General features: G+C 42.1%; 1 protein-coding gene and 1 long non-coding RNA gene across 6 annotated transcripts; one reads left to right on the top strand and one right to left on the bottom strand.

Moving 5' to 3' along the window:
- Positions 1–47,259: 47,259 nt before the first annotated feature.
- On the bottom strand, positions 47,260–143,688 carry ZNF438 (zinc finger protein 438). 5 transcript variants are annotated; one of them, XM_039525875.1, is made up of 6 exons: positions 143,631–143,688; positions 140,468–140,552; positions 139,897–139,966; positions 81,341–81,397; positions 52,794–54,666; positions 47,260–49,888 (listed from the first exon to the last, which is right to left on the bottom strand). In XM_039525875.1, the coding sequence occupies exons 4-6, from the start codon at positions 81,366–81,368 to the stop codon at positions 49,279–49,281; spliced, it is 2,511 nt and encodes an 836-aa protein (XP_039381809.1). In that variant the 5' UTR covers positions 81,369–81,397; positions 139,897–139,966; positions 140,468–140,552; positions 143,631–143,688; the 3' UTR covers positions 47,260–49,278. The 5 variants fall into 5 exon arrangements, with proteins under 5 accessions (XP_039381809.1, XP_039381807.1, XP_039381810.1 ...); XM_039525873.1 differs by lacking the exon at positions 143,631–143,688 and adding an exon at positions 142,908–143,569; XM_039525876.1 differs by lacking the exons at positions 139,897–139,966; positions 140,468–140,552; positions 143,631–143,688 and adding an exon at positions 82,389–82,536.
- LOC120398432 lies at positions 82,608–96,468 on the top strand. Its single transcript, XR_005594405.1, has 3 exons — positions 82,608–82,710; positions 94,294–94,428; positions 96,144–96,468. It is a non-coding gene; the product is annotated as an uncharacterized LOC120398432 (long non-coding RNA).
- Positions 143,689–144,179: the final 491 nt, after the last annotated feature.

Genomic DNA, 144,179 nt, shown 5'->3' with positions numbered 1-144,179 from the left:
CCCAGCTATCTACGTTTCTAATAATCGAATCTCCCATTACTAACACCTGCCTTTTCCTAGAAACTGGAGTTCCCTCCCCCAGAGAGGCAACCTCAGTGTGAGCGGCAACCTCAGCACCATCTGGAAGGAGGGTCCCAACTACGGGAAGGTTTCCCTCTGCTCCCATTGACTGCTCTGCTTTCCTGGGCTGTTCTTCCTCCTCAACAGCGCAGGGGCTGTCTGAGCGGAGGTGGGACAATTCTACAGTGTCCCGGAAAGCCTCATCAACATACCTCTCTGCCTCTCTTAGCTCCTCTAGGAATCTTTTCTAGCACAGGATTTGCTCCAGGATGGTGTGTGTGGGGGGGAGGGAAATGTAACAAGGGGGAAAGGAGAAGAGGCAAAAAATGAGTGAATTAGCAACTAGTATGCAAATTAGTTCTCAGGTTTTTTGATTGGACAATGTAGGTACTGCAATACTCTTCCTTCCCCCACTCACATCTCCTCCACATCACACACCTCCCACAGCAATATGACAGCAGGCCACAACTCTTCTGTAGGGGCTTAAGGGCGTGTTTGGCAGTGCACATCAGTCCTTTGGTGTGGCTGTTGGGTGGCGGATGAGACGAGCAGTTGGTGCTCTGGAACCCCCTATGGGAATGTGTGCTATATACTTTGGGCTCCTGAAACTTTTGCCCTTGCCATACACCCGCAGCTGGAAGACAAAAAAATGCCCTGGTGTTAAAGGGAGAGGCCTGGATGTTGTATGTGAACGTTTTATGTGGCCTCTACACACTGGCACCAAGGTCGTCATCGGGACTCGAGGCTGGTACCTTCATCACCAAAACCAAAAGCCCGCTTCATGTGAGCAAAAGGAAGACCTGCTAGTTCTAAGAAAGGAGCAGGTTGTTGTAGTAGGAGTGAGACGTGATCACGTGCATTATGCATAGAATTAGGGTGAGGGTCAACTTTTTTATCTTGATTTTCAGTTTTCCTCTGAATGTAGTAGAGCCTCTGGGGTCACAGTGAAGGAAAGACTCAGCATGGTTACTTTTCAAATTACTTAAAAAAAACAAAACAATAAACTCACACAAACCAAGCCGAAACAAACAGCCCCTCCCAACTGAATTAACTTGGGAGACTGATACATGACCCGTAAAAGGAATTCTGTACTAGAGCATATTTCTCTTGCCTTCTCCAAGTACTGTCATGCTGCCTTATCCTTAACAGTCTCTTTGCAAACAGTGTATGCTGGAATGCTGCAAATCTGTGCAGATGTATTTACCATCCTGAACTAGATTTTAAACAAATTGACATTTTAATATGCATTTATTCCAGTCACATTAAAAAAACCTGCTGGTATTATGCCAGAATGTGATATATAATGATGTTGTTTAGCGGCAACTGTGTCATTTGGTGGTGTTGACAGTAAAATAAATTAACATAATAAACATAATTTGCTCAAAAACAGCTAAGCAAAAACAGATGGTTAAAAGATTTTGGCAGGACCTGTTAGCCCAGGTTTTCATGTATGTTTAGACATTAGTTCTGTTTACAGCATATGTTACACGTTTACTTGATCCTTTCTAATATGCAAATACACTAATCTACTGATACATACCGGTTCTCTTCAAAGGGGGAGGTATTGCAGGGTTAACTTTAACAAAAATGTTTCTCTTGTTACTCTGGTTCAAGAATAATTCTAGGATACATAAAAGAGAGAGGAAGGTAGCCATAGTACTCTAAGAAACAAATACGAAGGAAGGTGGAGCATAACAACATATTTGTGGACTGACACAATGGTTCTATTATTGGTCGCTAATACCTACGTGTATAGCTAAATGGTTTGTTGTTCACTTTCCTAACTACATTAGAATGTACTTTCCCTACTGGGTTGTACATCCTCTGTGTGAGATAATTCCCACTGTGTTGGTCTAAGCCCTGTGACAATTAACATTCACATACCTACTTCCTTGCCTTTTGTACGTTATAAAATTAAAAACAGAGGACTTTTCTTTTAAGGAAACCTAAAACTGAAAGGCTACAGGATGCAGTAAATTAGATTTAATTTCTGGTATTTTTATGTAACCATTTCCAAGCTTTGCATGAACTAGGTGCAGGTGTGTGAACAGTAAATACTATGATTTTATTCATGTTTATAGAAATTAGTGTTTTATATTGTCATGCCCTTGCAGGCAATAGCAGGTGTTGGGACCGTGCAGGATGGCATTCTGTTTACTCCTGAGGGAATTCTGTGCCAAAAAAAAAAAAATTCTGCACACAGTATTTTAAAATTGTGCATATTTTATTTGTCAATGAATAAATGTGGAAGCTTCAGCATTGCAGTGGGGAGCACAGGCCACTGATTGTACAGAGGCTGGAGATCATCCTGCAGCCTCACCCCAGGCTGGGACGTGGCAGTGAGACTGCAACTGACCATGTCACAGTGCAAGGGCCAGGCCTGCCCCAGAAACATCCTTGGGGCCCGCCTCACCTTGCCAGGAGCACCAGGATAGCAAGCAAGCAGGACACCCTTGAAGGCATGCCCAGTCCTGGTCCCCCATCCAAGTATGGGGCATGCAGGTGCAGCCCAGCTTGAGATACCTATCTTGGAACTGGAAGGGACCCTGAAAGGTCATTGAGTCCAGCCCCCTGCCTTCACGAGCAGGACCAAGTACTGATTTTGCCCCAGATCCCTAAGTGCCCCCCTCAAGGATTGAACTCACAATCCTGGGTTTAGCAGGCCAATGCTCAAACCACTGAGCTATCCCTCCCCTTGGTCCAAGGGTGAAGGGGCTTAGTGTTGGGGGATCCAGGTGTGGGATGAGAGGGTTCTGTGTGGGGCAATTTGAGTGTGGGAGGTTTGGGTTTGGATGCACATGGGCTTGTTGGGGGGTTCTGGGTGCAGGGGGAATGGGACTCTGCCGGGCTGTCCAGGTGAAGGTGGTTGGGGCTCAGCAGGGGAGGTCTAGGTGTGGGAGAATGGGACTTGGGGTCTGAGTGTGGGGGGCTCAGGAGGATCCAGGTGCTGGGCGAGTGTGGCTTGGTGGGGTGAGGATCTGGTTGGCTCAGTGGCGAATGGTCTGGGTGCAGGGGTGTGAGTCCAGATGCAGGGAGGTGGGGTTCAGTGAGGGGGTCTGGGTTCAGGGCCTCGATGGAGGTGGTGGTCTGGGTGTGGGGGGTAAGGTTCAGCATGGGGGTCTGAGTATGGGGGGACCTGGAGGCACAGGGGTTGGGTGGACAGGGGAGCAGCTCTCTGTACAATGACCCTTCCCACTCCGGCTGAGGAGCAATGGGAGCAGGAAAGGGGGTTGCGGAGCTTCCTGCAGCTGGGGGAGCTTTCTGGGAGTAGGTCTGACCCAGCTGTGTCCCCAGCCCCAGCCACTCCTTGCAGGGGAACAGGATCCCCTGTTCTCCCCAGCTCCGCTGGGACTATCAGCTGAGCCTGGCACAGGGTAGGAGCCCCCAGTGGGGCACCTTCAGCCCCCTGCCCGCCGCAGTGATTTAGCTCTCTGTCAGCTGCTCCAGGCATCTGAAATGATGCGCCCACTCTGCTGGGGAGGGGCGCGTGACCACTCTTGCAGCTTCCCTTTGCTTCCCCATCAGAAAGTCTTTTTTTTTGTGATGAAGCGAAGAAATCCGCAGGGGGAATGAATTCTGCATATGCGCAGTGGTGCAGAATTCCCCCAGGCGTACCTGTTGTAGGAGAAATCAGTGACATGGTGGTTGTGTATATTCTTAGTGCAACTTTTTTATTTTATACTATATATACCAGCCCTGGAACAGAGGTGGTCACAAAGAGCACACAGGCAATCTCCTTCTTCCAAGAACATCATCCAGACCACCATGCACATCGGCCTCTACAAAGTGTTTTGAGTCGGAACCCAAAGGTGGACATGGACGTCACCTCCAGGCACAGCTTGGGATATGATCATATCAGTTCTCATGAGCTAAGCAAGGTCAGGTTTGGTTAGTAAGTGGACTGGAGACCATGGTAAATTGAAGGACAGCAGGAAAAGTAGTGTTTGAGAGTTAAGTATGAAGGTGGCACTTTTCCTTTTCAGTTAGTCATAGGTTCTTCTTTGAGTGCTTGCTCATATTGATTCCAATGCATGCACGGCCGTCGGAGAACTTTTACCCTAGCAACACCTGGTGGGTCGGCTGTGGAGCCCCCTGGAGTGGCGCCTTCATGGTGCTGGATATATACCCCGACCAACCAAGCACCCCCTCAGTTCTTTCTTACCGCCCCTGATGGTCGTTGGAACTGTGGAGTTTGGCTTTGCTGCTCTCCACTCTCCCTAGCGTTTTTCTTTGCAACAGTGTTAATAGTTTATAACTATACTAACTATAAACTATTAACAGAGTTTTTATATAGTCATAGTGTAAATAGTTCTATTTAGTGGGTTGGCAGGGATCGTCCCTCCTCCCCGCTGGTAGCTTGGGCTCATACCCAAGGATCTGAGGCTTTAAACCCTGCGCATCCTGCTCCAAGCCCATGCCAACAGGCGACCCCTATGACTCTAGCCTAAAGTGTCTGGGGAAATCTCATCAGACTGAGAAGTGCAGGATCTGCAAAGGTTTTCAGTCCCAGACTAAAAAGGAGTGGGACTTTCGTTTGCGACACCTCATGGAGGTGGCTCTTAGCCCTCAACCTCCAGCACCGCGCCAAGACCCGGCACTGAGTGCTTCAGTGCACAGGAACTGCACCACGGTCAGACTCTGATAGAGACCCACAGCACTAGCATTCCCCGGCACCACAGCCAACATCATTGGTCCAGCACCGCTCCTGGATAGAAGCAGCACCAGAGACTGCAAAAAGGCTGGCCCACCTCAGCAGATGCCAGCTCATCCTCAGCGCCACATCCCGTAGAGGAGCAACTAGGGGCACAAGTGCCTTCAGCACTGTTGACTCTGGTTCCAAGAGTGGAGTCGTTGAGTCTGGTGCATCTGGACTCCCTGATGCATAGCATGGTTGAAGTCCAGTTGCCATCAACTCCGGACACATTTACGGCTGCAAGGGATCTGATTGCTATGACAGCGTTGGCATTCCCTCAGCAGACAAAGGCAACAGTTCCTGCTCGTGTGGTCCCATCCCAGGGCAAGCTGGCCCTTATTCACCCAGCACTGTTGGTTGAGCCATGGCACCGTTCCCGCTCTCGGCACCGTTCCCACTCCCAACGTTGCTCGCAGTCCCGGCACTACTCTCCTTCATGGCACCGGATGTACTCGCGGCACCAGTTGTACTCGCAGCACAGATCAGACTCCCGACACCATTCTTGGCACCACTCTGTATGCCGGTCACCGTCCAGGAGCAGATCTCGGTCCAGATGCCACTCCCGACGACGATCACCATTGAGGACTAGCTCCAGATCTCGGCACTGGTCCAGACCCCAGCACTGATCTAGGTCATGGCACCGTTCCCCATCACGGCATCACTCTCCATCTTTGCGGTACCGATCTCCATTGCATCGATGCAACTCGGCGCAGACCCTCTCGGCACCACCATGGCCATCGCGCTCCAAGTCCTCAGCGGGACCTAAGCAAAACTTTTGAAGAAAACGTGGAGAGGGTCCCATACGAGGAAAGATTAAAGAGGCTAGGACTCTTCAGCTTGGAAAAGAGAAGACTAAGGGGGATATGATAGAATTATATAAAATCATGAGTGATGTTGAGAAAGTGGATAAGGAAAAGTTATTTACTTATTCCCATAATACAAGAACTAGGGGTCACCAAATGAAATTAATAGGCAGCAGGTTTAAAACAAATAAAAGGAAGTCCTCCTTCACGCAGCGCACAGTCAACTTGTGGAACTCCTTACCTGAGGAGGTTGTGAAGGCTAGGACTATAACAATGTTTAAAAGGGAACTGGATAAATTCATGGTGGCTAAGTCCATAAATGGCTATTAGCTAGAATGGGTAAGAATGGTGCCCCTAGCCTCTGTTCGTCAGAGGATGGAGATGGATGGCAGGATAGAGATCACTTGATCATTGCCTGCTAGGTTCACTCCCTCTGGGGCACCTGGCATTGGCCACTGTCGGTAGACAGATACTGGGCTAGATGGACCTTTGGTCTGACCCGGTACGGCCGTTCTTATGTTCTTATGTTATGTTCTAGCTGGAACCTCTAGCGAAGGAGAGACTGTTAATGGCTCCCACAAAAGCAAAACACCCCCACTATGCAGTTCTGTCACTATCCACTAAGGTTGTATCCATCCCCTTAGCAAAATCATTCATCGTCCCATTGCCAAAAACTACTCAATGCTCCCTTCCCTCCTATCTCCCTGCCAACAATCCCCCCAAGCTGTTTCTCCCCCCCCCCCCAAAATCAACTTTACCTGAAAATAACTTTTCCCTTCCATCCAAGCATCAGTCCCTCTCTCCTCTGACACAAAGCATTTGCCTCCCCAGATGAGTTCCTCCCTCCAGTACCTTACTGGGGCTGGCTCAGGCTTCTCTTCATTGGCTCTGCTCCTGTCATAGGTTTAGTCCCCACTTTGAACTTTAGCTTCCACAAGATGGGGACCTGCATGGACTCCTCTAAACTTAAATCCTAGTTTAGATCTGGTACACTGCCACCAGCTAGAAATTCCAGTGTCTAGCACACTTCCTGTTCCCCCAAAACTTCCCCTGGGGAACACAGATCCAAACTCCTTGGATCTTAACACAAAGGGAAATAGCCCATTCCCCCACCTCCCCCTCCCTTAGCCATAGGGAGAGATCACCTTGATTCAAACTCCTTGAATCAAACAAAGAGGGATTCCCTTTCCCCCTCCTCTTCCCCTGAGATTCCAAACAAGGGAAGAAATCAGTCAGGTTCTAAAAAGAAAAGATTTTATTAAAAGAAAGAAAGAAAGTACACTATCTCTGTAACACCAGGATGAAAAATATTACAGGGTCTAGCTTATACCTAGGGGGACTTCCCCCCCCCCCTTCTCAGAATAATCAAAGTAACAGCAAACAGAAATAAAGAGATTTCTCCGGCAAAACACACATTTGCAAATACAGAAATTAATTATAAGACTAATCCACCTTTCTAATACTCACTATACTGAATAGAAGAAAATACTTCAGGAAGCTTGGAGAGCCTGGAAATACATCTGGCCCCTCTTAGATCCAAAGAGAGAACAGCCCCCAAACAAAGAACACAAACAAAGACTTCCCTCCACAGAGATTTGAAGTTATCTTGTCCCTTGATTGGTCCTCTGGTCAGGTGTCCGTCAGGTTACTGAGCTTGTTAACCCTTTACAGGTAAAAGAGACCTTAACCCTTAACTATTTGTTTATGACACGCCCCCCAAATCGCAGACAGTGGGGAAACCACATTGGCTGTGATTTCTTCCTAGAACTTTAAAATAAACAGATTAATAAAACACATGCACCATTACATATACTACTAATTATGTAAACAACAAGAGTCTTCACATTTCAAGAACACTTTTTAACCATTTGATTCTGGGAAACTCTCACGAGAGAGTGCATCAGCTACTTTGTTGGAAGCTCCTGAAATGTGTTGAATTTCAAAATCAAAATCTTGGAGAGCTAAACTCCATCGAAGCAGTTTTTTGTTGTTTCCCTTGGCAGTATGGAGCCATTTTAGCGCAGCATGGTCGGTTTGTAGCTGGAACCGACGTCCCCAAACGTATGGGCGTAGCTTCTCCAGGGCATACACAATGGCGTAGCATTCTTTTTCACTGATGGACCAGTGGCTTTCCCTCTCAGTTAGTTTCTTGCTGAGAAACACGACAGGATGGAAGTTTTGATCCGGTCCTTCCTGCATTAAAACTGCTCCCACACCACGCTCAGATGCATCGGTGGTTACAAGGAAGGGTTTGTCAAAGTCCGGGGCCCTTAGCACAGGGTCAGACATGAGCGTCGCCTTAAGCTGGGTAAAGGCTTTTTGACACTCATCACTCCACTTAACTGCATTCGGCTGGGTCTTTTTGGTTAGGTCAGTTAGTGGGGCAGCGATTTGGCTGTAGTGTGGTACAAATCGCTTGTAATATCCGGCCAAGCCTAAGAAGGATTGGACCTGTTTCTTAGACTTTGTGACAGGCCACTTTTGGATAGCCTCCACCTTGGCCTGTAGGGGGTTTATTGTTCCTTGACCCACCTGGTGCCCTAGGTAAGTCACTCTGTTTTGGCCTATTTGACACTTTTTGGCCTTAACAGTGAGTCCTGCCTGCCTGATGCGCTCAAAGACCGTTTCCAGGTGTTCTAGGTGTTCGGGCCATGAGTCAGAAAAAATGGCCACATCATCGAGGTAGGCAAGACTCACTGTTAAGGCCAAAAACTCAGTAACCTGATGGACACCTGACCAGAGGACCAATCAAGGGAAGAAATCAATCAGGTTCTAAAACGAAAAGATTTTATTAAAAGAAAGAAAGAAAGTACACTATCTCTGTAACACCAGGATGAAAAATATTACAGGGTCTAGCTTATACCTAGAGGGACTTTCCCCCCCCCCCCTTTCTCAGAATAATCAAAGTAACAGCAAACAGAAATAAAGAGATTTCTCCAGCAAAACACACATTTGCAAATACAGAAATTAATTATAAGACTAATCCGCCTTTCTAATACTCACTATACTGAATAGAAGAAAATACTTCAGGAAGCTTGGAGAGCCTGGAAATACATCTGGCCCCTCTTAGATCCAAAGAGAGAACAGCCCCCAAACAAAGAACACAAACAAAGACTTCCATCCACAGAGATTTGAAATTATCTTGTCTCTTGATTGGTCCTCTGGTCAGGTGTCCGTCAGGTTACTGAGCTTGTTAACCCTTTACAGGTAAAAGAGACCTTAACTATCAGTTTATGACAGCTCCCCTTCAGAGCTGCCTCAACATGGGTTGTCCTCCTTCTGCGAGTGCTGCTTCCTACCAGAGCTAGGAGATGCCTGCTGGGAGGCAGATCTAGTCCCGCATGGTCCCTCTGCTCCTAGCTCCACAATGAGGCAAGAGGAGCAGACTCTGGGAGCCAAGAAGCCCCTTGCAGGGCAGGAGGCAAGGAGTGGACCCTCTAGCTGTCATGCCACATTGTGCCTCTTGCCTGCTCTGGCAGCAGATGTCAGAGCAGCTCAGAGCCCAGCACACCTGGAAGGAGATTTTAAAACATTCCAGCAGGCAGCCAGAAATGCTGAAGAGGGAAAAGCCAGAAGCTCTGGCCAAAAATCAGGTCCCAGGCAGGTTTTGTCTCACCCAAACACTTCCCACCTCTGAAAGGGCAGAAACTCACACTCCTTTCCCACATACCTGCTCAGGGCCGGCTCCAGACCCCAGCGCGTCAAGCGCGTGCTTGGGGTAGCATGCCACGGGGGGCACTCTGCCTGTCGCCGGGAGGGCGGCGGGCGGTTCCGGTGGACCTCCCGCAGGCGTGCCTGTGGAGGGTCCGCTGGTCCCGCGGCTTGGGTGGACCTCCCGCAGGCGTGCCTGCGGATGCTCCACCTGAGCCGTGGGACCAGCGGACCCTCCGCAGGCACGTCTGCAGGAGGTCTACCGGAGCCGCGGGACCGGCGACCGCCGGAGCGCCCCCCGCGGCGTGCTGCCGTGCTTGGGGCGGCGAAATTCCTAGAGCCACCCCTGTACCTGCTTAGTCCTTGCTCAGGCACAACTCCTCATTGACATCAAACTAGTAGAAATGCAGTAAATGAGATTCCAACATATGAGTTAATGAACTGCCAGTGATGTCTTTATATAGCCACCCCACCCCCAATAAGAGTTACCCATGTGAGGACTGGGAAAAAACGTGATTTAGGACTTCAGAATTTGGGCCTTACTGAAGAACTTAAATGAAGTAAGATAAAGGTGAGTCAAGTGGAAAAAACTGGAAAGGGGCCATGAAAAAAAGCACGACAAGTGATTTCTGCCAACCCGTATGGCCCCACTCCAATGTGAAGTAATCACTAGTAGTACTTGTATTGCATCAGACGTTGGTTGTACTTTATCAGTTGCTTCCTTTCTTACAGTGTATCCGTAGGTCAATGGACCATATTTATACATGATGTAGTTAGTATATGGTACATACCAGGGTGCAGTATACTAAGGCCACAATCCTGGCAAAATTTATGCATGTGCTTAACTTTAGGCATATGCGTAGTCCCATGGGATTATCTATGTGTATACCATTCAGCATTGTATACAGGTTTTCAGGCTCAGGGCCTAAGAGCACAGTGTCTTCAGTGACGACCTGTCTAGAGTTAAGGAAGCTCAAAATAGCAGCACACTGCCTCTAATAGTTAATCGATGAAGAGGCAACATTAAGTAAATACAGAATAATTTCCTAAGAAATAAACAGCAAGCACTCTGGGGCAAGATGTTATTTAATAAAAGGAACAGGGTTCCTTTTTGTAAACACGAGTCATTTCAAAAGGTCTAATGAAGAGATATTGCACACACAAATATCTCATGATCCCTCCCTGACCATAAGTCATGCTGCATTTGTTTAAACTGCTTTCTCCAACATAACAAGGACAGTTCATGGCGAATTGTAAGGAAATCATTGTTTTCTTGTAGTATCAGACTTTGTCAGCATGCTAATAGCTGAGAGGCAATGCAAAATTGTGTCTGGGTTTTTCCCCGCGCTCTAAATTCTAGTTGTGTAGAGAGGAATGTTACACGGTTTATATTTCAGAAGTTTAAGTCCTGAGAAAATAAACCAGAGTCCAACTACTTGTCCAGCACACAAAAGATGTTCCATAAAATGTATGGGCTGATTTCACGCATATGGCGGTTCATTTTACAAAGGGATGATTAAGATGGTCATGGTATTGTTGGCTTCCAGTCCAGAAATGCCTCAGCTGTTCTGGATTCATTTAAAATCATAATGTACCTCTGGGTTTAAAAAAAAAAAAGCCACCTAGCATTCCCCTGCTTTTGCAGGCAGTACTTTGAACCCACCGGTTTACCTTTGACACTGTCTCTACCACGGAGTACTAGACATTATTTACTTAAGCAATCAATCTTTTCATCCTTTTTAGTTGACTTTCATCTCACTCTGCATTTTCAGCTGGCAGACTTGCTAAAAATGCAGAGCTATCTTTGGCAACAGGAAGGTTTTCATTTTAGTTGTTGGGTTTTTTTTCCTTTTTCTTTGATTTTTCGAGATTATAAGAAACATGGGCCTTTCACATTTCAGCTTTCCCTATACAATGCACCCAGGGCTCCTTATGTACTTTCAGATGGATAATTTATTGATGAGGAGTGTTGTTAGGATGAGCTGGACAGCAATGTGAAACCGCTCTTCCTCTAAATTGAAACTTTAACACTTGTAGTCCAACCCTAAACTGGTGTTTCTGACTCCCTTGAAAAAACAGTTTTTCCTTTTTGCAGAGGGAGAGATTTTACTGTATGATTTTGGGTGGAGTAGCTTTGCAGGGTATTATTCTAAACAAAACCAGTCCCCATCCCATAGGATAGTGAATACAATGGGACTGATTATATAGATGTACTGATAAAGTACAACCAACGTTTGATGTAATATAATTACAAAGTCTCTTCCCGTTTTAATCTGATCGTGTCACCTTGGTCTCCTTCAATTAAATTTTATCTGTTTCAGAAAGTGAGTTTTTACACTGTACCTCAGTGATGTCCCCTCCCCGCATCTCTCTCCCTGCACTTGGTTTATCCCTTCACCATCAAAAGAAAAGGTTTTTATTGCTTTCGTCACATAAAATGATTATCATGTGTCAGAAATAAACTGCTGGTTCCTATATAATCGTAGCTTGCTTTGCAGTACACAGGCTCAGAACAACAAAGGTAAAAATCTGCATCAGAACAAAATGTTGCAATCTCTCTCTCTTTTCTTTTTTTTTAAATATAAGTATCTTCCTCCAACTGCAGCTGATTTCCTGTGTAAACTAAAACCATGTGATATTCCATAAATGCTTCCAGCTCTAAATTACAGGAAATGAAAACCATCATGGAAAAGGAAAGCTTCGGAGTAAATTCCCAGATCAGATGTCATTACAGCTACGTTTCAGTCTGATTACAATGTGAACGTTTGCTAACATAGCTATTGCTAATGAAAGTGGCTGATAGCAGCTGATAGAACACAGTGTCATACTGGTACAGTACATTGCAAGTGTTCCCCTGCTGCAGTCCAGGGGCATGGTCCACACCCATGGCAATGTTTACCGTAGGCCATAGCTTAAATCATGAACTAAGACAATAAAAGGAAATATTTTATGAAGTGGCTGGTGGAGGTCAGGTTCTGATCTTTCAACTGCATTAAATCAGGTGTGCCGTTACATACATATTGATGATATGCAAATAGTATCAGCTCTCACACATATAAACAAACATACTCGGACTGTGTTACCATCCAGGACTTTATGGCCATGCTGTTCTTTAAAGTTTAGTAATATTTATTTTGGAAGAAGCAGCTAGAGCAATGCAAGTGTAACTTGGATTCGGCAGTGGCATAGACCTGATGTAGGTCATTGATGGAGAAATGGTTGAGATGATTGATCGTGGGCTGCATTATCGATCCCCGTGGCTGTTGCAACACCGCCTAATCTAGAACAGCCCTTGGGCTGCTCTAAACTAGGGCAGGGATATGGCCATGCACAAAGCAGTACCACACTCAGGGGAGGCAATGGAAAGCTTGAAGCCACCTTTATAAGATACCTCTCACTTGCATTTTGACTGCAGCCAACACCCCCCACCCTACATTTTTCCACAGGGGGAGGCATTTTGATAGTGGCCCCCCAAAAATCCATCGTATCTTGAATTTTTCACATAATTAATACTAACTATCTTACAAGTGGATTCCAAATAACTTTGACCCTCTTACTGACAAGCCAGGTACTGGCCAAGATGAGATTTATGTAATTTCATTCCAGGGTTCTCGCCACAGATTACTACTGGAGAGGTATTTTCACTCAGGTTGCAAGTCCACTCTGTAGAATCAGCACATATTTACTGTGAACAAGAGTTACATACATCTGAGCCACTAACCCCTCCAGGCCTTGATTCAGCAAAGCACTTAGGCATATACTCATAGGATTTGCTAATTGATATCCTATGATTTTATTAATATTCCCCAAGAAAGTCAGAACTATTTTTCCTGTCCTCTCTAAAGCACTGCAGTGGAATAGCCATCATACTGAAAAGTAACTTAATCAAAGCACACATTTTAAAAAGGTCAGTTCCACCCCATACTGATAATGAGAGTGTTCTCCATCTATCCATACCCGGTTTCAAAGACCTCAGGAGTAATGCACCATTCCTACTACCCAAATCATTCCAATTGACTTTTTCACCTCTTTTATCTCACATCACTATTATTTCCTTAGTCATAAAGCTCCTCAGATGTATGGATATTTATTCTAAGCTGCTGCCATCCTTTGAATTCTGAAAACAGCTCTAATATTTCTGGCATTGAGTGTTCTGGATCCCTCAATGTCAATAATACATCATCTACTTATAGGCTTGCCTTGGTTTCTACCTTATTGCCAGAACAAGACAGAGCCTCAGCTGGTGTAAATTGTCCTAGCTCCTTTGAAGTCAATAGCGCTATGAAAATTTGCACAGGATCTGGCCCCATACCTTTTATATTTTGGTCTTGCTGAATCTCTCTGGCCAGAGGCTCCACTGCCAGAACAATCATTAATGTGGGAAGCTTTGCTTTGTTCCCCTCCCAAAAGAAATTTCTACATTGGAAGGTCATTTGTTATTCCTCAAATTGTTAGATTACTGTATGGAATCTTAATCCATCACTTGCATCCGACGAAGTGGGTATTCACCCACGATAGCTCATGCTCTAAAACATCTGTTAGTCTATAAGGTGCCACAGGATTCTTTGCTGCTTTTACAGATCCAGACTAACACGGCTACCCCTCTGATACTAATCCATTTAATACATCCCTGCCTGGTATCATATCTGTCTAGTGTTTGTCTTTAACGATCACATTCAATCACCACAAAGGCTTTCTCTGCACCCATCAACAGGGCCCTACCAAATTCGTGGCCATGAAAAACATATCACAGACCATGAAATCTGGTCTCTGTCTGTGAAATTTGGTCTTTTGTGTGCTTTACCCTACACAATACAGATTTCACAGGGGAGACCAGAGTTTCTCAAATTAGGGGGCCTGACCCAAAAGGGAGTTGCAGGGGGTGGTGGTCACAAGCTTATTTTAGGGGGGTTGCACTATTGCTACCCTTACTTTTGTGCTGCCTTCAGAGCTGGGTGGTGGGAGAGCGGTGGCTGTTGGCTGGGAACCCAACTCTGAAGGTGGCACCCCACCAGCAGCAGCACAGAAGTAAGGGTGGTAATACCATACCATGCCACCCTTACTTCTGCGCTGCTGCCTTCAGAGCTGGGCAGCCAGAGAGTGGCGGCTGCTGACTGAGGAGCCAGCTCTGCAGGCAGTAGCTCAGAAGTAAGAGTGGCAATACCATACCATAGCATCCTTTCTTCTGCACTGCTGGTGACAGCTCTGTCTTCAGAGCTGGGCTCCCAGCCAGCAGCCACTGCTCTGTAGCTGCGCAGCTCTGAAGGCAGCACCGCCAGCAGCAGTACAGAAGTAAGGGTTGCCGTACCGCAACCTCCCCCTACAATAACCTTGCAAACCTCCCCCCCTTCCAATTCCTTTTTGGGTCAGGAACCCCACAATTATAACCCCGTGAAATTTCAGATTTAAATAGCTGAAATAATGAAAATTACGATTTTAAAAATCCTATAGCCGTGAAATTGACCAAAATGGGCTGTGAATTTGGTAGGGCCCTACCCATCAGGAAGGCCCTGCTAGGTCTTGTATTGTCTTTGCAAGAGGCATTGTGTGTCCTGTATTCCTGGAGAGGACAGTTCATCACAAATTGCCCTTTTGCTCCTATCCGATGAGGTTTCCATGTACATATTGAGGGCACTTGGATTAAAGCTTACAGGAAACCCAGGCTTTAACTCCCCCAGGTCAGCTAGGGCTAGACTGCGCTAGGTTAGCTGTCCTACTTTCTGTCGTTGAACTGAGGAGACAGTAGGGGGCGGAGGGGGAAGTTGAAGTGGGAAACTGCCTCAGATAGGATAGTGGGAGACCAAAGTGATCTCATTGAAACCTCTTTCGTATTATGCTTGAAAACTTTTGGTCAAAAATTCTTAATAGAGACTAAAAGTAGGGAACCCTACCAAGATCAACACACAGCTTTAAACCAAACATATTAGCAGCAAAATGGCATTTTCACTCCAAAATAGCTCACAAATGAACATATTAGACCATGTCTTTGACAGAACAATGTCACTTTAAAAGCGACCATTCTAATCTCACTTTAAAGAAAAAAATCTCTGATCACCTCACCTGCCACTTCCCTAGTTGCCAAGAAAAATTTGAGCATACACCAAAAATACTAAAAGAGGATTGAGTGTTGCATTAAATTTATGTGCCACTAGAGACTAGGGTTGAATGTGCTGACTGAACTTTTTCTAATAACTTAGATGGGAAAAATCCATAGCGCAAATCACCTGACTTAGTTTGGCTTAACAAGAACTATTTACTCAAAAAAAAAATCCAGAGTGCTGATTATTTTCATTCTCACCCAACAAGCAAAAAATGGCACACATGCAGAATATGAGATTTTTCCAGCTGTAAAACATGTGAGAGGGAGAAAGAGATTGTGGATAATTCATTAGTTCACCCTGTTTCTTTTACAGTCAAATTAAAAGATTTCTTCACTGGCTTACAAAAAAGGGTTTCCCAGTGACAATGAGCTAGGCTTTGAGGGACTGTATATCCATCAGTCAATGCTTACATAAAGTATAAAAGTCCCACAGCACCTGAGACTGAAGACCTCTAGCTACAGAGTAAATGCAGCACAGGTATTGATAGGCAGGCTTTTCCCTATTGCTTCATCAACATGCCTCAGCCCTGATTTAGTTCATTGTAAGGGGAAGTTTCCAAGTACTGCCAATTATGATGGGTTGCTTTTTGGTTTTGGTAATGTAGAAATTTGTCTCCTGGGAACCAGGATTATACCACCCACTCTTTTAACATAAGCCACCGAAAAGCTATTAGATAAGTAGTATCAATTTTCAATCACTGCCAACCTGAGCTAGATTTGAACCAGCTGAAAGGTTAACGTGAGCAATTTTTTAAAAAATCATTACCATAACATTAGGGAAGAAGAAGCTGTGTTAACCTTTTTGGGATGCAGACATACTGCTGAGCATTAATTTGGCTGGCAGCTTGGAAAATGCTAGGATTCTAAGGGTTACAATCAGGATAGGACAATTTCCCAAGAGAGCAAATAAAATCAGAGAGGTACATTTTTCTTCCCAGTTCCTGCCTGCTGTAAATCTGAACCCTTCATTAAAAATGTGATAAGCCGTGCAATATATTTTTCTGTATATTATGGCCTTTAATCTTTAATGTTAATGACAGAAATGTTACCATTAGCTAGCCTGTATTTTGCTCTACACTTTAGGCATACTTTTATAGCCGCGTTTTCCTTTCAGGCAGATGGTAACCATTTCAGCCTGAATTCCTTTTTATATTAACATAGAGAGATTTTGAAAAAATAAACGAAACTATAATATACTAAAATAGAATAACTTGTGGCATGTCAAATACATTTTTCTAGCCACACATGCATTTAAACTTTACTGTTACTAGGTGTGTGCCTTGAAACTGTAGTCAATTTCATAAACATTGCTGACGAAAAGAAATTAAGTTAACCTCTATCGCTAAGGCACGCAGACTTGTACTTTCACCACGCACAGATTCTAGAAGAGAAATTATTGGCTGACCTACTGGAAAATCCATGTATTTATAACGTAAGAGGAGTGTTTGAGAAAGGCTTGGTTCAATGCTTAGCTAATGGGGCGAGGTGCAAGGAACTCCTGAATGCTAATCCCAGTTCTGACCTTTCTCTGTGACCTTTGGTTATTCATTTAATCTCAGGCCCACCATTTTTTCAGCTTTTACCTATAGCCCAGGGCTTTTGAGGGGTAATTAGTGGGCTGTGTCTGTAATTACAGGGCTAGCACAGCATTGCTAGCTGCTACATTAGCTGCATCAGGAGGTCTGTGAAGATAACCACCATCCCTCTCAGGGAGAGAGTAGTAAAGACACTGGAAATAATACTGGCCAGCATGATCAGCAGGGTTTTAGCACTATTGGCAAGCTTTCTGCAGGCATAATGGCAAAGGAGAGTTTGAGGGAGGGACTTGAACATCCACACATACATTCCTCCAGCTGCACAAAAGGAGGAACAGGAGCAGTCACATGATGGTAGAGCTCAGTGTTAATGTGACAGGGAAGGGTGAAGCCCACATATGCATACCATCCGGTGATGCCAGCAGGGAGCGCTAATGTCATAGGTGTGTTCTGCTCATGCACGGCAATACTTGCTTTCCTCCATCTCTCCACCCAGGGGCCTTAGCCTTGAGGGTGTGACAGTCATGGTGTCACTTTCCTAATGTTTTTTCAAATTAAGCTGATCCACAGAAAAAATGTAAACTCAATTCCTCTCACTTTGAACCACAGGTTAATACTGATGCCACTCGCTATACATTTATCCACCTGAAAATATCACTTCACGCTGCTACAGCCCTTCTCCAACCTCCACAGCTCCCTGGTGGGTCATTCTTACATACCTGGGCACAAGGTGAATTTGAGTCATGGTGTAATAGGGAGGAGCAGAGCACAGCATTCCTGGGTGCTATGAATGAGAAGATAGTACGCCATACCATAGTCAAGCTGAAGAGGCAGGGTACACCCTTGAGACTTGTGAGCAATGCAAAGATAACTCAAAGCCAAGAGAAAGCCAATCCTTCCTTATCTATCTGTGCATTTCTAGCAAGCTCATCACTGTAGTGTCTAGATGCCACTTATGCAACTAAGGGCATGGCTACACATGTGAGTTAGAGCGCATTAAAGCAGCCCAGTGCACTCTAACTCACAGCACATCCACTCTGGCAAGGCATGTAGAGTGCTCTGACTCTGAGGCTAGAGCGCTCCTGGTACTCCACCTCGGCGAGTGGAATAACGTTTGATGCGCCCCCGCTGAAGCACTGTGGCGCTCTGATCAGCCTCCAGAAGTTGATGTGCTTTCTCACATCGCAGTAATCGGCCTCAGTGATCTCTTCAAAGGTCTCATCCAGAACTTGGGCAATTGGCTTGCACAGGTTTTGTAGGAGAGCCACTGTGGTCCTTGTCCCAGTCAGGCTAACATGCCCGCACCACTGTGCCCTGAGGAATGGGCGGGGAGGACCATTGCTGCTCACAGGCAAGCTGCATATGGGCCAGGGTGAAAACCACATTGTAGTAGAAGACCCTCCCTTACTTCCCAGGTCACCCTCAGCAGTGAGATATCTTCCAGGACGAACTCCTGCGGAAAATGTGGGGACAGTGTTCAGTATAGGGGCCCCCGGCAGTTGTTGGCTCTCCCCAAGGCACAGAAACCCAGAGGACAGTACAGCCGTGAAACAATCAGTACCCCTTGACCCTGTGCTTACTCACCATTTTGGGGCTCGCTTTGGGATGGGCAAATTATGCTATTGTGTAGACTGTACTTGCCTTCCTTAAGTACGGGGGAATCATTGCTCTGTCTGGTGTGAACAATGCTGCCTCTGTTAAGTGTTGTGTTTTACCTTTACAGATGCAACCTTGAGATCTCAGCCATCCGTGTTATCACCGGCCAAGAGACTGCAAAGAATCAGGAAGAGGCCACGTAGAAGCAAAGAGGACATGCTGCATGAAGTAATGCAGCAGTCATTTAACGAGAATCTAAAAGTGCAGGAGTGGAGGGAGCGTGAAAGGAGGATCTGCCAGCAGAATGCGTATCGCCAGCACAAAAGTGCGGAGCTCCGGCAGCAAAGCACAGATCGGCTGATAAGCATCATGGAGTGCCAAGCAGACTCAATCCAGGCACTCGTAGCCATGCAGATGGAACACTACTGCACCCCTCTCCCCCACTTGCAGCCCTTGTCCCCCCATGTCACCTCCAACCCACTTTCCCCAACATCCAGGTTCTTATCGCCACCAGCTGCCTCCAACACCTGTAGCTTCACCACCCAGCCCTGAAAACTACGACCCTTACCCACTGCACTCATCCCCCATCCTGAAGTGCAGCACTCATTGCACAGCACTCCAGACAGGAAGGCTGAGCATGATAACAGGACATACGCAAATCTGTGATTGTACCGTTCCTCACCCCACCCCCTTGCCCTTTCTGATTCCCAAACCATTGTGTTTCTTTCAATAAATGAATTTTCTTTTCAATAAATGGATTTTTTGGCTTTGAAAACATTCTTTATTATTGCATAAAGTAAAAGATACCTTAGCCCAGGAAAGAAACAGGCACTGCAAATCAGTTTAGCAAAACACAGATTCCTACTCACATTGGAACCACTGCACTTCACTCCTGTGCAGGGCACCAGACATTACTGGTGGCTTTCAGCCTCAAATTGCTCCCTCAAGGCATCCCTAATCCTTGCAGCCCCACATTGGGCCCCTCTAATAGCCCTGCTCTCTGGCTGTTCAAATTCAGCCTCCAGGTGTTGAACCTCCAAGGTCCATGCCTGAGTGAAGCTTTCACCCTTCTCTTCACAAATGTTATGGAGGGTACAGCACGCAGATATAACTGTGGGGATGTTGTCATTGGCCAGGTCCAGCTTCCCATACAGAGAGCACCAGCAGCCCTTTAAACGGCCAAAAGCACACTCCACAGTCATTCTGCACTGGCTCAGCCTGTTGTTGAACCGGTTGTTTTTCTACATTTTCAAATATATTGATTTCAATTACAACACAGAATACAACGTGCACAGTGCTCACTTTATATTATTATTTTCATTACAAATATTTGCATTGTTTAACAGTGCGATTAATCACGCAATTAATTTATTTAATCACTTGACAGCCCTATATGGAATATCATCAAAATAAACTGGGTGAAATCCTGGCCCCACTGAAATAAATGCAAGATGCCATTGGGCCATAATTTCACCCTTATAGTCTGCTCCTGCTCTAATGGGAGAAGGACGGGGCTCCCAATGTGTCAGCTGACATGATAAAGAACCTGAAATGTAAAAAATAAACATGAGTTTAACAAGCATACAAATACCCACAAGTTAAACGTGTTAAACTCTTGAAAAAGCAAACAGCAGTAACACCATGCAAAAGCAATGAATGATACTCTAAGGAAGGTTTTTGTTTGTCCCCAGCAGTAAATGTCACTATAGTTACAACATGTAAGCAAGCATTCTACAGGTGTCAGCGCTATTTTATAGATTCATAGATATTAAAGTCTGAAGGACCCATTTGCGATAATCCGATCTGAGTATCACAAGCTATAACATTTCAACCAATAATTCCTGTATCATATTCATCTGGATAGGGAGAAAAAGTGGATCATTGACAATAAGGGACAGGAGAATCCAAAACTGAGTACTTTCAGCAGTTCAACTCTAAATTATTTTCCAGAAATAACTCACACCTACTTATGCTGTTAATGAAATTCTACTGATCTGAATCATAACCCTAATTTGACTGGATTTTTAAGTCCGAATTCTGCTTGTGCCATCTATATATGCAGTCATATACATACACGTGTGTGTATATATCTCTAGACATGTGTGTATAGATACACATATTCACATATATAATCAGTAGTTTGTCATGTTAAGAAAATTATTATAGATATAATTCTGGATTTGATTTTAAGAAATGATATGCACGCACACACACACAGCATTGGAATTAATTATGTAGAGATAGGCAAATACAACTTTTTATCTGTAGCTACCTAAGACATGACATTGAAGAACAGGATGCATCTTTATTTACCAGACTTTAAAACTAGTAGGTTTCAGTTCATTATTTTAAAAGAAAATCAGCTCCCAAAAATCACTAGGACGCACTGGGGCATCCATTTAAGAATCGATGCATAATTTGAGATGACTTTCCCCAAAATTCGCCAGTTTGATTACTAAAAGATTAGACCTAGACCATAGTTTTGGCTTTAAAAGAAAGCCATGCAAGTTACCGTTTAAATGAGCTGTAGCATATCCACAATATCCTTTTTAAACATAACTTTTCAAATCGGATTCTGGATTATATCCATCAAAATCTGTCACACCTCCAAACTACAGAGTGACTTGATATATTGGAACAGACCCAGTCATTACAAAGTTTTGTGTCAAAGATCCACTTATTAAAGTCTTTGTGTGCCTGACAGTTCTGTTACAATCTTATGTTTTCATTACATCTCTGCATTATGAGGTAGACATGATAAATCTTAGCTGCTGTTAAGAATCTGTTCTGATGGTTTTTGTCAATGTTTTTTGTTACTTTCACTTGCAACTATCTCCATTTTAATTCATGCTGCCATGTTTGGAGGATGCATTAATTTGCACCAAAGCTTGGCATCATTGTCTGGGTTTAAACTAGGGTGCTTGAAACTTTCTTTGCAGCTAACATGTAATAATGTTAAAAATTAATCAGTTGTTTGTAACAAACAAGAAATACGTGAAACCAATAATGTGTATGACTGGCACTATGCAAGATATCTTTTCTTCCCAAAGAACAGTATCCCTCTTCCATTGCCTGTTAGCTACCCTTAACTTTCATCAGTTTTGATATGTTTGAAATTTGTCATGTAAAATTTTCAGGACTGGGGCATTATCTTTATACTTGCCTGTAAAAGCATCATGGACATTTACTGTGCTCAATACACAATAACAACAAGATTAATAACAAACAGCCCGGTTACAATTCTTTCACATTATACTTGTTAAAAGCAAAACTCTGCCTCATCCTTAAACTATGGACCCATTATCAGTGCTGCCATAATACAACTGGGCCCAATTCCAGTCTCTCAGTGACAGAAGAACACATGGAAATAAAGGCAAAATAACAATAAGACCAACAAATAAGAATTAGGTCTGCTGGGTTTAAGGCAGCATGCACAAGTTTTGGTGCTTGTGGGGATTTCCGCTTTTAATTAAAAATAATGATTTATAGGCTCTGAGTTATTTAACGAATAGTTGAGTGTAACCAATGTCCTGGAATAACTTCATCTATGCCACTAATGTCTTCTCACATGTCTCTGGAGGCCAAAGAAGAGAAGGGGGATAATGATTTAATCAAAGCAAACTCAAATGACAGTTATCCTGTGCAGAGATAAACAGAATTTTGGATATCTTTTTTCATGTGTCCTTTTTAGAAACCATGAAGAAAATACAGCACTTAAGAAATCTGAGTTAATGCACACTTTTACCAAGTACTTTTATATTTGAGGGACGGACTAAAATCTAATAGGTTATTGGCTAGATCTTAACCCATTTATGACATTGTGAAAAAGTGTTTATTCTGCATTTGATTCTCACATTTCATAGAGTAAAATCAAATAATTAGTGCTAGCTCAACATTTGCTGCTGTAAAATGGTCCCTCAATCACATATATAAATAGAAAATTATTAAAATAACCTATGGACCTAAGAGATTGGATCTTAATCAAATAGCACAGTATAGTAGGTACTAACTAAAAGTCTAATTTGTTTTCGCTCTCAGATCAAACTGAACAGGAGCACTTGTGGCACCTTAGAGACTAACAAATTTATTTGAGCATAAGCTTTCGTGGGCTACAGCCCACTTCATCGGATGCATAGATTGGAACATACAGCAAGAAGATATTTATACATACAGAGAACATGAAAAGGTGGAAGTAACCATACCAACTGTAAGAGGCCAATCAATTGAGATGAGCTATCCGCTACTCTGAAATCAGTTCAAACTGTTATTGAAATTAAAAAATACCCAATATGTTCATGAAGCTTCTGGACCATAACAACCACAGGGCACTGGTGTTTTCAAACTGGATTTCCTACATGCCCATCTCCCACACAGGAAAATTATATGACCAAAGCTACTGTACTAGGGGTATATAACAACCTGTACACCATCATTGACTTGAACAAGTTTGTCTCAAAACCCTTTTCATACTCATTCTTATGGAGTTAATTTAAATTTATTCCAGTTCTTCTAAGTGTAAATTTGTTCCCAATTGTTGGAGACTGCTAAGTTGAAAGGTATATTTAGAGTAAAAAATAGTATAAGCAGCTTAAAGGCTTATAACTATAGATGAAAGATTATATTCTGCTACAGAAATTTTGCAGGGCGATTCAAGCAGAAAGTGCTCAACGCCACTGACAAACTCATCTTTTTCCATCACAAATATATATACTTCCAAGTTGAGAAATGTAAGCATAAGGATGGAAATGTCACAGGCTGGGTAAAGTGTCTCGGTAACCTTAACTCCATAACATTTTGCAAGTATTTTGATTTTCTTTTAAGTAAAGAAAAACCAGACAGTGGCACTTAATAGCGGAAAGAGCATCAGTCTGCTCTGCCTGCTAGATCAGGATCAAACACTCCAGATCAAAAAGAATATAAATGTACCTGATATTCCAACTTCTCCAGAAATAATCTGCATGCATTGGGAGGGGTGGAGGAAAGGGAGGGAAAGAGATTTTATTTCCAAGTGTTCTTTCACAGTTACAGGATTACCTTGACCTTCATCCCTTCTTTATTCATTCAGTTCTTGACTCCTTTATCCTCTGCTGGCAAATTGAAGGTGTGCCTGGTGGTCATAGGTCACTGAATTAATCACTTTAAATAAGAGCTTTGCTGATGTTCCAGAATTTCTAGTGTGACCTACTTCTCCCTTTCTATTTTTCATAACTTTCCCATTTTCCTCTGTTGTTTATAAGGGGAAATAAGTGGAATAAGATCATGAGACAGACCATACCAAGGAACAAGAAAGACAGCAAGGGCCTACTGATAGCAAAGTAATGGAATTGGCAACTGAATATGAATACACAAAGCTGGAATAGCTGGCTGATTAATGAGCTCCAACTAGAATTGAATTGAACCAAAGTACCATGTAGCGACTCATAAATATTATCAATGTGGCATTTGGGGAGACTAGAAGGCTAAATGATTAAGGCTACAGTGCTAAACCCCAGACCACAAGTCTCTTCCTAATGTTAATAGTGACATCCCCACTTTGAATCATAAGAAGCAGAGATGAAAAAGCATTAGATTATTCAGTCCATCTCTCTGCAAATGCAAGATTGTTTCCTAATGTTTTGCCCAATATAGTTTTTGAATTTCCATGGTGATAGGGTTTCAATTCCTTATGAATTATTCTTTATTAGGCACCAACAATAGACTCTGTAGTGAACAAGTCACAAAAATAAACACAGTCCTGGGTCCAAAAGCTTAAAAAGGCAAAACAGCAATAAAATAAGATGCTTTGGGGGTGACCCAGGAGCTGTCTGTAACACTGGCAAACCAGGTGCCAGCTTATGCCAGGGCCTCAGGCCAATTCACTTGTGCACTAATATAGATCCAAGTGATTGTTAAATGTGTAAGAGTATATTTGGTGTTTAAACTTCATAAAAACTAGGGAGTTGTTACTTGCATTATTTTCACTTATCAATATCCCATTATAATGTAGTAGCAAACATTTACATTGTATATACCCCTGTAACTAAATAACCCATCAAACAAGACATCAAATGAGAAAAAGACCTTGTGGAATGAAAAATGAAGAACTTTAACAGGAAAGTGCTAATTTGAAAGCAAGTGGTCATTGTGTGTGATGATCTGAGGTCAAAGACTCAAAATGCATTCCTCACTCTCCCTCAGCAAAGGAAAAACCCTTGTGGGTAGTGCCACTGTCAGGAAGGCACTTAGCAAATGCTTAAGCTGCATTGACTTATGCACCCTTCCTGAATAGGGATGCTTTCCTGTATGGGGGCCACTGTCTTGTCTCATGTAATATTGGGGATGGCGTGGCTATTGACATTAATTAATGTGTGTATGCATCACAGGAGGAGCAAATCTTTTAGAAGACTAGAAGAGCACTTTACAGACACTTCCTTCTGGGAGGTTATTCCAGGGCACAGCCAAAGATGTGGCTGGGAAATAAACACTGTAACAACTGTACATTGACTAGTTGACATATTGTACTGGGGAACCTGGTTCAATAGGGTACTTGCATCAGTGCTTAAATCCATTGGCTCTAATGGGGTTTAAGCATGTGTGTAAGTGCTTTGCTGAATCACGGCTACAGCAAGGAGAGTGATGAGTTCAGCTGAATTGTTGGGTTTTAGTCCCTCTCATATGTGCAGCTAGCACCAAAAATCCCACACCTCACTCACATGCCTGGCCCCAGTAAAGTCAGCATCAGGGAAATTAGGGAATTGCAAAAAACATGCACTTTTCTATTACGCTTTATAACCCAGCGGCACTTATCACACCCTCTGACTTCCTTCTTGTGGACACTTCAGTAAAACATTTTCTTGATCAGATTACCTTAACATTATCTGCTCCTTAGATCTAAAGTACACCTTGAGAGATTGCATTTATAATGTGAAATAAAAAAGAACTAATTCCATTAACTCAAAGTAGGTCGCTAATTGACCTTTCAATATAGTGTATTTAACATGACACTATGCCATTTTAATATGCAAAGAGGTTGATCCTTAATAATGTAATACTTTTTATTTCCTCCCTGCAGAACATGTCTTCCAAGTAACTCAGGGAAAGAAGCTGTGAATTTGCTTCATTTATCACTATGCCACAGGAACGAGATTGCCTAATATACCATCTTTTAAACATATCCTCCTCTTAATTATTTTTACAATGTCACATGCCAAAAAACAGTGTGGTTATTAATAAACCCACATGAATACACATACACACACCATAATCTACTTTTCCCCCTTTTCACCAATAGAATGGTTCTTCATACCCCACATTCTATACACAGACAATGATCACTTCCAACTGCAGAGCTCAGCTGGAATTCACTAATTCCCTGATCAATAAATTCACATGTAGTAAAATATGTTTCGGTAATTATTTGTGTGTGTGTGTGTGTGTGTGTGTGTGTGTGTGTCTCCCCCCAGCCCCTCCAAACACAGGGACATATTCCCATTTAATCTGGTCTACACTACATATTCATGTTGGTATAACTATGACGCTCAGGGGGTGGAAAATCCACACACCTGAATGATATAGTTACACCGACCTAATTTCTGTTGTAGACAGAGCTATGTGGACAGGAGGGTTTCTCCCATCAACCTAGCTACTGCCTCTTGGGGAGGTGGAGTGCCTATACCGACAGGAGCAGCTTTCCCCTCAGCATAGGTAGCGTCTTCACTAAGCACTACAGGGGTGCAGCTGCATTGGTACAACTGTGCCGCTGCAGTGCTGTAAGGGCAGACTAGCCCTAAGACTCCTTTATACTGCTCAGGCATGTCATTTACTCCCACGTTACGGCCCATTCACTCTGAAAAAGTGGTGTGAAGGGGCCTTTGTGTGAATAAGAATGTTTTGTAATGGGAATCATGTGTTGTATTGTCTGATATTTTATTATCATTTGGTAGATTCAAATATATAAACTGAGAACAACTCACTACTGTTTGTTGTGTAAGAGAGATGTTATATTTCTGCCATCTGTGTTTTCAAGAATCTGACACTAAAAGCCATGTCTACACTACCACTTACATTGGCAAAACTTATGTTGCTTTTGGGGTGGGAGGTGTGAAAAAAACACTCCCCTGAGTGACATAAGTTTCGCCAGCATAAGACATAGTGTGCACAGTGCTATATCGGCAGGAGGGCTTCTCCTGTCAGCATAGAGCGGCTACATGAGCAACCTTACAATGGTGCAGCTGCATCAGTTCAGCTATGCCGTTGTAAGCTCGCTAGTGTAGACATGGCCTAAGACAATTATCTAATGGTAGTTTAAGAAATCATCTCCTTTGCTTTCTGTACATCTTAATATAAAAATAAAGAAACAAATCAACATCCTTTATGCAAGTTAGCACATTTAAAGTGTCCCCATATTTGCTACATTTTTTTAATTCTTTCATTCACTAGCATTTCTTTTTTTGGGTGCATAACAGCACAAATGGGGGATAACAGATGATGAAAGCTGGATATATCTTTAGAATTCAAATGTCAACTACAGTTAAGATAAGCTGCTGCATTTTAAGACCTAGCTAGTTAACTTGTGGTTCACTGGAAAACTCAGCAACAATACGAGTAAGGAAACAGGAAAGAATGTTGGTCTTCACTGGGATTGAGTCTGACAGGTTTCTGGCTACAGCTACTCTGGCACGATTAACTCCTCATTTTGAAATACTATGAAATAGCAGCTTTGTTATAAGAACACGCAATTTAAAGCACCAATGTCAGATTTGCAGCATTTCCTCTTTTCACAGATTTTGTATTTTACACAATTGACAGAATGTATGTTACAGTCCTGTCTTCACAGAAGTGTCAGGAGAACATACTGTAAATTGTCAGATCAGACCACATAATTTCTTAGCCATAGGCCTCCAACATGTGCTGCACACTTATTGCATGGCTAAAACATTAACAGAGCTTTTAATTTTGCTCTTTGAAATTTTCATTCATATTTTTGATGCTGATTGTGTAATTCATGCCTTGCAAGCTCACAAAGATTTCTTAAAAGTGAACCTCTTCTTAAATTTAAATTCTCTAGAGTTCTCTTTTGGCTTCATTTTTTTCCTCCCTGCCCCTCCCCAAAGCTAATTTATTGTCATCTGACAAATTGGATACATTCTTCCTTTCCAGTAAGTTATTTGCCCATGAATTTGTAGCAACGTTTTTACTAACAGCACAGCCTTAAGATAATTTCATTGCTACTTTACGTGCCAGATGTGGTTGTTCCCCACAGCTGGAGCATTAAGGGAATGTTGTATAACACCCATTTCAAATAGAAATTAAAATCTTCAATTAAAAGCAACTGTGTCTCTGAATCACTTCTAGAGTTCAATACTGGTCTATTTCACTTTTCTGTTTATTCTGCAATAAATTCAGGCTTGAAATCTCATGTCTGCCAAAACACAAGTTCATTTCTCATTTTCACTGTCTCTTGGCATCCTCAAGCAATTTGGTCCTATATCTTTAATTGACTGCCTTAGAGCCAATGTATTTATGGACCAAATTTTGGAACATTGCAAAAACCAATTTTAATGTAAACCCTTAATGCAACTGAGCCCATTAAACATTCTTTAGATTACTCTTCATTGATTAGTAACATCCTGTTAACGGATTTGTGTTTAATAAGCAGAATTTAATTAATAGCTTTGATGTGCTCTAAAGTTTATTCACATATTACCTCTTTTTAGTTGCTTCTTTAGGGACCTATTACACAAAGGAGTAGACAATGTATTTAACTTATTACAAAGGGCTCTGAATGAACTAGCTTCTCAGTGCTGTATATTAACACATGAACCATTGCTGAATGTATTACAGATGCCTGGCAAATGGTTGTGTCTTGTGCTGCCAAACATAGCTGGTATATCCTACCCTATTTGTATAAAGTTGGGAAGCGGCAGAGGGGTTGAGATTAGCAATGGGAAGGTTAAAATCAAACACCAAACTTCCACCTGGAAAGCCATCAGAGATGGGCAGAGGAGCCTTGATTTAGCGTTTCATCTGAAAGAGTGCACCTCTCATAGTGTGGCACCCCCATACCATAGCAGAACCTACATTGTGTGGGACTAGACTCCGGAGCTTTCAAGCTCAGAGGTGACAGTGGTGTCAGGTGAGCCATACTCAGCCTTACTCACTCAAATACCAGAAGCTACTGTTTAGGTGCCCTACCCCGGGGTAAGCAAAATGACAGTTTACAGAATTGCTAGATATGATCCTTAGTTCTGAGGCTGACATTCTGCAAAACTATTAAAGAGAGAGAGAGAGAGAGAGAGAGAATTAGTTCATGAAACCCACAAAGATTACTTTGGAAACTATCACAAACTAGGGATACAAAAGCATCATTTATCTCCCCTGTGCAGCAGGCGAAACTTTGTTCCTTAACTCTGTGGGTTTCAAGACAATAGTGTCTCTTGGTTCTTTGTGCTTTTTCCCCTTTGTGTAGCATTTCAAATGTTTGTGACATTATATGTAGTGTGTTTCATCAGGAAAGTGGTCTGTCTCACACACGTAGTATAAATAATGCATGATGCATGTTTCAACAGAACACCAGAGTAAATAGCCACATATAACATGCAAACCAGACAGTGCATACATTACTGACATGTCCAACCTGCATAAACTTACAAAGCAGCGTCCTTGAAACATTTTACATATTTTAATTGAATACATATTTTATGCATTCATGCCATAAATACTCTCTGGTCAGCCGACTCTGCACTCTTTTGGAGTCCTGATTCTCTCAGAGACATGTAACGGAGAAGTATCTATCTACACATGGGGGGAAGGGAAGAAGACTTCATACAATATAGGAACTCATGCCTCTTCCTTCGCAGACAGCCTGTGATATTCAAATAGAATTGATGTCATTAGGTTTAAAGGGACTAAACACAAATGCTGTGTTGGCTTTTGAATAATGCATTTTCAAGGTGCTACACAAACATTAATTAACTAATGGCCAACTCCTGCCCGCCTCAGCTAAGAAAGTCCTACTGCCAGCCTCAGAGTTCTATTTTGAAAACCACAGTTTACTGTAAGTAACGGTTTCACTCCTATTCAAGATACTCCTCTTTATGCATCCCAGGATTTCATTAGCCTTTTTGGCCATAACATTATGCTAGAAACTCATGTTCAGCTGATTATCCACCCTCGTTCATGAATCTTTTTCACAGTCACTGCTTCCCAGAATAGAGTCCCCCATCCTGTAAGTATAGCCTACGTTCTTTGTTCCTAGATGTATGTTTCGTTTAACCATACTAAAATGCATATTGTTTGTTTGAGCCCAGCTTACCGAGTGATCAAGACAGCTCTATACCAGTGACGTGTCCTCTTCATTACTTACCATTCCCCCAATTTTTGTGTCATCTGCAAACTTTGATCAGTTTTCTTTCAGTTCATTGATAAAAATGTTAAATAGCTTAGGGCCAAGAACAGATCCCTGTGGGACCACACTGGAAATGCACGCTGATGATTCTCCATTTACAATTATATTTTGAGACCTATCAGTTAGCCACTTTTTAATCCATTTAATATGTGCCATGTTATCCAAATGCACTAGATGCCCCAATAACAACTATATGGGTAGAACCAGACTATCAATGTGGTCTCTAATGAACACAGAGAAAAATGATAAAAGACAAGAACATATCACCCGTGGGCAAACACTTTTCACAAACAATCACTCTATATCTGTCCTCAAAGAAAACCTGCATAACACCTTCAAAAGACAAGCCTGGGAGCACAAAGTCATAACTTTGCTAGATAGTGAAAATCGTGATCTTAAACCACAAATCCAGTGCCTTCATTATTACAGAAATCTGTAACCCACTAACCCCCCTTTTTTGCCCTGTGACTGCAGCGGTATTAACTGGCCACTTCACCTTGAATGGCCTCTTACAATATGTGTTCACTATTTATGGTAAACAACCTGTTCCACCTAGTATTTAGCTGTGACATTCTGAGTACCTTTCCCAGACCTGAAGAAGAGCTGTGTGCAGCTTGAAAGCATGTCTCTTTCACTAACAGTAGCTGGTCCAATAAAAGATATTACCTCACCCACCTTGTCTTATGTTGATTGCATATCATTCTCATTTTTTAATCAAAATGTCATGCAGTACCATGTCAAATGCCTCTCAGAAGACTGCCCTCAATCCTCCACCAGTGATGAAAATCAACACGGCCTGTACTGTCTGGATGAGGCACATCTCTCTGCAAAGTGCAATATCTGTGGCTCCTTCCCACTTAGAACTTGAGAAACTTAGAACTTGAGAAACCCAGGCGATTTGCCTGCAGAAGCATCTGATGGAGAAGGCTATCAGGCCTCTCTCCAATCTGGGCCTGTACATTAGCTCCAGCTGACCAGCAGTGCCCCTCCAAGCACATGCTTTGGAGTGGAGCCCTCCGCATCTAAGCCCTGTTCTTCTAGAACTCCCCATGGGAGTAGGGGACACTCATGGGCAGGACAAATCCTACTGAGGACTGTCCATAAGAAACAGAGGAGGAGTCTACATCACTGTCCCGGAAGCCATCTCACCTCCAAGCATCTGGCGGGGGTGCCCCAGTGCCGATGGCACTGCCGCTACCAGTGAAGCAGTTTCTGGACTCGGATGAATCAGAGGAGATGGCCACGCTGGTATCTCTGCAGAGGCAGTTGAGATCCAATAGACCAGGGGTTCTCAACCTTGTTCTTGTTGAGGCCCCCCTGAACAGTCTATGAAAACTCAGCGGGGGTGGGTGGGAAACTCGGGGCTCCAGGCTGGGGGTTGGGGGGTGACTGTTGGGCATACGCGTAGTTTGACTTCTATTTTGGGGAGTCAAGGACTGGTGGGGCTCATGGAGGAAGCACCACCTCCTCCCTGACTCACCTCAGCAGACCACCCAGCCTGTCTGGGTTGTGGGGGGCTGCAACCAAAAAATATAACTCTGAGTGGGGACTTAGATCAAAAAGTTTGAAAACCACTCAGGGTGCAGGCAGGGGGAGGCCTAGGGGCTGTGTGCAGGTGGGGTGGGGTAGCTCAGGGTGCAGCCAGGGGGGAGGCTAGGGGCTGTATGCGGGCAGGGGGGTAGCTCAGGGGGCAGGCTAGGGGCTGTGTGCAGGTGGGGAGATAGCTCAGGGGGCAGGCTAGGGGGGAGGCTAGGGGCTATGTGTGGGCAGGGGGATGGCTCAGGTTTCAGGGAGAAGGATAGCTAGGGGATCTGTGCTAGGAGGGCTCCTCCCATGGTAGCTACTCCCTGAGGGCTCTGCTGGACCCAGAGCCGGGTCCCCCCACATGGGTGGCTCTTACCAGCTGTGTGAGCAGACAAAGGGGGTTGGGAGCTGAGGCGCAGCTGCAACTCCAGACACCAGCAGCAGACGGGGGAATGCCAAGGCTGCCCGCTCCATGGCACCACCAGCCAGAGGAGCAGCTTCCCTGCACTGTCTGGCTCTGGGTTCCCAACTACAACCTGGCCATAGGGCTGGGCCTGAGGGAGGCTGGGGGTGGTGGGGGTTTGGAGCTGCTCCACTCTGGGTAAGGCGCTGCAGTTGGGAGGGACAACACCCTTGTGCCCCCAATCTCTGCCCATGGGCTGAGGGCTTCTACCTGCGGGGAGCGCCGGGGCTCGGGGCTTCAGCCCCATGAGGGTCACTGGGGCTTGGGGCATCAGGTTTCAGTTGCAGGGCCCCGCTGACCCCCTCAGAAGGCTCGTGGACTGCTAGGGGGCTGTGGACTCCGGGTTGAGAACTGCTCTGATAGACAGTTAAGAAGTTATGTTCACCGTTTCCCTGGTACCAATTTCCTTGGGGTCCCCCACAACCAACTGATCCCTCTTTCTGACCTTATTGGGGTCCATAGGATCCTTATGGCAGGTATCCAGGACCTCTCTTTTGATGAGCCAAATCTTTTCAGTGAGAAAATGGGCAAGTCCCTACATTCACTAAGACTCAAGTTCAACTCTGTGTTCCCTGAGGATTTATACTCTGGACCCCAGCAATCCTATAGTGTGTGACATTCCCCAGGGTAAAATCTGGACAGATGGGCAGCTGCGTCCCTCAATTTTCCAGCCTGAAGTGCCTCTTCCACTGCTTTGCTGTGAGAGCAACTACTCCTAGCCTGCTCACGCGCAGCCTCGAGCATGTAAATCAGTCCCAGCTACATTGAATAACTGCTATAGCCAGCCACTCATGACTTCCATTACAGGGAACACCAACAAACTCCCAGTCCCAGACTTCCCCCAGAAATGTGTGTCTTGCACTGCCCAGCACCCTCCTGGATAATACAAGCTCATATCTAGTTTGTCATTTCATGAATAGAGAATGATATGCACAAACCTTGTTATCTCAAAGTTCCCCAAACACTTCAATGCAAACAATACTGGTTTAGATAAAACAATAAAACAAGTTTATTAACTATGGAAATATAGATTTTAAGTGATTACAAGTAATGAGGCATAAAAGTCAGAATTGCTTACAAAGAAAATATTCAGCCTCCTCTCAGGTGATTCTTAACCACAGTAAAAAAGAGTCTACTAGAACCTGCTATCAAGCCAAATGGAGACACTTTTCGGCTTGGGCACAACTACACCAACATTCTCCAGATACCGTAAGCATCCTGGTTGTTCTAGACTATCTCCTGTCCCTGAATACTTCTGGTCTCTCTATTAGTTCGCTAAGAGTACACCTAGCAGTGATTAGTGCCTTCCTCCCTGCGATGGAAGGACACTCCGTCTTAACTTACCCAGTACGATTCATGAAAGGCCTGATCAGGACCTTCCCACCAGTGCTTAAACCTACTCCTCAATAGGACATTAACTTCATCCTCTCCAAGATCACTAGTCTGCCTTTCAAACCCATGATGACTTGTACCATGGCTCACCTGTCCACAAAGGTGGCGTTATTACTATCACCTCAGCTAGGATGGTCAGCGAACTTGGAGCCATCATGGTGGACCCTCCTTATACAGTGCTTCACAAAGAAAAGGTTTCTCTTTGATTATACCCTAGGTTTCTCCTTAGGATTGTTTCTGAGTTCCACACTTACCTGTATTTTTCCTGAAACCCCACGCTTCCTCTGAAGACAAGAAATTTCACTCTCTCAATGTCCAGTGTGCCCTGGTGTTCTACCTGCAAAGAACCAAGCACAGGTTCTTTATCGCCAGAGCAGAGAGGTTGGGTGGGTAAGTCATATTCTCCCAGAGGATTTGTAAGTGGGTCCCAGGATGCACCTTAGAGTACTACAAGTTAGCAAACATCTCAGCTTTCCTTTAAAAAAAATATGTTTCTAGCCCTCACGATTGCAAAGAAAAACTTGAAGACATGAACTGGATGCAGTGGATCCAGTGATGCCAACCTGACTTTTGAGACAGACTGGAAGCACATAGCTACAAGAGGTGTAAACTGCACCATTCATCATAATGAAATGTTAACAGAGAAACCACTGCTCACATCAACACCTTCCTAGCAACTTGGGAGCAAAAGGGGATGCTGCTGCCCTACCATTATGGCTCTGCTATGCTGGTGTCAGCAAAGACCTCCACATACAAACTTTTCTGCTTATGTGGGTGAGAACTGAGTCTTGTCTGCTCCAGGACAGACCAGGGAGGTGGGGGGTGGGGGAGTCAACATACTCAAACAGAAGTGGAGGCAGGACTCCTACCAGCCTAGCAGATGGCACTTACATGGGTTGATTTTCCCACCCCAAGGAAGGGTGGAGCCACAAAGGCCCCAGGTTGGGTTGTGGCTAGGGCCCTAGATTGCCTTAATCTGGGTCTGATTCTAGGCACCTCACTGAAGTCAGAATGGTGTCTATGTTACAAGTTGAGTTCTCTGGGAGAGAGAAAGCCTTTAGGAACTATGCTCAGAGTCTCACTTCCTGTTTCTATTCATCGGGCCCATGCTGTTACTCAACTAAAGAAACATCTGTTTGCCATTGCGTTGGATTGTTTATATCATTTGAATGTTCTCCTTAGCAATGTTTTATTGGAAATCACCTTGCGACATCCCCATGCACACTGCTACGTAATGCACTGGTTCTAGTTTAGGGTCATCTCTCTTTTATGTAACCCAGCTACATTTGTGTAATTCATAGAATGCACAGGGTACACTCTTCATTGTCCTAGTCCTAGAGAACCAGATCATAGTTCCAGGCTTTTCCGTTGCTAAAGTCATCCAAGCTGCTGTGAATTCCAGCTTGTTTTCTGGAAGGATATTTGGACAAAAACAAACTGGCCATTTCTTTATGTAAAAATTTCATTATAACTTTTGAAGCCAAGATGCAATTTTCAGCTGTGGATTTTGGCGAGTAGGTGTAAGAGAGAATTGAGCTGCTTATTAAAACTCTCCCATACTATAAGCATATTATGGTTTACTTTATATTCCTGGGTAGTCCGCATGAAATGTACATTGCTTGGGCACTAAGATAACAAAGAATATAAAGGTAATGTATTTTCTACTAGCAACCTTATCTGCACTGATTTTACTGGATTTTCAGCTAAGTGTGACTGTGAAGGATAATTACCATCATGTGTTACCTGAGATTACAGGGTTGCTTTCCAACTAATGACACTAGAAGAACCAAGCAGTTGTTAATATTTAATCAGACTCTTGGCTTAACAATTGGATAAATGAGGTGTGTAATTACACAATTATCAAAGACATTTCAGATAGGAACAGTACTGTTATTAATACTTAAGGTGAAAGCTAGTGAACATTGACTGTTCTCTCCTACCAAGCATATCGTTAAAGGCAAGATCCTCAGTATAAGAGTGTGTCAGTATTTAATATTAGGTAATAAACAAAGGTCTCAGTTGGCTTTAAGATAAAGATTTTTTCTCTGCCAGGAGATTTCAGTATAAAAAATATCAGACCAGATGTTTTGTCAGTGTGGCAAGCTGTAATCAGTGGTAACTAGGGAACATTTAAATACGTACACTCAGAGTGTTCCGCTCTTTTATATTCATGCTTTATGTATCATTTCTCAGTGGTTATGCAATTATTTCCCCTGGCTTCTTCATTCTTTAAATTTATAGCAGACTATGAGGCACATACTAGTTCAGCATCCTATTTACCAGCCCAGTGGAACCTTTCTTTAAAATAAATGTTTGCCATATATATTGTGCAAATGGCATGTTCAGGACCAAGAGCAAGATTTTGTATTTGATTGCAAAATACTGGATAGGATTTGAATCAGAGAAACTACTTATAATCATTTCTATTCTTGAATCCTCTAGTTTATCTGAACTCCTTAATACAACATTTTTTTTTCAAGTGATTTTAATTTAGAAAGATTTGGGTAGCACATGGCAGCACTTGTTTAATACTCAACTACAAGTTAACGCTAATGATAATATTGTCAAGAGGAATATTGTAAAGTTTAGCATCAAAATCAAATAACTTATTGACCAGTATGATTGCAGCTCAGTAATATGAATCTCAACAGTGTCTCTGAATTTATGGCAGTACAGATACAGGTCATCTCTGAAGTGCCTTTGCATGTTCCTCACATGATTAGTTGTAGTGTTGGATTATTAGCAGGAAGTAACAATTGTTGTGCTAGTGCAGTAATCCCCATTATTTGGTAACCCTGTGAGGTTTTGAAATGATGGTTTAAAAATCCTAAACTAGTGAAAACACTTAATTTTTCAGTGCCCTCTGGGCTGTCTCTAAAATGGGGATAGATGATACCATGATTTTTTTGTAACATCTTGAGCACCACAGATTAAATATCTTATGGGAGTGCAAAGTATTTAACATTTTTCTTCTTGAGCTATTTGTAATAATGAATCATTAGCTGGTCACAAACTCACTGCTCAACAGAGGTATCTCTCGGGGCCACTGACCAAGGTGAAACATTTGCAGTCACACTTTTCAGGCCAGTCTTCCTCACCTTCTTGACATGGGACTCAATTTGCCATGTATAAGGACTGCACAAGGTGGCCAGAATAGATTTGCTTTTCTTCTGGTTTTAACATTTTGCCATTGGGAGCTGAGATTTCATAATGTGAAAAGAGGAGACTTTGTTTATTACATTGATACAGTGCCAGACTATGTGCTGGGCACCTGATAGGCAAATAAGAAGATACGGTCTCTTCCTCAAGGCTCTTACAAACTAGATATATCACATGGCAGAGTAGAAGTGTGAAGAAAGAAGTGAAGAAACCTACCACCAAAACCCACCTGATGCTTTTGCGTCATGTCATCTAGACTAGTGCAACATCCTTCTTTCTTGCCTAACACCCCTCCACGCTATCCAAATTGCTACCTCTAAAATCATCTTTCTCTCTCACTATTCTGACCGTGTTATACACCTCTCTAAGTCTATGCATTGGCTTTGCATCTCCTTCTGCATCAAATTCAAGTTCCTAACCTCACCTTCAAGGATCTACATACAGGGCCGGCTCCAGCTTTTTTGCTGCCCCAAGCGGCGAAGAGGGGGGAAAAAAAGCCATGATCGGCAGCACTTTGGCAGCTGCTCTACCACACCGCTTCATTATTCGGTGGCCGGTCCTTCCCTCCGAGAGGGACTGAGGAACTTGCCGCCGAAGACCCGGACGTGCCGCCTCCTTCCATGGGCCATCCCAAGCACCAGCTTGCTGCACTGCTGCCTGGAGCCAGCCCTGTCTACATAGCTCTGTCCCTGTTTACTGTACATCTCAGGTTTCCTGCCTAAACTTTCCCCCATTTGTATCTTATGCTATTTCAATGCCACTTGCATTCATGGTCTCCACTTTGTCAAATCCATATGCATCCCCATACTTTCTCTGTGTTGCCACCAACAATCTGTTTGGTCTTGGGAGCCATGTAGCTGCCTTTTCCTCCTCTAAATCCACCCTCAAACCCTGGTTCTTATGGTTTGCTTTCCATGTGGAACCACCCCACTCTTGGATAAAGTTTAAATTTAAAAAAGGGGACTAAAATGATAGAATGTTATACAGTGAAATAACTTAATGATCCTATATTAGGTAAAACCTACCCTTTCCTTTCCACCCAGAACCTTGTCTGATGTGACCTCTCTTTATGTATTTTCTAAGTTAGACTGTAAACTACTTGGGGAAGGACCACTCATACTTTATCAGGCTTCAAAACACCATGTACACACCTATACCTCTATATAAATAGATAAGTAATCATAAGTATAAGCAATGTTGGTGCAAGGCTTCCCAGGACTGTCCTACTAATGGACATCATTCCTCATTGTGGACCAACTCTAAGAGTAAGATAGTAAAGTTTTCATGGCCCATCCATCACTTGATGTTTCAGAGACTGCCAACTAGGAAACCAATTAGTACCAACTGTGGTGGTTTTTGTGATGGTGAATTATACCTGCTTGCTAGAGTGGAGATGGTGACTTCTTCATGCATAACTTAGATCAAGAGATCAAGGGATCAAGAGAAGTAATTTCTGTAATGAAATAGGATTCTGCCCCAGGGGGCCAGGCTGCTGTGAATACATAAAAACGTCTGTGCTCAAGTCTCCACTGGAGTCCTGTTGGCTTCTGATTGCAATTTAAGGTGTGGGTTGATTATCTGTAAAGCTCTTAATGGTGTGGTAGTCTCCTAGCTGAGACATCACCCTCAGCCTGTGCCTACTGTGACAATTAGGAGAGACTATGAAGCTTTGACCACCAGTTCTTCGAGATGTAATGCAGATGTATATTCCAAGTGGGTAGTGGAATACATATCTGCAGCTACTCGAAGAAGAAACAGAGATTATATTAACTCTATAGTTGGCACTGATGCGACTGCTGCTGGAATATTGTTCCATAATTCAAGAAGGATGTTGAAAAATTGGACAGGATTCAGAGATGAGCCACAACAATGATTAAAGGATTAGAAAACATGATATAGTGATAGACTCAAAGTGCTCAATCTAGTTAGCTTAACAAGGAGAAGGATAAGGAATGACTTGATTACAGTCTAGACGTAGCTACATGGGGAGCAAATATTTGATAATGGGCTATTCGGTCTAGTGGAGAAAGGTATATGAGTCTATGAGGAAGTCAGACTAGACGATTACAATGAGCCCTTCTGGCCTTGAAAACTTCCAATCTGCAATAGTGTCACTGGTAGCCAAAAGCTCCTCAGATCCTGAAGGAATTGCCCTGGGCCAACCTAGCAATAGCTCAGCCCCAGTGTATAAGACACTTAACTGGAGCCATTTTATGCCCAACAGCAGAACTGCTGGTTTCCTTTGAACTCCCAGGGGCAGACTTCCTGTAGCACTCGCACAGCTGGAGCCAGTTGTTCCCTGGAAGGTGGAGCACTCCTCTCAGCAGTTCCACTTCCAGAAAATATGACTGCTTTCACGAGTACTGAGGCAGCACCAACTGGACTCCTCTACACATGGAACAGACTGACTCAGGTCCTCCCCTTCAGGAGTGGGTAAGTACATTACACAAGGAAAACAAGAAGCACCTCTGTAACCTCTTGAATTCTAATTCCTGCCACTGACTCATGTACTCCTTCTGAGGTAATTACCTTACTGGAATCATTAGTGAATTCCTTCTGCTATCATGTTGTCCAAAGTCTTTGCTAACCTTTGTAATTTTGTGCCATCTGCAATTGTTGCTATCTCACTGTTCTACCCTTTCTCCAGATTATAAATATATTAAATGCCAGTTCTAACACCTGTCTTAATGGCATCTAACTATTAACTTCTTTCCCTGTTGAAAATTAAGTATTCATTCTTACTCTTTTTTTCCTATCTTAAGTTAATGGTTCATAATAGAACTTCACCTCTCTTCATACAACTACTTAGTTTCCTATAAAGTTCACTGGTTTCTCAGAAATTCCCCTTGTTCATTTGGTGTTGTAAACTCTTGAGTGGCACAGCTGTGTTGTGTAAATAGTTGCTATGTTCCAGAGATAGATTAATTTCAGGAGTGAGCGAGAGATTCCATTATATTCCATTGATTTACACTGGACTACTCACAGTGCACAAAGTGAATCAGGGCCATACTTTGTAAAGTGCTCCAGATTTCCAGTTCAGGAATGCACCTCTAACTAGGACAGCACTTATATGTGCTTAATTTTCAATAAATGGGACTGAAAAACCAGTACAATAGTCACATGGTAATGACTCCATCAGTACTCTACTGCATGAGTTGTGGTGTTGAGGCATATCAGCCCTCAGCAGTCTATTAAAACTATATGTTGTAGAAACAATGTTAAATGTTCTACTAGTAGAGCTGTACTCTAGTTGCATATTCTACCATCCAGTTAGTATTCTGGTACTTAGTATAGTGAGATATTAAAATTGGGAAGTTTAAAAACAGGAAATGTTGCTTTTACTTTATTTTTTAAAGCTTGGTACTTAAAAATAAACTTGGACAACTAATCACCTCAATTTGAAAGTCAACTAAGTACTGCTATTTGCTATAGTTTCTGCAAGTCTTTGGAAGGATTTGGATACATTTAAAGATTTATTAAAACATTGACGTACTTTGCCTATTACAAAGATAGAGGACGAATGGTAGAAGGCTGTGCAGAACTGATACCAGAGGGTATTAAATCTAACCCTTGATATCCTGAATGGCAGGTAACCTGAAAGGTGAATGACAAGCTACTTAAGACTTCATTATAACTGCAACATTCATATTTTTTGACTTGATACCTCTGTCACTGTAAACGGCAGATTCAACTGCTTTGTAGACTTAACAGTGATTAAAATTCTAGCATCTATTTTCCACATCAAAGCCGTACTATCATATTAGGTCAGGAAAATATGCAAAAAACAAACTCTGCATATAGAATAAATGACAATTCCAGATGACAAAATTCACGCTTGCTCTCTTTTCCTTCTCTTTCTACCAATGAGAACAGATCTTTTTAAATTTTCAAAAGCAAAACAATATTCCTCCAACTATTATAAAAACCATTTTGATAGCTCTTAATTATACTGTAGATACTTTGTTAGAGCTGCAGAATTATGAAAATCTAAATCAGGCACAATCACAGAGCATCACTTTTATCTGGAGGAAGTGGTCTACACTCACATAGCTTGTAGGTATTAGAGAGGGTTTTTTTTAAAAGAGATTTCTTTATTCAGTGCTCACTAACTTTTTATTTGGAATTGTACTCACTCTGGGATTCCTCAAAACATTGATTATATATTTTAGACACTCGCAGAAGATTTTGACCGTAGAAAAACATCTATATTTTCTTTCTTTATATATTTATAATTTGAGTGAAGTAAACCTGAATTCTCATAACTTTGAGCTAGAAAGCTTTAAACATTAGAAGAGCTTTCCCATAACTTGTAGCAGATCATCTTCAAAAGGACAAAACCCCATCCAACGCTGAGTAAACTAAACAGTAATACACTTTAAAAAAACCCTTTAAATCTAGCTTGTGGATTTACCATCTTTACTTTCCTTGTATGCAACTGTAAAAAGGGAATTATTTTTCACAGCTGACAGTGGGTATGCTGAGCCTAGGAGGCATATAGCTCAAGAGACATGACAGCATGCTTGAACTGTGCCTGAAAAATGTGACTCATCTAAATGTTGCACAGAAAGAGAGAGGATGAGTTTAATTGGTTCTGACTACAGAAGTCAGATCTCAGTTTTCTCTAGAGATGTGCATTGCAGGAAACACTTCCTGAACCTGGATCTTTTATAAAAGGCCTAATTTAATCATGCCTCAAGATCATTTTATAATGCAAAAATGTAGGACACTATTAGGAGATTTAATTATAATATTTTGTAACTAGTAAAAATTATGAAATGTTCATTATTAGAGGCCACAGAGTGAATTATTTGGGAGAATAACATTATGCAATGGCAAAACACAAAAGCAAAGTGGGTCCTTTTTTTTTTAAAAAAAAGGTTGAAAACAGACAATTTATGAATACATTATACTATTATGCTCAAAATGAAAACATGGGAGAAAAATGCATTGAATAAAGTAAGTCTATTTACAATGAAGACTTGGAAACAAATTCTTCTTAGGCAACAGGTGACAAGAGTTCAGTGGTTAAAATATTTTCTTGCTCAGTGGATAATGTTAAACATTTCAAAGTGCAAACAATTAGATACAATTAGCAGTCCTTGTTCAACAAAGCCCATAGAACTGCAAGCTAAGGAGCTTACATTATCCGCCCATTCTAGGGTTAGACTGGAAGCATAGCTCATGGTTGATATGAATTAGTATAGAAACAGTATGAAATTTGTCCTGTACTCTTTTATCCAGCTACAGATTGCAGATAGATACACTAAGGGCTTCAGGCTTCTAATGTTTTCAATCTCTCAACTTACATAAAGACCTAATTTATCAAAAAGAAATACAGGGGAAAAATCCATTCAGTGTTGAAATAGACAGACTGCCACCTGGACTGCTTCCTAACGCAAGCAAATCCCAGTGGTAACATTTAATACCAGATTTTTGTGCTGTACTAATATATCACTATCAGAAATTTGGAGTCCTATATGTGTTGTTAACCAGCCACCTTAATATGCTTTATAAGAAACTCAAACAATTCAATAATTAATCCAGTTTCCTGGAGGAACTCAGATGGCCATTGTCTGTTTCACGTTTTAGAGCAGCCATAAATATATTGGTACTATGGTAAGCACAGCTTTACATCACTTTAATAAGAAGTAAAGAAAAATAACTGTCCTGGAATACACTGTGTGTAGTTTGACATATACATTATTTTTACTAACATGGGGAGGTTTAAAAAATGCCACACATTTAATCCTTTTACAGTGGATATTTTTTCTTGATGTAAAGACCTGGGAAATTCTGCCCTTGACAGGCATTAGAATACTTACCTGTGCAGAAATGGTAGTTTGTCTCCTGGTGTGCTGGTATCCCAACCATTTATCAGACTAGCTGTCTCACAAGGTAAAAATAAAATGGTGCTTGAATTTAACAGAATGCAATCAATTTACAAAGCATGGGCTTTGGTTTGGTCTAGTCAGAAGAGATAAGAAAAGTGAACTGGAAGAGCATCATGTAAAATAACACAGGAAATAAAGACTTTTCTTCCCTATAATTTTTTTTCATTCTCTCCAACTACACATATTGAAAAATCAAAATACAGATTAAAATGAAGGCACCTCTGGAAAAAAAACAAAACTTTTTTCTGCTTTATAGTTTACTGCAGTGAAGCAATTCATCTTATTTAATATGCCTAACTGAAATGGTCTTCTGGAGACTGCAATATTTAAAATATCTTCTCACAAACTTTGATTAACTTGACAGAAAATATGGCAGATGACTTTTAATGGCAGGAAGGTGGATTTATTGGCAACAATGTCAGGGTTGCACTTAGCAAGAAATTGGCAGATAGTAGAAAATGATTTGGATGGGATTCAGACTCCAACAGATGCAAGAGCTAAGGATTGTAAAAGGATTTATTTTAATAGATAAATAGGGTAGAAAATATTTACTTTAGTTAAAAATAATAAGTGCTTTAAATTAAAACATGTAGAAACTAACTTACAGTGAAAACAGACTGCACTGCTCCTGACATGTGGTCAGATATGCTCCCAAAGAGAAACACATTACCTTTAGTCCTGATCAGGTCATTTATTGCTTCTAGCTTATTGCTTTCCTTGATCAGTTATATATTGAAGGAGTCATATTAAAGGTGAAGCAGAGTAACATTATTTAACATACAGTAAAAGGTACTTCATTTTTATCCTAATTGGCTTAAACGACATTCAGGGCATTCATTATTCCTGAACTGTGACAGGATGGGCAGCTTAGAGTCAGAAATTGCAGAAAAAGTACAGAACAGTCAGTGGCAGCACAAGCAATTGTACACCAACTGTGCCTTGGAAAGACCACTGGTTTAGGCCTTGTTTTTACCCACTAGGGTGGCTTTTTGCCAAAAATTTCTCGTTGTTGCAGTTCCACCAGTTGTAGCCATGGCAGTTTTGCCAACTCTTGTGGTTTTATTGCCAAATGTTGTGATGTTTAATATTTTTAACCACCCCAGGTCATAAAACATCAGAATATCTACTTTCATTAAAAAAAAAAGATTCTAGCTCTCATAGTTGCAAAGAAAACCTGAATGCTTAAAAACCAGAAAGCAAATAAAAGAGAACCCAAACTTCTTATTAAAAAACTGTATATTTTAAGCCAATCTCATGTTTTTGAGGGGCCTGACTCATGATTTTTGAGCAATTGGGGCTGCCACTACTGCAAAAGTGGGAGTGCTAATGTAGACAAAGTTCCAGCTAATGTCAGCATTTAAACCACCATTTCATATAGATCTGGTGGTAACTGCAGAATTAGATTTGGTGCTTAAAACATCATATGCTGCAATGGAGCCCTGACTCGACTAGAGCTGCCACTACTGGAGCTCAGTTGGTGGTAATAACTTTGGATATTTTTACCAAGAAGCCTAGCATGGCCCATCCCCTAGTGCAAGTAGCTTACATACCTATTCGGGCCTACACTAAAACCACAAACAAGGGAGCCATTCGTGATGTCCACTTTGCTGAGGCAGACATTTGATACTTAATAACTAAATATTTCATGTAGGCCACAGAACAGGCAATGGGCCCTGTTTTAAAATTCTGTCAGAGTGGATCTGAATTACTGCATTGTACCCTCACATCTAGGTTCCTGAGACAGCTCTAGAGAAATTTAGGATTGTACAGTCCAGTCTGCTTTAAAGGCACACAAAGATTACAGGATCCCAGCTAATTACTGTACCTCCCTCTGTCATAGCTATAGTTCATTTGTGACTCCTCAACTCGTGTTTCCAACTATTTCTCGCTATTTTACCTCCAGGAGTCTTTGAAGGAGCTATTCCAATAATTTGCTACACATAAAAGTAACATTTTACCTTGACAGCAAGAATTAAAAGGTATTTTCCTCAATAAGGGTAAAAATTATAGTTCTCAAAAACCTGTACCAATATTAAAGGCTAGACTGTGTGAAGTGGGAAGGTTTAGTTGGAAGGTGCAGGGAACCTTCACCTCCACAGTCTCAGGACTGTGTACAATAGAACTAGTATAATTTATGCCAATCTTCACTCCGACTACTTTATTTCCATGTTCCTCCTCCTATCAGCAATTTTGCACCTTTGACTCAGCTCTTTGGAGCAATGACCATCTCTTCCTATATGTTTTTCTAGCACTAGCACAGTGAGTCCCTAATCTGGATTGGCTGCTACCACAATACAAATATTAACCAACACTCACATAAGAGAAAAACTAAGGGGGATCTGCATTCTGTGTTGGGCTACCAGAAAACTTAAATCTAGCACCAGATATGGAACTATTAGCTGAACACTGATCATGTGACTGAGGTGTGTGTATTTGGAAACCCCATGCACAGCCAGCACTGCAGAGTGACATGCCAGCCAGCAGTATTTGGTTTGATTTCCACTGCCCTGTTCATGCAGGGTAGATCACTCACATGCCCCACACAGAAGAATTTTGTCCCAAGTAGTGTAGACCTGGAAATATTTACTACAAATTAATGTGTTATTTTGACTATTTATTTTTAAAACGGTGACAAGTAATTTATAGCAATTGAAGCAATTTTTAATCTCTGTCATCCCAGTATAAACCTGGAGTATCTCCAAGGTAACTTCATGATAATTTCTCTAGATTTACCCCAGGTAAGAGAAATCACAATCACAACCCATTATTTCTAGGAAAAGTGAAGTGACAACACCCACCTGGAAAAGTTGGCCAGAAAAGTAAATGTGCATAGTCAGCCTCTTTCATGCTAAAGTAAACAGTGCTACACCATATCAATTTTCAGAGACTGAAGTCTAAACTAATAAAATTGTCACAGAGGTAAAAAAGCATATTATTGGTATTTACTGCAATTTTTGAAAACAAATATCAGCAAACTATAAGCAGCTTACTTAAATTTCTGAAAATTTTCTTAGTTTAACCACCAAAACCTTGCAATTTAGACTTTGGAACCTAGCAGAAGAGTCAGCCATACACAGGCAGTCACATGCTAAGGCCCCAATCCTGCATGTTGCTCTATGCAGGCAGATACTCATGTAGCGTCTCACTGAATACTACGTGTCTCTATGCAGATGTGTGTGTGTGTAGGACAGTGGGGTTTGCCCATGAAGACCAGCTTGCAGGATCAGGCCGCATTCATTATTACTAATCAAGAAAAAATGAGAACAGTTTAAGAAACAGAGGGGAAACCCCCAAACTGTGATGAATCAGCTGCAAAACTGTGCATTAAAATGAGAACAATCAACCTTTGCCACTCTTTTTAAGCCATCAAATATACTTTTCTCTAAGAGATCACAATTTTTCTTGTGTCATATTCAGTGCACAGACATTTTCACACTTCAGAGCTATAAGGAATTTGACAAGTAAACCTATTAAAGTTATAGCATTTTAATCTTTATGTTTAATAAACACAAACCAAAGTTGTACAGGTTTGATAATGGTAAATTCAACATTAGTTGAATTTATAGTTATAAATGTCCTTCCAAAACAAATGTATATATAGGTGGATGTATTGTAGAAATATAATAAACTACATGGTTGGGCCTAGATAAACCGGTGAGTCTCAAACATCAGCACCATCTGCATAAAGTTAAAAAACTTAAATCTACTCTCCTGAATTCCTGTTCATCCTTTTTATGACACTTTTTCCAAAAGCGCAGTGAATGGTAGATAAAATAAGTATCTAACAAGGCATGACAGTAGCTCAGATGGAGCTAAAACAGCAGAGATCTAAATTCTAATAAATAAATGAAGTTTAGCAATTATTGCCAGCAATCATGTCAAGCAGGCCATAGGAAACTGTAGTGGTGCAGCTGGAGAAGGGCAAGATTCTCCAAGCCAGGGAAGGGAATGGAACTCATCCAGCTTTGATTATTTATGGCGTGCTGATGAAGGAACAACCTTCCATATGAGGAACAGCTTTAAAGTTGAACAGTGAAGCTGAAACAGTTTTAGAAAGGAAGAAAACAAACAAAAAACAGAGTACAAAAAACTACAGCTACAAAAACAATGACATTCATTTCAATAATTTTAAAAATCGTTTATGTGCAAAAACAGATGTTTGCTTGTCCAACTTTGAGGTAAACAGCAAACTGTATTCATGACAACCACTTTGTTTAGCAGTAAATATGCTCTATTTAATGGTGCTGTAAATCGGTTTCCACATGTTGCTTCCGAATATTATCATATTGGGTACAAATTCAAAGCAAAAGCACACGTAAAGCAAAGTATATATCTGTAATTAATACTGAACTATTTTCAAATACCCAAAACTTTGTATTTCCTTGCACAGGCTATCATAATCATAAAAACCTGAAATTTATAAAATATGTCTCAACCTTTTTGTTTTAGTGTCTGATTATAAGCACTCAAGAGGACACTGAGAAGTAGCTTAGAACCATGGTCTCATCTACCTTTAAACTGATGAAATCTGAGGATCTTTTATGCCTCTCTGGCTTTTACCCAGTGTCAAGGGGCTGAATGAAGAGGGAGTGAGGATCTCATGGCTTGTGAAGAATTCTAATTCTTACTTTAAAAGAAAAATCACCACAGATACTAATTTTATTATATAAATAAATATAATAAAATTAGTATCTGTGGTGATTTTTCTTTTAAAGTAAGAATATACAATTAGTGTTTGTAACTGTTTGGTGAACAAAAAAAAAGGGTAAATGTGTGTGTTTGCCCTTCCATCTTGCTGGCTCTGTTGCAGCAGCATTTTGTCAAGTATTTTCTTAGGGGTTTTTCCAAGAACTGCTCTGACATCACTGATGCTACTCCTGAACACAAGGAAGAGAACAATAAAGCTGTATCTATTTAAGCTCCTTTAAAAATACATTGGAAGGAAAGGGGATTTTTGGGGGGGAGGGGGAAATTAATATTTGCAATAAAAAAACATGAGCAGAACAGAAAGGAAGATTTTTTTATTTGCAAGGTTTTGGCTAGATCTTAAAACAAAGGGAGGACAAAAAAATTAAAACCCACGTCCTTTTAAACATGACATGGTTGTAACATCTTTAAATTATTATTTAATGAAAACAGAAAGTGATTGTTACACAATTTCCTTTGATGTGTTTTAACTATATAACTAGAGGAGGAATTATTCTTATATTCTGGAATTTAGTCTCAAAGACACCAGTCTAAGCAGTTTGAATTTGAAAATTAGCAAAGGCTAATTCAGAAGCGTCCTTCTCAGTGAAAACATGCTAATTCAGGAAAGAATACTTCTTTGTGTAAATACACTGTACTAAATGAAATATACTCCTTGTTTGAAAAGAAACACTCAACTTTAAAAGTATTCCTTTCTACATGTTCTGCACATGTTTACTTCACCTATTCAGTAAGAATACATGTGAAAGGTACAATATGGATACACGTTAGCATCAGAGTATGAACAGTTTTTATATCTCCACGCAGTAGAGATTTACAAGTCATCAAAACAACCCACCAGAACATAAAATAAAGTATTTCAGAACTAGTTTGGCACATGAAAATAGTATCTTTCTGATAACAGTTAAAGTAATGAAACAACCAAGCATTTGAATCAATGGGAATTTTGGAGAGAAGTTGTCAAATTCTACAGGGACTTTTCCCCCTCCTCAAACAACTGCAGTTTCTGTGAGATTTTTCCTTTTTGTTTTCTATTTTATTTGGCTCCAGTCTCATACTTAAACACCAAACAGCATTACAGGATAAGGAATGTCATTCTAAGTTATCGGCTTATCAAACTTTTACTGATGTTACAGAAAACACAGAAAAATCATGTAATATCTTTCAGGATCTCACTATGAGAATCCAACACTTTTTAGGCCCTATCTTCCTATGTTCCCATAACCAGGCTAAAGTCTTGGACTTTTCAGAGTTTTAGCAAAGTAGTATGTGCCTACCTCAGACTTTCTATGGATAATTCTTCCATGACTGCACTACCATAGGTACAGCTTGACAGATGGTAGAAATGGAGGAAGCAATAGGGTAAAAGGAGCACCAGCATTTTCATCATTGTGTCATCTTACCTCCTTCGAGCACTGTTAGACAACACAGCGGTGAGTACCTACGCCATCTACATATTAGTGTCCCCCAAAAAAATCTAGGTGTAGACAAGGTTTTAGCTCATAGTAGCATAACTTTTAGGCAGTGTCTATATTGGCTGGCCAAACAATATGGGAACCCCATTTGGTCACAACAGACTTTAAACAAGGCTTATAGCCTTGATTGTTAGTGCAGAAGGAATCAAAGATCCAGCAGTGTGAAGGTTATCTTTACAATCAGAATATCTTTCTTTAAAAAAAAAAAAAAAGTCTAAGTTCTGAAGACTTCTAGAGAAATCCATAGGAACTCCTTGGAGTTCATTAATACTTTTTCTTGTGGCTTTCTATTGTCCCAGTTTACAACTGTGCTCCATATTTATAAGCATAAAAAAGCATGTACATTAAATCTTAACATGCATCCAGAGAACTGAATGCATTTCCCATAAAATATGGAGGCACTGTTAAGACTGAAAATTATATTTTCAATCTGGTTTGTCATTCTGTACAAGAACATTTGTACACCATTACTTTACAAAGGGCAACATTAATGTCTCTGAGTACAGCATAATATAATATCAGTTCCTCCCTTTTTCTTCTTAATTTCAACCTCTAACATTCCGCATACTTGTTTCTGTGAAGGTCCTTGTGCATCAATATTAAGTATGGCATTATATAACAGGCTTGTGTGTATTATATATTATATATATGAAAAGGCCTATGGTGAGAATTAAGAGTTTTGTATTCAGCAAACAAACCTCAACTACATGTAAAACCACTGCAACTGATCACCAAAGAGAATGAGTGAAATAATTGTAAATTTTTGTGACACTGCAAATCAAACACAAATAAATCGGTAACCTTGGAAATGGAATACTTTTCTAGCTGAATTTTGCCACTGCTTCATTTTTCAGCATTATTAGAAAGTTCAATAACTCCCTGTTTGGAGAATGAATTAAAAATAGTCCAAAGAACACAGGGGTCTTCACAATTATGATGATTCTGCCAATGACTGAAAAGCCCCTCTTTTCTTCCAAATACCTGCTTGCATAAAATGCAGTTATAATCAGCTTTACACCAAATTTGAATTTTTTTATTTTGTGTGGCATAGCCAAAATTTTGCAACTCCTTTCCTGGTTCACTGTTACCTGATGGAATAATCTCACTTTTAGTTAAAGTATCAAAATTATTTTGATGAAGATATATTTGCCTTTTCAGTTTTGGAAAAGCATAAAACTCTTCCTCACAAGTGCCACGTTTGACTGGATTTCGTCTCTCTTTGCGCTGCTTCCAGAAATGAGCTGCATGTTTGATCAGTTCTTCCTGAGCTCCTTTGCCTCCCTGTAGAATTCCTTCTTTTACTCTTCCTGGGAGCTCCTCGCCATGAAAACACAACAAATGAAACTTCATCTCAGCAAAAGACTGTGCAGTAAACTGGCATCTGCCACATTTGATCTGTAATTTGACTTCTGCTTGACTCTGAAATAAATCTTCAAAATTGCATTTATTTCCCCTAAAACAGGAAGAAAAAAAAAGGAATATGTATGCTACTTCAATACTAGCCATGTTTGGAATTAGAATGGAAATTTCTAATCTTCTAAATTTTAAGAAGTGGAAAAGGAGGAGGAATTTATGGAACATTATATTTACTTTATTAAAAACAGGCATTTTACTGCAATTAATAAAATATCTGGTTATAAGGACTGAGAAGAAAATAAAGTGATAAAATAGTAGGCAGTATGGGGTGAACAAAACAAATTATATGAAATTATACAAAAATTGAAGCTATCAGGAAAATAATTGTCTCCAAAAGCAGGTTTTGTAAAACTTTTACCAACTCCTAGATGAATTTAAATGAAATGTTAAAACACAACAAAAACCATATGCCCAGCATATTTTGGTAACCCAAATATTGCAGCACTGTGCTAGTAAGAAGGAAGTGAAAATTACTAGACATTGACTTTCAAAAGAGAAATTCATTAGTCTATTTTCATTTACTGACATGAGAAAAATCCAAGTTCTTTTTTTTTTAAAAGGCAGAAATAGGAAAAATAAAATAGAATTTTAAAGTATTTTCGATTTTAACTCCTGAGGGCATTCTGTGCCAAAAAAATTAAAATTCTGCACAAAATATTTTAAAATTCTGCAAATTTTATTTGTCAAATAAATGTGGAGGCTCCAGCATAGCATTGGGGAGCACAGGCTACTGGCTGCACAGAGGTGGGAGATCACTGTGCAGCACCCCTGGGACATGGACTTAGCAGTGAGGCTGCACCGAACTCTGACACAGTGCAAGGTCCCGGCTTGCCCCTCTGGGTGGGCAGGCAGGCTCAGCAAGGCAGGATCCAAGTGTGGAGGAGCTTACTGTGGGGGGAACCAGGTGTGGGTTGAGAGGGTTCTGTGTGGGGCAATCTGGGTGTGGGCGGCTCAGTGGGGATCCGGGTGCAAAGTGGATGCAAAGGGGTTTGTTGGGGGTTCTGGGTGCAAAAGTATGGGACTCTGCAGTGGGGTCCAGGTGAAGGTGGTTGGGGCTCAGCGCGGGGTGGGGGGGAAGGATCAGTGTGTGTGTGGGGGACAGAGCTCAGCAGGAAGGTCTGGGTGTGGGGGGTCCAGATGCTAGGGGAGTAGGGTTCAGTGGGCTGGGGATCCAGGTGCAGCTGATTGGGGCTTGGTGGGGTGGGGGTGGTTCACCAGGGTGGTCCAGGTGCAGGAGGAGTGGGGTTCATCGGGGGATAGGGGGTTCTGAGTGCGGGGGAGGGCGAGGCTCAGCAGAAGGGTCTGGGTATAAGGGGGTCTGGATGCCCAGGGGTTGGCAGATGGGGGAGCAGCTCCCTGTACAGGAACCCCTCCCCATGTAGCTGAGGAGCGATGGGTGCAGGAAGCGGGGGAGTTTGCAGAGCTTCCTGCAGCCACGGTAGAAATCTGTGGGTTGGTCCGACCTGGCCCCGGATGCCATGCAGGAGAAGAGAAAGTCCCATCCCCCACAGCCCATCTATGACTAACAGCTGAGCCTGGAGTAGGGTAGGAGCCACCAGCCGGGTCTTCATCCATCCTGCCTCCTGTCCCACCTTTCCCTGGCTGCTCTGGGCACCCGAAACATACTGCTGGGGAGGCTCGCATGACCACACCTGTGGCTTCCCTTTGCTTCCCTGTCAGAAAGTCATTTTTCTGCAGGGAAACAAAGAAATCTGTGGGGGACATAAATTCTGCACATGCGCAGTGGCATAGAATTACCCCAGGAATAGTCTATGAAACTGTTGATTATATAGGTAAAAATATTTTAAAAATATATAATTTATAACCAGACAGTTAATATCCTTTTAATTTCTTTTGGTAATGGGATATCAAACATGAAAGATAAAGGAAACAGATGTACAGACAGACAGCATTTCTTTGATTTGAATAAGGTTTTTTGACAAGGCTCCACACAACACTTTCCCATAGTAGCTAGAGAAATACGGATTAGATGGAATTTCTATACAGTGATACAAAACTGACTAAAAAATTCAAACTAACAGGGTAACTATAAATGATTCATCGTAAGCTGGACAGTGAAAATGAATGAGGTGTTGCAGTGTCCACTTAGGTCCAATGCTATTAAAATTTTAATTAACAGTTCAGAGGATAGAGAAGTTACTAATCAAACTCACAATGGTATAAAGCAGAGGGGTCAAATTAAAACACAGTATAGTACTGACACAGTAGAGAAACAAAATGAACTTAATAAACTACATTTTAATAAATACAAATGCATAGTAATACAAACTAAAAAGTCAACATTTATCCGACCATGGAAAGATTAGTTCACCACAAGATCATAAGGTAGGAGCAGGAGCATTTTCTACCTTCTACGATAGATAGTAGAAAGCAGTAATCAAATGCATGAATATGGACTAGGTAGCAGTACCTCTGAGAAAGAACAGGATAACAATACATAACATGGTAAACAGAGTACAAGTAAACAATGCAACACCATCTGATGCCTTGAAATGTGTCCAGTTTTGAATACCATTCTTCTTAAAAACACAAACTGGAAAGAATACAGATGAGAACAAGACTAAAAAGTAAGACTAAATATTAGGAAATACTTTTTAACTGTAAGAAGTCAGGGAATGAAAAAAAATCCCAGCTCCACTATCGGTTGTGGTATTATTTTAACAGGAGATATTCAGGACTAGACTAGACACCAATCGGTCAATGATAATTTAGGATTAATAAATCCTGATGGACTATAGGAGGAAAGGGATGGACTAGATGACTGATTAGAGAGATCTAACAAAATTTGCAAGCAGCTCTGAATCTCACCTTGGAAGAAAAAGTTAATAAAAATAAAAATTTTTTATAGTAATAGAAGTCCATAAATGACACAAATAATGAAATCATTTTCTTATTGACATTTAACTTGTATATGCACTCACCTCTCTATTGTTTCTTCTGCTCCTTTTATATTTATGTCTCTATTCTTTAAAGCATCTTGCAGTTGCTGTTCGCCTGTGGAGGGCTCGGTGCTGATAACAACCCTGTGTACTTCCTTCAGATGGCCAAAGTACACTCTTGCATGGCCAAATACTTTGGCACAAAACTCACAACACACGAGTTTCTTGAGTCTGCCTTCATTGTGATGAAGCTTCATGTGAGTGCTTAGGCTTCCTGAATGAACATATGTTTTCTGGCAAATTCGACAGCTATACGGCCGTCTATTTGTGTGTGTGTTCATGTGGTCCTGAAGATGGTGTTTAAATTGAAAGTTGTGGTTACAGACATGGCACTTATGCCATGGCTTAGGTACAGTAGAAAATAATTTTTTACACAGATCACTTTGTTTAGCAGAAGTGCCATCACTCTGCTTATAGCTTAAATATTTATTTGGAAGTGTATCATTTAAGAAAATGTCTTGTTCTATGCAGTCAGGAGTCTGAGTCTCTATTATAGCCGCAGAAGTCAGTGGAGCTAAAGCCTGCATAACTACAGGTTTTGGTCTGATACTACGGTATTTTTTAACTGACTCAGCCCTACTGCCTTTTGATTCATGGGGATCAACTTTTACTCTCTCTTTACCCTCTCTAAATTTATTAATGATGCACTTTCTTCTTTTGGTCTGAAATGCCAATATATCATCTGGGGTTCTTCGTTTTCTGCCTCTTCTCTTAGAGGCTATACCATTCAATTTCTTTAGATTATCAACATCCAGTTTAGTGGCTGGACTGAAGGTATTTTCACGGGGGGCTTGTTTGGAGATTTGTGCAAAAGATATCGCTAGTAGTTTATCATAAACTCTGGTAGAAACATTAAAGGTTTTTACCAAAGGTGGTATCTTTTCATATTCAGGTCTTCGCCCAGGAGTAGATGCAGCCACAGTGTTAGAATTTTGTTTAGATTTACAGAACATTGCATTTTTCATTCTTGAATATGGCAAAATAGGAAGCTTTCCTTTTGGTGCGGACTGAGTCAATTGAACTTCACTGCCAAATATTGCCGGTGACAGGACAGTGACAGAATTTGCAGAATTCACCAGTTTTTCTTTAAGTTTCTCAGATGTTATGAGTGAGCCTTTTGTGGCTTCAATAGTTGATTTCATGGAATGTAGATTCATTTTCACAGGATTACTTGGATTCATTGGCTTGAACAAACATTCCTTAATGACAGATGGTCCCGAAATACTATCTTCAGCAGTTTCTGTTTTGTTTAGTAAAGGAGATCCAGATTCTACACAGTTGTTTTCACTGAGTAAAGTACCAACTGTAATTTCAGTAGAACCATGATCAATTAAAATAACTTGTTCAGATGAATCTGTAGTAGAATGAGCTTCAGGAAGGTCTCCAGTTGAAGTAGTCATTGCTGGTGTCTGTGATGAAATTTGTACCTTGCTGGGAATCTTGTTATGTGCACTTGAAGAAGAGGTTTGAATTGTTTTTTTGTCAATCAACAATTTATTTTTTACAGATTGATACCTAGGAATGGGTAGCTTGAGGTTTTCAGGAGGGGGCACATTTGATTGTTGGATTCGCTGTGCTGCCAGTGCAGGGGTGATATGTGGTAAAGCTACAAGAGAAAAAGTTCCCTCACGACCAGCAACTTGCATTAGAGTATAGTTTTGTGTTGGCATTATAAGTGGTTTAGCGCTTGCAGATGAAATAGGATTAGTTTGTTCAGGAAGAACAGGTGGAAGACACGACACCACCCCTGATGTTATAACTTTAGGTACCATCTTTGGTGCAATTGTCCTAAACTGACTTTTATTCTGAAAACCTTTTCCATTTCTTATTATCCCAGAAGAGGATTTCCATTTATCTGAAATAATGAAATAAAACACACAAACATGTAATATGATGTATAACAACTTTTCTTTTTTAGATTACTTTATCAAAAAATAACTTGTTTAGGAGGGATTCCATTTCACAAAAACTTACTAGAAATATCTGGGTATGTAAACCACCACTCACATATGTATGGAACTGTTCACTTCTCATAGACAAATTGAAAGGCTAATAAACCTGAGAAGATTCAAGTAATGTGTTTGGCTATACTTAAGCCCATTCATTTTCAGTTTTAAAAGATTTTTACCGAAAAATTCCTGGGTTTTAAAAAAAGTATTATTCATTTTTTTCTGATTTTTACCCTACTTTTGTATCACTCAAATATCTTAAAAATAACTTGTTTTATTAGGAAAATACAATACATTGCATGAAATATATGTATTACAATAATACATTAGTCTGCATGTATATGCAAAGCTGCCTGTTGAAGTAAGGCTACGTATTAATCTAGAAAATACACACACACAAACAAACAGGCATGCAAGCTCTGAAGTGCATGTGCATCTGAGAGTGCTGACAAATCTCATGCCCACCACGTACACATTTCAAGCTGTTAGATAATGATATAAAGATTTGACACACTAAAATGGGAAAAAAATGAAAATCTATATCAGAATACGTTTCAGAACACAAGGAACAAAACAGGAGAAAGGATGAAGTTGACTGTATGCACTATAAATGGTGTTGCCCAATTATTAAATGTAAATATTTCTAAGTGTAAGTCTACAATAGTAAACTGTTTATTCAAATGAAAAATTTTATTTGGGGATTAAGGATATAATAAACTGACACATTCCAAGGAAAAAATTAAATAAAAGAACAACTGAAAATGAAGGGCCCTAGCTATACTTTATACCTGCAAACAAAAATGTTAGTTTCTCTTCATCTGATCAATAATTCTAAAACATTTTCCACTCTACATCATACACTCTCTTTATTTCCAGCACTTATCAGCCTCTTCTACACTAGAAAAAATGGTATTAATATTCCAGCAATAATACTGCTGCACTGGTATTAGGAATGTTGTAAATGCTTGTGTAGACAGGGCTCAGGTGTTTTTGGTACCGTTGCATGAAAATCTGCTCAGAGCCGTTCCAATTGTTGTGGACTCTGTCTACAATAAGAGTAAAAAAAATTGTAATGCAAACACACCCTTTCTACCTGTCATGCTATCTTGTAATTCCTTTTTAACACTTTTTTAACAGAAACTCATCTGATATTTCAAAATTTATGGCTACAAAACTGTAAATGTAACTTGGGATAAAATGTTCTGCCAGCAAAAATTTATAATCACTCTTATTTCTGCCTGTTGAAATGATATGCACTTTGGCTGCATAGCACCATAGTTCCATTTAAAGCTATGGTTGTAGTTCTAGTCCCTTGTGGGACTCTTTTTTAAAAAGCTTTCCTCAGACTTTTGTAATGTTTTTACAATTAAATCACAGACATTTTAAAAGTGAGTCAACTCCTTTTTTAAAGTGTTAATAGGGGAAGAAAGAAAAACATGTTGATAAAGAATAAAGCTAATAAACAACAGAAGAAAGTTAAAATATACAAAAGGCAGCGGACATGGATCAGCAGAGGCATAAGCCTACCTTTCAGGTAGTATATGGAAAGACATTAAACGTGCATTGCACTGCACCACTGCCATTTTCACATTGCAGCCTCATTGCCTATCAATAAATAAACTCATCTTTTGACACCTCAAATTAGCACAGCCTGAGGTTATTGCAGAAAAACTACTCTCACTTTCTAGGCAGGAGGATGAACCACATGTTGCTCTAGATTTCCTGCTTGCTGATTTAAGTCACTTTTGTTTAAATTAATCCGTCCTGTAACTTGGGATAGTTCTCGTCAGGTCCATCACCTATAAGGTCCTAGGCCTTCAAGTAATATTGGGAAAAGAGCAAGGTGTGGTATTAGGAAAATTCAGTCTTAAACAGAAGGACGTCAAACAGAAAATGTAAAAAATAAAGTAATACTGAAGGCTACAAGACACCAAAAATGTTCACAGTGAATTACCATGAAGTTGTTTAGTAGAGAAGTTTCTGTTATATGTACATCATTACAAATGTGCAAAGACTGAGGGTACGTCCATACTACCTGCCCAGGTCGGCGGGTAGCGATCGACTTCTCGGAGTTTGATATATCGCGTCTCATCTAGACGCGATATATCGAACTCCGAACGCACTCCCGTTGACTCCGTTGACTCCGCACTCCCATTGACTCCCGTTGACTCTGGAACTCCACCACCGCGAGTCGACGGGGGAGCCGCGGACTTCGATCCCGCGCCGTCAGGACGGGTAAGTAGTTTGAACTAAGGTAGTACCTTAGTTCGAAACCCCCCCCCCCAGTGTAGACCAGGCCTGAGTGTACCTTTCTTCTAATACTGACAACTCTAACACTTTTATCCTTAGATAGCATATTCACCACATACACCTCTACCTTGATATAACGCTGTCCTCAGGAGCCAAAAAAATCTTACCGTGTTATAGGTGAAACCGTGTTATATTGAACTTCCTTTGATCCACCGGAATACTGCTTTACCGCGTTATATCCGAATTCGTGTTATATCGGGTCACATTATATCGAGGTAGAGGTGTATGTTGAACACCTTACCAATTCATATTAAAAGTTACACACATTATTTTTAAAAATACATTTCATTTTAATCTCCCCCTAAAGGCAGTAATACAGAGGGATTTTCACTAGAACCCACTGTTCTTCCAGAGTCCCTGGGCACAGAATCAAAGTAAAAAACCTATTCTTAGCTCTTAAACCCTAAGCTCTCAGCTGTTAATATTATTGGTAGTATTCAGGCTTTTTGCTTCTTACATACGATTGTTGTTTTTAAGGTAAGATTTTATGTGGGTTTTGAGAAGAAGTACAACATGACTATTTGGATTAATGTAATCATTAGCCCAGGCACATAATTCTGAGCTGTAAGCTAGATTCTGAATTTGAAAGTTAACAGTGTAGGTCAAAATGCCTATTTTATTTAATGACAGGAGATTAAAGGACAACTATATTTTTCTTTTAGGGGATAGAATCTGCTCTTATTTACTACGTTACCTTCACCATGTACAACAAGGAGTCTGGTGGCACTTTAAAGACTAACGGATTTATTTGGGCATAAGCTTTCATGGGTAAAAAAACCTCACTTCTCCAGATGCATCAACAACAAGGCTATAGCAACACTGATGCATCTGAAGAAATGAGGTTTTTTACCCACGAAAGCTTATGCCCAAATAAATCCATTAGTCTTTAAAGTGCCACTGGACTCCTTGTTGTTTTTGTGGATACAGACTAACACGGCTACCCACTGATACTTTTCACCATGTATGGATGTCGAAGAGTTTCTATACAACAGGCAGTTTTTGAGTTTATTACAGTATTTCACGAGATGGTTTCCATTCTCCCTTCAATTCTGGCTTCCTCTGTGGACTCCGTCTTATTATCCCAAAGTCCCATTCAATGAAGTGCACATTCTGAGACGGATGACAACTAGCTTTTTGTTTGCAGTGATGCTATAGGCTCGTTGGTCCCAGGTTATTAGAGAGACAAGGTGGGAAGCCAATATCTTTTATTGGACCAACTTATGTTGGTGAAAGAGACAAGTTTTGAGCTTATACAGAGCTCTACCAAATAAGTACTTTCCCTTTGACTAAAGAAGATGACATATCAGAGACAAAAATCCCAATAACTCCTTGTGACAGATTGACAATATCCTGAACAAACTTCATTGAATCAAGTTAAACTTTACTGAATTAAGTTTAGCATCTTTGGAGTTCACTGTATTACAAATGCAAATATTTATGAACTACTGTGGGATTGTATGGAACCTCTTTAGTAGGTAGTCAAGATTAATGCACTCTCCAGAAAGGACTGTATCTTCAGAGTGATGTGAATGTGAATTTTTAAGATTAAGGGGGTTTCTCTTGGAGGAGGGGGTATATGCTAATATAATTCCTCTTTTTATCAACCCTTTGAAGCCTCCCCCTGGGGAGCGAGAGACCCACTGCACACTAATTATCTGCTTCTGGGAACTCCAGATCAAAGAGCTTTGATCTGTGTAAAAGGGTGGACTAAACTTATCATTTGAGTCTGTTTGTTCTGAGCTGAAGCTCTGATGAACTTATAATCACAAGGAAGCCCCTAAGGTGGGGTGCTGAAAGAATGTTCTGGCCAGAGCTCATGTGAGAGTTAGGAAGAACTCTGGTAAGCTTATTAGGATGCGTGTACGTTTAAAAAAATTTTTAATATGTTTTCCCTGTAATGCTTTTTACCTTAAGAATAAAGTAGGCTTGCCTAGAAAACTCCAAGTGGTAACTTATATCTGTAGGAATCACTCTATTATCAGTCTCTGAAGGGAAAGCAAGCGGATCTGTTTAGGCAGACGGCCTTTGTTGGGAAAAAGAACAGGAGTACTTGTGGCACCTTAGGGACTAACAAATTTATTTGAGCATAAGCTTTCGTGGGCTACAGTCCACTTCTTCGGATGCATTTGTTGGGAAATACACAATGAAGGCAACCTGGACACACCCTGGTTTGAAGGGAGTGAGATGTGGCTCTCCAACCAGAAAGGCAACGGCTGGAGATCTGGAAGCTGAATTGGGTGCTGTTGCTGGATCACTGAGGGGAAATACAGGTGGAGTGGCCCTGAACAGTCTAGGACCCAGGAGTCCAGAAATGTCAGGCACCACAAGAACGATTAATTTTGGGGTATGAGGCACCATTTGTGGAAACAGATGCATTAGATAGTGGGTATTTTTACATATTGTCCTTTTGTGAAACTCATGTATATTCTTTATTGCAAACTTAGAAGACAGTAAAATGGTATTTATTAAAAGGAATTCTCTATACACTTCATCATTCTGAAGTGACAGTCTCATGAAGTTCTTAGCCAATAGAATAATAACTCATGAAACGGCCTTTAAAATAATGGATTTTTTTAATCAACTTTTCATATTACGCAGTATATTGTAATGTTAAGCAATGATTTAGCTGAGTTTGAGACAGAGTTTCTATACAAACACTTTTTTCAACTGGTCATAATTTTATCATAAATATTCCTTCCAAGCTGAACCATCCCATGTTTAGTCTCAGTACTGAGTGCTGATTTTTTTTGCCAAGCTTGCATTAGATAGTCTAGTGAATAAGTGTGGGTTGCAGTCTCTTTGGTATTGTAATAGAGCCTTCAGAGAATCACACACTTATATCGCCTCCAGTGGGAATGTCTTTCAGTCCAGTTCCCCACCCAAGGATGGGTTTAGCTTCACCTCAGGTTTGCAATGTCTTTGCCCCTTTTGTTATCAGAGTGGGAGTGGGATTGGAACGAGGCTTATGCCTCTCCTGCAGCTGGACCAGTTGGTATGGGAGCCTGGGTCCTCCGATGCCACCAGACACTGATCCAAGGCACGGCACCCTGGAGTGCCCTTGCAACCTTCCCTGGGTCACTTCCTATTATCTGTCCCTGCCCAGGGCTCCAAGTCCAAGTCCCTTACCCAGGAGCCCTCAGGATATGTCCGTCTTCCTCCCCAGCTTCCCCTTCTGAACTGAGTGGCCCCCATTTAAGCTTCCTCTCCAGTTGGAGCATACATTGCAGATCTGGAGGGGAGAGACTACCTGGGCCCAGTGCTGCACTCCTTTGGGCCCAGTGTGGGGTCTGCACAGATATGCAGAGGATACCCAGCTTTAGATTTCGCTCTCATGCAGCAGCTAGTGTAATTAAGATTCTTATCTAATAATAGAGAAACTGGAGCATCAAAGCCTGTCTCAGGTAGCCAGAGCAGCAAATGGGACAACAGGGGGAGCTATGGGTAGCCTGCTAGAGAACAGATGTGACCCACTGCCAGGGGAGCTGCTGCTTTTCCATGGCTCCCATCATGGGCCATTTTACCTCTTCCAGGAAAAGGGGGAACGCTGGACGCTCTGTCTCCTCCCTTGGCCTCCTCCCCTTCTTCCTCCTTTTCAATTAGCGCTGGTGGTGGTGGCAGGAACAGAAAGATGGAATGGCAAGGGGATGGCTAGGGAGACACACAGGTGACACCAGTGGGAACTGTTCATAGGTAGTGCTGTGGGTAGAGACTATATGAATACCACAACTTATTCTTTTTTTTGTAATTTAACCAAGAAGTTCCTGAAACTTGCTATTTTACGTATGGCAGAAAGCGTCAAGCTGTCAGAAACACAATTTGTTGACAAATGTTAATTTTTAATGGCAACAACTGTATTATGGAAGAGGTAGGTATATGTAGATTGACAGGTAACGCAAAGAGCATAGCTCTCAATGTGTCAGGTGTGATAAGTTTTTTTTAATTGCATTTAGTGATAAAGAAAGCATGGCAAGCACTGTGACCACACAGAGAGGTTCTGAATGACGGAGGAGTTCTGTGGAGAAAATAGTATGTGATCGTGTAATTAAAGGCTGTATCATAATGGATATGCACTAGGGGGCTGAATTAAATTGTATAAGCAGCCTTAATTCTAGCAATTCCTAACTTTCATGTGCTTGACTTTGCAATCTAAATAACGTTTTTAACTTTTAAATATATTTGTATTATAGTTGTGTCTGAAGATCCTGAGGGGGCCTCACTGTACTAGGCACTATACAAACACAAGAAAATACAGTCCTTGCATTGACTTGCTTACAGCTTTAAAAAAAAAAGCCACATATCACACTTAGATACAGTACCTAAGGGTATGGATTCAAAACTGTGTGACAGTATGCATGTTAGAGGCAACTATGTCAGGTAAGGTACTATAGGAGTCCGTAGTAGAAGCCATAATGTTCACTATTCTCATTAAGGAATTAGAGGAAGGCTTAAAATCAATACAGAATACACTTGATCCACACCAAAAGCAGAGGCACAGCAAACACACGAGAGGACAGCGCTAAGTGCTAAAGTGATCTGGAGAGATTAGCACAATGGATACATGGGATTAAATAAGATTTAAGGCTTATAAACATAATGTCATCTACTTGGAAAAAAGATGCAAACAGATACTAATTGGAAGAGAAATCATATAGACAGCAGGAAAACAGAAATAATTATGGGTGACAATAAGTAAGAAATTGCAAGGAATTGTCCTTGAAAAAATAAATCTAATATTTTTTATTCATATGAACTAAACAGATATCTTGTATAATGCTATAATAAAGTGATGATGCTTCTATCGGTAGCTCTGTCACAAATCACCAATATCTAAAATACTGGGTGCTATTCTGGTCCTCAAAGTTTATGAAGGATATTGAAAAGCTAGAGAAAATACAGAGAAAAACAAATATATAAGAGCTAGCTATTATTATGTACATGTATAAAGATTAGAAGATAACATACAAGGAAAGAAAGCAATGTATACAATATTTAAAAACTCAAGGGGGACATGATTGCTGTATATAGACACACTAAAGGAAATAAGATGTGAAAAAAGATTATTCACAAAAAGGTAGTACAAGGAGGAAAGGGCTAAAATTAAAAAAAAACACTTTTAGACTATCATTTGGTATGTTTTTTTTTGTAAAGCTTGAGAAATTGGGCATTGAGACATTTTTCTCAGGGCTCAATCATAAGCCCTCTTCCATTGCCACATGAAGAGTAAGGGGATTTAGGACTCTCTTCTGTATGGGCTATACAGGAGGAGGAGAAAAGAGATCACCACTGTCAATGGGCTGCTTAGGTTCCAGCTCATGCAAATTGGACTTCCCCCATGAAACAAGGAGGAAGCATCAGACCATGACTCAGAGTAAATTTGATCCAGGACTTGTTACCTATTACTACAGTCGTAATAGAACAATCCTGTCCTGTCCCTACCTAGCTACTTGGTAGGCCATGAGTGCTGATAATGTAGGCCAACATCCAGGAAACTGGATGACTCAAGGTGGTCTCTTCTGGCCCTATCATCTATACATTTTACAGAAGAATATGAGTTTTTGATGTCTGCATGAAATCAAGGCAGCAAAATAAAAAATATGTAGATATGCCTCTCTCATAGAACTGGAAGAGACCTTGAAAAGTCATTGAGTCCAGCCCCCTGCCTTCACTGATTTTGCCCCAGATCCCTAAGTGGCCCCGTCAAGGATTGAACTCACAACCCTGGGTTTAGCAGGCCAATGCTCAAACCACTGAGCTAAAAAGATTTGAGAGTTGGAGAAAATGTTTTACAGGAGATTTAAAGAGCTCAATCTGTTTAGTTTATCAAAAAGAAGACTGAGAGATGACTTGGTTACAATGCAGAAGTATCTTCAAGGGGAGAAAATACCAGGTACTAAAAAGACCCTTTCTTCTAGCACAAGAACCAATAGCTGGAAAATGAAGGACGTCAAATTCAAATGAGGAATCAGTGGTAGATTCTGCATCTCTTGATGTCTTTAAATCAAGACTGGATGCCTTTTTTGGACGATATACTTAATACATATAAATTATGCTTTAGCAAAACAGAAGTTACTAGGTTTTATACAGAGATAACTGGATAAAATGAAATGGCATGTGATATACAGGCTAAAGTAGGGTACAAAATATGTAGGAATGACAGTAGGTCATGGTGGTGGGGGAGTGGCACTTTATGTGAAAGAAAGCATAGAGTCAAACAGAGTAAAAATCTTAAATGAATCCAATTGTACCATAGAATCACTATGAAGAGAAATTCCATGATTGAATAGAAGCAGCAAAGAAACAGCACTGCTTGCATCCGAAGAAGTGGGTATTCACCCACGAAAGCTCATGCTGCAAAACGTGTTAGTCTATAAGGTGCCACAGGATTCTTTGCTGCTTCTACAGAACCAGACTAACACGGCTACCCCTCTGATACTTGACACCATGATTGAATAGTAAGAGTAAAGCAGGAGGAATATACAACTGACAACTAGACCAGGATAGTGATGGTGACTGTGAAATGCTCAAGGAGGTTAGAGAGGCTAGAAAACTCAATAGTAATGGAGGATTTAAACTATGCCCATATTGACTGAGTACATGTCACCTCAGGATGGGATGCAGAGATAAACTTTCTAGGCACCATTTGTGATAAATGAAGGGGGAGAGGTAGCTCCGTTTTAAGACACCCGGCCAGCCAGTTAACTATAAAATCCCTGTTAGTAGCTGTTCTCTACTTGCTTTACGTGTGAGGGGTTAAAAAGTCCATAGGTAAAAGGAAGGGAGTGGGCACCTGCCCAAAAGAGCCAGTGGGGAGGCAAGAACTTTTTAAAATTGGGAAAAAACTTTCCCTTTGTCTGTCTGTGCTGTTCTCCTGGAGAGCAGGACAGGGCTGGAGCTATGCTGTAAAAGCTTGAGCGAGGTATGAAAATCGTCAGATCATACATAGAACTACTCATTTGAAACCCCAGATATGTAAGTAGATTGTCTAGGAAGAAGCGATTAGGTTTATCTCTTTTACTTCTTTATGGCTTGGGGACTCCTCTGTGTTAACCCCAGGTGCTTTTGTTTTGCTTGTAACCTTTAAGCTGGACGTCAAGAAGCTATCTTGATGCTTAATCCCTGTAACTGTTTTTTTAAAACTTAACAAAAAGCCTAAATTCCAAATATATTTCCTTTCTTTTTGTTTTTAATAAAATTTACCTTTTTTTTTTTTAAGAACAGGATTGTATTTGTGTGTCATAAGAGGTTTGTGCATAGGTTGTTTAAGTAGCTGGTGGCAACAGCTGATTTCCTTTCTCAGTGTGTGTGTGTGTGTGTGTGTGTGTGCGTGCGCCCGTGTAAGTGAAAGGGCTTAAGGGTATCCCACATGAAGAAATTCCCATGTGTGCCTTCTTGGGTTCTAAAAGGGTTTTTTTGCACTTAGGTGGTGGCAGAGAAAAGCTGTAACCTTGGGAGTTTAATACAAGCCTGGAGTGGCCAGTATTAATTTTTGGAATCCTTGCGGAGTGGGGAAATCAGCACTCAAAGTGTCAGAGTGGGGAAATCAGCCTTGACACCATTAATGACTAGCTTTTTGGAGCAGCTAGTCCTGGAACCCACAAGGAGAGAGGCAAATCTTGATTTAGTCCTAAGTCAGTCCTGAACCGCTTGGCAATAGTGACCACAATACAATTAGATTTAACATCCTTGTGGGAGTGCAGGGGGAAATACCAAAGAAGCCCACCACAATAGCATTTAACTTCAGCAAGGGGGACTACACAGAAATGAGAAAGTTAGTTAAACTGAAATTAAAAGGAACAATCACAAGAGTGAAATGACTTCAAGCTGCAGGGAAACTTTTTTAAAAACACCATAATAGAGGCTCAAATTAAATGTATACCCCAAATTTTAAAAAAATAGTAAGGGGACCAAAAAAAAATGCCACAATGGCAAAACAATAGAGTAAAAGAGCTGGCATCGGGCTTTACAACCTATCCTTAGAGATGATCCCTCACTCTCACAGATCTTGGGAGACAAGCCAGTCCTCGCTTATAGACAGCCTCCCAACCTGAAGCAAATACTCACCAGCAACCGCACACCATACAACATAAACTCTGCCTGTTGGTATGCATACTTCCACCTTTTCATGTTCTCTGTATGTATAAATATCCCGTCTGTGTGTTCCATTCTATGCATCCGAAGAAGTGAGCTGTAGCTCACGAAAGCTCATGCTTAAATAAATTTGTTAGTCTTTAAGGTGCCACAAGTACTCCTGTTTTTTTTGTCCCAGATTAGTGTGTCAACAGAGGAGGATTTGGAATAAATTGATAAATTAAACGGTATTAAGGCACCAGAGCCGGATGGTATTCACCCAAGAGTTCGGAAGGAACCCAAATTTAACTATTAACTATGATATATAACCTATCACTTAAATCACCTTCTGTACCAGATGACTGGTAGATAGCTGCAATTTTTTAAAAAGGCTCCATAGTACACCCACACCTTGAATACTGCATGCAGTTCTGATTGGCCCATCTCAAAAAAGATACATTAGAAATGGAAAACGTACAGAGAAGGGCAACAAAAATTATTAGAGTGTGTAAGAGCTTCCATATGAGGAGCGATTAAAAAGACTGGAACTGTTCATCTTAGAAAAGAAATGACTAAGGGGGGAAGGATAGCTCAGTGGTTTGAGTATTTGGCCTTCTAAACCCACGGTTGTGAGTTCAGCCCTTGAGGGGGCCACTTAGGGATCTGGGGCAAAATCAGTACTTGGTCCTGCTAGTGAAGGCAGGGGGCTGGACTCAATGACCTTTCGGGGTCCCTTCCAGCTCTATGAGATAGGTATATCTCCATATAAGAGGGTTTATAAAATCATGAATGGTGTAGAGCAAGTGAATAAGGAAGTGTTTTTTACCCCCTCACATATCACAAGACCCAGGGGTCACCCAATTAAATTAATATGCAGCAGGTTTAAAAACAAACAAAATGAAGCACTTCTTTACACAACACACAATCAACCTGCAGCACTTGTTGCCAAAGGATATTGTGAAGGTCAAAACCATAACAAGGTTCTGAAAGGTATCAGATAAGTTCATGGAGGATAGATGCATCAATGGCTATTAGTCAAGATGGTCAGGTATGCAACCCCATATTCTGGGTGTCCCCAGGCCTCTGATTGCCATATGTTGGGACTGGACAACAGGAGAAGGATCACTTGATAATGGCCCTGTTCTTTTCATTCCCTATGAAACATTTGGCACTGGCCACTGTTGGAATACAGATTTCAGAGAGGTAGCCATGTTAGTCTGTATCAGCAAAAACGAGGAGTCCTTGTGGCACCTTATCCCAAATACATTTGTTAGTCTCTAAGGTGCCACAAGGACTCCTCATTGTTTTTGTTGGAAGACAGGATACTAGTCTAGATGGACCATTGGTCTGACCCAGTATGGTCGTTCGTATATTCTTAGATAATCTAATGGTCCCTTCTGACCTTGAACTCTAGAAAACTAGGACCTTAATCTCTGTGCTTCAGCTCCCCTTCTCTAAATTGCTGATAACAACACCTTCTCATCTTATAGGTGTTAAAAATCAGGGCTTGCAGTCCCCGGGACAACCTAATGAGCGTAGCTGGCCTGTAATAGGCTGCCTGCTTGGCTATGCCACCTAACTGGTGGAAAGAATCAGCAGATCAGCTGTTAAACCCAGCAGCAGTTCGGTGGCTGTGCAAAGCATTTGCTCACAGATGCATTAGCTCCTGTGCCTGCTTGTTCCCAGCCCTGCTCCTAACTTGGCCCCAGTCTTGGCCTAGTCTTACCTCATTCCGGGTAACCCAGCTCTGTACCTTGGCTCTGACTTCTGGCCTCTAACTCCAGCTCTGATCCCCGACTCAGACTCCTGACTGTGGCTCTGCATATGCCTCTGTCCCTGGGCTCCTATTCCTGGCTACCAACTCCTGCTCTAACCACTAGGCATGATTGCCCACGTCCTGGTTTCTGACAATAGGAGTGTTGTGAAAACAAATTCATTAATATTTGTGAAGCACTCATACGAAAGTGATGAAGGCCATAAAACAGCCCATTTGGAAATTAGTCTGAAGTATGAATAGTCTTCAGTAAATAAGGCATGAGACCACACACAGAACAATGAGGAGGAAAAAAACGGTTACTCACCGTTGTAACTGTTGTTCTTCGAGATGTGTTGCTCATATCCATTCCATGTAGGTGTGTGCGTGCCACGTGCACGTTCGTCGGAAGACTTTTACCCTAGCAACTCAGTGGGTCGGCTGGGCGCCCCCTGGAGTGGCGCCACCATGGCGCCAGATATATACACCAGCCGACCCACCCACTCCTCAGTTCCTTCTTGCCGGCTACTCCGACAGTGGGGAAGGAGGGTGGGTTTGGAATGGATATGAGCAACACATCTTGAAGAACAACAGTTACAACGGTGAGTAACCGTTTTTTCTTCTTCGAGTGATTGCTCATATCCATTCCATGTAGGTGATTCCCAAGCCTTACGTAGGCGGTGGGGTTGGAGTGAGATGTTGCAGAATGCAAACTGCTGAGCCAAAGGCTGCATCATCTCTGGACAGTTAGACCAAAGAGGCAAAGGTCCGGATAGAGGACCAGGTAGTAGCATGACATAGCCCCTGGAAGGGTGAGTCGGAAAAGCAGCAGAAGAAGCCTGAGCCCTGGTGAAACGAGCAGTAAGGTGGCTCGACGGAACATGGGCCAAGTCACAGGAGGTGCAAATGCATGACGTCACCCAAGATGGAAAGCTCTGGGAGGAGACAGGTAGGCCCTTCATCCGGTCTGCCAATACAACGAAGAGTTGGGGGCGTACAAAAAGGCTTGTCCGCTCGACATAAAAAGTGAGCGCCCTACGGACGCCTAGGGAGGGCAAATGTGCTCCCGTCGCGATGAATGGGGCTTCGGAAAGAAGACCGGAAGGAAGATATCCCGGATGATATGAAAGGTCAACAGCACCTTAGGGAGGAAGGCCGGACGTGGTCACAACCGCCCCTTGTCCTTACGCAACATAGTGTACCGTGGGTCCACTGTGAGAGCCCGAAGCTCGGAGACTTGTCCAGCTGATGCAAAGGCTACAAGGAAAAAACTGTCCCTCAGGACAGGTATCTCAGCGAGCATGTTGTCAGTGGTTCAAATGGAGCAGGCATAAGTCTGCTTATAACCAGGTTGAAGACCCAGGAGTTGGTGGGGGCGGCGAACCTGGGGACATAAATGCCCCAAGCCCTTGAGGAACCTAGAAACCACAGCGTGTGAGAATATGAAGCGGCCACTCTCCCTTGGGAGGAAGGTAGAGACGGCTGCCAAGTGCACCCTTAATGATGAACTGCGCCAGGCGCTGCTGTTTGAAGATCATAGGCAATCCAAGAGGAAATGGATCAGAACCTCTGTGGGGGAAACACTGTCTTTCGTAGCAGCAAGAGAAAGACTGCCAGTTGGGCAGATACGTTAACCGAGTGGAAGGCTTCCTACCACCCAGGAGAATCCTGTAGAACCGAGGCAGAACAACGTAACTCGGATCGGTTTAGGCCCGCAGCAGGCATGCAGAGATGTGCAGGGATTGCAGGTCTAGGTTGTAAAGCTTGCCGTGATCCAGCGTTATGAGGTCTGGGCAAAGAGGCAGGGGAATCGGTTGGCTACCGACAAGTCTAGCAACATGGTGTACCAGTGCTGCCTGGACCACGCTGGAACGATCATGATCAGATGCGCTCTGTCCCTGCGGAGTGTTAGGACCTTGCGAACCAGCGGGAGCGGTGGGAAAGCGGACGGCAGATGGCTCGTCCACGGCATCAGAAAAGCAGCCAAGATCGAGCCCGGGGAGAGGCCTTGGCATGAGCAGAACTTCTCTCTCGTTCTGTTCCCGCGAGAGCGAAGTTCCAGAAACGTAATGGATAACATCCGGAGGAATCAACCACTTGAGAGACAGGAAGGAACTGCTGAGGCGATCCGCCAGAGTGTTCCGGACCCCTAGGAGAAAGGACGCTACCAGTTCTGTCGATTGAGCTGTGCAGGAGTCCCGGAGCTGGATAGCTCCCTGCAAAGAGAGGAGGACCGTGCTCCTCCGTGCTTGTTTATGCAACGGGTGTCCGTTGTGTTGTCTGTGAACTCCGAGACACAACAGCCTTGTAGGTGCTGCTGAAGCTCCTGGTACACAAGGCAGACTGCTCTCAACTCCCGGACATTGATGTGCAAGGGCAGCTGTTGAGCCAACCAAAGGTCTGGAGTGGGAAACTGACCCAAGTGAGCACCCCAGCCAAGAGATGGGGGCGTCCATCATGAGGGAGGGTGAGGTGGATCGAACAGCACCCCTGCACACATCAGGGAGGGCGTCGACCCCCAGTTGAGGGAGCCTAGGACGCTCGGGGGGATCGAGGCGACCATGACCATGCTGTCTCTGGCCGGGTGGTACACTGAGGTGAGTCACGATTAAGCCTGGCATGTTCGGTTACGCACGTGCAGGCAGCCATGTGGCCCAGAAAACCTAGGCAAGTTCAAGCCAAAGTTGCCGGGAAGGTCCCCTGGAATGAGCCAATCGTCCAGAGACGGAGAACGTGTATCCGACGGTGGCAGAGAGGGCGGCAACTACAGCCAGACACCGTGAATACACAGGGGCTGTATAGAGGCCGACCGGGAGGACCGTAAACTGGAAATGACGGTTGGCCACAAACTGGAGGTACCTTCTGTGCGGAGGATAAATGGCGATGTGAAAATACGCGCCCTTCATATCGAGGGCGGCATACCAGTCTCCGGGATCCAAGGATGGGATGACAGTCCCCATGGATACCATGCGGAACACTCCAGGTATATCATAACTTGTTGAGCTCCCGCAGGTCTAGGATAGGTCTGAGACCTTCCTTCACCTTGGGGATCAGGAACTAGTGGGGCTAGAACCTTTTGTCCCTTTCGTCCTTGGAACCTCCTCTATAGCTCCGATGGTGAGGAGCGCCCGCACCTCTTGCAAGAGGAATTGCTCGTGAGAGGGGTCCCTAAGAGGGATGAGGAGGGATAGGTTTGCTCGATTGGTGGTTGAGAGGACCCTGATTTTGGCCCTTTAGGGGTCCCGAGCAACGCCTACGACTGCCTCAGCGTCACCTGCTGGCAAAGCCCTGTCGTTGTCTAGGCGTAGGGTAAGGGCGGTGAGGCTGGCGGAAAGGTCAGCAGTGAGACATCGGCATGTACATGCCGAGAGGGAGTGCATAGTGACCTCGCTGTCCTTTGGGCCTTGCAGCCTAGGGTCAGTTTTGAAAACAGGCCTTTGTCATTGAAGGACAAGTCCTGTATAGTGTGCAGGAGCTGCGAGGGAAGGCTCGATAACTGGAGCCATGAAATGCGCCTCGTGGCAACACCCGAGGCCAGAGTCGTGGCTGTGGAGTCCGCTACATCTAACAAGGTCTGGAGGGAAGCTCTCGCCACTTTCGGCCCTTTTTCCAGGAGGGCATCAAACTCTTGACAGGAGATCTGAGAAACCGACTCCGTAAATTCTCCCACCGCCGCCCATAGTAACGGCTAAGCAGGGCTTGCTGGTTTGCTACGCGAAGTTGCAGGGCGCCTGCCGAGTACATCTTATGGCCCAGGAAGTCCATTCGCCTAGCCCCCTTGGACATAGGGGCTGGTCCCTGTAGGCCATGGCGTTGCATCTCATTGACGGACTAGATGATAAGGGAGCAGGGGGAAAGACGTACATATAGGTGCCCGTCGCCCCTGGAGGATACCATGCACATGCATTCGACTCCCGTGCCCATGGGCGGGATAGTGGCCACTTGGGAGATTCATAGTGAATGCCACCCATCTCGGGAGGTCCTGATGGGCCCCCAGGCCGATTAGGGGAGGGCCCAAGGAGTACGCTTCTGCCACCACCTCATCTGGGGCGGAGGGAGAAGAAAGGCCAGGGACAAGTGGGTCCTGTGTGGGCTCATGCTCCTGGACGACCTCTTGATCCGGTGGGATGTGGGAATCCGGTGGCAGAACCGGACTTCCTCCGTACCGGTCGGAGGGGGACGGCTAACTGTCGCCCCTGGTACCCAGTGCTCTGACGGAACAGAGCACAATGGGATCACAGGTAGGCCTTTGGCCTGATGGCACGCCCAAGATGTACAGGGCAGCCACTGATGGGGGTCAGGGTCCTGGCCTGGGGCACCTGGAAGACTCTGGTGTGCACATCTGAATGGATGGACATGGAGAAGTTAAAGCCCTGGGCAGAGTCTCCCTCTCCAGCTCATGGCACTCGACGCGGCACCGGGGATCGGTGCCGTGAGGCCTACCGGTACCGGGAGCGAGAATGGGACCTGCGACCGAAGCGGTGCCGGGAGGCTGACCGAGCTCTCGAGGCTCAACGCCGGGAGTGGCTACGGGAGTCCAGTGCCTGGAGCGGTGCCGGGAGCTGGATGGGCACCGAGTGTACCAGGTCGGGGAACGGGACGCTGATCGGTGCCGCAGGTACGACCGGTACCGATATGGGGAACGGTGCCAGGACCATGAGCGGTGCCGGCACCTGGCTTGGCAACAGGACCGAGAACATCTGCGGGACCATGATCATGAACGGTGCCGCTCTGTGGTGCCGACGCAGGGTGGTCTGAGCAAGACAGGCTCGCCGATAGACAATATAACCCACACTGGCAGTGCCGGGGGTTGAAGCAGCGCAGGCTCTGTCACTGCCATCAACTCCCTCGCTGTGGAAATGTTTCCGGCGTGGAGGGAATAGTGAGCTCAACCACGGCTCGCACCGGGGAGCGTTCAGGCGCTGGACTCAACGGCTCTTGCGTGGCCGGAGTTGACGGTGCCGATATTGTCGGTGCCACAGCAGGTATCAGAACTGGGCAGACCGACTTAGTATAGCGCTCGGCTGCGGAGCGGGCGGCTCTGACGCAGCTGAAGAGCGAGCTCAACCGCGGCTCGTACCGGGGAGCGTGTCGGTACCGGACTCGACGGCTCTTGCATGGCCAGAGTTAGTGGTGCGGATATTGTCAGCGCTGCGGCAGACATCGGTGCCGGGCGATGCGACTTAGCATAGCGCTCGGGCTGCGGAGCAGGCGGCTCGGACGCAGCAAGAATCTTGAGCCTCTTCATCCTCCAGGAGAGGTGGACATCGGAGCCGGGTGGACATCGGAGCTATCGACGGCCGGGTGGACATCGGAGCTATCGACGGCCGGTGCCGAGAGGCCTTGGCGGTACTGGCGATCCGGTGCTGAGGGGGCGCTCCTTGAAGACTAACCAGCGCTTGGTGCCGAGAGCAGAGGAGCAAGAGCTGCCTCCGTCAGGAGCTGCTTGAGACGAAAGTCCCGCTCCCCTTTGTTCTCGGATTAAAGGCCTAACAAATGCGGCACTTATCTGTGAGGTGAGATTCCTCGAGGCACTTAGGAGAGGATTTCTTGTCGGCATCGGCTTGAGGCCGGCCGAGCATTATAAAACCCTGTGGACCGGGCATCGGACCCGGCACCGCGTGAGGGGAAGGGGATAAACCCCGAACCCCTGTGAAATAAATACACTATACTATACTACAAACAAATCAAGTTAACTACAACTATAAAAATCTGAACTATATACGATACTTAACGAGAGAAACTACGAGTAGCTAGGGAAGTGGAGGTTAGCTAAGCAGCGCTCCACTGTTCCAACGACCGACACGGGCGGTAAGAAGGAACTGAGGAGTGGGTGGGTCGGCTGGTGTATATATCCGGCGCCATGGTGGCGCCACTCCAGGGGGCGCCCAGCCGACCCACTGAGTTGCTAGGGTAAAAGTCTTCCGACGAACGTACACGCGGCGCGCACACACCTACATGGAATGGATATGAGCAATCACTCAAAGAAGAACAAAATATTAAATAGCTGCTCATTAAGTGAGCGCCACCTATTCTGTGCACTGAATGAGGCAGCAGTACTGTGTGGGGAAAAAAAATAGTAATGCATAAATCCTGCATATGTATGGGGTGAATTAAGGTTGTTCAGGCAACCTTAGTTCTGGTATTTTCTGAGTTCTTAACTTTGCAACCTTAATAATGTTCTTTTAACATAGGGGTTCTTTTTGTTTCTGTGTACGTAATTCAACATAGGTTTGAAAAATAAACTGAACCCAACATTTAAACTATTGTTATAATACAGGGACAGAGAACAAAGATGTGTCATTAGCACTGAATCTCAGAGGTGCAGAATACAAATATGTACAGAAAACAGCACGTACTTAGGGTCATAGATGGAACAAGCTTTAAATAATTTGTTAGAATTCCACAAGTCAAAAAAAGAGCTCTTTTAGAGTTACACCAATTATCTCTGATTTAAGCATCAAGGTGCTCTCCAGGCTGAGGTATTTTTAAGCTGCTCAATATTTTACCGTTGAGAATAGCAAGGACTGTCCCTGGTTTAAGTCTGAACGAGGTAGGCGTGTTTTTTCCATAGAGGAGTGGAGTGATAGTGGATTAAAAGGAATGATATGACAGTGGGGAACTTCCTGGATCTCTTGAGTATTCATTTCCATACCTTTCTTCTTAATGGGTAGAATGTTACAAAGAAAATATTTTTTTTGTGTAGTAACTAGACTCCATTGAAACACACTTTCAACCTTAACTATTTTTATGGAAATGTTTAGGTTGGGAATAAATTAAATCTGCTTTTGGCAGAATCTATTCATAGTATCGTCCAGCACCACTTAAGTACTTTGGGCAAGTTTCTCCTATTTCCTGTCCAACCCAGTTTTTTCATGACATATATCCTCCTTGCACTGCCAAGCAGATCTCGGCATATAACATGAGCTACAAAATTTATGCCCAACTTAATTTACACATGAAAAGTATTAAAAAAAGTGAATTCTCAGTGAAGGCTAACCCTGCCTTTCTTGTTGCCTTCCTCTTTTGTTAGAAAGTGCCCAATGGATTCTGTTCCCTATTTGCACTTTCTTTCTCCAGGCAAAGACTCCTCCTGACAATACCAAGTTATCCAGCCCCCAAAATCTCCAGAGCTTTGCTACCAGAGAAAGCTTGGCAAAGGACAGAATCTTTTGCCAAAAGTTAACTCATCCAGTGTGGCTAAACATTCAAAAGATCTTTCTGTCATATTGTTATCATCAAAAATAATGAACCGAAGCCATCATTCTGAATGTGTCCCTCAGAGAAACAAACCCTTGCACTAGATTTTAAATATCTAAATGTTTTGTATTTAATTTGAAAATTCATATCTGTGTATTGTTCAAACTCAAATATTTTAAAAATACATGAAGTGCTACCTCCTGGGGGACTTATTAATTGCCAACAGTTTGGACAAACATTTTGGGGGTCTGGCATAAAAAACAAACATTAAAATATTGCACCACATATTAGCAAATCAAAATTTTAAAATAACTCATTTTATACATATATAAAATAGGCAAATCAATTAGAGTTAAATTTGGTCGTTTTAAACAAAGCCATCTTTGAGCTACTGAATAGAGAAGTCTGAAGTCCCTGACAGGAAAAATCAGTTCTTTCTCTAAAATACCTTTGCTTCTAAGAATGGAGGGATCCATTGCCTGGACATGATTGCTGGGAGAGTGCTACTCATGTCACAGCAACAGGAAGAACTTGGAATGTACTTTTGAAGTGAGGAGATGGCAGAGTTGATTTCCTCCCCATCCCTACTGGACTACAACAACAGTCCTAAGCCCTGCTGGAGATTTCCAAAGCTGAAAAGTACATAAACTTAGTAGAAACACTGCTAATAACATTATAGATAACACTATTAATAAAAAAATATACAAACTTTGTATAAAAAATTGTACAAACTTAATTTTACAAACTTAATTTTATCAAAACCATTCTTATGTACAGGGAAAGTGTTCAGACAGAGGATGTTACATTATGATAAACTATAGAAAAATTAACTTCTTTTTCTACTAGAAGTTCAAAAAGTAGAGGGCCTATAGAACCAGGTAAAAGTATCACTGAGTTTTTGTAGAGGTTTCTCTTGCCTGGTTTCTTGATTAATTATCCAGAGGTAAGAAGCCCAAATCTTGAAATTTGAGCTTGGGTTTTTAAACAACCATTTGCAGTGGTTAAAGAAAAGGTATAAGGCACCAAATCCTCTTGTATCATTTGGTCATAGATGATTTTGAGATTTAAAAAGAAAGAGTTCCCTTTTGTTGAAGGCTCAGCCTCTCATATTCTAAACTATTAATTTCAATCTCTAATGGTTAAAATAATTGAGAAGTTTCAGATGAAATTTAAATGCCTTCAAATCAACTGCTCAAAACCACTTTAAGAGTGCTAGATACAAAATACTTAATTATTAATATCATTGCCATCTGTATCAGCTTGGGAAAACAGTCTGTGTAACCAGTAAGACATGATCAACATACAGCTATTCAGCCCTTATTTTTCATATCACTCTGACAATAAGAGAGCCGTGAGGAAAACTATATATGTTCAATTCAAATCATGAACAGGAGCTGGTGTCTATCTTCCACATACAGGGATGCTGATATCAAAGGAAAAATATTGGTATTTTCCTGTTTGAAAACAAACAAACAGTCTACCTGACGGAGAAACTGTTTGGTGGACACATTATCAAAGATATATTCAAAGATATATAGTTCAGCTTCCACATGCCTCTGCCAGTTTGCAGCAACTGACTCTGTCAACCTTAAAGTTAGTCTTACGCTGAGAATATGCTGTTCCAATACATGGGCCCCAACTGTGCAGGAAGGGAATGACTGTGATAGCATTACAATTCATTTTTAATCTTTCTTCCTCTTGCTTCTGTTCAGTTGTCACACAATGCAGAAGGTCATCCCTGGGGATTAGTGAATGGCAAAACTGCTTTGGACGGACTATCAAAAGTTCTAATTGTTCAGAAGAACTAGCTTAATGGATGGAGATGCAGCACCGGCCACTGAATTCATACAAGCATGGCACCAACATGAATGTGAACTAGACACACAGAAAGGTGGCTATTGAGAAGAACGTTTGAAAGAAAAGGTTGAAACTGAATGTTAAAATTGTCTCTTCTGGAAGAACTGCCAGTTGAGATTTCTTAAAATGAGTTCCAAGAGGGATAAGACCCTAACTAGCAGTTCATTCCTTGTGAAGCAGCTGTAAATGGCTTTTAAAAAAGGACTATCAAGGTCACATCAACTTGGACAACATTCTGGGAGTAGAAGATATACTGAATAATATGGTAATTAATAAACAATGTGCTCCCTGACCTGCAGGAAATGACAGTGACCAGGTCTGAGGGATAAATGAAGGTAGAATTCTTGAGAACTGTGGAGCACAGAAAGGTCAAGTGGCGCCATTTCATGAATAAGTCATGGAATGTTTTCTGTGCTGAATCTTGCTTCCCTTAAAAATAAGCTGAGGATAAAATCTTTTTGTCTTTGTATTGAGTAAAAACACCCCCCAAAATACACCTGGATGATACTTCAAGTGTAGTAGGAGGATAAGGTCTCTTAATTCCAAAATATATTTTTAACATAGAAGCGCTGGAATAGACAATAGAATGAAGACAATGGGGAAATATCTTGACATTTTATAAAGTACACCTTCTTATATGACATTTAAAACCCTTCTGTCTAGAGTGGAACCAGTTCAGAGGAGAACAGAAAATGTTTAATTTACCAGTTAGGCTTAAGGCCTCCCGCGGCAGCAAATACACATTGTATGGTGTTATTTGAGTTGCTGAAAAAGTATGTGTGTTGACTTCCATATTGCAAACTTGGAAAAATGCTCACTGTTGAGACTTGGCCTGAAAAATGTTGGGAATTTTCCTGTTGTTCTTGTACAGCGGTTTACTATCCCTAATGGAAGGACTAGACTGCAAAACAGACTGCTAAATCTGGATGATTAGCGGGAGAACCTTTACTTAGGGTTTTTGTAAATAAACTCAGTTCCACTGAACATGGCCTAGGTGATTTAACTTCTGAATGTGGTAACTACAGCTAGGATTTTTATACTTCTCTTGGATCTATTCCCTTTCCTTTTCTTCTTTTATGATAAGCAATTTCTTTGCCGTAAAAACATATAGCTTTGGCTGAGATTATACAAGACACTGACAACTATAGCCAACTTGGCTGTGACACAAAACATTAAAGTTCAAAGAAGCTTCACTATATTCTATATAGGCATGTCATTTTCCTTTCCAGACAGACATTCAGAGAACCTGCACCATATATTAGAATTAAAATCTCTCTGGAACGATTGTGGTTCTGGTTAAGAGAAGAACTGAAGTTTTCAGAACATATGAAAGTTCCAACTTTCTGTGGGATCTGAACTTGGCTGGGTCTCTCTGGCACATGTACTGAAGGATTCAGTAGAAAAGAAATCAGACTACAGCATCTCCATGTTTACCTCTTCCTGCATGATTCCACCTATTTGGAAGGTTTGCTGACATTGGTAGACCAGTGGAAGCTGTTAGACCAACAGCTGCACTAATGAAGGATGTCACTGGCAGGTATGCTAAAATGGGAGGCTGGGGCTGCTCTAGGATACACTTTGAGGAAGGTGCATACATACTGTGGTGATAAGTGCTAATTTACTATACAACATAGAAGCTTTAGCTAAATCTACAGGAACCAGTAGGAATGCAGAGTCAGCAGGCAGCCTTGTCAAGCTGCCCTAAGCAGCAAGGTCAAATACTGTATTTATTTGAAGTATCCAACAGTTTGTGACAGGATAGTCTCTCACTCCCAAGCACACTGTTTTGGAGAGCAGTGAGCTTGAAACTGCTCTCTCTCAGACAAAGCAAGTAAACTGCGGTCAGAATACTATGTTGCAGCAGCCCACCAGGGGGAGTCTGAACTAAAATAAAGCTCCTATTTAAGCTCCCTTTGTTGGTATGAAATGGGCAGTCCTAGCTCAGCAACAAAGTCCAGACCGATGCTCATTGATTATAAATCCATTCTTTTCATTAATGTGCCATCTCAATTAAGTACAGCTGTGCAAATGGACAATCCTACAATATGCCAGAAACAACTGAAATTCTAAACTAAAAGTCTAGTAACTTTGTAATGCTGTGTTTTTACTGAGAAATACGATCTACCTTGAACGACTTATGACAAATCATACATACATTAATTAAAATAAATTAATGTTTGAAAGTAATCTCTTTCAAAATGTATGTTAATATTCAATCTTTGCACATTTGAAACTTTTCCAAATCAATCAAGATATTTTGCATAACTGAGTGCGTATATGTATATTTTAAAGCATGACGGTCAAACCTGCCTGTTAAAAGTAAAAGTAATCTATTTAGCATCTTTTGTAAATAAACTGGAATTATTGTTCTGAAGTGGGACATTTTTGTAGTGTTTATGGTTTTTGTGCCATACACTAAACGTGAAAAACAATGTGCCTTGTTTTATGAAAAGCATTAGTATGTTTATATGGATTTCTATTCTTGTTTGTGGTAGATATTTGAAAACAAAATATAGATGTTTGGCCAACACTCAAAAAATCTTTGTCAAACTTTCCTGCTTTCATCATTGCTCAGCTCATCACACAAGCCATCTGCATAAATAAAGATGTAAGCATCTGTTATATGGCAAGTGGTCTCAGGGGCAGATGTTTCTATCCTTGCATTCATGTCACTGGGCTTGGATACATTATTTGAACAGATGTACACAATCTGAAAGTGATGTGTCCCACAGTGAAACATCTCCAACTGCTTTCTATCAAAGTACATAAATGTTATTTGCACCTGCATTTATACTAATGATAGAAAGGCAGCGGGAGTTCTGACGAAGTTCTATGAAATACATTTACATGGTTAATTGAAGTTTGAGAGCTTCAAGCTCCAAATGACTCTACTGACATTGATATACACTGAACTGAATTGTATAATTTTTTTTTTTAAACATGAATGAATTGATGATACAGCCATGCCCAGCAGGAAACCTGTGATTCCAGTTTACCATTAGTAATATTTTATGCATGGTATATTATAAAAATAATAGAAAAACATATGATAATATATTCCTGGATCTACCTGACCTGTTTCATGTTGTAAGATTAGTTCATATTAGCCTTGTTTAGAGGACAAGATTTATAAATCATGCATTTCCCCATCTGAAGCTTTGTTAGCCCTCCAACAGGCTGATAATCCACAATGGTACTTTGCATGGCTATTAAGCATTAGAAAAATCTCAGTTTCCAAAGTTAAGGGGACAAATAATACACTTGCAAGTGAAATTATGTGTATAATGTAAGATCAAAATTTATTATGGTTTAACGATTTATGATGTTTCAGTAGGGATTTCAAAATTATAGGAAAAAAATCAAAATCTAGCAAGTTTAAATATTCACCTTCACCACAAAGACAATTCTTTTGTCACATGAGCAAACTCCCTTTGAAAAGTTCTGTTAATAAAATAGTGTTTTCCTGACCAGTATATATGTGCCACGCAGGAATACGTATCAAATTACATAATACTGGTAGTACTACTGTAACAAACATAAGAGTGAGGGGTTTTGGTAGTCAGTCAAGGAACTTGCACTAACAGTTATTGCTGTGACTGTCTATAGTTGAAAAATAATGGGCACTTTCAATGAGTAGATTTATAGGCTGATAAAACAATAGTATATTGTGTGTGTAATTGACTGAGAGGTTCCACTTCCAATATCATTTGTTTTCTCACCACCTATTCAAAAGAAATGTATCTGCTTATCCTTGCACATAAATCATTAAGAACTGTTAATGTAATCATAGAATTTTCACAGTTCAGCAGCGTGTTTAAGAAACAAATCTGATTTTTGATTAAAAAGGACAAAATGCTATTGATAGCAAAATACAATAGGTCACACCAAGACTAATATATTTTTAGAATATTACAGTTTCACACTGATGTAACTTTAGCCAGAGTCCTGTCAGCATTTCCAACATAACCCTTCATTTCCGAGTTTTATACCTAGGCTGTTATACTTCACTCTGGGCTGAAACGTGGCACACACCATTAGCCTGGGATGAATTTTTCTTTTAAAAACAATTTTAAAAAATGGTTCTGCAGTTTCCAAGTTTCACCAGGTTAAGTTTTTTTCCTATTACTCAAATATGTGATTTCCAATATGCTCAAATCCTTTTTATTATTAAAAAAAAACTATAGCAGAGACTTTTCAGTTTAAGGACCAAGAGTGCATGCAAAACAGATGGATTTATTCAACAATAAAATATCTCTCCAAAGGAATAATGGTTCCATCAGGCCTAGGATCTGCCAATGGAGAGGAATTTACAGGACTACCATAATGGCATCTTCAGAATCTTTACAGCATTGAATAAAATATCCACTCTTTAAAAAATGTCAAAATACAAACATGACAGTAATAGCTCTATACTTCCAGCTAAATAAGAAAACTTTTTCTTTAAAATTAGCATGACCACTACAATGCATATTTAACAAGTCCCTTCTAAGCCACTGTAGACTATTATGGCCTATCATGTCACATACATGACACTTCTCTCAGGTTTTAATACTACAGTTAACAAGAATGAAATTCAGAAGTTAAAAACAATCTTTAAATGTTAGTTTTATGACCAAATTTACATAGAAAAGGAATTGAAGTTAAATATGAAAATGCATTCAAAATTTTCAATATTGCAAAGATGCATTACAGCACATATATATACACACCTACTGATATTGGGGGAGTCAAAACGGACACACTTTTTAACCCTACTGAAATACAAACTGACAAGAAAAGACTTTTGAAGGGACAAAGTAGAAATACAATAAAATAAATACAGGGAATGTCTCTCCTAAGTGCAACAATAGGAGATGTACGTATTTGTATGTACGTACATACAAAACTGTATGTATTACCAAGCATTGATCTCAGCATACTTGAATACAAGTTTACAATTTGTTTGTACTAGTTATGTCTAGTAACTTTAAAATGACTATAAAATAGTTAATAGTGTGGATAAGGTTTTGTAAAATTTTTCTTTCCGAATTCCACTATAAAAGTTCAAAGAAAAAAATTATAATAAGTTTAATAATCTTCAAATAACGTAGAACAAAAAAAGATCAGAATTATTTTCATAGTATAGGAAAGTACAGTTTTCAGCCTTGCTGAAAAAGCTGTTATTAGCTTCCGTTTTCCATCATAGCTAGTGAATGTATATAAAGTACATCTACCAATTCTCTTCAATAACAAAATAATCTCAACTATTCCAGTTGTAATCGTGATTTTAGTACCTATGCACAAAATAAAGGTAGATTATTAGCTCATTTTAGTGTCATTCTACTAATTCTCCATCACATTCCAAATCACAGAACTATAGTTTCTCATAAAATTGCTTAGAGCATATACTGTACCTTCAGAAAGAGTTAAAGGATTCTGCATTGTGCCCTCTGATAGTCACAGTAACTTTCCTGAAGAGGAGAAACAAATACAAGTATTTAAAATTCTTGATGCTATTTCTCAGATTCTTTAAAAAAAAAAAAAAGCATCAATACAACACACACAAATATAATATTATGAACAGATTTACAAAAAGTCATTGATTTTTGGGAGGATCACTTGTCTATTTTTCTCAAGTTCTTGTTTATAAATGCAAGGGTCAACAGAATTAGCCAAAATATAGGCTATTTAGTTCTGAATGTAAAAGTCAACTTATTTTTCCCCATACCCTTCATCTTACCAAACCTAACTACTTGTACAGGTAGATAGACACATGAATGAACTTTCACAGGATACCTTTCATTTTGAGAGCTACGAAAGCATTTTGTGAACACTGTGCAAACAAGCAGCCACTTTAAGCACAACTATCTTCAAGGCCAATGAAGCTGACACTGTGTTCCAGAATGGAACATAAAAGCCTCACCGTGATTTTTTCTTGCTAGTAATTTTCCAAAAATTCCAAGGCATAAGGAATCAAAGCACTAAGCATCCACCTAAAGAAGTAGCTATACAAAGCAAAATAAATTATCAGTAAATCATACCATAGTATACATTAAGGGCATGACACAACGCCCATCGAAGCAAATTGAAAGCATTCCATTTTTTCAGAATGACTTTGGACCAGGCTCTAAAGAACTAACATAATATGATTTATACATTACTTTTACTGCTTATTTTTCTGTTAATATTTTAAATGGATAGATTGCTATTTTAACTTAATTTGGTGCTTGCAAGAAGTGCCAGAGTAACAACTCTGGAAGCTGATATCCTTTGTATAACAGTAACAACAGTAACAGTAACAACAGTATTGTTATATTTCCCAGTCATGCCATGCTCCAATCTTGACTTGCAGGAGCTACCTCTAGAAATAATAGTTCCGTTGTTATGGCCCATTTAGTCACTTACTTCTCTAGTGAGACTTTCAACAAGGGTGCCAAGTGTAGTATTATACTTAACACTTACATAGCATATAGACACCCGGGTACTAAGTAGAGACACTGCAGAAAATTTGCATAAGGTCACGGAACAGTACTCAAGAGAGTGTTGACCCCAGTCCTGATTTATGTGTGACTGTCCAAGTTTCTGATGGGACTCTACTGAAAAGTTTTCCAACCAACTCACTGTCATACCGTGGTGATATTGCATCACAATGCAAATGTAACTGCATCACAAAAATGCCAACAAGTTATGATGCCACATTTACCCTGAAGGCTAAACATTTAACAGTGTGGGAATCCTGCTTAGATGGTGGTCACTTTTGGTCATTAACTTCCTATGTCCTACAGTAAGTGTAAAAAGCTTTGAATCTCATTACCCTACTAATCCTCTGAATTATCCAACTCCCCCAATGTCATCAAGCTCAGTGGTTATGCATATATTCAATCTTCAATTTTATTGTCAAAGTGTATTGTATTGGTTAAGTCTTCATACATACAACCAAGTTAGCATTCATGCTCTTAAGGTTTTTAATTTAGTAAAATACAAAGGGGCTCTTAGTCAAATTGTCAATAACACTCCTAGCATAGGTAGTCTTATGTTGTTGACCTCCTCCTTTGCAACAGATGTTTCCGAGTGCACATGGGAGACAGAGTTAGCACACAAAAAAGAGAAAACAATGGTGTACCACAATGCTTTCTGCTGGCACTGACACTTTTCAATCTATACACAAACAACTTCCCACTGACCCAATACTGTAAGTTCACGTATGCAGATTACATTTGCTTAAGCATCCAAACACAGTCATTCCCAGAACTTGAAGACACCCTAAATGCTGACTTGACTAAAATGTCCGAATACTGTAATCGATAGCATTTACAACTAAATGTGACCAAGACAGTTTTGAGTGTGTTCCATCTTACCACCACCAGAGCAGTCCAAGAACCGAATATCCTTCTCAATGGACATCACTTGAAACACAAATCCCACCCAGTCTATCTCCGAATAAGCCTAGATAGATCTCTCACATATCTTAACCACCAGAGAAAAACTGGGGTTCAGGTGAAGTTGCGCAACAACCTCCTAAGCAAATTGGCCAGCATTTCATGGGCAGCAAATGCTCAAGCTCTGTAATAGAGGACATCAGAGGAGAGAATGATCATTCTGCAGGAGAATACTGTGCTCCATTTATCATACATCAAGTTGGCTGACACACAGCTACACTCACCCAACCTCATTGTAACTGGGACCGTTTGGCCCACACCAGTACTATCGCTTCCTGTATTAAGCAACATCATTCCTTCACACATTTGTTGTGAGGTTGCTAGAACCAGAATATTGAGAAGATCAGGGCAAACCCGAGCCTACCACTATACACAGACCTCTTTGACCACCCAAAAGTGTACCTGTTGTCAAGGCAACTACTGTGGCTGTGACAGTCTATACCTTGGGGAGCATCCTGGAAACCCCAAATTTCTCATTTGTATATTGATTGTGATCTTAAATATAAAGCATGCCTTGTAAGGTATCAGGGAAAAGGTTATGATCTGCTGAAAGTCATTTCTCTATCCATATACCGTATATACTTGTTCATAAGCCGAATATTTTTGGTAAAAAAAAAAGTGATGCATCAAACAGCGGGGATCAGCTTAGAAATGGGTCTAAATCAAAATCTGATGATTTTAAAAACTCTATGGAATCATTGAATTGAATATCTAATACATTGTCATTTTGTTTACCTGGAGCGTCTGCAGGCATGGAGCCCCTCAGCTCCCTGTGGCCGCGGTTCACAGCTCCCATTGGCTGGAAACGGCAAACCGCAAACACTGGGAGCTGAGGGGCTTCATGCCTGTGAATGCTCCAGGTAAACAAAACATCCAGGCCCGCTAGTGGCTTATCCTAACAGGCCAGGAGCCAAAGTTTGCCAACCCCTGAAATATAGGGTTGGCTTATGAAAGGGTAATACAGTTTTTGCTATTTTTACCTAACCATCTTGGGGGGGGGGGGTCAGCTTATAAACAAACGGGCTAATGAACGAGTACATACGGTATGTATATCATTAATGCCTATGAAGTTATGAGAATCATGTTATATGGTTGTCACTAAAACATGCTGTAAATTGGAGAATCAACCAGATATTAGCTCCCCAGAGGCAAACAGCAAGGAAAGTAACCAACACCCGGGTGGGATTTCAAACAGCCCATCAACAACCATTCTCCAGCAAGGGAGCTACAATTCAATGACTCACCTGCATGAAGCCACACCACAGGAATTGCTCAACCTTGTCTGGAGACTCAGCGATGCCCCCAGACATGCATGGACTTGTGTTTTCCAAGCACATGGAATGAGGATATAAAACAGACAAAGTGGAGATATACTGGGCCCTTCTCCTGGTCCCACTACACTGCAATCAACTAAGATACTGAGAAAAAGACAAGACTCCAACAGAGGAGATTGGCCCATGTTTAAGGAACAAACCTATATATTAAGGACTGCGATATCCAGTGGGGTGAGAAAACTGTTTAATCTAGATGTTGCCCAGTCTAATAGGGTTGAGAGTTTAGACTGCATGTTTATATTTCATTTCTTTTGGCAACTAACTCTGACTTTTTGCTTATCACTTAAAATCTACTTCTATATAGTCAATAAATTTGTTTAATTTTACCAGTGAGTTTGTATGATGCATAGGGCAACTCTGCTCAGGTTTTGCAAAGGCTGGTGTATGTCCACTTTCCATTGTTGAAGTGGTGAACCAATAAATACATTTGCACTGCCATCTTGAGCAGTGCAAAACAGTATATTCCTGAGGTACAGTGCTAGAAGCTGGGGGTATTTGGTTCTGGTGCCTTTCTCTGTGTGATTCATGAGTGGCTCTGGGAGCATTTATGCACTATAGCTGGGTGTGGCGCTCCACAAGCTGTTGTGCTGCTGGTCACTAGCAAGGCATTGTGGCAGAGAGCTCAGGCTGGAGAGAGTTAAGGGGGCACAGTGGTCCCACAGTTCCAGGCTGCACTCCGGGGGGATCCCGTCACAGTGGCCCACTTGCCCTGCCCAGATTTCTCTGCAACGACGAAGTGGCGTGAGGAATGGTCTGCAGCTGACATCAGAAACCAGTCTCTTATAACTGACCCAACCATGCATGTACCCAGCTTTGATTTGCCACACCTCTCATGGACCCTTCTGAACTGATTTTTAAGCAGCCAGGGTCAATGTGCAACTAGCCTTCACACCTGAGGCCAACGAGAGGATCCCACACGCAGCTGTGGCCAAAAACAGATATCACATCACACATTACTGATGACTGCCCTCTGACCACATTTGATGGTGGCCTGAAGGCTCTGCACTTTGCTGATGAGGCTGTTGCAAATGGGCTTGGCAATCTCAGGGGTGCAGGCTCGGAGCAGCGCTTACCTCAAGCAGCTCCCAGAAGAAGCGGCATGTCCCCACTCTGGCTCCTATGCAGAGGCACAGCCAGGCGGCTCTGCACGCTCCCCTGTCCGCAGGCACCTTCCCTTAAGCTTACATTGGCTGAGGTTCCAGGACTATAGAAGCTGCGGGGGCAGCACTTGGGGCGGGGTCAGCATGCGGAGCCCCTTGGCTGCCATACATGTAGGAACCGGAGGGGGGGACATGTAACTGCTTTTGGGAGCAGTGTGGAGCAGGGCAGGCCTCCGACTCCCAGCTGGAGTGCCAGAGCAGGGCAAGCCCAGGACCATGCTCCCTGGTGGGAGCTTGAGGGCTGGATTAAAACGTCTGGAAGGCCAGATGCGGCCCCCAGGCTGTAGTTTGCCCACCCCTGCCATAGAACTTCCCCAAAATAATTCCTAGCATAACTTTTAGAAAAATATCCAATCTTGACTTAAAATGGTCAGTGATGGTGAATCCACTATGACTCTTGGTAAATTGTTCCAATGGTTAATTACCCTTACTGTCAAAAAAAATTATACCTTATTTTCTGACTGAATTTATCTAGCTTTAACTTCCAGACACTGGATCAGGTTATACCTTTCGCTGTTAAACAGAAAAGCCTATTATTAAATATTTGTTCCCCATGTAGGTACATATAGACTGTAATAAAATCACCCCTTAACCTTCTCTTTGTTAAGCTAAATAGATTGAGCTCTTTAAGCCTATCACTATAGATAGTGTTATTCTCATCTTATAATCATTCTTGTGGCTCTTCTCTGAGCCCTCTCCAATTTGATCAACATCTTTATTGAAGCAGAGTTCTGCCCATTTAGAGGTTAAAGAGCTCTTGCAAACCAAGTATTGCCCTGCAATGAGAGAAAGAGAGCTGAGAATTTTTAATCTACACTATAGAAAGCACCACCAGAGTGCAAAGAGCTGTTCAGTATCAAAATGTATCATAGACATACTTGGATTGATTTGAAATATTTAGGGACAAATACTATGATACTTACTCAATATAAGTCTTGAATACATGCCTTTACTATAATGTAAACAAAAGGTAACTTTTTAGAGGCTTTGGCACAAAAAGCTGTAAGTACTTTATAAGATTAAAACAACAAAATTTTTCATTCTTGATATAGTCTAAGGGTTATTATAATACTTAGTCTTGTTTTATTCTGTGCTTTGCTTTACCATTATCATCATTGATAATGCAATTTGTATTCTACTAAATTAAAAACCTTAAGAGCATGAATGTTAACTCAGTTGTATGTATGAAGAGACTTAACCAATACAAATACACTTTAAGTCTCTCACACTAATGGATATTCTCTAGTCCTCAAAACATTTTTGTGGCTCTTTTCTGCATCTCCAATTTTTCAACATCTTTTCTTAAAATGTGAAACTAGCACTGGACTCAGTATTCCAATATCAGTCTCACCAATGCCATATACACAGGTAAAATCATTTCCCTACTCCTACTCACTACTCTCCTGCTTATATATCCAAGGCACACATTAGCTGGTTTTTTTGCCACAGAGTTGCACTGTGAGCTCATGTTGCTTGCCCACTATGACCCCTAAATCCTTTTCAGAGTTACTGCTTTCCAGGATGTAGGTATAACCTGCAGTGCTTGTTCCTAGATCAGGGATTGGCAACCTTTGGCATGTGGCCTGCCAGGGTAAGCACCCTGGTGGGCCGGGCCAGTTTGTTTACCTGCCGCGTCTGCAGGTTCGGCCGATCATGGATCCCACTGGCCACAGTTCGCCGCTGCAGGCCAATGAGGACTGCGGGAAGCGGTGTGGGCCGAGGGATGTGCTCACCTTGGCATGTAGCGACGAACTGCGGCCAGTGGGAGCCACAATCAGCCAAAGCTGAGGACATGGCAGGTAAACAAACCAGCCCGGCCAGCCAGGGTGCTTACCTTGGCGGGCCGCGGGCCAAAGGTTGCTGATCCCAGTCCTAGATGTACAATTTTACATCTGGCCTAATTAAAATATATTTTGTTTGAATGGGCTCATTTCCCCAAACATTCCATGTTGCTTTGTATGGCTGCCATATTCTCTTCATTTACCATTATGCCAATCTTTGCATCATACATACATTTTATCAGCAGTGATTTTACATTTACTTCTAGATCATGAATGAAAAAGTTGAATAGCATCAGGCCTGGTACCAATCCCCGTGAAGCCACACTAGAAACACACTACTAGATGATTTCCCACTGACTACTTTTTGAAATCTTTTAGTTAGCCAATTCCTAGTCCATTTAACATGTGATCTCATTAATATTGTATATTGTGCTAGCTTGTTGTTAAGAATATCATGTGGAAGTAAGTCAAATGCCCTACAAAAGTCTATCACCTCTATACAGTTACCTTTAAATCGACCAAACTTGTAGTTTCAAAGAATTAAAACCGGTTTGTTTCACAAGGCTTATTTTCCATTAAGCCATCTTGACTGACATTAATTATACTCGTATCCTCTAATTCTTTGTCAATTGAATCTTGTATCAGCTTTTTCCATTATCTTATCCAGGACCGATGTCAAGCCAGGTCATCCCACTTGCCCTTTCTGAATATTGGCACAACATTAGCACTCTTCCAGTCTTCGGTACTTTCTCCAGCATTCCAAGATTTATTAAAAATGTACATCAGCAGGCCAGAGATCTCATCAGCCAACTCTTTGAGGACTCTTGGGAGCAAGTTATCTAGGCTTGCTGACATAAAAATGTTTATCCCTAGTGGATTTTGTCCAACATCCTCCTCGGTTACTTATGGACTAGAAAGTATTTCTGCATCCTCATAACATGAGTCCACCATTCTGCTTCTTTTCAAACACAGAACAGAAATATTTATTGGACATTTTTCTGCATCATTAAGTTTTATCACCACCATGTAGTAAAGGGCCCATACCATTGCTGAAGCTTTTAAAATGTGATACAGTCTTGATTCTGTTTTGCTCACCTTAAAAAAAAACATTAAATAAAAAGGATCAAGATCTGGGCCTCAAGAACTTAGGATGGCTCCCTTGTAAGCTTATTATTGACTGGTTACAGAAGGAAAGAAGAAATCTATCATTAAAAGTTCAACTAAACTGGAGTCATAGCAATCTTTGACAGGACTCTACTAGAACAAAAATGTACATCAGTGTCACGGAACATGTTCTATCAATGGGTATTGCTCTGTAGTTTCCACAAAAATGAAAAGACAAATTGATTTCATTACTGAAAAGGACAAACTAGATTAACCAAACTGAAAAAATCCTAAAATACATCATAAATTAGTCTTTAAGAGACAGTAGTACCAAGGACGTAGAGTGTATGCACACCATAATTTAAAAGATAATTTAATGAAAAAAAATACCAGCAACTCTTTTTCTAAGTATGAAACGAGTGTCCTGACAGACGCTCTAACATCTGAATATCAGGTGAACCCAATTAACCTAATTTTTTCTTGTCCATACTAAGTGGTTACTTTAGTTGTTACACTATTCCACAAAATCCTTTAGGGTACTACACAGAAAACTATAAACAGGCTGTAAAGGTTATGACATTAATTTTGCTGTCATTCTCATGCCTTAAGTAGGCATCAAAACTCAAAACCTTGTCCTTTGGGAAGGAAGAGTCTGAAACTAATTATGGTACTTATTATCATAATATTATTAAATTAAGCCACTATGACCCTAACTGAATTTATTCTTGGTGTCTTTTGTTAAAAGAACAAAGCTTCTCAAATAAAATGGCTGTACCTTCTAATACAGAGAAAATCATCAGTTCAGACTCCTGAAAGGAAGTAGTTAATCAAACCTTGCAATTTCACTCGGATTAAGTTTAATTATCAAACAATTTAAAAGTAGGCATATAAAAAAATATTACGAGCCAATGTATTTATTACATAATTTCACTTCAGAAGTACAACATTCAAATGAAAAGGGAAATTTAAGACTGAGTGCAGTTTAGAAAATGGGTTATATTAACTACGGTCAATGAGGTGTTCATTAATACTTCAAGAAGTAATTTCAGTCATTTTATTTTTCTTAATTGTTTTCTTTCAAGTACTTTGTCATCTCATAGGTCAGGATTTTATGTAATAGTTGGAACTATTATCGCAAAACTGTTTGTATTGATTATTGGCTTGGGAAAAAGGGTAGCCTTATTTGTGCCACGCTTACACCTCTCTATGGACCCAATTCTTTTAACATTTTGCAAAGATTGAGACTGAAGTCAAGAGATATCACATGTGTGGAGCAAATATTATATCTGGCCTTAATTTATTAAAATACAATAGTAAAGATTAAACTACTGTTGCTGCTCAAAGAATGATCAAGTCTGCAGTAAATTTACAGATTAATAATTCTGTGGGCTCATGTATTTTCAATCATTCATCACTGGTGTGTTGAGACTTCAAAATAATATAAACTCTCCCTCAGAAGCAGATAAATTCTAAGTATCAGCCAGTGAGCAGGGTCTAATCCAAGCAACAGTTACTGTAATAATTATCACTAGCTAATAATGAAATAAGTACATCTTATCTTAATAGCATCACTTCACCATTACACAGGATTTTGTAATGATGCTTTTTTTTTTAAATGCCTTTTATTACTGTTATGAGAAAACAGAGGCCTAAGGATCTCCAAACTAGAGTTTCAATTTCAGACTCTATAATAGGTGACTAGATTGTGTATTAGCCACTTCAATCTGTATTATGTAAAGATACTGAGCAAACTTCTGATCTCGGTTATAACTATGAGCTGCAACTGAAATCAATGACTGGAACTGCTGCTTGTAACTTTACTCTTCTTGTGCCCACTCATTCTTGGTAACTGTCCCATAGTATGATGCTTATCAGGACATAGATGACTTGGTAATTATGGATCTTATCCTGAAAGCTTTTAAAAAATATTTGATTAAAAACGTTTCTCAAAACTGATTTTTATAACATCTAGAAGTGAAGAAAGAGCATGGTGGGGAGGGAGGCTCACACAAATGAAAAACACAGCAGGCAACCCTTTTATAAGCTCCTTTTCTGTATTTTGTTCATAAAGCTGAAAAAAAACCTTTCAGCTGAAAAAGTGACTTGTGCATATGTGCATGAAGAAAGGGATCAATAATAAAATTCCCCATCAGGCAAAGCCCATAAGTTTTTAATAACCACTTAAAGCACACCAAAGTAACTGCATTCTCATCAGATACACCTCTACCCAGGGCCGGCTCCAGACCCCAGCGCGCCAAGCGTGTGTATGGGGCGGCATGCCGCTGGGGGGCGCTCTGCCTGTCGCTGGGAGGGTGGCAGGCGGCTCCGGTGGACCTCCCACAGGCGTGCCTGCGGAGGGTCCGCTGGTCCCACGGCTTCGGTGGACCTCCCACAGGCGTGCCTGCGGATGGTCCACTGGAGCCGCGGGACCAGCAGACCCTCCGCAGGCATGTCTGCAGGAGGTCCACCGGAGCCACGGGACCGGTGACCGCCAGAGCGCCCCCCGCAGCGTGCCGCCATGCTTGGGGCGGCGAAATTCCTAGAGCCGCCCCTGCCTCTACCCCGATATAATGTGACCCGATATAACATGAATTCAGATATAACGCGGTAAAGCAGCACTCTGGGGTGGGTGGGGCGGGGCGGGGCCGCGCACTCCGGGGGATCAAAGTAAGTTCGATAGAATGCGGTTTTCACCTATAACGCAGTAAGATTTTTTGGCTCCTGAGGACAGTGTTATATCGGGGTAGAGGTGTATGCAGATCTTGAAACAATAGACTATAATAAAACTGAAGATTGATTTTTATTAATTTCTCATATCAAATGATAGTATTTTAATCAACAACAACAGAAGATACTTCATCTAGTTTCCCTATTGCAGTAATCTAACAATGCAGAAAACTTGAGGTTAGGTTGAACAAAATTTTTAAATGTAATTTTGCCATTTGCTGGAAAGTTATCAGAAAAGTATTTCACAGGAAGTTACTCACCTTATGCAGTAACAATGGTTCTTCAAGATGTATCCCTGTGGGTTCTCCACTGTAGGTGTGTCTGCATCCCTGCACTGCTGATCGGAGACCTTTGGTAGCAGTGTCTGTTAGGCCTGCACGTGCAGTCTCTCCTTGTGCTGTGCCACGAGGCTAGCCAGCGCACGCAAACTAACCCCCCTCGGTTCCTTCTCTCCCACAGAGTCATAGACAAGAGCTCTGAAGTAGAGGGGAGGAGGGAGGGTTGTGTAGCACCCAGAGGGACACACTTCTCGAAGAACCATTATTACTGCACAAGATGAATAACTTCGAATAGTGTCCCTATCGATGCTCCACTGTAGGTGACGTCTGAGCAGCATCCCTTCTGCAGGGCTGGGACTTCTGTAACTGACCAGACTCTGATGACAGCCTAAAATGGCATCAGAGGCACAGTCCCCAGTGATCGCATAGTGTTCTGTGAAAATGAGGACTGACACCCATGTCACTGCTCTACAGATCTCTGAGATAAGGTCAGTCTCTTCTTCAAGAAGGTCCCTGTGGAGAACGTACGAAGAGAGTCTGGAGGGGTCATGTTGTGACCTGTTGAGCCCGATGATCTAGCCAGCTTTCTATCCACCTTATAGTCCATTCATCCAGCCCATACTTCTTTAACTTGCTTGCAAGAATTCTGTGGGAGACCATAGCAAAAGCTTTGCTAAAGTCAAGGAACAACACATCCACTGCTTTCCCTTCATCCACAGAGCAAGTTATCTCATCACAGAAGGCTATTAGGTTAGTCAGGAATGACTTGTCCTTGGTGAATCCATGCTGACCATTCCTGATCACTTTCCTCTCCTCAAAGTGCTTCAAAATTGATTCCTTGAGGACCTGCTCCATGATTTTTCCAGGGACTGAGGTGAGGCTGACCGGCCTGTAGTTCCCCGGATCCTCCTCCTTCCCTTTTTAAAAGATGGGCACTACATTAGACCTTTTCCAGTGATCTGGGACCTCCCCCGATTGCCATGAGTTTTCAAAGATAATGGCTAATGGCTCTGCAATCACATCAGCCAGCTCATTTAGCACCCTCGGATTCAGTGCATCCAGCCCCATGGACTTGTGCTCGTCCAGCTTTTCTAAATAGTCCAGAACCCCTTTTTTCTCCACAGAGGGCTGGTCACCTCCTTCCCATACAGTGCTGCCCAGTGCGGTAGTCTGGGAACTGACCTTGTTCGTGAAGACACAGGCAAAAAAATCATTGAGTACATTAGCTTTTACCACATCCTCTGTCACTAGGTTTCCTCCCCAATTCAGTAAGGGGCCCACACGTTCCCTGACCTTCTTCTTGTTGCTAACATAGCTGTAGAAACCCTTCTTGTTACTCTTAGCATCCCTTGCTAGCTGCAATTCCAACTGTGATTTGACCTTCCTGATTTCACTCCTACATGCCTGGGCAATATTTTTATACTCCTCCCTGGTCATTTGTCCAAGCTTCCACTTCTTGTAAGCTTCTTTTTTGTGTTTAATATCAGCAAGGATTTCACTGTTAAGCCAAGGTGGTCGCCTGCCATATTTACTATTCTTTCTACACATCAGGATGGTTTGTTCCTGCAACCTCAATAAGGATTCTTTAAAATACAGCCAGCTCTCCTGGACTCCTTTCCCCCTAATGTTATTTTCCCAGGAGATCCTGCCCATTAGTTCCCCAAGGGAGTCAAAGGTTGCTTTTCTGAAGTTCAGGGACCGTATTCTGCTGCTCTCCTTTCTTCCTTTTGTCAAGATCCTGAACTCAATCATCTCATGGTCACTGCCTCCCAGGTTCCCATCCACTTTTTGCTTCCCCTACTAATTCTTCTCTGTTTGTGAACAGCAGGTCAAGAAAAGCTCTGCCCCTAGTTGGTTCCTCCAGCACTTGCACCAGGAACTTGTCCCCTACACATTCCAAAAACTTCCTGGATTGTCTGTGCACTGTTGTATTGCTCTCCCAGCAAATACTGGGGTGATTGAAGTCCCCCATGAGAACCAAGGCCTGTGATCTAGTAACTTCTGTTAGTTGCCTGAAGAAAGCCTCGTCCACCTCATCCCCCTTGTCTGGTGGTCTATAGCACACTCCCACCATGACATCACCCTTGTTGCTCACACTTCTAAACTTAATCCAGAGACACTCAGGTTTTTCTGCAGTTCCATATTGGAGCTCTGAGCAGTCATACCGCTCTTACATACAATGCAACTCCCCCACCTTTTCTGCCCTGCCTGTCCTTCCTGAACAGTTTATATCCATCCATGACAGTACTCCAGTCATGTGAGTTATCCCACCAAGTCTCTGTTATTCCAATCTCATCATAATTCCTTGACTGTGCCAGGACTTCCAGTGCTCCCTGCTTGTTTCCCAGGCTTCCTGCATTTGTGTATAGGTATTTAAGATAACTCACTGATTGTCCAGCTTTCTCAGTATGAGGCACACGGTTCTCTGTTCTGAGAGGAGGTGCAGGATGCCTGGGAGAGGGAATGGTGGGCATGTTGGGAGCTGTGCCAGGTAAGGGTAGGAGCAATCAAAATGATGTGAGCCCCGTCCCTTTTTATTTTCAGCAGGACCTTCGACAGCAGGGGAAAAGGAGGAAAGGTGTAGAGAAGGTCCTTCTCCCAAGGGAGGAGGAAAGCATCACCCAAGGAATGTTGTCCGATCCCCACTCTGGAGCAGTAGCCTGGACATTTCTTCTTTAGGTGAGTGGTGAAAAGGTCTGTGGACTGTCCCCCCCATCATCTGAATAAGCTGTGAAGCACTGTTGGGTGTACTTTCCACTTGTGGTTGTGTGGGAATTTGTGACTGAGACTGTCCACTATCGAGTTTTGTGTTCCCAGGAGATAAACTGCAAACAGCATAACGTTGTGGGAGATCTGCCAATTCCATGGCCTCATCGCTTCTGCACATAAGGAGGGCGATCTGGCTCATCCCTACTGATTGATGTAGTACACACAGGCTATATTGTCTGTTAGGATCTTTGTGTGTGATCCTGTGATCAGCGGGAGGAAATGGGCACAGGCATTCCTGACCACTCTTAACTTGAGAAGATTGATGTGAAGGGATATCTCCACGGGTGAGCATTTGCCTTGTGTCATGAGGCCATTTATTTGCACGCCCCACTCTATGAGTGATGAACTGATGGTGAAGATCAACAACGGTGTTGTTTGTGAGAAGAGGACTCCTTTGCAAACATTCCATTCAATAGTCTAAGGAGTTTCTGATCCTGGTGGGTGGTGACTGGGATTTGTCCAGCCTGTAAACCGAGCTGAACCACATTTGGAGGCACTGCATGTGAAGCCTGGCATGTGGTATTACTGCTGTGCCCACTGTCATATGCCACAAGAGTTGGAGGCAAAGCCTGACTGATATTTGTGGGATATTTTGAATGCTGTCTACGAGTGTGATTAAGCATAGGAACCTGTATTGAGGTAAGGCGGCTTTGGCCTGTAATGAATCGAAGTTGGCCCCTATGAATTCCAGGCGTTGCACTGGTGTTAATTGACTTCTGGGTGTTGATCTGTGGATTCAGTTCCATAAACAAGTATATCGTAGCATCAGTGACTTGGTGAGCCTCTCGGAGAGATTGGGCTCTGAGGAGGCAATCATCCAAGTAAGGGTAGATCATTATCCCTTGAGAATGTAAATGAGCAGCCACCACGAAGAGAATCTTGGAAAATACTTTTGGGGCTGATGATACCCCAAAAGGGAGCACTCTGTATTGGTAGTGGTTGTGTCCCAGAGTGAATCTGAGAAATTGTCTGTGAGCCGGTAAGCTTAAGATATGAAAATAGGCGTCCTGGAGATCAAGAGCAAAAAACCAGTCTCCCTGTTCTAATGTTGGAATGGTCATTGATAAGGCAACTAGCCTTGACAAACTTGTTGAGAGCTCTGAGATCTAGGATGGATCTCTCACCTCTCTTCCGTTTAGGTATTAGGAAATAACGAACATAGAACTCTTTGCCTGGTAGATTTTGAGGTACTGGTTCTATGGCTCCTAATTAGAGGCGGCGATCTATCTCTAGTCATAGTAAACTCTTGTGAGAAGGATCCCTGAAGAGGGATGGGGAAGGATGTTGTGGAGGGAGTAGGGAAGTAAAATGGATGGAGTATCCAGCATCATTTGGTGCCTCTGATGTATTCAAAGTTTGAAAAATCTTTAAGAGACATCAGTCCAATGTTATGTGTTCCCAAGCACTGCAGAACACCACCAATCAGTGGCCACATGGATGTGGAACAATGTTCAGCTGTGTAAATCGGGAGGAGTGACCTAACAATGAAGATTGAGGGCCAGATGGTTTGTGTTTAAGAAATTTCCCTTTCTTTTTTTGCAGCTCGTAGTGGCACTGAGGTTGGTACTGATGCGCATGTTGTCTACGCTGGGATTGGGGACTAAATTGTCTTTTGTCTTGTATAGATACTAAGTGACTGGAGGGTAGCTCTGGAGTTGTTCAGGGTGTGAAGAGAGGTGTCAGTCTTCTTGGTGAAGAGCTTCGTGCCCTCAAATGGAAGAAGGTCCTCAAATGTGGACTGTACCTCTTTTGAGAAGCCTGCCAACCGGAGCTATGATGCTAGTCACATCACCAGAGTCATGGAGATGGACCTAGCCACCGTCTTGCCTGCTTCAAGGGCAGACTGCAGTGATGTCTTTGCCATTAGTTGACCCTTCTGGATAATGGCATTGAACAAGTTGCGATGTGCTTCTGGCATTTTTTTCCCCAATAAAAATCATTCATTTTTGAGTAATGTATATAATCATATTTTGCCATGAGGACCTGATAATTGTCGATACAGAATTGTAGAGCAGCTAAAGCGTAGGCTTTTGTACCCAAAAGGTCAAGGTGCTTCCAATCCCTATTATAGGGAGTAGCCCTTGACTAGTGTTGTTGGCCGTAGGAGTTGACAGCATCCACCATGATGGAGTTGGGTGGCAGGTGGGATAACAGGAATTCAGATACCTTGGCGGGGACATAGTATTTTTTGTCTACCCGCTTGCAGGTTGGTTCCACTGGTGCTGGGGTTTGCCACACTGTCTGCCATTTGTTAGCCTTCTTAAGTTTACAGAATAGATGAGCACAAACTTTACACAACAGGTCTAAAAAAGGTCTAGTTTAATACCAGTTAGAAAAGGATAAATGTTCTTTAGACTGAATAAATTACAGGTGAAGTTCTTCAAATTTCCCTCATTATTACATTTTCAGCAGCTCATATGATGCACACTTATGGCTTGTTGAAGACAGAGGAGCAGTGTGCCTGCAGAGCTGTCTGGTGGAGCTGAGACGGTCTCAACTTCCAAGCTTTCAGTAAAGTTGCCAGAGAGATCAAACCACACAGTCTGCAACTGCAGATTCTCCCTTTTCCCTGTTGAGGAAATCCACAAGGCAGGTGGAACTTAGGGTATTAAGAGGCAGAAAGCCATATTTGGCAAATGAGAGGACTCTGACAGGTGGCCATTGAAAGTTGAGGTCAGATAAAAAAGGGAATAAGGCAAATAAATCCTTACCTAGAGGGAATTTTGATCGCTCTCTTTTGGGCATGAAATTTAATTCTGATCATTTAAAAAGAAAGCTGATCTGAAAAATAAAGTAGTTTTATCCCCAATTTATAAACACATTTTAAATAATTTTTTACTAAAGTGCTATTGTCAACATAGATGCAGAACCAAACAGATAAAGTTAGATGGAGAAAGACAATTCTTGGACTTGTATGTTTTTTGTTTTAATTTCTTTAATGCTCTGTTAATTTGCACTTTTTTCACACAACACAACCAATTTAGGAATAAATTCATCTTTGTGACCAATCTGATATACGATTTCAGAATGGTGGGGGTAAAGCGGTCTAACTTTTCCTTCTGTCTCCATGAGATTCAGAAACACTTAGGCAATGTCTAAACTACGGACCTTACAGCAGCACAGCGATACCGCTGCAGCTGCACCACTGTAAGGTCTCCGGTGTAGCTGCTATATGCTGGCAGGAGAGAGCTCTCCCGCTGGCATAATTAAACCACCCCCAACAAGTGGTGGTAGCTATGTTGGCAGGAGATGCTCTCCTGCGGACACAGCACTGTCCATGCCAACGCTTTTGTCAGTGAAACTTATGTCGGTCAGGGGTGTGTTCTTCTGGGTTTAGGGGGAAAAACCCAGTGCTCCCCCCATTTTGTGATGGTCTATGTCACTCCAAAACATTTACATGAACTAGAACATTTTTTGCAACTAGAAACATTAGACTCTAATTTCAATCTGTGAATGAAAACTATCAGAGGGGTAGCCGTGTTAGTCTGGTTCTGTAGAAGCAGCAAAGAATCCTGTGGCACCTTATAGACTAACAGATGTTTTGCAGCATGAGCTTTCGTGGGTGGGTATTTCGTGGGTATTTTGCAGCACCCACGAAAGCTCATGCTGCAAAACATCTGTTAGTCTATAAGGTGCCACAGGATTCTTTGCTGCTTCTGAATGAAAACTGAAACTATTCTAAAAAGTTAAAAGGGAAGGTTTGAGAATACCAAGGTTGTTGTTATGCCTAGAATGGCAACAATACGAATGTCAATAAACTACATCATTTTCTTCATGTTTCCATAGACTGGCATTTCATCTGTTTCCTTTGCAAAAGCTACCACAGTAGAGCTGTTTTTAACATCACTGACTGTAGCCCTGTGATTGTTGCAGCTCTGCAGCAGTGAAATCCATCCTTACCACTAAATTGTGTTACAAAATCTCATTTTACATTTAAAAAATACTTATAGCTTTTACAGTTGTGAAGATAACTCTGAAACCATGAATCAAGTGTAAACCAATCCATTGTTTTCTTCCTGAGTCTGCAGACAGCCTGCAATAATAGCTCTGAAAAATGTAAACTGCTCATTACATCTCAGTAGGCTCACGGAATCTATAATGACAATCACGACAATACTTAACTGATTCAATTATGATCAACTTAACAGAAACATCAAGCTAATGTTCTTGACCCACAATCTCACATTGCCTCACATCAAAGTTCCTTCTAATTTTTTATCTCTGCAAAATGAATGACTACACAAGGTCTAGTTTAAAATCATCTGAACACACTACCATGTTTCCCCTTTTCCTCATACTAGCTTACCCTTTCATTCATTCATTCCATATCCAAATTCTTTACTGTGTCTTCTCAGTCACTCACAATCTACCTCACACACCTTCTTGCTACTTTCAAAAATAAATGCTACCACCAAAACAGAATTTGAAAAGTAGCATTCAAAACAGTATTTATATTTTGTCCAACACATTTAAAATAGAATATGCCTATACTGGAAAAAAGTACAAGGACATTTTCTAATGACATCTCTATTATTCTTGTATGTATTTCCTATTTGTTAAAATTAGTACAGACTACAGAATTTGTTGACCTGTCTGTCATATATCTGTAAACAAAAATAAATTAGTTTTTCAAAGGATAAAAACATTTTCAGATATCAAAATATGGTTAGGAATAATTTATAATGTTAAATATGACACTTGTATATTAAAGCAATTTTTGTAAAAAATAGTTTAGCTTTGAAAATTACCTCCACCTTTCACACATTTTCATTCCCTAATTCTTCTAATTTTCTCCTTATCCTGATGAACAGCAGTCATCAACTCATATGGCATATACATGCAAGATAAGTATATTCCTTTCTAACTAATACCAATGCCATTTTCTGGATCCATCAGTATGTGAACTTGCACACAGCAATATAAATAATAATGTTTCCCATAAACCAAGCATTCACATTGCTTGAATAATAAAGCAAGGAAAAGTTAAGTTACATCATGGGAATAACTTTGGGCATGATCCTACAAGATTCTGAACACTCTCAGCACCCACGGACAGTATATTTTCACCACTTTACAAGATAAGGCCCGAAGTTATTGCCAGAAGTACAGCATATTGCAAAATATTTACAACTCTTAACACACAATAAATTTGGATTAGATTATAAATAGTAGTTGATTGAAACATAAGAAGACTGCTCAAGTTTTAAGCTAGTAGGGGGGAAAATACAGCATCCGAGGGGAAACGAATGTATCAAGTTGTTGTTTTTTTTTGGGGGGGGGGGGTTGTTTTGGTTAAACTATGTATTTACCATAGCTTGGAAATGATTTCAAGTACTTTTTAATAACTTCAGTCATGTCAGACTATTTCAAGACTTTCTCTAAATTTTGTTCTAATTCACATCACTCCTGCAGGAAAGCCATCTTTACACATAAAACTGAATTAACGCAACATTTAAAAGGAAACTTTCTACACTATATATTATGGAGTGAAATATTTCAAAAACTGCTTTACGTAAAGTTAGCTTGCAATGCTGATTTTGATAACAACATTCCATTTGTTATTCAGTTACTATTCCAAACGTATTTTCAACTTGCTTTATACTGTAGAGTCTTTCATGCTGTAAACACACTGGGCTAGATCCTCACCTGGTGCAAAATGTCATAGCATTGAAGTCAAACAGGCAAAAGAAATAACCAGGTCAGTGTAGCATGAATTCAATCTCACATGTCCCTAGCCCCAAAACTACTCAGAATAAAACTAAATTTTAGGTGCTCTCTTGTGGGAGAGGAGTTAAATGTTAAGGAGTTTGAGATGAAGAGAAGCTGCAAGAGGAAGAAACAACTTATGCTCACTTGCTACATTATGCATCCATTTTTCACTTGTACCTTTATTATAGATATAACAGAGGAACTAAAGATTAGGAAGGATAGCAGTACCTCAGAGAACAAAAGGCAAAATTGCCAAGGAGAAGAAAGAATTAAAGACTACTTATCTGTTGGAAAAAGACCAGAAGCAGTCTTGTATTTATCTGCTATTGGCATCTTCTCCATCTTTAACAGCTGAATGAACTATTATTAAGAGATAGAAAGACATATTTCCGGTGGAAATATGCTTTAAGGATACTGCTGACTTATCCATCTGGATGTTGTTTGTGATGAGACAGACTGACCCAGACCATATAGCTGAAAGGACACTAAGGCCCAGATTTTTAAAGATATTTAGGTGTTGCCATGCTCAATATTGCTTGCCTAACTGATTTAGGAGGCTAAATCATTTTCAAAAGGGATTTAGGCATTTAGGAGCCAAAAATCCCATGGACAGTTGATAGGTTTTAAGCATTTAGGAATTCTGAAAATGACAGAGTCTCCTAAATCAGTTAGATTTTGCATTGCTTAGAACAGGAATGCCTAAATACCTTTAAAAATCTGGGTCTAAAAGCTTATCTGTTTTCCTAATTAACGGGTTCCTCTGAACATAACGTTTTAAAAGGTCTCTGACATTATGACAGGGTCTATTTACATCACATTTGTGAGTTTAAGTGTAAAGACTTAAAGGTGTATTTGAGATCTGAGCTCATGCCAGCATAAAAGACCATTAATAGCCTAAGAAAAAACAAATTTCTTTGCCATTGCAAAAAAAAAGTTGGACTCCACAATTAAGGCATGAACTTCACCTATTCCTCTGGTTGATGCAATTGACAATACTCCAGATAAGTAGTGTAACCCTAAAGTTTTAACAGTTTCAAAGATGACACCAAAATTATCTCAAAAGCAAATGAACCATGGAAAAACCATGAACCAGTTCTTCTGCTTGGACTTAATCATTCTGTGCCATTTAGAAAAGAAACTACAAAGGCCATTTTATCAGGACACTAACTTCAATTCTTACAAACAAAATGATAAAATATTGTAGGCCAGTTGTGTGAGATTATGTGCAGGGTTTAATTATCTTTTTTGACCAACTGAGCAATGAGTTTGGACATTTTTAAGGCCCTTCTACAAGTAGGCAAATCATCATGTACTGGCTATCTAGCAATCCAAAAACAATGTTTGAAAACTTGGAAAGGTGAATTTCCTTGTGCAAGACCTTTGACTCAAAACATGGAATCTTGCCCACTTTAGAGCTACAAAGTTGAATATTCAAACAGATTTTGCCAATTTATCAACTTTCACCTTTCTGACTGAAATTTTCTAGGTATGACTTGTGCCTAAAAATGTACAGTATTTAGAAAGTTTGAGCAACAGTGGTCCAGCTGTTTTCCAATGAGATAGATAGAATAGATAAGGATACCACATATGAAACTCAATAGCACATATCAAAAGATATCACTTCAAAGTATATATTAGCATTCATGAACAAATAAAACAATAATTCAGGTACTGTTAATTTAGGTAGAAGGAGCTCTCTGCTACACTATGTAGAAGATCCAGGTTGGAAGGCAAATTCATGACTGTCAAACAAGACTCCAAAATGTGAGTTGTGTTGCTTCCATGGCTACCAACCCAAAGAGTGGTATTGATGGTAGACTTTTACAGAGCTTACTGAATCCTGAATAGATCAAGTACAAGTTCAACAAGTATCTGGCTGTGACATTAGTGGATAGAATGAAGGGGAAGGGGATATGAAAGAAATAGAAGGTAATCATATAAAAAATGGCCATATCTAAGAAACAAGTAACATTTTCCAATGCATAAGCAAATCTAAGTGCAGCTACATTCCAATACCTTTGATTTCCCTCCTTCTCGACATTACTAAAATTGTCAGTAATACAATGCAAATTATATTAAAATAAAAATTCACCCCAATTTTCTTCAACTAAATCCCTCAACTTCTATTTGCTGGCATTCTGAGGAGCAGATGGGACTCATCTGTGAACTGCTCACCAACAACTCTCCTAATTCAGCCAATGGCAATCATGTTAACATATGGCATGGCTCTTCCTTACATTGTAATGTACGGGGTGGGGGGGGAGCACAGAACTATAAGTCATGATAAAAATCACCTTTATTATTTTGGTTCATGTTGAGTCCCTTTCCTCCATCTTGTGTCTGTATTTTGCCTACCTAGACTGTAAGCTTTTCATGGCAAGAAATCTTTTTTTCTGGATGGTTACATGCTTAGTGCAGTTTGTGTATGAAAACATATTAAAATAATTTGTTTCCTGTAACAGAACCAGTGATGTAAATATAATAGATTAATTCTCCTTTGTGATGCTGGATACCAAAAAAAAAGTCAACAAGATTCAAATTATGAATTATAATCTTTTGGATTTTTTTATACACTTATGACAAGACTTCATAGACCTCATTACACTAATTCACACAATGACTTGCTAAGAAAATTTGTTGCCTTTGCTACATCCCCACCACTCCTAAGTCTCATCATAAACTGTGCTCTGAAAGAACTAGAAACCTCAAATACTATCTATCTGTTAGAGGACTATATAACTAGAATGTCATCTTAAAATTCCAAGTAGCAAATTCACACTATACAGCACAGGTCGACAACCTTTCAGAAGTGGTGTGCCGAGTCGTCATTTATTCACTTTAATTTAAGGTTTTGCATGCCAGTAATAATTTTAACCTTTTTAGAAGGTCTCTTCCTATAAGTTTATAGTATATAACTAAAATATTGTTGTATGTAAAATAAATAAGGTTTCAAAATGTTTAAGAAGTTAAATTTAAAATTAAATTAAAATGCAGAACCCCCCAGACTGGTGAGCAGGACTTGGGCAGTGTGAGTGCCACTGAAAATCAGCTCACGTGCCGGCTTCAGCATGCGTGCCATAGGTTGCCTACCCCTGCTATACAGTATACCAGAGGTGGCCAATCTGTGGGTCCGAAGCCACATGTGGCTCTTCAGAAGTTAATATGCAGCTCCTTGTATAGGCACCAACTCTGGGGCTGGAGCTACAGGCACCAACTTTCCAATGTGCCGGGTGGTGCTCACTGCTCAACTCCGGCTCTGCCACAGGCCCTGCCGCCACTCCACCCTTTCCACCAACGCCCCCGCCCCTTCCCCCAAATGTGCTGTGCTGTGCCCTCCTTCCTCCCTCCCTCCTACTCCCCAGAGCCTCCTGCAAGCCATGAAACAGCTGATCAGGAATTCTGAGGAGGAAGGGGGAGGCGCTGATCAGCAGGGCTGCTGGTGGGCAGGAGGCACTGGGAGCGAGGGGGGGAGCTTATGGGGGGCTGCTGACATATTACTGTGGCTCTTTGGCAATGTACATTGGTAAATGCTGGCTCCTTCTCTGGCTCAGGTTGGCCACCCCTGCAGTATACCCTTGCTATAATTCCCTTCACAATAGCGAACCTGGTCCCTCGATTCTACCTCCAGCCCTGCCACTGAGGAGGAGGCTGAGAGCTCCTTGGACTTCACGGCTGCGAGTGGTGGGGTGGGGACGGGCGAGATGGGGAGAACAGGACACTGATACTCATCCTCCGGCCCGGGGTGGGCGGAGGGGCAACAGCTCCTCCAATCCCAGGGCCACAGCCGGGGCAGACTTCTCCTCTGGCCCCAGGGCCAGAGGAGCAATCTGTTCTGCTGCAGGGATTCAGGTGTCAGCCACCCACCCTCCCTGCAGCAGAGCTCTTTCCCTATAACGAACCTCTGGCTATAACAAACAAATGGCTTAGATCCCCAGGGGTTTGTTATAGTGAGGGTGTATTGTATTTAAAATAATGCAGAATTCAGAATGCTATGTTTTACCCACAGATTATAGTGATAGCGCTTTAAATATTCAGTATTATTGTACAAACATCATTGTAAATAAAAACCCTAAACACAACTCATTTAGTCAAAATTATGCTCTGAAAGGTCAACTATTTATTTTAAGACCGATTAAAAATAATCAGCTATGTCTACATGCAATGTTTAATAACACACATTTCTTTTACTTCTTAATATCAATCTTAAAATTAGATAAAAGAGAGTACATGCCTTATCTGACACTGCTTGAATGGTTTGTATCCATGAAACCACTTTAACTCATTATTAAAGCTTGTAAGCCATTTGCCATATGGCACAAATGACAACCAATGAGAGACGGAATGGATATACTGCAAAGATTTAAATAAAAATATTTAATATTTGATAAATATTTGTGACCGAGTGCTGGGCAACAGCACCTGATCCAACACTCTGCTCACTGCAACTCCAGGTAATTGCCCCAGAGCACATCTGACCATGGGAACTGATCCCAATTGATAGATTGGGATAGGCTGGATGGAGTTAAAAGGCTAATTAACTCATTAGCACAAATGGTGCAAAAGTCACAAGAAGTGCAACCAGGAGGAGGAAAGTGAGAGTTGAGTGAGTGAGAGAGAAAGAGAACTAGGCTTGTAGACAAAGCCATGAGAGATTTCTCCCCTTCTTCGCTCAAGAGCTGAGGGCTCCATATTATTGTTGGTATGAGGTGACAGTCTGAAAAGGTGGTGGAAAAGAACTCTGTAAACACGTTGAACAAAGTATTTTACCCGAAGGTCTCTGAACTGTTTGTGGGGATAGAAATAGGTAGGACTGAGTCTGCCCTGCCACACTGTTCTTTAGAAATGAATCCCGGACAGCACAGCATAACTGACAAATACACATTTTTATTACGAAGAATATTCTTTCAGATAAACGTGTAAAGAATAAATCAAACAATAACCTTATCCTTGTGCTCTGCATTTCTTCTTTGTATTACTGTGTTATTTTTATTGTACAAATAATCCCTGCCAACATAACTACCACATCTGAATTTTCACCCATTTTGTTGTTTTACATACGTCAAGGACACGGAGTTTCAAAGAACAACAGACATAAGTATCCTCAAATCATTTTCACTGAAAAAAAAAAAAATGAAATAAACATGTCAAAATTATCTCTGGCTATTCTCCAGGACATGCTGTGACGCTCAGACAAAGTTATCCCTGGGAACATTTTTCTTGCTCTGCAGGCCTCCAACTTTTCTTTAGATTTGATAAAGAATATGTATCTTGCTAATTCATTCAGCAAGATCTCAAGCTGAACACAACTGGACCAAATTAGCACTTTGATAAAAAATAAATAAGGGGTCCAAGGTGCTGAAAATGCTAGGTGCTCATGACTTTATAGACAGGACCTTTACCTCCAAGTCCTGAGAACTGTGTTAGGAGACAACTTGCTAGTTACAAATTCCATCTTTCGGACAGATAATGTCAGGAATAAGGGTCAGCAACACAGCTAATATCCATGCAGCCTCATCAGTACAGCTGGTCTGCTGCAGGCTACCTGACTGGCCAAGCTACATGGTTCGCTGGAGGGACCAGCAGCTCACAGACTGCTCAATGCTCATGCCCACTGCTTTTCCTGCTTCTGTGTTACTTTGCTCCAGCCTTGCACCCAGGCTTGCCTCTGTCCTGCCCCGGCCTTGAACTCTCTTGCCTGCTCCCCTGCTCATTCCAGTTCCTGACCTCCAGTTTAACCACTAGCTCCAGCTTCTGACTACTAACTCTGGCTTGACCGCTGGCTCTGGTATCTAGCTTCTGATCTCCAGCTTGACCCTTGACTCCAGCTTCCAACTACTGACACTAGTCCTTGGCTCATGACACCAGCTCCAACCACTAAGCCTGACGCCTGCTCTGACCACTACACTAGACCACCCTCACCACAATCAGCTGATAGATAAAACCCAAGTGCCACTTCTAGTGATTAAGTCTCCCAGGTAACTCTACTTCCCACTAATGGTATCAGACCCTCCATTTTGCCCAAACTAAAACTTTAGCAATTATGTTCAGACTTCATAAATTCTGCCTAAAATTATCCACCTATTAGATCTCATGCTTTTTTTCCTGCTACATTAAAGAACCATTTAGCATCAGAAATCTCTTCCCCCTAGGTACTTACAGACTGAAAAAAAAAAATCACAACTTAATTGTGTCTTGGATATATTAAATAGACGGAGTTTCTTAAATCTCTCACCATAAAGCATATTTTCCAGATAACAAATCATTTTTGTAGCTCTTCTCTGAACACCTTCCAAAATCCTGTCACCATTCTTTTTGAAGTGCAAACTCTGGACCTGTACACAGTATTCTAGTAATGGTGATGCTGTACATAGAGGCAATATCACCTCTCTCTGGGCAATCTCATCTACAAATTTAACTACCCTCTCTATTCTGAGGACTCACAGATCCATCTCTCTAGTCCAGACTCATGGATGTCTAGCCATCAGCACAAGCTCAAAATGGCTAAACAGAGCTCTTAATCTTACCCTCCATGCCCTTCCTGCCACCTCCTTTCTCAATCACTGTTGATACCACCATTTGCCTGTCATTCAGCCTGGGTGTCATCTTCAACTCAGACCTTCTCGAGATCCTCACATCCAGCTATGTTTAAATCTTGCCAATTCTTTTTATACAAGATCTGTAAGACCCAGCCTTTCCCATCCATTCACACAGCTAAAACTTGTATCCAGGCTCTCACCATCTCACCTTTCAATTACAGCCACATCCTTTTCTCTACCTTTGACAAATGCAATCTTGCCCCACTTATATCCATTCAAAATCCTGCAAAGATAGTTTTCCTAGCCCATCGCTTTGACCATGTCAGCCCTCTTTGCAATCCCTCTACTGGCTTCCCCTTCTCTATCACATCAAACATAAGCAACTTGCCTTCACTTTCAAAGCCAATCTCTACCTTACCCATCATCTCTCATTTACTATCAAGATATCAACTCCTGCCTCATCACCCACTTAACAATTTTTCAAACGAGCATCTTCACACTTCCTCCCATGCTGCCTCTCATTCTTGGCAGGAGTTTCCCATAAGCATCTGCAAAGATACTTCATTCTATTTCAAACACTCCTTAAAAACCACTTTTTTCCCCCCACAATGTCTATTAAAAAAACTTGACAACAGTTGGACCACTGTATGTGGAGGTCATTGCTAACCATGCTGACCAATATTCTCATTGTTTCCTTATACTCCTTACCTAGACTGTCTTGTACCTATCTTCGGTCTCATTTTATACTCAGATGATAAGCCCTTGGGGCAGAAATCATCTTTTTCTTCTGTGTTTGTATAACATCTAATATAACAGAATAATAGAATATTAGGGTTGGAAGAGACCTCAGGAGGTCATCTAATCGAATCCCCCGCTCAAAGCAGGACCAACACAAACTAAATCATCCCAGCCAGGGCTTTGTCAAGCCAGGCCTTAAAAACCTCTAAGAATGGAGATTCCACCACCTCCCTAGGTAACCCATTCCAGTGCTTCACCACCCTCTTAGGGAAATAGTGTTTCCTAATATCCAACCTAGACCTCCCCCACTGCAACTTGAGACCACTGCTTCTTGTTCTGTCATCTGCCACCACTGAGAACAGCCTAGCTCCATCCTCTTTGGAATCCCCCTTCAGGTAGTTGAAGGCTGCTACCAAATCCCCCCTCACTCTTCTCTTCTGCAGACTAAATAACCCCAGTTCCCTCAGAATGTCATGTGTGCATAAGTAAAAATGCCTTACAGAAGTTTATGACAACATAATATCAACCAAACTTCATTGCATCAAAAAAAGATAGTTCTTTGATAAGACCTATTTTGCATAAAACCAAGTTGATTGGCATCAATTATGCTACCACTCTCTCTCTACTGATTGCATCTCATATCAGTCTTTCCATGATTTTCCTGCAGATCAATGACAGGCTAATTGGCCTATAGTTACCTAAGTCACCTCTTTTAGAGTTTTTGAATATTGGCACATTAAAAAAAAAAAAGCTAAACACAGTCCTCTGGACCTTTCCCAGTGTTCCAAGGCTGTTTAAAATCAACATTAATGATTCAGAGAACTCCTTGGTCAATTGTCTTACTAGCCATGGTTGCCACTCCTGCAGATTTAAAAATGTTTAATAGCTGCTAATTAACATCCTTCCTCATTACTGATAGGATTCAAAGTATTTCATCATTGTAAAATATAATACACCATCCTACCTCTTTCTGAATAAAAACAAATATTTATTGACTACTTATGCCTTTTCTGTGTCATGATTGATAATTATACCATCCTTGTCTAATATCGGACTTATAACATAGACAGGATTTTGTTTGATACACACACACAGTCCTTTTTGTCCTTAATTCTAAGGATCATAGATTTTATTGACACCTTTAGCTTCCCTTACAAAGCAGTTAGCAATGCATACTGATTATTTCCTATCAGCTTCTCCAGTTTTTCCATTTTTCAAAATTATTTTATTTTGTATTGGTACCTTTCACCACACCTCTTAACCAGAATGTTTTTTTAACCAAAGAAGCCTTCTTTCATAACTCAAAGAGCATATTTTGGGAGTATCTAATCTCTCTTGTGCATCTGTAGAGTAACATTATACACATGCAGTTGTAGGTCCATAAGACATTTCCAAGAACTCCCTTGTGACACTTGACATTTTCCAATTCACATTTGAATCTAAATTTGGGGCACTGCATTATGTGCTCAATTATCTGGATGCTCTCACCACAGTCACACGAATGGGAGTTCTTTGATTTTCCACTTTTGGTTCAAGTAGCCACATCATTCATGGTTTGTTCAGATGTGGTTCAATGAAGTCCAAAGTCTGTGACAGGTTGAAACCAGGAGGGCAGCTTCTTGGGTTAGCTAATGTGCTTGTTTGGAATGGTAGATGAAGTAGATGGCCAGATCCAGAGACATGAGGTTGTCACTTGCGGTACATAATGGTTTTTGTGATTTCAGGCATTGTTGGGAATGTAGCCGGATGGGAAGTTCTGCAGAGTCTTCAGCGTGTTTAAGTTCTCATGCTCTGGCTATATTTTAGCTGACAGCTATATGTTCAACATTTGCTAATACAAAAAGCCACGCTAAAATTGTTGATTTCAAAATTCCCATGATGATTCATATGGTCTGATTTGGTTGCCTAGCCACAAGATGGGTGCGGGATGGAAAAGGACAACCTTCACACAGTCCACCCTGTTAAATGGGAAACCACAACTAATGTCATCAAACCAGTAAGTGAATGTCAATTGTCGACCTCCTGCTCAAAAGAGCACAAAATAAGCATACCTTTTCAGGGTTTCTAATAAAGCATTCTTCACTAATTTCCAATTATCATTCACATTTGTATGTTTAAACATTTCCTGACACTTAATTTTGCTCTGAATTGTTTTCAGCTTTGGAAAATTAGGCCATTACTAGTTAAGACTATATTCTGTTTGCACATAGCAAATGAAATTAGATTCCCATCACTTGCATCTATGCAATCAGTTGTTAGTTCAGTGATCAATTAAATTTTATCCATCAGAATAAAGTCTAATGCAGAATTATCCCAAGTTGAGTGTAATATTTTTGTATTAGAAAGTTGTGTGTGATTTTTAGAAATTGTATGGACATTTCACCAGTGGCAGCATGAGACCTCTAGCATGTGTTTCCCATACTGAAATCCACATAACACGTTTTTCTTCCTATACATTACAAATAGATGTTTAAGTAGCTGCTCATCTTCTTCCATTGTGCCATGTGGACATCTATAGCAGACCCCCATCAGTACTCTGTCTTGTGATGTATCAATTAGCACATTGATCCTTATGCATTCTAGGTCCTGTTCTTCTGAATTTTCTGCCCCTCCTAAGGGTACGTCTACCCTTCAAGCAAGAAGTATAATTTCCAGTTCGAGAAGATAATTACACTAGAATGCTACAAACAGTTTAGATCTAGAAAAAAGTCCTGAAATGAAACAGAATACTATTGAAAGTTTCCATATTAAAAAAAAAGGGGGGGGGACGACAAATGTTTCCTCTGAAAGGGGGGGAGGAGGAATGGAGTCACAGTGGCTCATAAGTGCCAAAGACATTTATCACCTCTCTCTTGTGGATATTTTTTACCTGTATAAATTTGCTTACTTTAGGGAAGCCTCTTGATACAGAGCATGTACATGTCAGCAATCATGCTAGAATCTTGCATATTTCTATTTAAGGTTAACCTGCTTCAGTGCTGATGACAAAGCTCCACTCTCAATTCCACTGACCTTAACTTAATGTCAGTTTTCCTCTTGGTGAATGCTTAGTTGCATGAATGACAACTGTCTTTATAGAGGCTGAATAGGTAAAACCTCCAAAAAATAAGTTTCCATAGTTTGACTACTTTGTGCCAGATAAATGTGTTATTTATAAGGATTTCAGAATAAGCTGCTTTCTTCAAATATTACACTAAGTCAAAAGTATCTGAAAACCTATAGAAGGAAGACCAAATTCATTTATAAGGTTAAATGGCTGAACTTCTTTATAATTGTTTCTGTAATGCAAACTTTCGTACAGATCAATTTTATAAGTAGTTGAACAACATTTACAAGTTTAACCCTTTTATTTTAAATTGAAAATATTCTATAGAAAGCACAAGACTTCTTACATTCAGTACCACACTAGACATCAAAAATGAAACTCTCCCTCCAGAAAGCCATATGGATTTCATAGCATATAAATAATGAAACAATTAATAAACTCTTTAAATTTGTTTTAGAGTAGGTTCCCTAAAAAGACAAACTAGTACTAAAGCTCAAGAACTATACAATATGGAAAAAGGAAAGTAAGTGACAGAGAGGAAAAATTAGAAAAATAATAAAAGTCAAGAAAAAAATTCAGGAGTAGGACAAACTAAATATATTTGTAATGAGAAAAAGTGAGTTTCATTCTAAGGATTTCTCAGAAGACAGTTTATAAAGGATCTGAGTTTTTTCTAGATAGCCCTTTCAGTTTACCATTACCTCCTGCACTCCTTTCACATAGCAAAATACTTTTTAGAAGTACAACATTCCAGACAGCAAGAATTTGTGGAGATTTATATTTTGTAAACACACACAATTTAAAAAAGTACAAATTAAATAGGCAAAATAAAAAGAACCAGATAACTGTAAAGTTTCTGAAAGTATTTTGTCTTCTCAAATGTCAAAAAGAGCACAAGATTTATTTTTCTTTGGCACAGAAAAACACCTGAACATCAAGACTAACACTGTGCTTATCTTTTTATTTAGCCTCTCTTTTTTTCCCCCCAAAGACATATCCTCTAATTCAGGGGCGGGCAAACTTTTTAGCCTGAGGGCCGCATAGGGTTTCGTAAATTGTATGGAGGGCTGGTTAGGGGAGGGGGTTGTGACTCGGCCCCCACCTCCTATCTGCCCGCCTGCCAGACTCCTGCCCCATCCACACACCCCCCGCTCCCTGTCCCCTGACTGCCCCTGGACCCCTGCCACCCCAGCCAACCCCGCCTCTCATTCATGACGGCCCCTCCCAGGACTCCTGCCCCATCCCCCCTCCTTTCATTCCTGACCACTCCAACCACCCCTTCTACCTGTCCCGACTGCCCGCAGAACCCCTGCCCCTGAATGCCCCCGATTGCCCCATCCAACCCCCCCCCTCCTTCCTGACTGCCCCCCAGGATCTCTGCCCCCATTCAACCCTGTTTCCCCCTTGAACACCATCCACACCCCTTGACCACCCCCCTGAACTCCCCTGCCCTGTATCCAGCCCCCCACCCCACCCCCTTACCACACTGCCTGGAGCACCGGTGGCTGGCGGCGCTACAGAGAGGCCATGCCACCGCTGCCGCCATGCAGCATAGAGCACCGGGTCAGGCCAGGCTGTGCAGCTGCACTGCCCCAGAAGCTCACAGCCCCGCCGCCCAGAGCATTGTGCCGGCGGCGGAGCGAGTGAGCTGAGGAACAGTGGGAGAAGGGCGGGGGGCGAGCCTCCTGGGCCAGGAGCTCGGGGGCCGGGCAGGACAGGTTGTGGGCCAGATGTGGCCCACGGGCTGTAGTTTGCCCACCCCTGCTCTAATTATTGCTGGCAGCAATAATTTAGCAACAGCTAAGTCCATCTGAAATCCTTGATTCCCAATAACATGCCAAGTCTCAGTACACAGAAAATTTCCCAACTGGATAATAGAAAACTAAGACTGTGAAGGAGCTATTTTAATCACTACACTGGCATTTTTTCTGCAGTTTCTGAAACTGAACTAATAATGTAAATTATTAACCTGCCCACTACTGAAGTTGGCATGCTCTCTTCTTCAATTAGGGCATCTGGATTCTGGGAGCAAAAACTCAATAGTGATCAGTGAGTGATTCCCTTGAGAAATGAGTACGAAGGAAGCAAGAAAGAGTATGAGGTTCCTGATGTTACAGATATATTAGATGTAAGATGATGTTACAGATATATTAGAATCATTTTGTTCTTTTCTTGCTGTCAGTGTTTAGAGTCTAGTTAGAAATAAGAGTTACTTGGGATCTTGACAGTTAAACTGCTGTGAACGTTAAACAAAAATACACTGGATATATTGATGAGGTAATGGAGAGCAAGGGTTTTTACAGACTAGTTTTTTAAAGAGGTAAGACACTGCCCACCTAGTACCTTGTTCAACATTTTTTCTTCGTTAAAATCCAGTGAAGCAGTAAGCAGAAAGCAGATTTCGTGAGGCTGGAAACATGTCTACTGGAGTGTGCAAAGTTCACAAAAACTGTTCAGAAACAGAAGAAAATGGAGCTATCAACATCTTGAGGATCAATGGCAAACCTATGACACTGATGGCACAGCCTTTCTTTTAGTTTCACATTGTAAAATAAAACATTGCAGTCTGAAAGGTGAAACAAAAGTGAACTCATGCACAAGATTAAATTATTTAAGGATAAAGGGCAAAGACCTGCCTCCCTTAAGACACTGGTATGGAGTGTCTTAAGTACAGCAGAAAGGCTAGATTTCCATTGCAAGGGGTGAAAGTGGAAGAAGCAGGCTGTAAAAAGGGCAACCTTCTTTACACCCTTTAATACTAAGGGGAAAAAAATGTACCTCAGTAGCTCTGAGACAATATGAGAAAAACACTCTGCATCTTCTTTTTCACAGTCAAGAGGATCCTACTCAACACTGCCCATTAACCTCAAATGTAGCAGTACAGAAATGAGAGCAACAGTATCTCAAATATGAAGGTCCCAGGCCACATAAGGCTTTATAAATCAAAACCAACACCATAAACTTCACTCAGAAGCCAAAAGACAGCCAATCCTGTATACGTGGATCATCATGGCAGGTCTGAGTCTGATAGAAGCAAATGTCTAGGCTGCTGTGATGGAACTGGGCATTTTTTGCCACCATGTTATTTGGCTTTCCATCATCATTTTCCATTGTCGTCTAGGACAGTGGTCACCAACTTGTCAATCGCAACTGACTGATCAATCCTGGACCCACGGCCAGTCGATCGCAATCTGCGGGTCGCTAAAAGTCCGGCGGTGCAGCGGGGCTCAGAGGCTGCCTCCCCGACATGACCCCATGGCATTCCATTGGCCGATGGGAGCTGCGGGGGTGGCACTTGCAGGCACGGTCCATGCATGGAGACTCGCTCCCCTCCCTCCCCCCCACAGGGGCTGCACACAGAGACGTGCCAGCAGCCAGCTGCCTCCTGGAGCAGAGTGGGGCTACGGCACTATTACACCCGATGTATGTGTGTAAAACGGTTTAAATGTTAGTTTCAAAAGAGCTATAAAAAAGAAAATGAGGCACCTTTGCCTTAGATAAGTGAAATGACTTAATCACTGTTGCTGTTTTATTTTAGGTATATTTATGCACATTGTCATAACAGTAATTTACATGTCTGCTTAAGCGGAGGGCTTGTACCCTTTATGCACGAAACTCAATTAATTACATTTGTGTAGAAGCTTGAAAAAAAACACACAACACAAATTATTTAACTTAAGAATAGTTGTTAAATGTTTTCAAACAAATTAAACTTGCTTCCTGCAACAAATACTGAAAATGATGGGCTCAATTCTTTCCTGGAATGCCCTGGATCTGCATGAGTTAGAGAAGCTTAGGGCAGTTAGAGGATGCTTTAACTTAAACCAACAAAGGATCGGCAGAACCATCACCTGAACCCTTTCCTACCCAATACACCTTCTACTCAAAGAAGCTACTGTTAGTCACAATACAAAGGTAGCTGCTTTGAGTTTACTTCTACTTTTTGTGCAATTGAATTTCTAGAAAACATAAGACCAAGTTCTCCATTGTGCGTTTGCCTCTTTGCACTGGAAACAATCTTTAAATCAAGACTGGATGTTTCTCTGAAAGATAGGTTCTATGAATTAATTTGGGGAAGTTCTATGGCCTGTGTTATACTGGAGGTCAGACCAGATGATCACAATGGTCCCTTCTGGTCTTCAAATCTATGAATATGAATTACGTAAAAACAAAAACAGCAGCAGTCAATTAAATGGATAACAAGCTATAGATGTACAAAACATGAACAGATAAACATGAGACATGAAAGTTGTGTCCATAATCTATTATATAACTTTACTGATATTTAAATCAGTGAACGTCTATCTGTAACTCAGGGTATAAAAAGGGGACACAAAGAGGATTTCAGTCTCCAAGACTCTGAATCTAGCATCCTTCACCAGTACTACACTCATTTAAAAAAGGCAGAAATAAGTAATAATCCCCTTTTTTCTGAAAACTACACAGTTTCTGCAAAGAATACAAAGGAAATGAAAATCCCACAGTTTCAACTAAGCACATTTATATTCTAGGCATCTTAAAATGATTTGCCAATTATATGGGCAAAAGTGAAATGCTACAGTTAAAAATCTGCCTTCTTTTGGTATCACAACCTGTTTTCCAAACTTGTTTAAGAAAAGAATCTTTAACGTGAACCAGAAATCAATCAAACAGGATTCAAAAAATTCAGCCCCCCCCCCCCCCCACAGTTGATCTGTCAACTACTTGGCTGCAAAATCTGACTTTAAAAGACTAATGTGCTACCTTATTATTACTTTTAAAAGGGATTTCTTCTGGGATTGCACAGCAAAAGAATGAGCATTAGCCTATCTTACACAGGAAGGAGGAGAGATTTTTATCCTTAAAAACAGGAGGTTCGCCCACATGATCACCTGGGACAAACTTGGCCAGTGCAAGCAGGCTAGAAGGTTATAGGAGCCTGGGAATGTTTAACATCAAGAAAGTAATTACAGCCCAGCAAGATCAGAAGGAATTACACAGGAAATGTGAACAGTAACCCTTTCATGCCAAAAAAAAAAAAAAAAAAAAACCCATGAAAAACTGAATTTTTCTGCTGCCAACCTATGACACTATACAAACCAACGGCAAAATGCAGGAATGGAAAAAACATTATATATTACTAGACTATAAATTCATAATGATGTGATAAAAGTGTACTTCCAAGAACAGAACAGAATCTTTGATCTTTCTTGTTACCATATATATGTTGTACCATTAGGAGTCCAGAAGAAACATGACAACCTTTCAAACACCATATTAGAAGGGACTGAGAGGTCAGTAGTATTTTTAGAAGTTTTTCATTTTATGCTGACCAAACAGTCTCTGCCCTAGAAGGTTGTTAAACATCTTGTTCTTATTCAATCAGGGACATTTTCCTTCCAAAATAAATAGTAAATTACCTAAGCAAAAATGCTAACTCTTATTTATCCATTCTATAAAAATTTAAATCTCCTAAACTCCAAAATAAACCATGTAGCTCATAAGAATGGGTTCAAGCTGCCTTATGTATTGACTTCAGAAGAGAAAAGCTTCAATTTCCTGGAATCACAAGGAAATCTGAACAGACTAACTATGGCTGCACCAAGTTACAAAGTCCTCCAGTGCCAACGTTTTTGGGGGTAGAGGGTGTTAGACCATAGATACTCTTCATTATGCCCTTGAGAATAATCGGGGTGGTAGTGGGCAGGAATTTCGTTCCTGTACCTTGCTGAAGGACTTGGCAAGAGCCACCCTATGAGCCAACGCAGGTACTGTAGTTCCGGCCACTAAGCAGCAGCTGAGTGGAGGCGTGGCTGGGACAAGCAATATTGGATTATTTATACATACATTCATAACCCTATCTGTATACATATCTAATGACCATCAAGTTCAGAACATTGCAAGCTTTCATAAAATATCTTTGACGACATATTTTTATACAAAGGGGGGGGGGGGCGGGAAGAGGATAGCTCAGTGGTTTGAGCATTGACCTCCTAAACCCAGAGTTGTGAGTTCAATCCTTGAGGAGGCCATTTAGGAATCGGGGGCAAAAATCTGTCAGGGGATTGGTCCTGCTTTGAGCAGGGGGTTGGACTAGATGATCTCCTGAGGTCCCTTCCAACCCTGATCATCTATGATTCTATGATCACATACTACCAAGTTGCTTCAATTGCTACTCTTTGTGGTTCATACCCTCTGTTCTCCCCTTGGGGTGTCTGGACCTGTCAGATCCCCCTTGTGAATTTGATGCTGCAGTTTCTGTACTTTCAGAGTTAGGAGTACACAACTGAGAACAATTCTAATCACGCAAGATGCTACTAAGTGATTTTTTTTAAAGCTTTCTACTGCAGAAAAAAATGCATTTCTCTGTATCTACCAGCAGGTGACACTGCAAGAGATTAACAAAAAACCCTATGGGGATAAAACATGAGATAAGAGTCAAGTATTAAAAGATTTTGTAGGGATTTGCTGTTAGAATTATCTATTGAGAGTCTCTTCTAGGTGTCATATTAAACAAAAAGACTGTGCCCCTTGAAATAAATATTTTTTTTAAAGTACACTAATTAGCTTACAATATTGATTCTCCCAATAACTGAAGCACATAGGATTGTTGTTGTTTTTTTCCCCCCCAATAAAAGCACACCAAATCTAACAGTTCAGGATAAGTAAGCACAGGAACGAAAGGACTGCAGGGAAGCACAAAGTGTTGCCAAAATTCTCATTTGAAGCATACATTTATATTCAAAGAAAATTATTTTTTATTTCTTCAAATTATTAATTTTTGTCTCTTTGAAATGAATATTATTTTCTATTTCTCTAAAATTACAAGACAGAACAGCATCACCCTCTTGTCATGCATTTATAATGAACTCATCGTGGTAGCATGTAGGTGCCAGCCTTGTAACATCTCTTGCCCTTTTCTATCCCTATCTTGTGGCCTACACTTTTCCCTCACTACCTCCCTTTCCCATGTATTCCTCTGTCAAAACCTCCTTCCTCTGCTCCCCACCTCCTCCTCCTGGTTTCCTCCTCCTTGCCCTTTCTGTGTCTCTTGGAATGTTTCCACTTCCCAGCCTCATATTCAGTGACATAGGAGAGGACTTTGAAGTCTACCCGGTTGCATGTTCAGTGGACCTGCCAAGTAAAACAAACTGAACAAAAAACATACCATAGAAGCACAAGATACAATGGCAGAGTACAAAGGATAGGCATACAAACAAAGCAGATGCGGTACAGGTAAGGGCCACCACCTCAGATGGCCAAAAAGATCATTGCTAACATTATGACCTGCATAAATAACTATATGCAAGTAATTCTGGGAGAAAATGGAAAGTTGAAACAATTTACTGTTGTATTTTCCACTACTTTATTGAGACACAGGCAGAAGAGAGCCAATTATCTTGACCATACATTCATTTTTTGGATGGAGGGCGTATATGTTTAAGCCTCCATTTCCCCTAGGTTATAACCTAACCCCACTCTTAGGGCTTATCGGGTGGACATTCTATTCCAAAATAAAAGTAACTCTATTCCAGAATAATTCAAACACTTCCAAAGTGGAGTAGTTATTCTGGAATAAAATTACTTTTATTCTGGAACAGTGTCGACCTGAGGAGCTATTCCAAAGTAGCTTATTCTGCAATTGCTATTACAGTCAATTTCCCCATATAGATAAACCTTTACTCTGCAACAAGTTTTCACTGATCAAGGACTAAATGGGACTTCATTCACAACACTGTTCCTGGATCAAAGGGGTAGCTACGAATCTATGCAAGATACTCTTCTCTTCTTAGGCCTTTGTCTATATTAAGGAACTCTTTTTAAAAAAAAAAAAAAAATTCCCTCTGATGCTGTTACCACCAGCTTAGTTGTGCCAGTGGGAGCCTTACTGTGCATAAGGTTCCAATCTTTCCAATGGCTCAATGGGTTTAATTGATGTGATTGAAAAAACACTGGAAGCTAGGAGCCACTAGGGTTGTTGTCAGTACAACTAAATTAGTGGCACACTACAGGCAATTCTTCCTAAATTTCCCTAATATAGCCAATCTCAGAAGTCAAGTACTCCTTCCTGTACATCATTCTCTTCTCTGCTAGCTCAGGATCATAGAACTAATGAACCATGGTCTCTCATCTGGCAGTGCAGAGCACTATCCATAAGATCCCTAAGCTAGTCAACAGTACTTAAAAAATATATACAGCTTATGGTAACTCCTTAGAAGCTTTGAAATAAAAATTCGTTCTTTACTATTTTATTCCCTCTACCATGACTCACATATACTGATTTGTTAATGAAGGTTTGTTAATCAGTTCTGGAGTGCTGATATTGTTTTTTTAAATATTTAGAAAAAGAATTAGGGAGGGTTTTGTTTTATATCAAGAAAGAAAACTACGGTAGATGGTCTTTGAATACAGAAAAGAAAGTAAAGAAATGTCAGCCCCAAATATGACTTACCTTAAGATATCATTTTAAAACAGGGTTTAAATTACACTACTTTACTTAAAAGCTGCTAAATTTTCAAACATATAGATCATTTCGTTTTTAATGTATAAATCCATGAAGCAACCCTTTCTGGAATGCCAACTTTCCAGCATTCTGATCAGTACTTCAAGGGAGGAGTTTGCCTTTACGTTAAAAGCTTTTCCCCACACCGCAATACTCAACAGCTTTGTAAAATATAACCACCAAAGACTGAATAAAAACAGGTATCTTGACATGAGATGCCTGAACAGAGTAAGGGAAGTTGCCAAAGAAAGCCTAAAAACATTTCCCCACTGAAACTCTCTCCAAGGATGTGCATTTGGGCATCCAGCATCAAGTAATACTGACCTTTAAAAACAAACAAACAAAAAAACCCTATTAATCTTTACCATAAGTATCCTTATTACTGCTTTAACATCTTGGGGATGCAGCAAAGAATCCTGTGGCACCTTATAGACTAGCAGACGTTTTGCAGCATGAGCTTTCGTGGGTGAATACTCACTTCTTCGGATGCAATTAGTGGAAATTTCCAGGGGCAGGTTTATATATGCAAGCAAGAAGCAAGCTAGAGATAACGAGGTTAGTTCAATCAGGGAGGATGAGGCCCTGTTCTAGCAGTTGAGTGAAAACCAAGAGAGGAGAAACTGGTTCTGTAGTTGGCAAGCCATTCACCGTCTTTGTTTAATCCTGAGCTGATGGTGTCAAATTTGCAGATGAACTGGAGCTCAGCAGTTTCTCTTTGAAGTCTGGTCCTGAAGTTTTTTTGCTGCAGGATGGCCACCTTAAGATCTGCTATTGTGTGGCCAGGGAGGTTGAAGTGTTCTCCTACAGGTTTTTGTATATTGCCATTCCTAATATCTGATTTGTGTCCATTTAAATGGGTGATGAACACATGAATACACATTTTTAAATATAATTCCCATTGATGAAAAAGCTTTGTATTGTCTGAGCTTATTACTCTTCATATAACAGAAATCAGAGTTGGAAAGACCTTCTCGGTTACCTGGTCCATTCCATTCCATTACTCTGATACGGCAGGACAGTTGCCAACAATAATGTTCCCTAGCACTCTATACAATCTGGTTTGAAATGACCCAAGTAATGACTGTCTACTCCACAGACTAAGAGATTACGTCAGGAAGCTTTTCTTGTTACTTGCTAAATTTTCTCTACTTTGATTCATCCCATTATTTCTAATTAAAGCCCCTTGTACAGTTCTACACACAGTTAAACAGTGTTTGGGGTTTTTTTTAAATAAATTTATTTCTGTTTTCTGAAATGAAGAGTTTCATGAAACAGGATGAAAAAATATGCACAGTCAAGCATTTCCATAGTAAATAGTTTGTGAGACGTGAGTTCGCAGCAGATTTCTAGACTAAGGCATTTTTCCCCTTCTCAAAAATTGGTCAATAAAATGTATCTCTTCGGTGAGATTATTTCCAAACCTAGAAGTACTAAAGACATACCCTTTCCTGGGGCAATATTTCATGCTCTCTCTCTTCCTCCACCCCATCAACCACTCAATGACAAATGCTACAAAATCAGAGGCAAACTCTCTACAGTTGACTGAATATTGCAAAGGGGGAGAAACAACGCTGCCCATTTTCACCACTCTTGTGCGAAAAGATTACTTTTACCATTCCTGTTTTCAGAGGACAAACTAGGATTTTCATCCTCTGCCCATACATCCCAGAGCACTGAAAAACAAACAACAAAGAATGTCTATAGATTAAATCAAAGCCACTGCCATGTTACAATGCCAGAAGATGGCAATAAAGATTTAAGTTTACTAACAGTTTCTTCCAATGATTGCAGTTTTTTTCAGTCTTCATTAGATTACCTCATATTAGACAGCAGATTTATACCTTCTCATACGATCAATCAGATTGCAAATGCCTCGGGGTAGGGAATGCGTCCGTGTGCTTATTAAGTGTAAAGCACATTGTCAATGCCTAATAAAGAGGCACGAAAGCACCACACGAAGTGCTCAGAATAAAACCGGTCTACCCAGCTTTTGCAAATGCCTACTTCGGGAAATTGCATAGCATTAAATACCAATGAAAGGAGATTTAATGCTCTAAAATGTCTTAGTCATAACTAGAACATGCTTTATTTTGACTTCATCACAGACTCTAGCCTGGCTATAAAACAAGAAACATTTCCAGGATAATTTAACTGTATCAGAGATAATCTATTACACGTGAATGTCACAATTTCTTATTGCTGGATTCACGCAGACTGCGCATAAAAACTTTCTGACTTCCAAATTCTGGAGGGCATACAAAGCTTTACCAGAAAGCTTCATTTTCCAGCACATTTGTGGCCTTGTAGGGACAGACTTAGGTGGCAAAGATGACGATTTTTTAAAAATTGAATCCATTCCTTAATGAAGAATGTGCAATCTTCAACCCGCTAATCTCACTCTAGTAGGGTTCGGCAGTTATTGGTCAAAAATACTGATGTTCATGTGCAGTGAACTGTGTTTATGAAATTTGTTTAATTTGGGGGGGGGGTACCCAAAAGCTTAATCCCATTTTATGGACTAATGCAGAACAAAATCTTTCTGTTGTTGTTGTTTTTTTGTTGTTTTTTTAAAGGAAGCCATGCTTGAATTACAGAAATGCAAAAGGGCTCAAAACATTAATATGTTTCTAACTTAAAACCGTTGAGCAGATTTTGGGCAGTCGGGGGGAGATTGAAATTTGCTTCAAATTCAAGAAGTACTATTCCAGTTTGGCGTATGGAGCAAATTTTTACAAGAACCTTATAAAGTCATTAAAATTGGAAATAAGGGTACTTTATTGAAAATTAAACAAATTTAGGATTTTTAAAAACATAAGATTTGATGCACGTGGTGGGAGCACCAAGTAGCCTTTAAAACCATCAGACTGAATCATACATGTGAAATAATTATTGGCATAATAAGCCATAACAACCACAATAAATCATAATTCCAAACAAGCAAGCACAGGCTATGTGGCAAATAAAACATATTTAAAACATATACAATTACATATTACACAAAAGACTAAAGCTGCTGACATAGCAAGCTACCTGAAGATGTGACCTTACTCTTTGCTTGATTCTTACCCTAACTTTACTCTATTCATATGCAAAACATTCAGTGCTGGGCTCTTTTCCTTCCTCTGCCCTATTAACTTTGAATAAAAATAGAAGCAGATGATTATACACTCAAATGCTGCGCCGCATGAAAGAATCACAGATACAAGAAAATACAAAAAATGACTACTATAATACTTTGTTCCATTTCTTTGAATGGAATGGGCTTTAATACTTCATTGAAGCATGGCTGACAACTTTCAACTATATCTCGTATGCTAAAAATCTTAAGCACTGGCTAAAACTTTTATAAAGGTTATTTACAGGGATCAAGATGAGCCTTCAAATTATGCATGAGCATCTGTGCCTTCACGTTATTAAGTGGAAAATTAAGTAAATTTAGAATATTTTACAGGAACACAGCCAATTACAATTGACAACAGTTCAAACAGGGCTCAGAAAAGTGATTTTTTTTTACCATCTTAATACACAGATGAGTAGAAACTATCACTGTATTTGTACTACATTTTAGATTATTATACAGTGTCAATATAAATGGGATCTCATTACAAATTATTAATGAGATACATGCAAAGAAAAAGACGGTTAGTCACCGTTGTAACTGTTGTTCTTCGAGATGTGTTGCTCCTATCCATTCCAGTTAGGTGTGCACGCCGCGCGTGCACGGCTCTTCAGAAGATTTTTACCCTAGCAACTCCGGCGGGTCGGCCGGGCGCCCCCTGGAGTGGCACCGCTATAGCGCTAGATATATACCCCAGCCGACCCGTCCGCTCCTCAGTTCCTTCTTGCCGGCTACTCCGACAGTGGGGAAGGAGGGCGGGTCTGGAATGGATAGGAGCAACACATCTCGAAGAACAACAGTTACAATGGTGAGTAACCGTCTTTTCTTCTTTGAGTGATTGCTCCTATGCATTCCAGTTAGGTGATTCCTAAGCCTTAGCTAGGCGGTGGGGTCGGAGTGAGACGTGGCAGAGTGTAAGACTGCTGAGCCGAAGGCTGCATCGTCTCTAGACTGTTGCACCAACGCGTAGTGGGAAGCGAAGGTGTGGACAGAAGACCAGGTGGCCGCTCTACAGATGTCCTGGATGGGGACATGAGCTAGGAAGGTGGCAGACGAGGCTTGCGCTCTCGTAGAATGAGCGGTGAGGCGGCTAGCTCGCACATGAGTAAGCTCATAACATGTCCAGATACATGATGTTACCCAGGAGGAAATCCTCTGAGAGGAAACCGGCTTGTCTTTCATGCGATCAGCAATCGCTACGAATAGCTGGGGCGAACGCCGGAAGGGTTTCGTTCGCTCTATGTAAAATGCGAGGGCCCTGCGGACGTCGAGGGTGTGAAGCTTTTGTTCACGACTTGAGGCGTGCGGCTTCGGGAAAAAGACCAGGAGGAAAATGTCCTGGTTCAAATGGAAGGCTGACACCACCTTAGGGAGGAAGGCTGGGTGTGGCCGAAGCTGTACCTTGTCCGCATGGAAGATGGTATACGGCGGACCAGCCGTTAGGGCGTGCAGCTCGGAAACTCGTCTTGCTGATGTTATAGCAATGAGAAAGGCCGTTTTCCATGATAAATAAAGAAGGGAACATGTGGCCAAGGGCTCAAATGGGGCTCCCATCAGCTTAGCGAGAACTAAGTTCAAATCCCAAGAGGGTGCAGGACGTCGTATCGGCAGGTACAAGCGATCTAGTCCCTTAAGGAAGCAGGAAACCATCTGGTTGGAAAAGATGGACCGCTCTCCTACGCCAGGTCGAAAGGCAGAAATTGCCGCCAGGTGCACCCTCAAGGAGGAGGCTGCGAGGTCTTGCTCCTTGAGAGACCAGAGGTAGTCCAGGATGGTAGGAATAGGGACTGTGAAAGGATTGAGACCCTTCTGGTCGCACCAGAGTGCGAAACGCTTCCACTTCGCGAGGTAGGTCGCTCGAGTGGAAGGCTTCCTGCTTTCCATCAGGACTTGCTGCACCGCCACAGAGCAGTCACGTTCCGCTCGGGTCAGCCACGTAGGAACCAAGCTGTAAGATGGAGGGACTGCAGGTCCGGGTGGCGAAGCCTGCCGAAGTCCTGTGTTATCAGGTCTGGCCAGAAGGGGAGAGGAATGGGATCCCATATCGAGAGCTCGAGCAGCAGGGTGTACCAGTGCTGTCTCGGCCAGGCCGGAGCGATGAGTATGAGGCAGGCCCTGTCCCGCCGGAGCTTGAGTAGCACGCGGTGCACGAGGGGAAACGGAGGGAAGGCATATAACAGGTGACCCGTCCAGGGGCGCAGGAATGCGTCCAATAGGGAGCCAGGGGAGCGACCCTGGTAAGAGCAGAACTGGTGGCATTTCCTGTTCTCTTTGGAGGCAAACAGGTCTATTTGGGGAAACCCCACCTTCGGAAAATTGTGTGCACCACATCGGGACGAAGGGACCACTCGTGGGAGAGGAACGACCTGCTGAGATGGTCGGCCAGCATGTTCTGCACTCCTGGGAGAAACGACACTACCAGGTGAATAGAGTGGGTTATGCAGAAGTCCCAAAGGAGCATCACTTCCGTGCAAAGCCGGGAGGTTGCCCATGCCGCTCCCGGTCATTAACGGACTGCACTACTAAGGAGTCCGGGGCTGGGTGTGTGTATAAATACTCATACCCGCTGGGTGGAACTGAGTATTTCCTCTCCACCCCTCAAGCGGTGGGAGGGATGGAAGCCGGTGACTGCCACACCGTATTGGCATTTCTTTATATGGTCCGAATGAAGGGCAAGGCCACTCGCAGCGGGGCCTCAGCTCCAATTATGCTGGTCACCGGGTCATCGTCCTCAGCAACCTCCTCGACAGGGAGGTTAATGTTCTGGGCCACCCATCAAAGCAGGTCCTGGTGGGCCCGCAGGTCAATCGGTGGAGGGCCCGATGCCGATGCCCCCGCCTCATCTGGTGAGGAAGACGATGACAGGCCCTGGGCCAGGGCTTCCGGTGGGGGCTCATCCATGGGCTGTGAGGCCTCCGCGTCTGTGGGATGCTCTCCCACTACAGGTGGCGGCGGTTTGTCCACCAACGGGGATGGAGGAGGTCCGCTGACCGTGGCTTCCGGCGCCCTGTGGTCGGAAGTCCTGGGCCGCTGAGTGAAGGGGACCCCTGGAGCCTCGTGATAAGCCCAGGGGGTCCAGAAGCCCCATTGTTGGGGGCCGCGGTCCTGCCCTTGGGGGTCGGCGCGTAGATCGCCCAAACTGCCCACTTGGGAGGAGACTGAAGGCTGGCGGGAAGGCCACCGGGGGGCAGAGGCACTGTGCCGTCGATGCCGCTGGTCTGTCCCTGGATGGTGCCGGGGAACGGTGCCGGTCGTCGCGGTGCCGGGAGCGAGAACGGGACCATCGACCGTGCCGGTGCCGGGAGGTCGACCGAGATCTCGACTGACGGCGGTGGGAGCGGCTGCGAGATGAGCGGTACCGGGATCCAGACCTTCGTCGGTACCGACGGTCGAGTGATCGGGACCGTGATAGTCTCTGGGAGTGCGACCGGTACCGCGATGTGGCGCGGTACCGGGACTGCGACCGGCGCCGAGATGGAGAATGGTACCGGGATTGTGACCGGTGCCGGGATCTGGATCGGCGAGAAGGCGAACGTCTCCGGGATCAGGACCGGGACCTGGAATGCCTTCTATCCCGTCTGTCAGGGGAAGGAGGCCTCATGATGGCCGGTTTGCCCATTGACTTCACAGCCTGCACCAGCGGTGCCGGGGGCTGGAGAGACGGTGGCTCTGTGAGCTCTATCAGCTCTCTCGCCATCGAGAAAGTTTTGGGCGTCGACGGGAGAGGCATCTCGACCACGGTTTGCACTGGGGAGCAAGGCGGTACCGGACTCAACGGCTCTTGCGGTGCCAGAGTCGACAGTACTGTGCACGGTTTGTGCACCACCACAGTCGGTGTCGGCGGTGGCTGGGTGAGCGGTCCCGGTGCAGGAGGTTTGGAGGCCATCTGCGCCGTCTTACGCTTCCTCGCAGGAGAGAGGGAATGGTGCCGGGACGCCGGTGCCAGCTGTTGTTTTTTCAAAGTCTCGGTACCGGACCAGCTCAGGACCGCTGGTGCACTCCGCACCGAAGAGGACTGCTGAGCTGCTGGCGTCGGCACCGTAGGGCTAAGTGCCGACTCCATCAAGAGCTGCTTTAACCAAAAGTCTCTCTCTTTCTTTGTCCTCGGCTTAAACGACTTGCAAATAGGGCACTTATCTGCACGATGGGACTCTCCTAAGCAGCACAGGCAGGAGTCATGAGGGTCTCCAATCGGCATGGGCCGTTGGCAAGCCGAACAGGGCTTAAACCCCGGTGCCTTGGGCATGAGCCCGCACCGGTTCGGGAAAAGAGGGGCTAGCCCCCCTGATTTCCCTGAATCCACTAAGAAACTAACTAAACTAACTATTTTAAATAACTATATACACTAAATACAACAAGAACCAGAGGTAAGCTAGGGATGTGGAGGTCAAAGGAACACTCCACTGTTCCAACGGCCGTCACGGGCGGTAAGAAGGAACTGAGGAGCGGACGGGTCGGCTGGGGTATATATCTAGCGCTATGGCAGCGCCACTCCAGGGGGCGCCCGGCCGACCCGCCGGAGTTGCTAGGGTAAAAATCTTCCGAAGAGCCGTGCACGTGCAGCGCGCACACCTAACTGGAATGGATAGGAGCAATCACTCGAAGAAGAATAACATTTTTACAGTTACTACGTTACCACACAATGTATTCCAAGAGGATAGGCAAGAGAGATGATCACTTAGGAACGTGAGAATTTCAAAGTTTCCGCACATGATCTCTGACTTTTAAATTGATTTTAAAAAATCCCCAGTTTTCTGGCATTAACTTTTCCCACAAAGAAAAATGCAATTGTTCTTCTCCCCTGAACAAATAGGCAATCTTGTGTCTCACAACCACACTAAGGAACTGTGACTAAAATAATTAACATAGTTGATTTCCCTTATGACCATCACTATCTATGAAAACAGAAGATTCATAAACTTTGCCAATAATTTGCCATTTACAAAGTGATGATAAAGTAGATATTGGAGAGACTGCAGAAACCTTTATCTGCTACCTGCAAACCATAGGGAAAAATGTGTAAATTATTGGCTCACGCCTGTCTGCTGTAGTGATAGACTACCCTGGTGATTAATCCCAAACATAAAAAACATCTTGCCCCTGAAAGAGTTAAAATTACAGTTTAGTCACTGTTTTGCTGTTTCAAGTGATTTTACTAATGTTCTGTACAATCAGTGACAGAGGGGGATATGCACATCAAATTACACCCCCCATTTTTTATATATGGGAAACTCACATCTAAACTTGCCTAAGACATGGTTATTGAACAGCATTCCAGACTGATGCCTGCAGGAAGATGTTTGACACATGATTGAATGACCAAGTGGGATAAAAATTGAAGATTTTTGTGCAAAAGACTAGCAAAGTCACCACAGGTATTGGGACCTGGCCTCTAACTCCAGGAAACACCATCAAGTATCCATGGGCGGCGAGTTACATGGGCCTGTGGTGCCCAAGTTCCTGGAATATTCAGGGCTGGGGGCCCTGCTCCACCAATGTTTGGAGCTGGGTCTCTCCCTCAGCTCTGCCTGGAGCGGGCCCCGGCCCCCGCCCCGGAGCTTCCCTGCCTGAAAGAAAGCAGCACATGCCTCTCCCTTGCCAGCTGCTGCTGCCTAAGGGCCATAGCACAAGAGCAGAGCTGGCAGGCTGAGGCAGCTGGCTGCTGTACCTCAGGAGGGGGAGGCACACACACATGCTTTGCAGCCCTCCCCTGTCCCATCCCCTCCCCTCCCCCAACACTCACCTGGAGGAGATACGAAGGCGGCTTCCGGCCAGGAGACATCTGGAGTGGACCTCACTCACCTGAGCAGCTTCTGGGGCTTCTGAGAGTGTTTGACCCTGTGATCCACCCCTCCACAGCCCCCCACTCCTGCCCAACGCTGGGCAAGGGGCAGCCCCACCCCCCACCCCCAGTGAGGCTACAGTGAGGGGCAGCAGACTGAAGCAGGGGAGGAAGGAAGCCACATGTGATGTCAGTCCTCTCCCTCCCAGCACCCACCCACCACAGGGGAGATGGGGAAGGGGGATTCCTAGACCTGAGCAGCTAGAGCTTGGGTGAATTTTGTGACAACCTGCCCTCCCCCCCCCCACCACCACCACCCCACAGCCCCCACTCCTGTCCCATGCTGGACAATGGGCAGCCCCATCCCCCACCCCCAGTGAGGCTATGGTGAGGGGCATTGGTAGGGGAGGCCATACGTGATGGCAACCCCTGCCCCGGTACCCACCATAGGGGAGGCGAGGGGCCCTAGAGGCATGTGCAGTGGCGCAGAGTGAGTATGCTGAGGGGGAGCGGGGGAAAGGAGGGGTCCCTCCCCCGGAGCTTGCTGCTGCCAGCGGGGAGAGGGTGGGGGTGCAGGGGAGTCCTCTCTGGCACTAGCCCTGGGGCAGCCTGTCTGCACCCCAAGCTCCTCATCCCTACCCCACCCCAGAGCCTGCGCCCCCAGCACCCCAACCCCAGCTCTGAGCCCTCTCCTCAACTGTGAACCCCTCATCCCCAGCCCTGCCCCAGAGCCCTCACCTGAGGGGAAAAACATTCAACTTAAATTTGGTGGTCAGTTTGGGGTATGAGTGTGTTTAGCACAATACGTGATTATTTTACACCCTTTAAAGTATATAAGCGGTTGTATACAGGTGTTACGAAGTGGGAATGTTCTTAATGTTGTCTCTGAATACTGTGTGGGTGCCTCAGTTTCCCCTATGCATTTCTTAAGGATCTAGATGGTGGTATAAGGGGGTGTGATTGTAGAGCCCTAGAGGGCCAGTGTGATGCTGTCTGCACAGAGAATGGCTGACACCCTGTCTCCTGGCAACTGATGGCCTGGGCCGCTCTCCTGCAAGGTGCCAACTGAAGGTGTTGGAGAACAAAGATCAGGTGGCCTCTGAATGCCTGAAAAAGAGACAAAGGCCAGAGGAGGGGCTGGAGGAAGTGTCAGTACCTGTGCGGACTCCCGGGAAGTGCACAGTGTGGAAGGGGATGCTGGGATGCTCTGGAACCAATCCATACGAAGCCAGTCAGGACTCTGGGAGAGCATGCCTCCTCTCTCTGAGCATACCGTCTCCATGGCAAGCAGCTTACACCTTCCTGGGTCTGACCTTGGAGCATTCAGCATGGCCTTCCACACCGTGCACTTCCCACAGTGAGTCCACAAAGGCGGGGCTCCTGGGGAAGCCAGAGGGTCCTGCACCCCAACTTCACAGTCAGACATGACTCTCAGCCAGCTGGTAAAACAGAAGGTTTATTAGATGATACAAACACAGTCTAAAATCTTGTAGGTACAGAAAACAAGACCCCTCAGTCAGGTCCATTTTGGGGGGTGGGGAGCCCAGACCCAAGTTCTGGGCCTCTCCCCGTTTCCCCAGCCACCTCCAAACTGACACTCCCTTCAGCCCCTCCTCCGGCCTTTGTCTCTTTTCCGGACAAGGCGGCTAACTGGTCTCTTTGTTCTCCAACACCTTCAGTTGGCACCTTGCAGGGAAAACTGAGACACCCACACAGTATTCAGAGAAAACATTCAGAACATTCCCACTTCGTCACAACAGGTACAACAAAATATATTATATCGAAGCAGGCGAGTGCTGCTTCTGGCTTTCCACTTTTAATTGACACTTGTAATCTTGTGGCGCTGACACACTGTAGCTTCATTTTATCCCAGCAACAAATTCTTGATTTGTAGGACCACTAATAATCAACAATGGATAAATTCTTAATAAAAAGTTACCCAGAGAAAAGGAAGAAAAGGCTAATTCATCAAGTGATGGCCTGAGTTTGACACCCAGCTTTCAAACTGAAGTTATACAAAAGTAAGGAGGCAGCAAATCTACAAGATAAGAAAAAAAGAGTTCTCAGCAATCTTGGCTATCAAGATTTAAGTGGTTGGAGTACAATAGCAAATTAAACAGATATTTTTGTTCAGTCTGCAAAAAGCGTTCTGAAAAGAAGATCTTAACATTTTCTACAAAGGCCAAACCAACATTTATTTTGTATGTATTTCAAGATTTGAGACACGCATTGCGTGGTTTTACATCAAACGAAAAATCCTCCTGTCACAAGGAAGCAGTAATAAAGTATGCTGCTCTGCAATCACAGGTAAATGTTTCTGCACTAATGTTAGCCAGTTGCAGAAAACAATCACAATCAGCTAGGATTGCACTGCACAACATTTTTTACCAGTGTTCAGTACCTAGCTCAACAAAGAATAGCATTATGTGGACATGAGAGTGATTCAAATTTGAGGCAGCTCTTGTTGCTACGCAGTACAGATTCTGAAGAAGTGAGACAGTGGCTTAATCACACAAAATACAAGTGGCTGTCACATGCAGTTATTAACAAAATAATCAAAATGATGGTGCTAAGAAAAATTGTTCAAAAGATAAAGGCCTCTAAGTTTTATGCCACTGTAATGAATGAGACTACCGATTTGGCAAGAAAAGAGCAAGTACGTTTTTCTTTAAGGTTCTTTTCTAGTGAAGACTGGGAGATTTGAGGAGTTTATTGGTTTTACCAAACTGACGCAATGGATGCTGCTTCTCTTTTCAAAATTGTGGAAGATACACTTCTCAGGTGTGATGATTGCCAGGGGCAGTGTTACGATGAAGCCAGCAATGTGCCCAGCAAATTTACTGGGGTCCAAGACAGAGTGGAGGATTGAGAGCTGAGAGCAGAATTTGTGCACTGTGCTGCACATTCCCTTAACCTTGCCACGCAGGATGCCCTGCATAATATTCAAGAACGTCATATGTTTTCAACGGTGAAAGATCTCATCAATGCCTTCAGGGAGTCACCAAAACGTATGACAGCATTCAGAAAGTTTCAGAGTGAAGGGGAAACATTCTTTACGACCATTATGCACAACAAGCTGGACACTAAGGATCAGTAGCATTAAATCACTGCTCCACAACTACAAGGCCATGATGACCTGCCTAGGTGAACTTAGTTACTCTTCCAATGAATTTGGCTTAAAATGTAGTGGATTCTTGAAGCAACTTCAATCTTTTTCAACGTACTTTACAGTAACAGTTCTTGTGAAGCCATGGGTTCTGTAGAAGAAGCTAATGCAAAAATTCAAAGCCCAAACATGTCATTGACAAGCGTTATGAAGAAAGTTGGCCTGCTGCAAGAGGTGTTGAGTGGGATGCGCATTGACTCATCGTACAGTCATTTCTGGGAAACAGAGAGGGCAATAAATCTTTATTTAGATGATCCTACACTCCCGAGAAAACACAAGCCGCCGAGATGGCTCTACCATGGAAGCCTTCCTCACACCTTCAGTGACCCCAAAGAGTATTTTCATCAAATATATGTTGAGATCATTGATGCTTGCAAAGTTGCCACTGAACAGAGGTTTTCAACAGAAAGCTTTACATTCGCAGTAAAATTGGAGAAGCTTATAACTGAGGCAGCAAATGGCTCGAAACAGGACATTGTCCCAATAAGTGAACCTTTCCATAGTGACATTAACACAGAGAAACTATTTCTTCATTTAGAAATGTTGAGTGATATTTGCAGATTGAGAAATTGCCAGCTTAATTCAGTGAGTGAAGTGAAGCAATTTCTAAAACAAAACGAAGGCTTGAGTGACATGTTGTCAGAAGTTACAATTCTCCTGAAATTATTCTATACAATTCCGACTACAACCTGAACTGCTAAGCGATCATTCAGTTGCTTGCATCGACTGAAAAATGATTTGCAAACGACAATGGGCCACGAACATCTAAATCACTTGGCATTTCTGCATGTTCATAAGAACTCTACCTCTGAATTGGACATTGCAAGTCCCCTGGATGACTTCATTTCAAGAACCAAACAACGACGAAAAGTGTTTGCTGCCTCCTGAAGAACATCGCAAAAGAAGGGGCTATATTTGTTTTAATTTTAGAAAGTATTTGCTTTTGAGAGTTATTGATCAAAGAGTATATGGTCGTTTCCGTATTCAAAAAAATTAATAATGTTGATATTCTTAAATATTTTTGTCTTATGATAGTGATACTGTGCAATAAAGAGAAACTTAAATGCTTACGGTTTCCAGTCCATTTTTACACTATTTAATAAAATATATATCGGCTTAAAAGCAGGGCCGGTGCAAGGATGTTTCACGCCCTAGGCGAAACTTCCACCTTGCGCACTCCCTCGTCCCCGAGCCCCCGCCCTGAGGCGACCCTCCTCCACAATGGCAGCTCCCACCCTCCGGCAGCTCCCCACCCCTCACCCTCCGCCCTGAGGCATCCCCCATCCCAGCTCACCCCTGCTCCGCCTCCACCCCGAGCACACCATTGCTGCTTCACTTCTCCCGACTCCCAGGCTTGCGGCGCCCCCTTACTTGCTGCAGGCGGCCCTCCCTGCACTCCCCTGCTCCAGCTCCCTCCGCCTAAATACCGGTGGCGACCGGGGCGGCTGAAGATCCGGCCACTGCGGTCGCTGCCGAAGAAAATGCCGCCCCCCCAAATCCTAGTGCCCTAGGTGACCGCCTAGGTCGCCTAAATGGTTGCACCGGCCCTGCTTACAAGGCGGGGAGGGGATTACACCCGTTCTGGACACCACCAAAAATTATACAAACCTGCCGCTTATGCATGTATCTCAGTAGGATCATCCACTGAGCGCACCTGGGTGGTCTCATACTCCTGTTTTATAGCTTCTCCCTATTTGGGCTCTGATTGACTCAGTTTTCAAATTATGAATATTTATGACTCCACCCACCATAGAAACACTCCAGCTCATGGAAAAACACTGATTTGCCCAGTAACTACCAGCCTTTGTTTCTGGATGGTTCTGGGCACTTCAAGGAAATGGCCTAGCTCTGCCTCCTTGCATGTGCACACAGAGATATAAACAAACAGAAATCTGTTAATTTCTCAAATGCCTCCGTCTCTAAACAAATAAAATTCTGCAGTGCAAAAGGCATGTGAGTTACATGAGCAGAAGTCCTGGATTGTTATTAGTTCTTTTATTTTTCTGGGGGTAGGGTGGGGTTGTTATGTAACAAGAGAGAGAGCATGATGTTCAACCGGAAAGGAGCAATACTGGTCTCAAAGCAGGACACTGTGGGAAGAAGGGACGGCTCTGGTGTTGATTTCAACACCTTGGAACTGGAGGAAAAAACTGCCATGCCTGCAGATCGTCAAAAAGACCCTATTTGAGAATGTTTTAAAAAAATTCCTGTACCTCTGGATAAAAAAGGAACACATCTTCAAGGTAAACCATACAGCACAGAGCTGCAAGGCCTGGCTGTCAAAATCAAACATTAGGACAAACACTCCTCAGAAGGCAATGACTTTGAGAAGGAGAAAGATGTGGCCATGTCTGAACAATCTGGATCAATTGGGTAGTAAACTTATTTTCGCATTGTTAAAGAAATGCCTACCATGTCTTACTGTGCCAGTAAATGGTTATTTAGATTACTGTTTGCAGTGTTGTTATAACCATGCTGGTCCCATGATATGAGACAAGGTGGGTGAGAATCCGAATCTGAACCAGAGTCACAGCCCAGATGCCAGAGCCAACGGTCAGAGTCAGAGGCCAGGAATCTGAGCTGAGGGTCAGAACCAGAACAAGGCAAGGCAGTGGCATGGCTGTGGCCAAGACAGGTGCAGGGCTGGAACAAGACAGGAAAAAGCACGCACAGAAGCCATCACAGCCCTGGGCAAATGCTTTGAGCAGCTACCAAACTGTTGCTGCTGGCTTTAAGCCAATCATGCAGCCTACTACAGGCCAGTTGCACACATTAGGTTACTCTGCTGCAGGCACTGATTCCTAACAGCAAACAGCCAAGCATGCACCTGAATAAGCTATATACAAACTTCAGCAGCTGTACACTGATGTAACTTTCGTTGACCAAAGGTGGTAGTGAAGACATGTCCACCATGACTTCACTCATGGATCCTGCTAAGTCTCCCAGACTTGGTTAACTTCCTCTGCAACTCTTAAATCTTCTTGAACCAAATATACCTTGCTAGCTGCCTTCCTACCTCATTTATGTCTGCTACTCCTTGTCAAGTATCCAAGTCAGCCACAAGAATACCTTGGTCTCCTCCACCTCCCTTTCTCCTCTGATGTTTGTGGTTGTAGGGGATTGAAACTTTAATGAGTGCCCCTGGGCATTATCACCTCTACATACACACAAATGGCTTAGGTAGAGAAGGGAGTGCTGTTGAAGGTGCTGCCAGAAAAGTGAAGGACAAAGGATAAATTCCAAGACCAGAAGGAACCACTATGATCATTTAGTCTGACCTCCTGTATAACACAGAACTTCCAACATAATTTGTAGAGCACATTTTTTTTTAAAACATCCAGTGTTGATTTAAAAACTGCCAGTATGTCTCAGCACATATATGCTTCCAGGCAATAAGTTGTTACATTGTTAATTTTGTTCAAAAGCCAACATTGTTCTGGAAAAACAGATGGTTCTGGACTTTTTAAACAGTCCTCAATTATAAAATGAAAATGTAGATTTGTTGCAGAATAAAAATAGTGTTAATGGGCTAGACAATATACCAAATCAAGGTGAAGCTGCTATGCAATGAAATCATTAATATATACCATAATACATTCTGAACAATTCAATTGAAGAATCATTGCATTTCTTGTAATTGCAGTGCCATGCATCGTACAATGGTTTAAAATTAGTGACAACTCAAAATATTGCAGAAACCATTCTGTTTGTTTTTTACATAATTCCACAGATCAGTAATTCAACTCTTTCCAGATGCTAGTGCAAAGAATGTTTCCCAGGAAAATTACAAGTGTCTCACATCATGAGCCACAACCAGAAATGAAGAAACCACAACAGGGTACAGCCCTGAATCATGTATCAACCTACTTATTACTATTTTCCTTTACATTACTGCAGTGGTTAAAGTACGCTGACAGTTGAATACAAATGTTGTCATTTTCATAGATTAGCTAGCATCCCTCCAAGAAAGCATCTTGGTATAGTGTCCTTATTATAAGTGATTTCAGATGGTAACCAATGATCCAAGGGCACTTTACAATTTAAGTGATGAAATAAAGTTCTCTCCTAAAGTGTTTAAAAGACAGAGTAAGCAAACATGAGATGATCTCTCGTTAATTAAATATTTGCATAGTTTTGTATCTTTGTTTAATAAGAACATAAGTCGTTTACACCACGGGTTAATTGTTCTATAGTTAGTGTTTTAGTGTAATTTGATTATACTTTTAATATTTATTAGCAAGATTTTCATCATGTTTCTCCCCAATATGTGATGATATCCTCCTACAAGGTTTAACTATGCTAAAAGTATCCATGACATCAGTTATTAAAAAAACCCCAAACCCTTATAATGTTGACTCAGTTGAAGCCACTTATAGGAGAGAACTCAGAACACCCAAAATACTGCTGTGACACCAAGTACCTCAAAATAACACCCTGCACTCCCATATTTACCAGTTATATATGGTTATGATACAAGGCATACTTTGTATAAAATGTGAGATATTGGAAAAGTCATCATCTGTTGAACATTACTGTTCTGTTGAAATGTATGTATCATTGCTGTATATGAAGTTATAAGATTTTAATATGTATTTGTTACTGAAACAAGTTGAGAGTCTGGGAAAAGGCCACAGACCAGGTCCTTAGAAATAACAAAGGAACTGTAAACACAAGCCTTACATGTCAAGTCTCATGTATACAGAAAGTGCAAGCAAGAATTTGCAATTCATACAAAGGACTGAGTGCTGTGCACCTAGGCAATGGGAGATGCCTAACCTCATGACAAAACAAGGATAATTCCAACTTCTGGAGGAGAGTATAAAATAAGGGACAGTGACATTATCAGACCACTTTTCCTCTCCCACCTATACTGAAGGCAACATGATCATTTGAAAGACAGAAACACCATGGAACTGGGGGAGTGGTCCTAACTGGAAAGTTTGTTCCAGTTAGCACAGATGGCTGCAGGCTTTTGGGTAAGAGAAACCTTATTGTTTCAGATTTGACTTTGCTTGGTAAAGTTTAGGAATTTGACTGTGTTTTTTATCTTTTATTTCTTTTTGCAACCAATTCTGACTTTTTATGCTTATACCATTTATAATCTGTCTTTCATTAATAAACTTATTTTGATGTTTTATCTAAACCTGTGTGGTTTTGGTTGAAGGGCTTGTGGAATCTCTTCTCAGGTTAACAAAGGCTGGTGCATATTAATTTTCTTTGATAAAATGGTGGACTTATGAACTTGTGTTGCTTAGCAAGTAACTGAACAGTAAAAGACTGTACATTTCTGGGGTGCAAGGCTGAGACTAATGATATGCAGGTGTCACCCTAGATGTAATTCAAGAGTGGCTGGGCATAGCACTCTGGTAGTTGTCTGAATGCTAGAGGTTGGGCAGAGTGGGAGCGCACACAGCAAAACAGAGCATAGTACATACCAGACTGGAGAGTTAAGGGGGCACAACGGTCCAATAGTCCAGATTGTACCCTGAGGCATGGCACAATTGTATTAACATAAATCACAGATGGACTTATAGCTGACATCATATGATACACTTATAATATGGATAATGTAAAGGTGTACATCTGGGAACAAGAAGGTAGGTCACACTTGCAGGCTGGTGGACTCTATCCTGGGAAGCACTGACTCTAAAAACAAATTTCGGGATCTTTGTGGATAATCAGCTGAACATGAGGTCCCAGTGTGACACGTGGTCGAAAGAGCGAATACGATCATGGGAGGCATAAACAGGGAATCTTGAGTAGGTGTAGTTATTCTACCTCTATTAGCTGGTACTGATACAACCACTGCTGGAATACTGTGTCCAGTTCTGGTGTCCACAATTCAAGAAGGGTGTTGATAAATTGGAGAGGGTTCAGAGAAGGGCCATAAGAATGATTTAAAGGATTAGAAAACATGCCTTATAGTGACAAATTGAACTCCTTGAGTCACTTTAGCTTAACAAACAGATGTTCAGGGGTGACTTGATTAGTTTATAAGTACCTACACCTGGGGAACAAATATTTAATAATGGCCACTTCAATCTAACAGAGAAAAGTATAACACAATACCATGGTTGGAAGCTGAATCTAGACAAATCCAGACTAGAAATAAATCATAATTTTTAATGGTGACATTAATTAACCATTGGAATGATTTACCAGGGATCATGGTGGATTTTCCATGAACGACAATTTTTAAGTCAAGATTGGACATTTTTCTAAAAGATATTGATCTAGGAATTGTTCTGGAGAATTTCTATGGCCTGTGCTAGGACATCATACTAGATCAGGGGTTGGCAACCTTTCAGAAGTGGTGTGCCGAGTCTTCATTTATTCATTCTAATTTAAGGTTTCATGTGCCAGTAATACATTTTAACGTTTTTAGAAGATCTCTTTTATAAGTCTATAATATACAACTAAAACTATTATTGTATGTAAAGTAAATAAGGTTTTTTTAAATGAAGCTTCTTAAACATTTTAAATTAAATTAAAATGCAGAGACCCCCAGACCAGTGGCCAGGACCCAGGCAGTGTGAGTGCCACTGAAAATCAGCTCGCATGCCGCCTTTGGTACGCGTGCCATAGGTTGCCTACCCCTGTACTAGATTATCACAATGGTCCATTCTAGCCTTAGAATCTATGAGAGCAACAAAATAGCTGAGGCTAAACTATCTTGCTTTTCAGAAAGACTTGACCAGACTACAATAGCAGAGCTGCAAAGAACCAGGTACAATTCTCCAACACGATATATTAAATTAGCACTAACGACCCACGTAATACTGACCACACAGAGAAGGAAGGCAGAGAGGGAAACATGAAATAATGACATTTGTATTTAATTTCAAAATTTAAAAGGAACCATTACAAAATAAAAATTATTTTTAAGTGTGATTTGTATCTTTTATTCTGTTGGGAAAGGTTTTCACTTCACTCAGCCTAGGTAATGAAAGTATACTAATATGTTTCATGCTGTGGTTCTCACATATTAACACAATACATTTGTGTTTGGGTCTCCATTATAGGGGAATATTTTAATTATGTCTCATTAAAATGTTAAAAATAATAAATAAATAATAATAATAAAGTAACAAAAAAACAACACATACAGTGGTCCCTTATTCAGCATTTTAAAAAAAAATCAATAATGCAGCATTTAGTTCTGGCATGCAACATCACAAGCCCAACATGAGTGCAGGCAAGAATAAACACCAATGCTAATCTTTGCACTGCTGCTGAACCATAAACATTTTTGAATGGACTTCTTGTGAAGGGGCACCACCTTGCTCCGGTGGCAAGGGGACTAACAAACTCTTCTGAGCTCATCCAACACCAACCAGGCACACCTGTAAGGCCTGCTTTGCCTGAATGCAGGGGGCAGAGAGTTTAAAAAGGGAAAACCTGCCACAGGGAGAGGACTGCTATACTTCAGAGACTGCTGACCTCAGATGGAGATCAGGTTCACTGCCCTTGGAGCTGCATGGACCAGTTGCAAAAAAGAATGTCTCAAGAGTAGAGGCTGGAGGTAGGCCTTAATTAAAGGCAACAGACCCATTGAAACATCTCCTGAAAGACTGGCTAAGAGACAGACCACCCTCACCTTTCTTTTCTGTCACTTGAATTACCCTCTCTCATAAGGGAAAGGGAGAAGTGCCTTTCTTTTGTTTGTTTTGCTTAGAGAACCACTCATATGATACGAACTGAAGGAGGACATTATAAGGAACTTAAAGCAGGGTCTGGTGGGAACTTTGGGAGGATAGGGGCTACCCTCACTCCTTAATACAAGGACCTCACAGTGTGGACTGGAGGAAAGTTTTTCTTATTACCTACTATATCCAAGATCACTAAAAAGCTAGACACCAAAAAAAAGACAAAAAACAAAAAAACAAAACACCTGTGTATTTGAATAAAAAAAATTATGGATCAAATATATGCACAGTGAATCTTTCAAAGACATGACTTACGAGGAGCACATGACTTACAGGGAGAGGCTGAGGGAAGTGGGGTTATTTAGTCTGCAGACGAAAAGAGTGAGGGGGGATTTGATAGCAGCCTACCTGAAGGGGGTTCCAAAGAGGATGGAGCTAGGCTGTTCTCAGTGGTGGCAGATGACAGAACAAGAAGCAGTGGTCTCAAGTTGCAGTGGGGGGAGGTCTAGGATGGATATTAGGAAACACTATTTCACTAGGAGGGTGAAGCAGCATTGGAATGGGTTACTTAGGGAGGTGGTGGAATCTCCATCCTTAGAGGTTTTTAAGGCCCAGCTTGACAAAGCCATGGCTGGGATGATTTAGTTGGTGTTGGTACTGCTTTGAGCAGGGGATTGGACTAGATGACCTCCTGAGGTCTCTTCCAACCCTAATATTCTATGATTCAAGGAAACGCTATGATATGTTCTCTAAGTTTAAAAAAAGTCTATGAATCCTGCAGTCTTTCACAGGAAGGCCATGTGTATGCTATGGGGACAATAATGGCATTGCTACCATGCCACAGCTCTGCTGGTATAATCCTATAGTGTAGATACGACCTACAGTGACAGAAGGGGTTTGTTCATCATTGTAGGAACATCAACTTCCTGAGGAAAGCAGCTGGGTCAGTGGAAGCACATCTATACCAGGGGTTAGGTGAGCACAGCTACAGTGCTCAGAAGTATGGATTTTTCATACCCCTGAACGCTACAGCTACACTGTCCTAGATTTTAAGTGTAGACCAGGCCTAAGTATCAGACCAGGCCTAAGAATTAGCAAATTAAAACGTTTTGTAACAATACTGATTTTTTTTTTTTTTTACTTTGAGGTACTTACCTTTATTCATCCTGCTGTGTCACGGCCAATAAAACATTCCATCCATGTCAAAAATCATCCCAGCTATTACCTTTAGTAAAATATAGAATATTGAAGTATTCTGGTCTACTGTTTATTCACAAAGGCACAAAATAATTCCTGGGCATTGTACAAAGGTACTGACATGTATTTTAGAAAGTAGTAAATACTGCTAAAGTAGAATCCCATTAAAATTTGTTTTCCTTAATGGTACTAACAGATATAATTGATTTCTAGTCTAAAACTACTTTTAATGTACTTTAAGCCTTCTAGCAAAATTACAGTAATAAGTACTTTGAATTAATATTGCTAAAAAGTTAAAATCTAAAGCATCACAAGTTTTTTCATTTTAAAAACAATCCCTAATTTCTAATTCTATAGCTTCAATAATGTTTCCAGCTAAAAACTTTTTAAATTAACATGGCATTCTCGCAAGATAGTCACATACACATGATCTGACATTACACCCACCTGCCAGCAAAGAACACACAAAACTAAGCGTTTTGACCTACATGTTTAAAACATTAAAATATTTCCATAAATGACACATTACCTCTTTAATGGCACACAAAAATCCATGAAACAGCTCAGGGTGCATATAAAGAATGTTCGAGTTTAATGTAGCATAATCATAACGCCTGTATGGTTTAAAAAAAACAAACAAAAAAACAGTCAACTGTATTTTTAAAACGTTACATGAAAATAAAGTCAGAAGTATACCCTATTTGCTTAATTGGCCAGTGTTCATGTCCTTAACAAAACTACAATAAATATAAAGGCTGCTCAAGAAACCAACATTTTTCTTCATACAGGTTTGGAAAAAAATATTTTTACATTAATGGAATTTGAGGTACTTGATATATTACATATTCTGACAAGCACAGAGAAGAGTTAACATCTGAATTGCAGTCATACAGCAATACCATTTTTTCCCAACCTCATAAGTCATCCCCACCCAAGAAAAGTCTTAATAAAACTATAATGCTATGTAAAAATATAAATGCACATTTTAGTACATCAGCATACGTATTATCTTGCAAACTTAATGATACCAGTTGTATAACTGTCATCATAACTCATTTCCTCTCAGTCATAACTTTCAGAAAAATTCTTTCTTGGCCAAAAATGTCCATGTTTGATGTCAGCCAAAAGGCTTTTGGGGTTTTTTTAAGTCAGAAGAAAATAAGTTACCACAGTAGGAAAAAAACCACACTTCTGCTTTGAGAGGAAATGTAAAATTTCATTCTGAATACAAATAAAGGGCTGAACTCTCAACTTCACACAGGACTAGTACTCAATGAGGTATAGCTGTGTTTGAGTTTGAAAAGGAAATACTGAGACAAGCATGGTCCAATTTAAAATCTATGACATTGCACACAATTATTCTATAACTCCATAGTGCCACAGTATTTAAAGGCTAGGTGGTTAATGTAAATTGATGTATTATATGGAAAACATTCAGTTAACATTAACAATGAGAGCAAGATAGTAGCTGGGGGGAAAGCAAAATGACTGACATAAGAGATAAAAGTCTTCCAAGAAAAGATGTTGTATAGAATTTTTCTTCAGGCCTGGTACTGGTGTAGTTTTTCCACCAAAGCAAAACATTCAGACAATAAAGCCAAATTGTTTGCTTTTCAAAAGCGTTTAATTCCAACTCCCCTCCCACTGAATACGCTACTACAATCTCTCCAAAACTGCCTCTTCAACACTCCCTTTTAATTCTTCCATTTTCATCTTCAGGCCTTCCTGCATGGCAACTATTATACTTGGAATTCCCTCCCATTTATTTTTTAGTGAGGTAAAGACTATATACCCTCTTTTATGTGAATTCAAAAACTGGTTGGTCTCGAGCTTTGCAACATGCATGAATGCTATGTCCCTTCTGATAGCATGGCACCACTGAAAATCCTCAGGCTTTAGAGGAAACCTTATAAAGTTGTAAAAGCCTCACACCCATCTGGTGGCTTACAAATAATATTTATATTTATGGGAGAACTGTCAGTGTCTAGTACTGTGGTCCCCAAACTTTTCATGGTGGCACCCCCCCTACCCCTGTCCATGGTCCCTCACCGCCAGGAACCAGGGCTGCAACTGGGGGAGGAGGCATGTGGACAGGAGTAAGGGGGCTGAGCCTGGGGCCGCAGCTGGGGGTGGGAGCGGGGCCACAGTTGGGAGCCAGTGCCATGGCAGAGCTGAGCTGGAGCATAGCCAAGTGGCACTCCCTTCCCATCTCCTGTGGGGGCTGGCCCCAGGCCCAGCCACACACACCCTGAATGTTCCTCCACACCCATCTAGGGAGTGCACCCTAGGTTGGAGACCACTGGTCTAGTAGATAATGCAGAGAGCTGGGTCTTGCGACAGACTAGCTCTGTAACCTCATACAGGGCACATTCCCTCTCTGTACCCCAGTTTCACCAAATATAATGCATCCTTGCTTCTCACATGAGACTTAATTCAGTACCATTTGTGAATGAACACCACTGTACAAATCTCAATTACTATAATTTTTAAATACTGAATGCTAACATAGTGGACCTTTCTGCATGTCTTGTGTATAAACTTGCATCTGATGGCACTATAACTATATTGGAGCACAGCATGTTTCTTTTACATTTGCACATTATACACAACTCAAAATCTGACTTATACCAAGGTTTTTGTATAGCTGTATTATGGCTGGCATCAGCACTTTGGTGTGCATAGCAAGAATTCAGCAACTCTTAGCATTAGAAACTCAAATCTATGAAGGCCTATTCTACACTTATTCAAACTTCAGCAGAGCTAGCTATATTGTTCAGGGTGTGAAAAAGTCACATCCCCTGGGAGATGTGTTAAGCAGACAGAAGCCCCAGTGCAAACTGCACTATTGACAAATTCTTCTGCAGCTCTATCGCCTCTTGGAGAGATGGATTTACTACAGTAACCAGAAAAACCCCTTCTGTCACACCAGCATCTACACTACAGCTGTAGTGTTACAAGTGTAGACATACCCTTGAACTCAAGCATGTTCTAGATGTGATGCGTTTCAGTGTCACTGCCAGGCAGCATCACGCTGACCATATACCACACATGCATCGCTTGGAACCACTTCTAAAGTCACGCCGCTGTCTCCATGGGAGAACCCTGTTTACCCACCCACAGCGCAACCACCCTGCCCATTAGAGGAGAAACAATTTGAAAATTGCCTTCTCGGACTTTAAAGTCCCACTCCTTGGCACCGCCACGCTGGGCGGAAGCGGGGCCCGAGGCGGCACCCAACCCCCAGAGGGCAAGCGGGGAAGTTCCGCCACGACCCAAATGAGCGGCAACAGCAAGGGCAGCACATGACGCGGGCAGGGCCTTCTGCCGTCCCGCCGCGCCCCAGAGCGGCTGGGCGGCGCAGGACCTGCCGGAGACCGCTCAGCCCCGGCAGCGGCCGCGCGGACTCTGCCTCCGCAAGCGACAGCCGCGCGTCAGGAATTAAACAACCGGGCACCCAGGGAGACGCCGGGCCCCGGGGGGAGGCGGGCGCCCAGTAACCGGTCACGGCAGGGAGCTCTGCCCCCGCTCACGGGCGCCGCTTCCCCTGGCACCGCCCCCCGGGACCAGGGCCGGCGGGGCGGTGTCCGAGCGCGCACGCCCAGGAGCCGTCCCGCCGCCCCATGCGCGAGGCCGCCACGTCCCACCCCCCAGCCAGGACCCGTAACGCTAACGGCGGGGGGAAGGGAACTTACAGCTCTCCCTCTGCGTGCCTGCGTCATGCCGTCAGAGCTACGGAGCGTCTTGACGTCACGCCGCCCCCGCCCCGCGGCGGCCACCTCTTGTCTTTCCCCCTCCTCCAGCGGCTACCGGCTTCTCCGCTACCTTTGTGCGCAGGCGCGGCCTGTCCTTTCTCGCCCTGCCCGGAGTTGGCGGGAAGGCGGGGCGGGTGTCGTGTCGCCCTCGCTGAGGGAGGAGCGGCGAGGAAAGGGCTACTGGGCGTGGGGCCCGCCCCCAGGGCGAGTAAGCGGCCTGCAGCCACGCTCCCTTACCCCGGGCAAGCAAGCGGGCTGAGGGAGTCAAGGAAAGTGGAGAGTAAGAAGGAGGTGGGAAAAGTGCAGGAGGGGCGGGCAAAGGGGTAGAACAGTAAAGAGAAAATAAAAATGTGAGGCTAGGTGGAGGTATAGGTAGCTGGAAGCACATGCATAAGAGAAAGGCAGAAGGGGAGAGAGAGGGAAAAGTAGAGCCCCTTCTGAACAACCAGGAGAGAGGTGCACAATTTTTCATTAAGGCTGAATTTTTGC

This window comes from Mauremys reevesii, linkage group 2 (assembly GCF_016161935.1).
Source record: "Mauremys reevesii isolate NIE-2019 linkage group 2, ASM1616193v1, whole genome shotgun sequence".
Taxonomy (NCBI): Eukaryota; Metazoa; Chordata; order Testudines; family Geoemydidae; genus Mauremys; species Mauremys reevesii.
This window is presented reverse-complemented; position numbering and strand designations above follow the sequence as displayed.

What these genes read in the sequence shown, in the direction of transcription:
- ZNF438 (XM_039525875.1), bottom strand. Translation starts at nt 81,368, where the DNA reads ATGCAGAATCCTTTAACTCTTTCTGAAG. An exon ending in TCCTTTAACTCTTTCTGAAG is followed by an intron (nt 54,667 to 81,340) that starts GTACAGTATATG and finishes TCATTATTTCAG; the next exon opens with ATAAATGGAAATCCTCTTCT. An exon ending in GCAGAAGAAACAATAGAGAG is followed by an intron (nt 49,889 to 52,793) that starts GTGAGTGCATAT and finishes TTCCTGTTTTAG; the next exon opens with GGGAAATAAATGCAATTTTG.